General features: G+C 43.3%; 4 protein-coding genes across 7 annotated transcripts in view; 2 read left to right on the top strand and 2 right to left on the bottom strand.

Moving 5' to 3' along the window:
- The first annotated feature begins 5,955 nt into the window (after positions 1-5,955).
- On the top strand, positions 5,956-30,758 carry cop1 (COP1 E3 ubiquitin ligase). The gene is made up of 20 exons (XM_079284856.1): positions 5,956-6,632; positions 6,755-6,814; positions 7,319-7,416; positions 9,151-9,215; positions 9,335-9,454; positions 18,254-18,322; positions 18,407-18,466; positions 18,558-18,637; positions 19,132-19,195; positions 19,506-19,620; positions 20,121-20,256; positions 20,351-20,494; positions 20,850-20,958; positions 22,568-22,649; positions 22,731-22,847; positions 23,442-23,559; positions 25,594-25,718; positions 25,832-25,992; positions 26,229-26,273; positions 29,457-30,758. Exons 1-20 carry the CDS (start codon positions 6,268-6,270, stop codon positions 29,472-29,474), a joined length of 2,151 nt encoding a protein of 716 aa, XP_079140982.1. The 5' UTR covers positions 5,956-6,267; the 3' UTR covers positions 29,475-30,758.
- A 1,500-nt stretch (positions 30,759-32,258) lies between these two features.
- Positions 32,259-62,297, top strand: xrn1 (5'-3' exoribonuclease 1). Of its 3 annotated transcripts, none has more exons than XM_079284854.1 (41): positions 32,259-32,357; positions 33,514-33,746; positions 34,337-34,434; positions 34,652-34,761; positions 34,841-34,951; positions 35,042-35,127; positions 35,251-35,338; positions 35,466-35,634; positions 35,826-35,893; positions 36,592-36,726; positions 36,811-36,959; positions 37,957-38,046; positions 38,221-38,377; positions 38,482-38,601; positions 38,699-38,868; positions 39,195-39,312; positions 39,473-39,565; positions 40,054-40,133; positions 40,503-40,637; positions 40,803-40,965; positions 51,240-51,353; positions 51,451-51,549; positions 51,642-51,757; positions 52,098-52,244; positions 52,544-52,633; positions 52,901-53,036; positions 53,122-53,178; positions 53,669-53,801; positions 53,900-53,969; positions 54,092-54,287; positions 54,395-54,484; positions 54,584-54,655; positions 54,818-54,862; positions 55,109-55,189; positions 57,320-57,451; positions 57,853-57,979; positions 58,113-58,285; positions 58,894-59,010; positions 59,521-59,632; positions 59,909-60,087; positions 60,254-62,297. In XM_079284854.1, exons 1-41 carry the CDS (start codon positions 32,283-32,285, stop codon positions 60,599-60,601), a joined length of 5,082 nt encoding a protein of 1,693 aa, XP_079140980.1. In that variant the 5' UTR covers positions 32,259-32,282; the 3' UTR covers positions 60,602-62,297. The 3 variants fall into 3 exon arrangements, with proteins under 3 accessions (XP_079140980.1, XP_079140981.1, XP_079140979.1); XM_079284855.1 differs by having other exon boundaries at positions 40,030-40,133; positions 58,113-58,210; XM_079284853.1 differs by having other exon boundaries at positions 40,030-40,133.
- A 166-nt stretch (positions 62,298-62,463) lies between these two features.
- Positions 62,464-70,658, bottom strand: riox2 (ribosomal oxygenase 2). Of its 2 annotated transcripts, none has more exons than XM_079284569.1 (10): positions 70,608-70,658; positions 68,116-68,562; positions 67,527-67,646; positions 66,667-66,795; positions 66,472-66,575; positions 65,027-65,129; positions 64,119-64,296; positions 63,937-64,025; positions 63,734-63,844; positions 62,464-63,237 (listed from the first exon to the last, which is right to left on the bottom strand). In XM_079284569.1, the coding sequence occupies exons 2-10, from the start codon at positions 68,554-68,556 to the stop codon at positions 63,085-63,087; spliced, it is 1,428 nt and encodes a 475-aa protein (XP_079140695.1). In that variant the 5' UTR covers positions 68,557-68,562; positions 70,608-70,658; the 3' UTR covers positions 62,464-63,084. The 2 variants fall into 2 exon arrangements, with proteins under 2 accessions (XP_079140695.1, XP_079140696.1); XM_079284570.1 differs by having other exon boundaries at positions 62,465-63,237; positions 64,131-64,296.
- Positions 70,659-112,605: 41,947 nt separating this feature from the next.
- Positions 112,606-116,111, bottom strand: part of LOC306789541 (cadherin-6-like) — a gene marked incomplete at its 5' end in the record, with an annotated part of 34,549 nt that continues 31,043 nt past the window's right edge. The window contains one exon of the mRNA XM_079285536.1: positions 112,606-114,999. Within this exon, the coding sequence (XP_079141662.1) occupies positions 114,449-114,999 (551 nt within the window). The 3' untranslated portion in view covers positions 112,606-114,448. The remainder of the gene's footprint in view (positions 115,000-116,111) is intronic.

The following is a 116,111-nucleotide window of genomic DNA, read 5'->3' as shown; positions in this document are numbered from 1 at the left end:
TACAAGTAGAAAAAGACACTTCCATGTGAATGCATCAGTAATGATTATTAGTATCATAATATATAAAGAACGTGGTATTTTGTGAGTAGAAATACGAGTGCTTTTTACTTGAACTGCTTTGAATACATTTTGATAACAGGCCCGGGTGTACCTTTACTGAATCAAAGCATGGTGATGGAGTATTTTCATAATGCAGTGGAGATTTAACCACTGGTAAAAATGTTGCAAAGCAAAACTGTACATAGCATTGTGAGTTATGCGAGTATCAAAAGTACAAGTATACAGTGCAGGTCAGTGTTTTCATACAGTTGGTGGATTATTTATATTGATGCACAAGCAGTGTTTTACCTACAGGTTGGTGGTTCAATCTGTTTCAGTTCATCGTTAAAACATGAAGGTACAAAGTAACGCAGTGAAGTAAAAAAAGTTCAATATTTTCCTTCTGAAATGTGACAAAGTACAAACACTAAAGTGAAATACATGAAAACCACACTTCAGTTCGGTGCTTGAGTCCATGTACAAGTTACTGCCCCCCCCCACCCGTCCACGTCTTCTTGGCAACGGATGAATAAAGGTGGAGGTGGCTGAGATGGGGGTGGGGGGGAGGGGTTGCCCCTGCTGTAGTGACATAATTGTGTCTGATCTCTCCCTACCCCTCACTCTCTTTCTTCCTCTCTCTCTCACACACACACTCTTTCTAACGTGAAGGAGGTGAGGTTTGAGTGACCTTCCTTCCCCCTCTCCAACCCGTGTCTCTCTTCCTTTGTCTCCTTCCCCTCGTCTCCCCATCTCGCTCCCTCTCTGGCTCTCCTCAGTGCCACAACACCGACAGCCGCCACATCTGCCTCGCACATGAAAAGGTTTTTTGTGTGTGATTTTTTTTGTGTGTTTTTTTCCGATCATCCAAATATGCTACCTGCTCTGTCCTGAACTATTTTGCTCGGGGTGGACCAAGCCAGCACTGAAAAAATTAAATATATATATATAAATATATATATATATTTATACAGGGAGAGGAAGCACCTGGTGAGAGGTGCAACAAGTGGGAAAAAACCCAATAAGATGTTTAATTCTATCATGTAATTGATTTAGCTGTAAACAAATACAAAAAGATATATATGCACACACACACACATACAAACATATATAAATATATCGTGTCATTACATAGTATCATTCGTTATGTTGTGCAGTTTGACAAAACAAATACTCACGGTCCGCTTACTCATGTTCTCACCTGCTGACGATGGCCCGGGACAAACCTTTATTCTGTTCTTTTTAATTAGGTTGGCCATGTGGTTGGTTTCTTTGTGTCAAACCAACATTTCGCAGGTCTGAATATCATACCGTTTTTTTTCTATTGAGGAGTTATGGTCACTCGTGGTCACATAGCACCAATCTCTGTTAAATACTGGAGAGATATGCTTCCTTTTACTCCATGCTTGGAAGTAATGAGGTGACTGCAGAGCACCCCACACTGAGCTTTGCACCAGTTCCACATTATCCATAAAGAAACATGCATTTTAGAGTTGTAGAACCCCCTCGACATCCTTTGCTGTTTTGTGTGTTTTTGTTGCTGGTAATGTGGATTAAGACTTTGACTCGTGTACAATACCTTGCAAATGGAAAAAAAAGCTTTTTGGCAACTTGTGCCGTCTGCCCTCTTAACTCATAAGACAGGTGTACTTGCATTAAGACTGAGCGTGCATGCTACAGGCAGAGAACTTCATTTGTGTATTTAATCATGATGCACTCTCTGCAGCAGCTACCATAGGTGGCTTTTGCTGCTCCACACCTTCTGTGAATGCTGCCCCCTTCTTCTCCCCCTCACACCCTGCGATTCTTCTTTTTTTTTGTCAGGCTCAATTTGCAAACAGGGCCCTGGCTCTGAGGCAGGAGATGGAGATGGAGAGGAGGAGGAGGAGGAGGCGGCCGCTAGCAGTAATGGCAGGGGGCCCCCGAAGGGGCAAAAAACGGTTCCTAAAGAGTGGGAGGCAGGAATTCCACAATCCCAGCCTGCCTGACTGAGGGATCTGCCTGCTAAACATTCAGCGTTTTCTGCTGGCGAAGTGCCCTTTGAAATCCAGCTGCAACTGTGTTGGAAAAAAGAAACAAGAGAAATAGGAGGGGTGGGTTTAAGAGAAGCAACTTAAAAAAAAGGGAGGGAAGGGGATGAAGGAGAAGAGGAAGCGAGTGATAGTGTGTGCGTGTGTGAGAGAGAGAATCTGAATGAGCGTGCTCTACCGAGGGCCTCACCCCCCCGCTGTAAGGGACCTCCACAGATTATCCTTCATCTCAGTCTTGACCCCGTTGACCCTGAGGCCCCGCTCTCTGTCTTCCTCTCTCTCTCTCTTTCTCTCTCTTTCACACACACTTTTTCCACCACTCACACTCACTCACCCACTCATTCCTCCACACACCCTCATTATTTCCTCCGTGTCTCTCTTTCGCACACACAACCTGGTCACCCTATGCTAAATAAGAGGGGACCCCAATGGGAGGAAATCCAGGCTGATGTGCGGGACAAGTGAGGAGGGGAGGAAAGAAGAGAAAAGGGGAGAAAGATAGATGGCAAGCTTTTCACCACCGCTGGTTGAAAAGCAGGGAGGGAGAAGGGCTCGAGGGGGACGAGTGCAGCACGGTGTAAATGTGTAGTACTGCAGGTGTTTGACTCAAAGGCTCTCACTCAGTCACATGTTATGTTACAAGTTCAGTGTTTTAAGCTGTTCAAATTACATCAGATAAAACTGGTATTTGTGTGTTACACTATATGCAAGTTGCACACTTTTTTATTTACATTTTTTAAATACATTTTTCCTTTCATTTATTTTGTATCTTACTTATTATCTATCTCTAAAATCCAGAGGTCTCATTTAAAGGTATGGAAAGCCATGTGAAAATGCAAAACAAAAAACAGCTAGCTTTAATGAGTATCTATACAATTCATATTGTGATATATTTGAATGTATTTAATCCAGGGGCGGACTGGCCATCGGGGATACCGGGGGAATCCCCGGTAGGCCGACGGGGTTTGGGCCGGTCTCTGACATCGCCGGCCCGACTATATTATATGCTTCACAGAACACGTTCAATTGACTCTAATACCGAAAGTCAATAATCAGTGAAAACTGTATCAACAGTATAGACTGACATTATACTACTCCTCGCGATCTGAGACGCAATAGCACGGCTGGACACTACGGTGCTTTTAAAAACTTTTCTCCATAACCGCGGTCTGCGCCGTGCGCTCGTGCCGGGCGACGGTCGGGGCGGGGCCGGCGCAGGTGCGAATGGCCGCCGTAGACCGGCGAAATACAGGGGCGGCTCGACTGTCACGGCGTCCATGAATCGAGAAGGACTTCTTACTGGAACTGAAACGATGTACTGGGATTAAATTCTTTGTCAACAAAGAATTTGGTAAGTGACAAACTGCGTTTGTTTTTTTTACATCTGCAGTAACGTTTTTATGAATAATATTTGATGGCTCGTGCTCTTGTGTGGTGGAATGCGTGGATCCGCTGCAGGTCTGCTGGATTGATGTGCTTTGTTGTCATATGAATATATGTGACTGGTTCTTATGACTTTGTGGCTGTCCTTGTGTTAATTACGTTGATTTGACCATGCGTTGTCAGTTATTGACGTAGCGTCCCGTCACGGATTCATGTATCTGCAGCTTGCGTCACTCGCTCAGAGACAAGCCGTTTTGAGTGCGAGCTAGCAGCATGGCACCGGTACCAAAACGTAAATCCTTTAAAGGTGGAGCTGAAAAGCTCAGGGAGAAAAAGAAGAGATATCTGGAGGAAGGTGCATCAAAATATTTAAAAATCTCTGACTTATTTGGGAAACCACCGACTGGTGACAGTGTTGATGGTAAGTTGTGGCATTGACTTGGCCAATGTTAGCTTGCTTTTCACAGATGGGGTAGTGTTCGGCTACAAGCTAGCCTAGCTAACGTTAGCTAGATAAATGATAAATGTCCAAAATTGAGACCGTTATGATCTGGTCAAATAAGCAAGCTGGCGCTGTTCGCATCGTCGAGATTATTTAATTTAACATGTTAGCCGTAGTTACTTGCTTACAATCGATGAGCAAGCTATCCATGGTGGTAGTTGTAAAGAGGGCAATCTTATCATTTCTAATAATTTATGTCAAATAATGTTTAAGTTAACCAGCTCTCAACAGCACCTGGAGGCTTTTATGTTGATGGCTACTCAGACAGATGTTTTGCAGATGCTGGACAGTGAGAAAATCATAGACGGTGTTGCAGAAAAGAGTGAGCTGCTGCAAAAACTACTCGTGTAGTGAGGTAATAATAACACATGAGTATACTGATATTGTTTTTTATTACTATGTGACTATAATGCACCTGGGCTGGCAGAGTTAGTTTAGGTTCTGTTACTTAACTTATTGTTTTGTTATGCACCTTCAACACCCCTACACATACACACACACACAATCACACACCCAGCATGCAACACTACTGATACCACTGATGTTCACACCCCATCGTATGTTCTGTTCATTTCAATATAGTTCAAACTAATTCTACCCTCTGATTCCAGTTTCTTTATTGTGTGGTCTTTCTCTACTGACATTCATTCCTTAAGGCTCTGTAGTTATATGTATAACCATCTGATACTAGCCCAAAGTTCAGCATATTCATCGAGCAAACTACTACCTTGGAGTATTATTATAAAAAAAAACATATATGATGTAATTTCTTTGTAATCATCGAAAATAATGTTAAGTGTATGGGTATTTTTCCAAGTAGGCCACTGACATCGATACGTGCGATGCATTGAGTGGGCCGGTCTGACAGTAAACTCCCGGGCCACTTTTTTCCCCCAGTCCGCCCCTGATTTAATCTAATTAGATGTAACATTCATGGATATCTCTGACACTGACTTTGCTAACATGATTGACCTGCGCAACACTTGCAGATAAAGACATCTTACTGTACACGGTGGTCCTAACTGAGCCCCGTAACGACACATGTACTTCTTCCGCAAACATAAACATGGGAAAATCCATATTTGCGCGTGCCTCTGCGGAGGATCCCTTGTTTGTCCACGTGGAGGGGAAAAACGGAAAAGCTGGGGTAAACTGTGCGCATGAATACGTTAGTGGTTATTTGCAGAGCTGCAGGTGGATGCTTGAATGACGGGACGCTGTTTTTCTTGGCTCCCCCTCCACTTTGGTGGTGGTGGTGGGGGGATTGTGGGGTGACCTACCTGCGTGTTTTTGATGTAATCCGTAAAAAATAAAATAATGACAAACATGAGAAGACACTGTGTTTCTGTGGTTGACTGGAATCGTTAATATTTGGAGAACATCACAAAAAGGATTTGATGTCCTGAGGTACAGCATTATAATCTTAAAAAAAAAATAACTTTCTGACAGGGGCTTTTCATTTTTAGCCACGTATTTGATGATAATATTGTAGATAATATTTCCATATTATCCCTCTGACATATGGCATTAATGGATTTATAATAAAGCTATGTTAAACTTGCTCTCATTGAGTACAACATACAACAGAATGGATAGGAAAGCCCTGGATTTGTTTTTATTGAACGCTAAATTTGATTAGATTCAACAGAAGTGCAGCGTGTTGTGGCTGTTGCTGTTTGAACCGAGTTTCTACAATGTCAGTGTAGTGAGAGGGACTCATTTCGCATGCACGTGGCCAAATACAAAGAAAATTAACGTGGATCTCAAGTCTAAAACTATTACTTATTATTATTATTATTGTCAACGCAAAATGCCTTGATAATATATATGCTAGATGTGCATAATAAAAGCCACAACTGCGTTATTCTTAAAATCATAATGCGTATTGCCATTAGCGCAGTTGCACTCCTTCTCGCTAGGGGGCAGTAGCGGGAAGTCGGGAACGCACTGGGCGCCTGGGTAATCGAGGAAACTCAAGAGATTCCTCTCCGTAGCTAACAGTAGCTAGCCGGCTGCTATTCTACTGGACAACGCAGTTGTGGTTGTTTTATTGGCCGTTGGCCATCCGCTTCTTTTGTCCCTCGTACTTCGGGGATTTCCTAATGCGCCGTCCGTGACTAAAGTGAGGCGGACACGTTTATAAACGCTGGATGTTCGGTCACTCTTGCTTTCCCACAGGATGCTAGGACATAATCAGCCAGCTAGCTAAGTTAGCTAGCCAGCCAACCTGCTAAAGTAGCCAGATAGCAGCACTGTCCGGATGCTTTGAACAGCTAAAAACGCAGCGGCTTTTGGGGAGTTTCTAGTCGGCCTCGCATGATGTCAAGCAACCGGCCACAGCAAAGCCCTGGCGGGGCGAGTTCAGTGCCAAGCACGAGTAATGTTAGCGGCAGCAGCAGCGCAGGAGGCACTGGGAACACAAACGGTGGCGCTGGGAGCAACGCCGTCACAAGTAACGGGAACAATTCTGGAAATGTTGTGCCCTCCCGGACCCCGACAGGAGCCAGCGAGGGGGGGTCGTCGGTGCCAACGTTGGCCGCCGTGCCGTCGTCCCGGGGCGGGTTCGCATCTCTGAGCAGACCCGTTGCGTCCTCGGGAAGCAGAAAGAAGTCCCTCCACCAAGCGCCCCTTTACAACGGCCTCTTGAACTCATACGAAGATAAAAGCAACGATTTTGTCTGGTTAGTTTTCTCCGCTGCTATTTTCACCAGACTGCAGCTACATGCTAGCGAAAGTTAACAAGTTAACATGTTTTCATTGTGTGTCTGTCTGTCTCTCTCTCGCTCTCTCTCTCTCTCTCCAGTCCCATTTGCTTCGAAATGATAGAAGAGGCACACATGACCAAGTGCGGGCACAGTTTTTGGTAAGTGTTGTTTCACAGCAGAGGCTTTGAAGTTAGCCGTTGGGCTGTGTTAACGGACAACAGAGAGCTTATCAGAAGCAACAACAAGTTATGCTATTTGTCAACAAAAATAACAGCGCAAAATGCCTGTTAGTGATGCTTACATGTAGGGACTGAGCAAGACAACTTTCCTCCTCCAGTTTACTTAACCCTTAGACAAACACTGTACACTATAAAAACAACAACTTTTTATTTGTTTCCCACTTGAAAATGAAAAACAGTCTTTGCATCATTGAGAGAAGCACTTTCTTGTTTCTAAACATGAATTTAAAGAAAAATAGTGCAACAAAAGGATAAAACGTCAACTCAAAACATGTACAAAAGCAGCGTGAGAATGGGCGAAGTCCATCTTTTAGCACCGTGAGGTATGGCGTAACTCAAGTACTACTAAGTAACGCTGTAATAGTGTTCTTTAGTGCACCGCTTCAGTCAGTTCCACAGTACTCAGTTGTCTCTCTGCTGCAGTTTCAAGTGTATACGGCAGAGTCTGGAGGACAGCAACAGATGTCCCAAATGTAACTACATCGTGGATAACGTGGATCAGCTCTACCCCAACTTCCTCGGTAGGTGTTTTCAGTCCGAGGGTTGAGGCTCAGGTCTGTCTGCTTTCAGCTGTCATAGAACACGCACATTTGCATGTCAAGACACGGTTTGCACTAGTGGTGTCACGGATCACGGATCGATCCGTGATCCGTTCGGATCACCCCTCACGGTTCGGATCACTCGTGAACCGCGGATCAATAGAGTATTTTTATTTTATTTTTTGACAGTGTAATCATCATAGTGTGTAATAAAGTTCTACTGCTGCTGTTCCTTTTCAAGTAACAAGTCCCCAAACATCAATGCAGAGTGTCAGTGAACAGATATAAAGCAGTAGTGTGTTCAGTGAACGGAGCAGCTTAGAAGCATTTAACGGTGAAGTCATGGCGAGCGGAGGAACGTCAGAAGCCGCGGCGTCATTTAAGTTGCAAGTTTGGGAACATTTTGTCTTCCCTGTAACGTATAATGACGGATGAGGGTGGTGGACAAAGCGTTACGGTATGTCGGCGTTATTTAAAGAGAAAGACACACGACAACAGCAAAACGTCGGCATGTCCACACATATGAAGAGACACCATCCCGTCTGTCAGCGACGGGGACACTCCGGTGTAGAAAACAAAGGATTTCTAAATCTGGTTAAAATGCTTGAGCCACGCTACGAAGTCCACTCACGCACCCACTTCAGTGTGACGCTGTTCCAGACCTCTATGAGAAGGAAAAGACTGTAGAGACTGCTTTCACCACGGCGGAGTGATTCTTAGTCCAGTGCTGTAGACACGCCCCCTCTGTGAGAGTCACACAGACACACACCTGGGGCAGGTGCTGTAGACACACCCCCTCTGTGAGAGTCACACAGACACACACCTGGGGCAGGTGCTGTAGACACGCCCCCTCTGTGAGAGTCACACAGACACACACTTGGGGCAGGTGCTGTAGACACGCCCCCTCTGTGAGAGTCACACACACACACCTGGTTCAGGTGCTGGCAGTATCAGAGTGAAGCTAGACAGGCCCAATAATATTCCAGTCACCACAGAAAGGTCGACCCTCTCCCCAGACAATGGAGATATTCTCACCTTTTTGAAAATAATGTCACAGTAATGGTAAACATTATTGTGTATTTGAATGACCTGACAGGAAGTAAACATAGACCCAAGTTGTTGCTGAGCAGTTCAGTTCAGTGTAAACAGTGGAAGCTAGCTCACTGGCTGTTTCTTTCTTTCAATATTGATGAAAGGACGAGGATATCAACATACCTCATGTTGCACTTAAACTTAACAGAATTCTTGAATGTATTATTTTTATTTATTTATTTAATTTTGTTTCAAATTGGACATCTTCAATATTTTTGTTATCATGTAAGACTATCGCCCAAAGTTCTTTGCTTTAAGTGTTCTTGAGATTCTTTAATTAATAAATGAAAGCAAAGTTATATTTGTCTCCTCTCCTTTTCTTTGTTGATCCGAAAAATGATCCGAACCGTGATCCGAATCGAACCGTGAGGTTTGTGATCGGTGACACCCCTAGTTTGCACATCAGCTGTACTGTTGCCACATAACCGTCGACGAATTAAGTCATTGGATATGTATTTATTTTCACCAGGACTGAAATGTGAAACGTTAGGGATTGTTCCTGTCTCTGTTGTTTTTACCGCAACTAAACCGACTCACCCAAAGTATCACTGCGTTACTGTGAAAGTCGTGTTCCCGTCATATACTAACGTAGCGTTTCCAACTTTCTCCCTCACCCCGTCCCAGTAAATGAACTGATCCTGAAACAGAAGCAAAGGTCGGAGGAGAAGAGGCTAAAATTGGATCATCCTGTAAGTATAACACCAGCTTACTGTTGCTGCTTTGTTTCTTCCTACATACACATTTTCACTCTCAATATTTACTGTTTTTATTTTTGCTTGTAACTGATGGGTGTCTCTGACCCCTGCAGAATGGGTCGAGGTGGCAGGTGTTCCAGGACGTGTTGAGTCCCGACCAGGAGAACTTGGACCTGGCTAATGTCAATCTGATGCTGGAGCTCCTGGTCCAGAAGAAGAAGCAGCTGGAGGCGGTGAGTGGGGGTCTACGGGTGATCACACACGCATTTCATCTTCTTTGGTGCCAGACCTTTCTAGCATTGTGCTTCTGCAGATGGCTGCTTGGATTCACGTAGAGCTGCACAATACTCCATGAGAGAAGATGCACAGGTGACTTTTAACCCGTCACTCTATGTTAAAAGACAAAGTAATTTACTAGATGCAAGATTCATACAGAGTGATGGGGGTTAACCATGCATGAGAGTTAAGTTTGACCACATAAAGGGATAGCTAGGATGTTTTGAAGTAGGGGTTGTATGAAGTACTCATTCATAGTCGGTATACACGGAAGCTGAGCACGTGTATATGTATATATATATATATATATATATATATATATATATATATATCTATATATCTATATATCTATATCTATATATATCTATATCTATATAAATATATAGATATAGATCGATAGATAGATAGATAGATAGATAGATATTCAACATTTTTAATGTAGGTCGATCATTTTGACTTGGTCATTTTAAAAGTAGCTCGCAAGCCAAAAAAGTGTGGGCACCCCTGTCCATCAACACAGAGATCGGTGGTGTGTCTCGGTTCAAAGAGTTCATTACAGTCATTTAGCAGACGCTTTTATCCAAAGCGACTTACAATTCAGAGTCTATCACATTTCTACACCGTAGGCACAACTACGGGAGCCATTTTTGGGGTTAAGTGTCTTGCATCAACATGCACCTAGCAGAGCCGGGGATCGAACCGCCGACCCTCTGATTGAAAGACGGCCCTGCTATCCACTTAGCCACAGTCGCCCCAACACAGAAAGCTCTGCTTCTCAGTGTTACAAATAGTTTCAGTCTACCGGTACTTCCTGGTTCACTTCACTCTCTGCTAGTTTGGAAGAAGAAGAAGAAGTGAAATGTTTCCATCTGTTATCTTTTAATCCAGGAGGAGTCGTTGTTTCCATATTCACCAGAACTCTGCTAGCATGTAGCCTAGCGTAGCACGTAAACAAGATCACGTGTATTATGTCTGTTGCGTTCAGGGGCAGTGGTTAAAGAATGGACATCCCGGTGTCACAGAACTGTTTCAGGCCAATATAACGCTGAGAATTGAGTTTTAAACTTCACATTATTGAGTTTCCTGCATCGAGTCGTAATCGTGAGAATCGTGATGCATCTAAGAATTAAGTTCCTCCCTCTCCCCTATGGTCTAGCGCTGCCTCCATCGGTTAGTTTGTTTGTCTCAATGTAGGACTTTGGTGAATCCGAACCATCCCTCAAGCCACACAGGAACACAAACTAACGATGTAGACCAGTCACATGCTCCATGTGCTTCATCATGTATTTGTTAAATCTGTTTCCATTGTGATACACCAACCGTTTTACCTCAGCCAAGCGTAGAAACTTGTTTTGCCGATATGAAACAATTTTCAAAAAGTTATCATCAGTGCTTCCACTTAGTTTTTTTTAAAGGAATTTCAAAAAAATCAAAGTTGCATCTTAACTGTTTTATAAACAGTCAGAAAAGGTGGTGTAGCAATTGTTAAGTCCTGAGTTAACTAGTGCGCATGCGTGTGACGCAGTTTTGTTCTAGAGGAACGGAAGACGTGTAACAGTTGTTCGTGGATACGTATTAAAGTAGTCTGAAACATGTACAGTTGTCGCTGGATTTATTGAGTTAACATGGTAGCAGAGGATGGCGGCTGGCAATTACAAAGTTCCGCCGCCGTTTGACGAGAAGAAGTCCTACGAGAGCTAGAAAAATGAGGTTGAAATTTGGAGGCTGGTGACGGACCTCGAGGAGAAGAAGCAGGCCTTGGCGGTCGCTTTATCGCTGACGGGAAGAGCGAGGGAAAGTGCAGTAGAAATTGCTGCAGTGGATTTGAACGACGATGAAGGAATGAATGTACTTCTCACGAAATTGGACGCTGTGTTTTTGAAAGAGGAAACGGATCGCCAGTACGAGGCGTACACAGAGTTTGACCGGATCACAAGAGAAAATGGCGTCTCCATGGTCGATTACATTGTCGAGTTTGAGCGCCGGTACAACAGAATACGTAAGTTCAAGATGGAGCTTCCAGATGCTGTGTTAGCTTTCAAGCTACTTGATACTGCAGGACTTAATGTTAAAGACAAACAATTAGCGCTTACCGCGTGTCCAAACCTATCGTTTGTAAACATGAAGTCAGCCTTGAAAAGAGTATTTGGCAATAATTCTCCACAAGAGGGAGCTGTTGACCTCCGTGTGTGTGGGGGTGCTGCTGACTGTGCCTCCTACACACGGTTTACTGGCAAACGTGAAAGTAATGTCAGGTCAAGCCCACAGATCCATACGGCTGTCCAAGGGACGAATCCACTGGACAGATACGGGAGAAGATCAAGATGTGCAGTCTGCCAAAGCACATATCACTGGGCAAAAGATTGTCCTCACAAAAATGAACATGCAAAATTAACAGAGGATGATAAAGTGACAGATGTTGAAGAATGCAACATTACTTTGTTGTCAAAAGAATCGTTGTCTGACACAGAGATATTCATGGTGCAGTCTCTAGGATCAGCCGTCATTGACACAGCTTGCACTAGAACTGTGTGTGGAGAAAAATGGCTTGATCATTACATGAGTGGACTAACACAACGTGAGTTACTGAAAATGGGGGACACAAAGAGTGTAAGAGCATTCAAGTTTGGTGATGGGAGAGTTGTTCATTCTACAAAGAAAGTGAAAATCCCAGCCATGATAGGACAGACTAGATGTCACATTGAAACAGAAGTGGTCCCAGTAAATATCCCATTGCTTTTAAGCAAAACTTCACTGAAAAGAGCAGGTGCTGTTTTAGACATTGAAAATGACAAAGCCACAATGTTTAAACAGCCAGTGAAACTTGAACTAACATCTTCAGGACATTACTGTGTGAACATCAGAGATGTGAGTAACCCAGATGAACATGAGCTCCAGAATGAGGATGACATTCTCACTGTGACAGAAAACATGACAACAAAAGAAAAACAGAAAGTTCTGTTGAAACTACACAAGCAATTTGGACACGCCTCTGTTGACAGACTGAAAAAACTACTGGCCTGCTCGGGTAATGCTGATGATGAATGCACCACAATCCTTAAGGACATTGTAAAGAATTCTGAGACGTGCATCAGATATAGCAAACCAAAGCCAAAGCCTGCAGTGGGTTTGCCCATGGCCTCAACCTACAATGAAACTGTAGCTGTGGATTTGCATGAGCTAGAGCCGGGAGTGTGGTATCTGCATGCAATTGACCACTTCACACGATTCAGTGCAGGGAGCATCGTCGCCACCAAGAAACCCAAAGAGATTGTGAAGCACTTTATACATTGCTGGATAAGTGTTTATGGTCCTCCACGCAGACTGTTCAGTGACAATGGGGGTGAATTCAACAACGAAGATATGAGGAACATGGCTGAAAGCTTCAACATTGAAGTGAAAACAACTGCAGCTCACAGCCCATGGAGCAATGGGCTTTTGGAAAGGCATAATCAAACACTCACTGAAATCCTGATGAAAGTGAAGCAGGACAATGGATGTGACTGGAGGATGGCCCTAGACTGGGCCCTGATGGCAAAGAACTCTCTGCATAACGTGCATGGCTACAGTCCCTATCCGCTGGTATTTGGACAAAACCCAAATCTGCCTTCAGTTGTCACTAATAAGCCGCCAGCTCTGGAAGGTACTAATATGAGTACTTGGATAGCCCAGCATATCACAACATTACATGCTGCAAGGAGAGCATTTACAGAAGCTGAGTCCTCTGAAAGGATCCAAAGAGCCCTTCGTAAACAACTGCGGCCCATTGATGACCGATACGAAACAGGGGACAAAGTCTACTACAAACGGGTGGATTGTACAGAATGGAAAGGTCCAGGTGTGGTCATCGGCCAAGATGGTGCGGTGATATTTGTGAGGCATGGAGCCACTTACGTTCGCGTACATCACTCCAGGCTTAGAAAAGTAGAGAGCCCACATGCAGTGCTGGGAGAAAGGGACATTCAGCTGGACGGGACTGAACATCATACAACATTACCAGAACCTGGCTGCAATGAGAATAACTATGACACTGAAAATGAAAGTGAGGAAGAGACGCCTACAAATGGTGAGGAGAACAGTGAACCCCCTCACACACCAAGACAGCCAGAAGGAGGTAGCCATGGTCAATCGGACGCATCACAGAACAACTCAACCACAACTTGTGAAGGCCTTCGTCTGAAAACTGGACAGGTAGTTACATACACAGACAGTGAGAGTGGCCAAGCACACACTGGAAAAATCCTCAGCAGGGCAGGAAGAGCCACTGGAACATACAAATACTGGTATAATTTGGAGTACATTGAGCCTGAGCAAATTTCTGGCACTACCGGTTCTGTTGACTTAGGACGAGTGCACAATCTTCAAGTGGTCCCATCTGAGCATGTCGAGTTATGTGCTAGCCATCCTGAAGAAGACATACTTATTGTGAATCATGATGCCTTCATGTCTGCCAAACACAGTGAACTCAGCAACTGGAAAAATAATGATGTGTTTGAAGAGGTGAATGATGAAGGCCAGAAATTCATCTCTACGAGGTGGGTGTGCACACTCAAGGAGACACCTGATGGTGTTGTACCTAAAGCGAGATTAGTTGCAAGAGGCTTTGAAGAAATTAACACTCAGGAGCTCCCTAAAGACTCACCTACATGTGCCTCGGAGTCTCTAAAAATGATTATGGCAGTGATATGTCAAAAGAAATGGCAGCTAAACTCTATGGACATTAAAGCAGCCTTTTTACAAGGCAAAGCGTTAACCCGAAATGTCTATATCCGTCCTCCCCAAGAAGCTCAGAGCAAGGGAATTCTATGGAAGTTAAAAAAGTGTGTTTATGGCCTTGCAGATGCGTCTCTGTATTGGTACAACAGAGTGAAAGACACTATGCAGCAGTTGGGAGCTGCTGTGTCACGAGTTGATCCAGCAGTGTTCTACTGGCTGGATGACTCCTGCAATGTGATGGGACTCCTTGCTTGTCACGTGGATGATTTCATCTGGGGTGGTTCAGAAACAGTCTCCACAACAGTCATCCCTCACTTGAAAGTTGCTTTTCAAGTTGGACGTGAAGAGCACAACAGCTTCAGCTACATTAGAATGGAGGTTCACTCTTTAGAGCAGGGATTCCCAAAGTGGGGTGCGCGCACCCCTGGGGGTGCGCGAGCTGCCTCTAGGGGGTGCGCGAGAGGAAAAGTGTAATGGCGGTCTGATGGTGTAATAATATTAAATATAAAAAAAAATGTAATTTTAATTAAAAAACTGTCAGGTGGGACATCTGAAGCTATCAGTCGTAAAAGAGGAGAGGGACAGAGAGAGAGAGAGGAATCGGAGGCGAGGGGAACGGAGAGGTGCGTTGGGGGGAGAAGAAATCAAGCCAGAGTCAGAGGAAGATGAGACGGCGCAGACTGGGAAAAAAAGAGGAAATATGATGAAAAGTATCTGTGTCTGGGCTTCACTTGGATTGGCAACGCAGATTCCCCAAAGCCACAGTGCGTGGTGTGCAGTGAGGTTCTGGCTAACAGTCTGAAGCTCTTATTTACGTCGCCACCTGAACACCAAGCATGCCAGTGCAAGTCAAAAGCCCCTTACATTGTTTATATCGAAATTGGAGGAGTTACAAAACAGCCAAAAACAACTGGAGTCTCATTCATGTGTTGGTCTATAAATGACGCACTACGGGCTTCATATCTGGTTACAGAATAGCGAGAAAGGGGCTACCGCACACAATCGCCGAAGACGTGAGCTTGCCAGCTGCCAGAGAGATGGTGGAATGTATGATTGGAGAGAGAGAAGCAAAAAAGTTGGACATGATCCCGGTGTCCAACAACACTGTGTCGCGCCGCATCGATGCTTTGTCCGAAGACATCCTGGCTACATTAGTCGCTCATTAATTGTAAATTAAATGTGATAATCTGCCTCTGAGCCTGTGCGTGTGTCCTCGCATCCGTATTGCTCTTTAAAAGTGACGCCTTGTGTCACTGAAAGTGATTGAAACTTTGTTGCAGTGTTTCAGGGCGTTTGCTTTGTTCCGATTCAGGGATTAATATGATACAATGTTGCTCTGTTGCTTCTTTTTTTTTTTTTTTATTAAGGGGGGGGGGGGGGGGGGGTGCGCGAACCCGGTCGGGATGTAGAAGGGGGTGCGCGGCCTAAAAAGTTTGGGAACCGCTGCTTTAGAGGATGAGATACAAGTGCAACAAAGTATCTACATAAAGAATCTACAACCCATTCCTGTGGACCCCAACAGAGCCACACAGCGAGAGGCTCCTCTAACAGACACTGAGACTGACATGTTAAAGTCGAAGATTGGCCAAATATTGTGGGTAGCAAGGCAGAGTAGACCCGACATAATGTGTGACATATCCATCCTAGCATCAAGTGTAAAGCATGCTGCTGTTCAGACTCTGCACTCTGCAAACAAACTTGTCAGGAAACTGAGATCAGAAGAGGTGATCTTGAGGTTTCAGCACTTGGGAAGAGACAGCTCGCTGAAACTAGTGGTGTTCAGTGATTCCTCGATGGGAAACCTTCCAGACGGAGGCACTCAAGGCGGACACCTGGTCATGCTTATGGGAGAGAATGGAAGATTTTCACCCATATGCTGGCAGTCAAAGAGGATCAGGAGAGTTGTCCGAAGCACCTTAGCAGGAGAGACTTTGGCACTTGCAGCTGGCATTGACAGTGCAGTCTTTTTGGCTACACTCTACTCAGAACTTACCACAGGTGATTGCACACGGAACAATTTGCCCATTGTGTGTGTAACGGACAATCACTCTCTTCTTGATGCTGTCAAGTCCACCAAAACAGTCACTGAAAAGAGACTCCGCCTCGAAATCAGCAGCGTCAAGGAGCTCGTCCACTCTGGGACCATCCAGCAGATTATGTGGTCAGCCTCCAAGGAACAGCTCGCTGACTGCTTGACTAAGAAGGGGACATCTGCACTTGTTCTGCTGAGGGCTCTCAGCGAAGGTGTATGGCAACTTAAAGGCTAAACGAGCTAATCAACAAAAGCCTTACTACCCTCAAACTCTAGTCATTAAAGTTGCAAGTTTAAACCTGTGTTTATATGTTTAAGGTTCTAAAAAACAAATGTTTGTTTTTGTGACTGTTTTTCTTTAAAGAGAAAGGGGAGTTTGTTAAGTCCTGAGTTAACTAGTGCGCATGCGGGTGACGCAGTTTTGTTCTAGAGGAACGGAAGACGTGTAACAGTTGTTCGTGGATACGTATTAAAGTAGTCTGAAACATGTACAGTTGTCGCTGGATTTATTGAATTAACAGTAATTCCTCAGAAACAATCAGAAATTCTCGTGATTCCAATCCTCACCGTCGCTCTGCCTGTGTATGTGGTGAGCACTCCCATTCTCCACTAGTTGAACCACATTATATGTCTGCAAATAGATGCTTTAGGCTGTGCTTAAAGAGTCATATGGAATCGTGTGTGTTCTCTTGCTGAGTAAATGCAGTAAAACCCGGCACACATTGCTATCTCAGTGTAGCCTGGAACATCCCCTTTGGTTCTCGTCTTGACAATCCGTGTGAAGTTCCAGGAAAAGAGAAGTAGGAGCCACAGCATATCCTGTTGACTACTGTCCTGTCACAGCAGCACACTCTGTTGAAGTGACAGCAGGCATCACGTTTTAAAACGGAGACATTCAGGTGCAGCTGTCACATGAAACGCTGTTGCGCTGTTAGTTTTCTTGACGGGTAGTCCAGTAGCAGTGAGGCTTAATGGATGCCACTTGTGTTCAGTGATAGTTGGCTAACACAGCTATGCTTTAACAGTGAAGCTTTGTATGGGACCTTTTTTCAGCCCATGTGACATCGATCACAGTATCTACACGTTGAATTGTAGTCCTAACACTCGGCTGCTACCAACGATAATTCTCATTGTTGATTTATTTGTCCATTATTTTCTAGATTTAATCGATTTGTTGTTTGGCCTATAAAATGGTGAAAAATGTCGATCTGTGTTTCCCAAAGCCCCAGATGACGTTGTCAAATGTCTTGTTTTGACCGCGACTAAAAGATATTCAGTTTACTGTCATCAAGGAGTAACACAACCAGAAAATATTCATATTTAAGACGCTGGACTCAGAGAACGTTGACCGTGTTGTTCTTCCAAAATGACTCAAACTGATTAATTGATAATCAAAGTAGATGATGATTCATTTAACAGTTGACACCTTATGAATTAATCGTTGCAGCTCTACTTCATACCAAGTGTGCTGCAGGCAAATGAAATGAACGATTGGAGCTTTTGCAGTATCTGAACCAGATTTGTCAAGAACTTTAGGTTTGTGGTGTCCGTGAAGAGGCAGGTTAGCGTTCATGCTGTTGCTTGAGGCTCTGTCTGTGTCTGTTGCCTTTCAATGAAATCCTGATGGAAATATGTGCTGTGGATGTAGTACCCTACCTTCTCTGGTGTTTTTATTAGTTTAGACTGCATGAAGAAATGGGCAGGACTTGGTGCTCTCGGTTCGTTTTGTAATGCCAGAAATGAGAAGCATGAGAAACTTGTGGCTGCAGTTGTCAAAGAGCGTCTTCCAACAACCCCTCTGGTCTGGGATGGTTTCCTGTAGTTGAAGTGAATAACATATTCTGTGCCTCGTATTCATCATTCCTTTTCTGCACAACGGCGCTTCAGTTTGCAATGCCAGAGATGGAAACAGTACGAGAACATTTTATTCCAGGAAAAGTACTCTTACCTAAAAGAAATAGTAAAATGATTTGTGTGAAAATGAACTTGTCTGGTGTGTCTCCACTAGGAATCCCAAGCAGCTCAGAGACAGATCCTCATGGAGTTCCTTAAAGAAGCCAGGAGGAACAAGAGAGAGGTACCGATGTGTTTAATAACTTCATTGTAACTATACTGCTGTATGGAAAGATATATTCATCTGTGTTTCTGGCTCCCTCAACAGCAACTGGAGCAACTGCAGAAAGAGCTCAGCTTTCTTGAAGAAGACATTAAGCGTGTTGAGGTAAAACAACAGAACCGTCATTTACAGCATGTTTAAATGGAAAGGTGGAGCAGCAGCACACGTGAAATGTTCTCTGTGTGTCATGTTGCAGGAGATGAGCGGGCTGTACTGTCCCATGATGGAGGCCGAGTGTACGGTGCCCAATGTTGAGGCTCCCTCACCTGCTCCCAGGTACAGCTCACCTCCATGTTCTATCTACGAGTCATCACAACCAACCACATTCAGCTTCTCTGATACAAACACACACATGCCTTACTGATTAAACCATTTTATATATATATATACCAGATCTAGATAGAATAGGACTGGATCTGAGTAGAATAGGACCCGGTTTAGTTTAGTTTATTAACTGGATCCCCATTAGCTGGCGCCTTAGCGGCCGCTAATCTTCCTAGGGTCCACTGGGTAGAATAGGACTGGTTCTGAGTAGAATAGGACTGGTTCTGAGTAGAATAGGACTGGTTCTGAGTAGAATAGGACTGGTTCTGAGTAGAATAGGACTGGTTCTGAGTAGAATAGGACCGGGTCTGGGTAAAATAGGACCAGATGATAGTGGGAGCAGACCTGGGTAGGATGAGAAGGAACTACTTTGTTAACCTCTAGTCAGGATGTTATGGCTGCCGTCCTCTGACTCATTGTCTGTTTGTTGTCTGCTCGTTGAGTAGCTGCAGTAGTATCATGGAGACACCAGACTACAGCCAGCCTCCAGGATTTGGTGGAACAACCCAGGTGAGAGACATGCTGGTTGGATTATCCGTTTCTTCAATGTTTACGTCTATTATCTGTTTTGTTTGCATATTGTTCATCAGCACATTTCTATAATATGGATGAAGGCCATGGTTTTGCTTCCAACGGAATATTAGAAAAAGTTCCATAGTTATTAAATGTCCACAAGCTCTCAGAAGTTTTGACACATACTGGAGTGGTCACAATGGATATGAACCTAAAGACCTGTCGGGCAAAACATTCTCAGTAAAACTATGAGTGAGCGTTAACAGAGTAAGTTCAGCACTGACTTGACTACTCTCTGTTTCTCCAGGGCAAAAGACAGACCTGGTACAACAGCACCTTGGCGTCCAGGAGGAAGAGGCTGACGGCTCATTTTGAGGATCTGGAGCAGTGCTACTTCTCCAACAAAATGTCACGCATCACAGGTACCAATCCCTCAGTGAATGGCAGCATCGCTCCCTCACAGCACAACATCTGTAGGCAGATATAAAATAGATATAAGAGAGGATTAAACTTCCTAACTAGCAGCTTATAACACATCATTAAAACTACAAAGGCCACGATTTCTTTCTTTTTTTAAGCAAAGCAACTTTTTAAACAATCATTTGAATTGTGCGTTTTTAATCAAATAACCACTCTCGACAACAATAACAAAGAAAAACGATAACATGTCGAATTTTAACTGTTCATGCCGATTTTGGTTCGGTTGAAATAAATAGTTGGAGCCGTCATCTGGAGCCTCCTACACCAGCTGCTGTAACAAAAGACAACAACAATAAAAACTTCTGTATCGGCCGATAGGACGCATCGACGATCGGCATCAAAAAGCCGATCGGGCTTCTCTACTCTACACATAGCGTACAGCTCGTGTCCCCATTGCTCCTTTGTGAACAGTATCTTAATAGTGTGCATCTACTGTGTCCAGATGAAGGCAGGAACCTGAACCAGTTGGATGATTTCATGGAGTGTCTGTCTAAGTTCACCCGCTACAACTCTGTGCGGCCGCTCGCCACCCTCTCGTACGCCAGTGACCTCTACAACGGCTCCAGTATTGTCTCCAGGTAGGAAAAGGAAAACATTGACTTCTTAAAGTAGTTTGTTTTTCCTTTATCAGCCCTCTCACTGTCAATGACTGCATTCTCACCTGTGTTCCAGTATTGAGTTTGACCGCGACTGTGACTACTTCGCCATCGCTGGTGTGACCAAGAAGATCAAGGTGTTTGAGTACGGCACAGTGATCCAGGATGCGGTGGACATCCACTACCCTGTCAATGAAATGACCTGCAATTCCAAAATCAGGTAGGGGGAGTCAATGCGAGTGTTACGGCTGCTTCTGATCTGCTTGTGAGAACCTGTTTCTACACACATTCAGCGTAGATGGTCATGCAGGTAGAATGTGCTGACCCCTACAGCGCTGCTGTCTTCACTTAGAAAATCAGATCTACTTTTGTCCCCACATTTCTGCTCTGCTGGGCCGTGAGTTGTCGTGTTGTGCAGGCCCGTAAACATCAAACTCATGCATCAGATTTGTAAAAACATACTTTGTTAAAATCATTCTAGAAACCACGGCCTGAGTCGAGACGAAGAGCGAATGAAGCAACTATTAGGAACAAATTGTGATCTTGTGACGTGATCCCCACCTTGTTTGTTGTAGCTGTATCAGCTGGAGCAGCTACCACAAGAACCTTCTGGCCAGCAGTGATTACGAGGGTACCGTCATCCTGTGGGATGGATTCACCGGCCAGAGGTCCAAAGTCTACCAGGTATGATCCTCAGGAGGCTTCACACAGCTGAGCTGCTGGTGATAGAAGTCGTTGTAGCATGTATGACATTGTCTATCAATCAAGGCTGTGTCTCTAACATGCAGTTAGCCTACTTATACAAGTCTAGCTGGGTTTAAATGATTATGGCCCATCAAATAAGAAATAGGTAGAAAATAAGAGCCCCTCTTCCATAGATTCTTGCTGGAGGAGACCAACACTTCAGTGGGCTGAACTCAACTTTAACACTTATTTAAAGAGAAACAAATGTCACTTTTTTAAGCTGGTTCACCTGTTGCACCCGTTGAAACACGAGAGCGGAGGATGTTATTTTGGCACCGGTGGCATCGATCTTGAGGAGTATACGAACATCAACAGTGACATCAAATGTGGTGATGACAAGATAATAAAATCCTTCCCCAACCAGAAAGTCTGGATAATTGAACACGTGAGGGCACGATCCAAAAAAGCTGTTAGGAAGCATGCAGCATCATCACAGCAAGACTGAAGGCATCAAGGAGGCAAAGAGGAGGTGTGAAGAGAGAGTGGAGAGAGACCTCAACACCAACAGCACTAAAGATATGAGACAGGAGATCCAGAATGTCACAGGCTACAAAAGCAGGAGTGCTCCCATCATTTGTGAGGCCACATTACCAGATGAGCTGAACACCTTTTATACTCGCTTTGACCTCCTCAACAAAGAGTCAGCTGTCAAGTCTGCCCCGCCTCCAGAGGACCGCCCACTGTCGGTGTCCTCAGAGGATGTGAGGAAAACCCTGATGAGAGTGAATATGAGTAAAGCTGCTGGACCTGTTAACATCCCTGGTCCTGTACTAAGAACATGTACCAACCAGCTAACTGATGTCATCACTGATATTTTCCACACATCACCGTCACAGGAGAGTTCCCACCTGCTTCAAGACAGCCGCCATCATCCCTGTACCTGGAACGTCTGCAGTGTCCAGTCTAAATGACGATCGCCCTGTGACACTCAGCCCCATTCTGATGAAGTGCTTTGAGGAACTGGTTCTCCAGCACATTAAAAACAACATCCAGCCTGGAACCTCACCCGTTTGCATTACTGATTGGTAAACGTATCACTCTGGTTTTTAGATTTCCTCACAAACAGACCCCAGCACCTCCTCTAGTGCTAAACTCCGGAGCCCCCCAGGGCTGTGTGCTCAGCCCCCTCCTGTTCACGCTGTACACCCGAGACTGCTGCCCCAAACATGAAGAGAACTCTGTTGTGAGCAGGACAGGAGGGCTCTACAGCATGTGATTGAAATCACCCAGAACATCATCGGTTTCCAGGATATTCAAAGACAAAACCCACTCCAGCTGCTGTCAGGTAAGAGATGCAGACGTATCAGCTGTGGAACCACCACGCTTCAGAGCATCTTCTTTCCTCTGGCTGTAAGATTCCTCAATGCATCCTCCACCCTCCACTGTGCATGTGTTTTTTCTTGCAGCATCCTGGGCCTACAAACTGCATTTTGTTGTGCAACCCTGTTGTATAATGGCAATAAATGAACATTGCAACCTTGTGACTTTGTAGAGTTGATGTAGAGGAAACACTGCACCTTTTTTAAGGTTCCTTGTGCTTTCCTTTCAGGAACATGAAAAAAGGTGTTGGAGTGTTGACTTCAATCTAATGGACCCCAAGCTGTTAGCCTCCGGTTCTGATGATGCGAAAGGTAACGGAGGACCAGGAATGCTTTGTCATCATTCCTCTTCTCAGCTCACAGAAATGTTCATGTCTGTTCATTGTGTTTCAGTGAAGCTTTGGTCGACCAATCTCGATAATTCGGTGGCCAGCATTGAGGCCAAGGCCAACGTCTGCTGTGTGAAGTTCAGCCCAACCTCCAGGTATCATCTGGCCTTTGGCTGTGCAGGTGAGCTCAGGGCTGGTTCATTCTTTTTTTTGTTCATCACATTGACAGAAATGGGCCTCCTTAGACTCAGGCCTTCCAATCAGTTCATTTATTTCGGATGTTAGAAGTCAAAGGGGGGGTGAGAATAAACCCCAGGCAGAGAAACTTGTTTTTCTTCTCATCGTGATGTATCAGTGTCGTTACACTCGCCTCACACCACTGCAGTTTGTCCTCGTACACAGCAACATTTCTTTTGTGGTTTCTTCGGTGGTCCAGACACACTCCTGCGCACTTCATTTGTTACTCTCTCGAGGGAGAGATGAGAATTTGAAATCTTCTCTTGTACAACAATCCTTCAAGTCCTGATCCAATCCTGTGTCTCCAAGGTCCAAGTCCACTGAGCCCGAGGACAGAAGACGTTGAAGTTGTTGGTTTACTGTCTGTAGTAAAGTTTGGATGTTGGAATAACAGCCAGCAGGCACCGTGTAGCGTTCACTCAACCAAGGCATTGCCCCATCATTGCACCATGGCGGCCTGGCTTGGTGGTGACTCGATGTGATCGACACTGAATGAATGCATACTTATATTATTTTTCTGTTTTCTTTTTGCTCGCAGACCACTGTGTCCACTACTATGATCTACGCAACACGAAGCAGCCCATCATGGTGTTTAAGGGCCACAGGAAGGCCGTGTCCTACGCCAAGTTTGTCAACGGAGAGGAAATAGTTTCTGCGTAAGTCCCTTCACCCTCATGTTCAGCTGATGATGTTCTTCTATGTTCATACACAAGTTAGTACACAATCTATACAGACTAAATATTGTATGCTTGTAATTCGGGATGCCCTCCCGAAACCCAGTTCTAAACAGGAACCGGTTCTAAATAAGTAAAACCCGGAGTATCGATGTGGTCCAGAGCTAGCGGTTCTGCTGTTGGTTCTCTGTGTCTTTGTCTCCGGCTCAGTACAGCGTGAGACTCCCATCAGGATCAGAGAGATGAAAACACTGTAGAACTCTGGTCGTCTCAAACACGATAAAACAACATGTGACCAACAAGCACAACATCACTCTGTTTGTGGAGCAGCCGTCAGGTCACGGTAGTGATGTCATACATTAGTGATGTCACACGGAGTTTGATCACAAGCAATCAATTTGATCAATGAAAGATAATCACTTAGCTGAGAACGTATTTTAAACATGTTAGAACTCAAGAAAGACTATTTGTTTACATACAAGAAAAACAAAACAAAGTCAATACTTTTCATAATTAATTGTCTTTCTGTCTCACAAAATAATCAAAACGAAACGATAAGAGTATCTTGAGGAACCGAACCGACCATCAGAATCACTGAGTACTAGTGGTGTCACGGATCACGGATCGTTCGGATCAGCCCTCACGGTTCGGATCACTCGTGAACCGTGGATCAACAGTTCTTTTTTTTAATTTTATTTTTACAGTGTAATCATCATAGTGTGTAAAGCTCTACTGCTGCTGTTCAAGTAGCAAGTCCCCGAATATCAATGCAGAGTGTCAGTGAACAGATATAAAGCAGTAGTGTGTTCAGTGAACGGAGCAGCTTAGAAGCATTTAACGGTGAAGTCATGGCGAGCGGAGGAACGTCAGAAGCCGCGGCGTCATTTAAGTCGCAAGTTTGGGAACATTTTGTCTTCCCTGTAACGTATAATGATGGATGAGGGTGGTGGACAAAACGTTACGGTATGTCGGCGTTATTTAAAGAGAAAGACACGACAACAGCAAAACATCGGCATGTCCACACACATGAAGAGACACCATCCCGTCTGTCAGCGACGGGGACACTCCGGTGTAGAAAACAAAGGATTTCTAAATCTGGTTAAAATGCTTGAGCCACGCTACGAAATCCACTCACGCACCCACTTCAGTGTGAAGCTGTTCCAGACCTCTATGAGAAGGAAAAGACTGTAGAGACTGCTTTCACCAAGGCAGAGATTCTTAGTCCGGTGCTGTAGACACGCCCCCTCTGTGAGAGTCACACAGACACACACCTGGTTCAGGTGCTGACAGAAGTATCAGAGTGAAGCTAGACAGGCCCAATAATATTCCAGTCACCACAGAAAGGTCGACCCTCTCCCCAGACAATGGAGATATTCTCACCTTTTTGAAAATAATGTCACAGTAATGGTAAACATTATTGTGTATTTGAATGACCTGACAGGAAGTAAACATAGACCCAAGTTGTTGCTGAGCAGTTCAGTGGAAGCTAGCTCACTGGCTGTTTCTTTCTTTCAGTATTGATGAAAGGACGAGGATATCAACATACCTCATGTTGCACTTAAACTTAACAGAATTCTTGAATGTATTATTTTTATTTATTTAATTTTGTTTCAAATTGGACATCTTCAATATTTTTGTTATCATGTAAGACTATAGCCCAAAGTTCTTTGCTTTAAGTGTTCTTGAGGTTCTTTAATTAATAAATGAAAGCAAAGTTATATTTGTCTCCTCTCCTTTTCTTTGTTGATCCGAAAAATTATCCGAACCGTGACTCCTGAACCGTGACTCCTGAACCGTGATCCGTGACACCCCTACTGAGTACTAGTATTAATACAACCCTAACGTTACCCGTCTCCACTTATGATGTAGGCCCCATACAAAAAGCTTTACGTTGTGTTGACAAAAATACCCACAATGAAGCACTTTAAAAGATGCTCAGATTTACAGGCTGACGATGACTAATCTTCTCCCTCAGATTAGTGACTGGTTGAGTGTGTTTCCACCTTTGTTGGACAGGTCCACGGACAGTCAGCTGAAGCTGTGGAATGTCAACAAACCTCACTGCCTGCGCTCCTTCAAGGGTCACATCAATGAGAAGAACTTCGTGGGCCTGGCTTCCAATGGAGACTATGTTGCCTGTGGTGAGCATTGATTGAAAAACAAAGCATTGCCTTGATATTTGCTCAGCCGTGCAGCATTCTAGGACAGCATGTGAGTAAAAACATCCCCTTTTTTTCTTACTGTGTGTGTACAGGCAGTGAAAACAACTCCCTGTACCTCTACTACAAAGGGCTGTCAAAGACGCTGTTAACATTCAAGTTCGACACGGTGAAGAGTGTCCTGGACAAAGACAAGAAGGAAGACGACACCAACGAGTTTGTCAGCGCTGTCTGCTGGAGAGCGCTGCCCGACGGAGTGAGTTCAGCTCATTGTCCCACCGTTCATGTTACACAGGCTGCACCGTGAGGAAGATCACACACACGGGTCCATCACAGCTGGCTGCTCTTCCTCTTGTCAAGAGGAAAAACATGTTTGAGCTCTGAACAGATAGATTATATACATATGTTGTTTTCATGTATATTGTCCTATAAGTGATGCATTATTCATGTGCAACTTACACGATGTTTTATGAATAATGCTTTGTTTTTCAGGAGTCTAATGTCCTGATTGCTGCAAACAGTCAAGGAACAATTAAGGTTTGTATTTTGTACTAATATGAACTGTTGGGATCTAAAGGAGCGTGTTTGGGTTATCAGCATTTAAGAAACTGAATTCTTGACATCAATAGAATTATTAATGTATGTAACAATTATTAATGATTATTAATAACAACGGGGCACCACCCTGCGAACAGGGACCAATAACCAAACGATAAAACTAAGTCTCATAATTAGTAGTCACTCATAATGTCAATAGTCTGCGTATGACTATACATTCAGTGACAGTGAAGGTTTTAAGTTCGAGCACAGGCTACTACATACAGTCTTATCAAATACATATGCACAAGTAATCACAGACGACTGCTCCTGAAAGTATAACAGAGTTTATTAAATCAAAATAATAAATGATCAGATCAATTAATATTGCAACCAACAAACGTTATCATACAATTTTATATGCCTAAACTAAAGAATGAATAAAATGGATGAGGGTGTATGTCTGTGTGTGTGTGTGTGTGTGTGTGTGTGGGTCTGTGGGTGAAAAGGAAGGAGAGTCTTACAGCTACCGCTAAAGACTACAAAGATGGCGGCGTCGAGTGACGCGGGCCAAAATGGCAGTGAGACTGCTGTACGTAATCACGTGTGCCTGGGCAGCACGTGATGTGAGGCGATCGTTTCAACGGGGTTTCCCCAGGGGCAGAGATAGAAAGAGAGCAAAGGTGGGGGTCATGAATCAAACTTCTGCGTGCGGTCCGCGTTGTAGTGAGAATGGGGAAGCTTCTCTGTTCCGTAATGATTGCGCAATATCTCAATATCACGCGACAGTAACTTAAACACACAAAAACACGGGAATATCAACATATAAATGAATGACCTGAATTAGATTTAAATTAATTTAAGCTAAGCTATGCCCAGATGCCAAGAATCTTACTTGTCAATGCGTCGTTGCAACGTTGAAGTGTGTTCGTGGAAAAGTGGTCCGTTTCCTCGTCAGGAAGGGGGAGCAGGGGGAGCTTGCGGGTCGGCGCGGCGTTTGAGCCGGCTTCGGGCCGTCGTGGCGTGGCTCGCTCTGGAGCGAAACGCAGACGTGATCTATCCTCGCTGCAGGGAGGACAGTTTAACTTCGGCTGAGACGACGTGGTCCGTACGTCTCCCGGTAATCATCGGTCAGGAGAGGAATAGACGCCTTCCTGCCGGAGTGTGCACAAAAAGAAAAAGAAGCAAAAAGCGGAGAACGGATCGCTGAAGCAGATTCGTTATCGCGGGCGGAGTGGGCTCAGCGTGGAACACTGTCGTTTCGACCAGCGAAATGGCTTTGTGACCTGACAGGGTTTGAGGAGGGGAGAAGGGCCGTTGCTTCCTCGTGGCCAGCGTCGCGCTGGCGGGGAAGCTGGATCGTCTGTGGCCTGGACGTGGGTCCGGGCGAGGAGAGCGGTTGCGTGCTCCCTAACTCAACCGAGGTCGAAGGGAGAAAGCGTGGAGGTCCGGGGCGAAGAGAATGTTTGCGTGCCTCCTGTTACCCCGGAGGGAATGTTGGAAAAAGCTTGGAGGTGGGGGCTGCAGGTAGTTTTGTAGAACAGCCAAGCGAACCACAGGAGTCCTGGGTTCGCTTGGCCTTCGGCCAATGAGATTGCAGCGGTGCATTCAGGTGACTTCAGGAACCATAGTTTTTTTGGGGGGGAGGGGGAATTCACACCCGAGTGTGAAATTCCTTTGCTCTCCTCAAACTAAAAATCAGGATGAAACCTTTGCTTGACAAAGTGAAAGCCTGATTCTCTTTGTTCACAGCACATGTTGAAGCCATTTGGTCAGACCCCAACAGAACTAATAACTACAGGCCTACTATAATATATAGAATACAGTCCAGTATGTAAACTGTTGTTTCCAAATGTTTCAAGTACACAAAAAGCACCGTTTTCCCCTTTTGTTGTTCAAAGTCCCATTGACAGAAATCTCAAAAGCTCACGACATCACATTAACAGTGTCCCCATGGCTCGATACCACTGGGGATGGGTGAGAAAGAACGTATTGTAGTTTCACTGCGTGTTGGGGTTACATGTCCAGTGTGACGTTTAATTAGTCTCATAACCTGCGCACATAAAACCAGGCATGTGCACGAGACATGAGCGAGTAGAAAGCATCGTACCCGTACAGCAGAAGCTCTGCTCTGCCTGCACCAGTGGGACCAGTGTGATCTTCACCCTCGCTACGCGCTCACGTGTGAGACCTCGGAGGATGCAGATGTCTCCTCTCCTTTGATTGGTCACTTTCAACACTCGCGGCCCCTTTTTTGTTTGTTGGTTTGTTTCTGAGATGCCGATGACTGCTTATGAATTTCTTTCTTAAAAATGCATATGTATATATAGAATACAGGTGTGTGAATCTTCTTCACTGTTCTCTTGATGTCAGAGCTAAACATAGAGGACACACGTTGACCAAATGGACTTTTATAACTGAAGTCACGGGAAGCATGTGGCAAACCTTGTTTCCCCAGCGCATACAGTAAACAAAATCAATACCCTCAAACAATATTAAAAATATAATACAGAAATCTGTTAACTTTGTGTAAGGCCTACTTGCTCCGACATAAGAAGCTGGTTGTTCTCTCAGACCACTGCCTTCCGTCGCCTGTCAGCAATCAAACCTAACCTCCAATCAACAGTCGTGGTTTTTTTTTTTTTAAGTGACTAATCAAAAGAGTGAAGACATCAACCACTGTCGATTGCATATTTGCCTCCAAAGTCTCCAAAAATGTGCTTTACGAGGGAGCAAGTGTCGGGACATGTCGGGGGGGAGAGAAGAGAGTCTGTCTGTGGAGATGGTCACCAGGCAGCACCCTCCAGTTCTGACTAAATTAAACCGATGCACAACCTGCATTCTCTCTAGTGTCCACCATAGAAGTCTATGAGAAAATGACTCTACTTCTCTCTTGATGTATTACCTCAGTAAACATGAGTTTATGGTCTCAATCTCTAGTTTCAAGTCTTCTTCAATACACATGATGTTTATTTTGTAAATGATGGTCAATTTACAGTCAAATAGACCATAAAGCAGGGGATGCTTTAGGCTCTATGTAGTCTACAGCTGTATCTTCACCCTATCTGTATCAAGTTCCCGCCATAGGTCACTTGTATTGTTAAAGCAGTGACTTTGCTGATCTTACTGTTTTAACCCTTTGTTTCCAGTGACATAACGGGTCCATCTCTTCTCTCCGTACAGGTTCTTGAGCTCGTCTGAAGGCCACGTCTTCAGTGTGTGAGATAGAACGTCCATCAGCTCCTCTGTGTTTGATAGAGGATCAGTCTGATGCAGGGAGGAGCCCAGACCGCCCGCTGAACCAGGATACCGACAACAGCGGGAGAGAAAGGAACCGAACCCCCGTCTTCTTTTTAATGAGCTGCAGCAGAAAAGACTTTGGAGCAGGACGTCTGTACAGCCGGAGGAGACGTGCCGTCATTTTACAGCAGAAGAAACCAGGACCTAGCTTGGGCACACAAATGGAACAAGAGACTTTAGCAAGCTTCTTTTTTTATTTCTTGAAGGTAAAATGATATCAGCTACAATAGAAACACCTCTTTATGATTTTAGGTCAAATCAAAACTTGTACCCTTTTTTTTTTTATTGTTATTAAGCTGTTGCTCTCGAGGGTACATCCATCCGAACGCTACCAGTGTGATGCATTGTTTTCCTTTTTAAAGGCCAAAGCACAAGACAAAATCACATGCAGAAATCATGTATTTTACCCCCCCGCCCCCACACACGCACCTACATACATTGTTTGTCAACCAACTGTTTTCCCTCTTTACATGTAGTTATTTTTGTGTTCTTCAGATTGGGAGAAACCAGTTTTAATAAATAAGACTTGAATTTCATCCTGTCGAGCGTACCGTCGGTTCCTTTTGTGGCTGAAGAGTGTAGACGGTCGGGTGGTGTACGGAGGTCATGGGCAGCCATTCTCATGTAGCTTATGGCATTGGTCTGCAATGCCACATCTAACTGGATTATTTCTCCACTTACACGAGCTGCTTGTTGAAAAAGGAATCACAGAATCAACATGTAGTTTTCTTTAAAGTATCAAAGGAATTAGTGTTCACATACTGGAGGTTAACACAGCTGTGCACAACATCGTCACGGAGAGGATTTTGGTAAACACCGCCAAGACCTACCTATTTTATGATAACTGAGTGAGAGAGGTGTTTTGTATTTGTATAACTGAATAAATTATTTCAAAACAATTTGGTCCCGTTTGGTCTTTTTTTAATTTTTATTAATTACAAATATTTATTTTTGGCATTTCAACCATTCTCTTAACCGCCCATGTGAGACTGAGCCGTGTTTATCGTGGGTGTTTCCACCTTGTGTGAAATGTAATCCTTTAAACATGTGAAAGCTGAAGGAGACAAATGTTTACTCTGTGGCTCACCACAAAGACTAAACTTCATGGGAGACATGAAACTGAAAGTTCTAAAAAATGAATGTGATATTGCTGCAATTTTTAAAATGTGCCACAATCAATGTCATTTCCAGGGAGTTTTGACATATTTGTTTGCAGACCTGTATTTGCCTTTTAAATCATTTACAACCATTTCACAAGAAATGTTTTGTTTGTTACTTAATGGTTCATTGATTTGTTCATAAATAAAGGCCTCAAGATTGTTCCGTTTCATATTTTCCTTATACTGTAGGTAACATCTTATTTCTCACTTCTTATAATTGAAGGCAGTCATAATGTAGTCATTAAGAGCATGTCCGTCTACAATTGAGTCGTGTGAATATTTTGCAGCAGAACTATAAAGGAAGTTTTATAGTATAATAAAATATAATATAATAGTTCAACACCACCGTTCAAAAGCTTGGCATCCTGAGCCATAACAGCTTGACTCATAACTGAGAGGACCACTCTATTTATGAATGGTCTTTCATGGTTTTAGGTTGTAGAAAGTCCTTTTTACGCACAGGTGTTTTGTTTTGTACATCGAGAACAAAACGCTGCACAAAGACTCAACCGGACTGATAACTGAGAGGGCAGAAAGAGACAACGAAATCCCTCTGAGCAACAGTTGAACAAAAGAAACTGGAAGCTCAGCATCAAAACATGGAACAGCTTCCGGTTTCAGTGTCAAGTGTTTCTCAATAATGCAGCCTATAACATTTCCCCTTATTGGATTTATAAAGTATTTATCTATCTATCTAAAAATGCCAGAAATACATTGATTTGGTGAAATCAATCATATCTGACACTACTGCAGCAATAATTCTAATATATCTCACCTCATACATGGTGAACCACTACAGCCTCTTAACACAGGAAGGTAGGGTGCATGGTTCACAGTGGTTGGTAAGGGGCTATCATTAAAATATGACTCCAATAACATCTAGTGACAGCTGTGGGAAACTGACACTGGTGGACTATTTTAAGTGTCTTGAAAACGCACACTTTTTGATCACTGATACCCAGAACAAAATGGCCTCTTGGTTGGCCTTTGTGTGTTGACGCAGCCACATGCTACTTTAACATTTTATCTTAGGACCTCAAAATGATGTGAAACCAAGTGATATTTTAACAATGAGATTATAACTCTTAATGTAACAACTATTACAAATGTATCAAATCAAATGATGTTGAAGTGTTTACTACATTCAAAACAGGTATGAGTAAAAGCAATGCCACGATTATGACTTCTGAAAAATGTAAATATTAGCTCGTGGCTTTCTGTTCTGTTTTTTTGTTTTTTATTAATTTACTTGTTTTTTAAAATTTCTTCATCCTCAAGTGCTTTCTGGCAGAAATGGGTTTCCATAGAAACAACTGCGGTGAGGGAGAAATGGAAACAAAAAAATGGAACGAGTGTTTTCACAGTAGCGGCGCCGAGGGAAGGGTTTAGGAGACGGACAACTAGCTAGTTAGCGGCCGCTGGAAACAAAACCGGACTCTACTCATAGCAAGTTCTCATGTTACCCAGTGAAACCTTGGCCGTGTTTAGTTACCTTCTTTCAGATTTGACTGTTTACTGATTTCATCGGGTTGAGACTTCCGTGGTGAAGATGGGAGTCCCGAAATTTTACCGATGGATTTCGGAGCGCTATCCTTGTCTCAGTGAAGTTGTCAAGGAACATCAGGTAGGAAACCAGTGAGGAATATTGTTAGCTTCACAAGCCTCTGTTGCTGATAGCCGCAGCGTTAGCTTAGCTAGCTGTTGGCTATCAGCGAGCTAAGTGTAAGGTTCGCGGGCCGTGGAATTTTTATATTCCACGTAAGTTAGCTTACCAATGGTTTTGCGTGGCGACAGGACAGAGCTATTGCGTTGCGCTTCTGACTACATTATTTAATTACACACAATACAGTAAGACGTAGCGTTATCTACCGAATTCCAGCACTAACTCGCGTACTAGTTTGCTTTCGTCTACGTGTAACGTTACACAGGTCAACGTGAATGAAAGTAAACATGATACCAGTGGGCGGGTTAGGTATTTGTCTAGAACATTCTGGAAAAACAATAAACTCCTCACAGTCCGCCAAGCTAACACACTTTAGAGTGTAGAAGCTGAAGCTAACGCTAGTTCCCATCTCGTTTACAGCCCCCCTGCTTTACAATGTAAATGCGGTTGTTTAAAATGCAGTAATTCTGCGGTCGGCCATTATCAACACCAGTTAATACTAAAGGGGGAAGTTAGTTAAACATACATTACGTTATTTAGGCTACTTTAGCGGCACTGGGTTCACCTTCGTGACCTAACGTTAGTTCCCTGTGTAGTAAGGCGGGTAGTATTTCAGTGGTCAAGCAGCAGTTTCATCAGCTGGACGCTGCTCGGTGTCTCTCGCATTGCATAAGCCAGCTCTGACACGTTTAAGACAATACAAATAACGTTTTAAGCACGCAGCTTTGTATTGCATGATGATGGATGTTTGAAATATGTCGTATTCCTTTCTCTGATACTCAAGGTCACCACACAGTAACAGTTTCTACAACTTAAATGTCGCTTGGTGCCCCTCTGTTACTTGGGCTAGATGTCAACTTAGGTCTGAATGTCACGGGAGAGAGTTGTTAGGCTCCTTGTCTGCATCAGGCTGGAGGATGCGTTTCCGTGTAAAGGATCCCAACCTACTTATGTTCAACAAACCAAACTGCAAATATGTTTGCTGCTGAGAGATTTATTCCCGGCAGCCGAGGAACAGATTTTACAAATTGGTCACTTAACAGGAATACTTTCTCTTTTTTTATAATTTATTGTACATCGTCATTTCATTTTCCTTTTTGTTTCTTTCCCTCTTCAGATTCCAGAGTTTGACAACCTCTATCTGGACATGAACGGGATTATCCACCAGTGTTCCCACCCGAACGACGAGGACGTCCACTTTCGCATTTCCGAGGAGAAAATCTTCGCGGACATCTTCCATTACCTGGAGGTGCTCTTCAGGATCATCAAGCCCCGCAAGGTCTTCTTCATGGCGGTGGACGGCGTGGCACCGAGAGCAAAGATGAACCAGCAGAGAGGACGGCGATTCAGGTAGAGCAGGTTTTAAGAAAGACACGCACACCGAGAAGTTCTCTCCTCTGGTCGTGTGTATGCTGATACCCAGAGTGGGTCAACACGGGTCACCTGACCCTGTTTAGTGTTGTGCCGTATGGCTTTTGTTTTGAACGGTTCCTGTTCTAAACACAGGATCACCTCATCTTACTATTACATTCATTTGAAATGCTTTTTATACTGTATTTAAATATATAAACTTGCAGCCCCCTCACCAATCCTCCTCCTCCTCAATCCCAAAGAAAGTTGAACGTGATTGTTAAATGTAGGTCGTTGCAGTAGCTTTTCTTTTCTTACAATGACCAAATGAAGAAACATAATTTTTATGAACATGTCTGCACCATGATCTTGACTCAAATGTTCAAACTGGCACATTCTCTCTTTTAGTTATCTAAACAAGACGGCAACTCTATTTGCAAATGTGTTTCGTATAATTCTGAGAGCTTTGTGGTACAGCCTAATGAGGCACAATGAGCCTCCAGCAGGACTGAAATTGCAATATTTGCTTTGGTAAAGATGTAAGCAACCCGACTGCAGACTGAGTTTGACCTGCTCTCTCCTGCGTCTAGGTCGGCCAAAGAAGCAGAGGACAAGATAAAGAAAGCTGTGGATAAAGGAGAGGTGCTTCCCACAGAGGCTCGCTTCGACTCCAACTGCATCACTCCTGGTAGGAACGGCTCTGAAGCTTCACACATTGGGAAATTTGTTTTTCTGACCTTCAACATTAACAGGAAAGTGTTTCCCAAATCTAGAGAAAGAAAAAAAAAATATATATATATATATATATATATATATATATATATATTATTATTTTTTTACGTACACACGCGTGTATGTGCGTACGTGACAACCGGACATTTTTTTTAAATCACTCATCCTTCCAGGCACTGACTTCATGGCTCGGCTCCAGGAGCAGCTCAAGTATTTTGTCCACAACAAGCTGTCCACCGACAAGCTGTGGCAGAACGTCAACGTCTACCTGTCTGGTCACGAGGTGCGTTAACGGCTGATCAGTTCTTTCTGTTACAGCGTTCGATGTCTCTCGTACTACGTTTGCGTTTCTCTTCCCACAGACTCCGGGAGAGGGAGAGCACAAGATCATGGAGTTCATTCGCTCCGAGAACACCGAGCCGGGTCACGACCCCAACACCCGACACTGCCTGTATGGGCTGGATGCTGACCTGGTAGGGTTTCCTGATCCCTTAGATGAGGGTGTGCATCATTGCTCTAAACCTCCTATGGGTGCTGACGCCGTCTCCCTCTCTGTGTCCTAGATCATGTTGGGTTTGACCAGCCACGAGCCAAACTTCTCCCTGCTCAGAGAAGAGGTCCGCTTCGGAGGAAAGAAAAACCAGAAAAGGTTCTCATCAGTCTCCTTTTCTTAATGGTTATGTTTCATGTTTTTTTCCCCCCATACATTGTTTTATGTTCCCTCATGTTCCACCAGTTTCATTTGTCTTCTGTGAACCCTTTTCTGTTTTAGGATAACGGCTCCAGAGGAGACAACTTTTCACTTGCTTCACTTGTCTCTGATGAGGGAGTACATCGACTATGAGTTCTCTGAGCTCAGGGTGAGACACACATTTACCATTAGTGTGAACATTGTTTTTCACTGCCTGGGAAGGTTTTAATCGATGTTTCTGTACAGTGTTCTATCTACTCAGTATTCTGATGGTGTTCATGGCTGTTTGTTCACAGAATCAGATCGGTTCTGATTATGATTTGGAGCGAATCATAGACGACTGGATCCTAATGGGCTTCCTAGTGGGGAACGATTTCATCCCTCACCTCCCCAACCTGCACATCAGTCACGACGCTCTGCCGCTGCTCTACAAGACCTACATCAGGGCTCTGCCCACTATGGGAGGTGAGACGTCCCACTTATTTTAAATGATGGGTCAAATATCGTCGAGCATGTCAACGATTATCGTAGTCTTTGTGTTACAGAAGTGAGTCGTTTTTTTGGTCTAATCGTCATAATATAGAAACATGTTTATGTCTATAATGTATAACCCGCATATAAGAAAAACCCAGACGGACTCCTGTTTTGTGACGCAGGTTATCTGAATGAGAACGGCCACCTGAACCTGAGAAACTTTGAGAAATACATGGCGAAGCTTGCTGAGGTGAGACAACACTGATTCACTTCTTATTGTGATGAGTGGGCAAGAAAGTCCTGAATCCATTAAACTTCAGCCTCGAAGAAGAATTCATATTCATTTGGTCTCTGAATCATGTATTTACTGAGTGAGGTCAACTGTATAGAAAGGCACATTGTTGAAAACTGTAAAATACTGTTAGAACTAACTAACCCAGAATCTTTCAAATATTGACGTTAGTCTTTCATGAATATGAAAGAGGCAAGGCACAACTTTTCAACCGTGAACGCCCCATGATGTCACCAACATGCAAGCCTCCGTCTGACGTCTTAGTGACCGTTTGAAGCTAGTTCTAGCTACTTTCTTTGGAGGAGAGTTGGCGACACTGCCAGGACGCCCTGTATTTTTCTACGGCTTTGGGCCGTAAGTCGAGACTTTATTTCCTCGGGACGTGTACTCGGTGGCAGACAGAATTGCGGAATGAAATAGAAGCTTAAAGGGACAGACGCGGCCATTATTCTACAGCATTACATTGTGCAATCAGCAGTCACTTCTTATTGATAAAGTAACGCAAAGACGTTGTCTCGTACCACTTAGAGAAGTCGTTCAGTCTGCAGAGAAGTTAATCACAACGTTCGTGTGAAATGAAATGTGTGTTTCTTCATGATAGTGGACAAACCCCCCTAAATGTTTGTTTACATCTGTTCTCTCCTTCTTTCCTCCAGTTCGACCGGGAACATTTCAGTGACATCTTTGTGGACCTGAAGTGGTTTGAGAGCAAAGTTGGTAACAAGTATCTGAACGAGGCGGCCGGCCTGGCAGCAGAGAAGGAAGCTGCCAGCAAAGAGTCCAACAAGAAGGTCTGCTGTCATGTCCAACTGTTTCTAAAACCCAACATTCATTCATTGTTGTGTCCTCGTGAGTAATAATGTGTGTGTGTGTAGGATTCTACCTCGTTGGGAAGAGTGATTGGAGGAGGAAAGGGAGGAGTAGGCGACGAGGAGGAAGAGGAGGAGGATATGTTTGAAACCGAGTTCAGACAGTACAAGCGCACCTACTATATGAGCAAGATGGAGGTGGATGTGGTGTCTGAGTGAGTGTATAGACACACTCACACATACAGTGCACAGAAAAACAAGACACACTCACATCTAGGACTCGCTGATTATAGACAAACAGAAAAATGCAGAGGAGTTTACAGGAGAAGTCTCGTCCTCGCATCACAACACCACCTTAAAGGTACCTGTAATATCCAAAAGTAACACACACACCACACTGGCCATTGAGCTTAAGACTAAATGGTAATACGTCAGTTGTGTTGGTCTTTATAGAGGGTCTCACAGTAAGCCAGTCCCATTTTCAGCACAATAATTAATGTGCAGAAGCCCTGAGAGGTTAGTAAGAAAAACAGTTCTGCTGATACATTTTCTCAGTCTTATCTAAAATATTTCTACTCCTGTGTTTATGTCTTAAGAAAAGTTTTTTTTAAGTTACTTAAAATAGGTGAAAACATAAATGTAAATAGTGTAAATATAACAACATAGTGTTTGTTGTTGTAATACCCATCGTGGCCACAAGAGGCTGCAATGCACCACTACCCCATGTTCTAAATAGGACTAAAAACCGTTCTCGTTTTCCTCCAGGTGAGATTTAATAACATAACTGGCCAACAAATAATATATGTACCTTGTGTTAGCGAGTGCATGAAGAAATCAAGACTATAAATAACGAACACAACTTTTTTCACCTGTTTTTGAAGTCATGAACACAGAAACAAAAACTATTTTGATCATCATTAGAAAGTAAGTCTCCATACATTTTCTTTCTCACTCTCCTCTCAGCTCCTCCATATATACCTGATTAGAGAGATCCTGGTACATTAAATATTAAAGAATAATCTAACGTGAAAACCGGAGTCACATTCCTTGTGTGCGTACGCATACATGACCAATAAAGCTGATTCTGATTGGTAGGTGCTCGTGTAGTTTACTCGCTCTCAGCCGGTCACAAAAAGAGTGAGAAATGAATGGACATGTTGTAGAATATGTCATGCCCACACATCAGCCCTAAAAATATTCTCTCCTCTGCAGTGAGTTTCTAGCCAAGCAGGCCAAGTGTTACGTGGAAGGGATCCAGTGGATTCTCCACTACTACTACCACGGGGTTCAGTCCTGGAGCTGGTGAGAGCTGCTTTCCTCACATCTCACTTTGTGTTTTTATATTTACTGTGATTCCTTCCTACCAATGCCAAACCCCCGCCCTGATAAAGAAATGGCAGCATTCACTCATAGAAAGTAATGTAAAAAAGCATTCACTTTGTCCTCTATGTAAATAATGTGTGCCTGTCTCTCCAGGTACTACCCCTACCACTACGCCCCCTTCCTGTCGGACATCAAGAACATATCGGGGTTAAAGTTGACCGTTGACATTGGGAAACCCTTCATGCCCTTCCAGCAGCTGTTGGCCGTCCTGCCTGCTGCCAGCAAGGAGCTGCTGCCTGAGAGTTACAGGGTAACGCACTCACTCTCACACACACAATGCAGTATGTACGTTTGTGCACGATCCAACCGTGAAATAAAAACGGTGATCGTTTATTGTTTTTTTTTATGTCACAGCACCTGATGACCAGTGAAAACTCCTCCATCATTGAGTACTACCCAATTGACTTTAAAACAGACCTCAACGGCAAGCTGCAGGAATGGGAGGCTGTGGTTCTTATTCCGTTCATAGATGAGGTACGCACGCACACACACACACACACACACAATAAATCCTGACACAGTTATGTTGAAAGGACATACTCATGTGTGTGTCTGTGTGTTTATTGGACAGAGGTGCCTACTAGCAGCCATGGATCCCTTTAATGACAAGATGACTAAAGAAGAGAAGGCCAGGAACCGTCACATAGAATGTGCAGTCTACTCGTACGACCTGGAAAAAGACTGCTCGTACGTCTCCAACCTGCCTGAGCTGTTCCCCGACATCGTCCACTGCCACGTCAGGTAGACAAAAAAATGGCAATTCAGCACAGCCCTAAATACGACTAATATTAGTGCAGCCTGAACTTTATCTGCAACTGTGCAGAAAAAGCAGTTTGAAGCTTAATCAATAGAAATGAGAAAAGGTGAGCAGCATTCAAATGTTACTTTTGAATTTAAATGTCAACGCTAAATGGACATGTTGGACGGGTTTCCCGTCACATTGCAGGTTCAGGAAATAGCTTTTTTTTTTTTGGTGCATGCTTTCACACACAACCATAGAAAAGGAGTTCAGCCAGTTTCCCTGATTACTGCACATGCAGCCTGACTGTGTCGTCTGTGTGTTACAGGAAAACAGACATCCCTATGGATGCCTGGCATGTACGGCTGGACCACGTCAGCAGACGCTTCGACCGCTCGGCTCTGTACTTCTGTGGCTTCCCCACACTGCAGCACATCAAACACAAGGTGTGTGTGTGTGTGTGTGTGTGTGCGTGTACACGTCAACAGTGTGTTTGTGTTTGTGTAAAGGAGCGTATTTATTTGTTCTCTCTCTCTCTCTTTCTCTTTCTCTCTCTCTTTGGTCTTTGTCTGTCGCTCTCTTTTTCATGGGCTCACTCACTTGTAGTTTCACAAGAAGAAGAGCGGGGTGGTCGTGTTCCAGCAGAGCAGCAGAGGGGAGAACATGATGCTGGATATCCTCCCCAGCCAAGAAGAGCCGGTGAGCTTTTGTCTGATTTTACAGGCTTCTTTACAGATGGGACAGTTTACAAACTATCGTCAGAGACATCCATTAATATTTCATATATATTACATACATATTACCGTAATATTGTTTTACACTGATTTACATCTTTTAACCAACTTGTGTTCAGACCATACCTCCCAAATATTCATTCAGAATCTTAACTCTGTTGTTTTTTATTAAATTATTTGCTGAACACTAAATGCAAGGTTTGTTTCTCCCACACTCTGGAATATGTGAAATGAACAACAAGCATTGATGCTGATGCATTCTATTTCCTGTGCAGTGTCTGATAAAAACAATCTTATCAACATCAGCCCTGATCATAAGGACCAGTAATTCATTCCTCTTATGATTCTAACCCTTCGAATGGCAGTTTGTTCACATGACGCTAAACAACAGAGCACATTATGAAATGATTTCCCTCTCTGTCTCCTCAGGTTTGTGACGATGTTGCTGTACAGGTTCTGGGGAAGTCGGTGTTCGTCAACTGGCCTCATCTAGAGGAAGCTCGCATCATTGCGGTCTCGGATGGAGACGTCAAGTAAGAATTAGTACTCTGTAGTTATCTGTCCAATGGAAGCACATTTTAGATTCTACACGCGTATTCATTATCAGTGAATGGAGTTCTTACCATAACTTTTGATGGCGTCACTGTGATTTGATAGAAAGCTGAAATGAAAGAGTACCAGGATGTTGATAGAAAAAGACGAACCCCGACTACATCGCTGTGCTTTGTTGAAAAAGAGGCTCTTCTAGACATTTCCAAATTCGACAGAAAAGTCTCTTTAAAATATCAGCCGGTGAAACCTGGACCACAATCACTGAACACAGCAGCATGTCCGCCTGGCTTCAGCTCGCATGTGTCTGTGTAAAGAGTCGGCTCAGGGGAATCTTTGGCCCTGTTGTGCAGGTTTTGTCTGGAGGAACCACCCGGTGTCCAAAGAGTGTACGACAGGCCCTCCACTCCCCCCCCCAGCAAAGTCAACTGTCTGTCTGACAAGGAGCAGAAGGACTGGGTGAAGGACGTGCAGGGAGTCACTGAACAGTAAGTCTCCATGAACACGGTTTCAAGTTAAACCCCAAAACGGCGTTTTTCTTTTAAAGTCATAAGACCCGTTCTTTCCTGGTCGTGAGATAAAGCGAGACCGCTCCGCTCTTATTTCACGCGTGTACGATTCCGTTGTTGAAAAGTGATTTTCATTCCTCCCAGTTTCGTGAAGAGGAAAGGCATCATGGTGAATGACACGTCGGTGGTTTTGTACGGCCAGCTGCTGACAGGACGGAAATACGTCCCTAAAGCCGACGGGGTGGTGGAACTTGAGAAACAGTGGGCCAAGCAGGTCCTCCCTTTCGCCTTCCAGACCGTGGTTAAGGTACACACACACACATACACACATACAAGACATCTGATGGCCTCCTTACCCTATCTCTAAGGCTGAGCCTGGCCACCCTACGGAGGAAACTCATTTCGGCCGCTTGTAGCCGCGACCTCGTCCTTTCGGTCACGACCCAGAGTTCGTGACCATAGGTGAGGGTAGGAACGTAGACCGAGTGGTAAATTGAGAGCTTTGCCTTCCGGCTCAGCTCCCTCTTCACCAAGACGGTCCGGTGCAGCGCCTGCTTTGCTGCTACAGCCGCACCGATCCGCCTGTCGATCTCCCGCTCCATCTTACCCTCACTCGTGAACAAGACCCCGAGATACTTGAACTCCTTCCCCACCTGGAGGGAGCAATCCACCGGTTTCCGGCAGAGAACCATGGCGGTGCTAACTGTTGTGGAATATTTCTGTGAATAATCGGGAGAAGAGTGTAAAATGTTTCTCATCAATGTCAAATGAAACAGAGTCTGGATGAACGATCAAAGTTGTAATAGTCAATTTATTTGCTTGCAAGCAAAGAGAACACAGTCTCACAGACACATCGCCGTCATCTGTGTGAGATGCTCTGACAACATAGTCAAATGCCTGGACATTTATTCTCAGAGAAGCAGGCTGTTATCTTGGTTCGCAAACAAGAATAAACAAGAAGAAGGAAACCAGTCAAGGCAGATGTTTTTCTTTGAAGCACAGTGCCCTGTCTTTACGATACCCTGAAGGCACTTTATGGCCGTTTTACGAATCCCTTTGTTATCAGTTTGTCGCACAATATTTATGGAGACATCAGATGCTTCCTTTGATGTTACTGTGACCTGGTCAAAGAGTTAAGTCACAGTATTTGCAGAGACGGAAAAACCCTGTGAACCATCACACATCATATATGCCTGAAGAGGGTCATGCCCTTCCGCTAATGCTCATCAAGGAAATACTGTAATCAAGACATCTGTGTTGCCGTCCTTGAAGACAAATAAAACAGGAAAACAGATACCAAGATAACAGCCACAAGACCCCTGGATCCAAAATTTACGAGACTCATTTAGAAGACACAAAGTTTTTTTAGTGCCTGTTCTTCTAAACTCACATTCCTTAACCCTAAAACAGTAGACTGACATATTTTCCCATCACATTCCACTCTTTGATTACATCGTAATCACACAATATAGTAAAAATATGTTATAAGGACATTTCAACAACAACAGAAGTATTACCCACAAGTAGGGCTGGGCGATAAATCGATTTAATCGATTAATTCGAATGTGTGCTTTAAGGCGATGTGTTTTATTGAAAATCGAGAAAATCGCCCCCACCCCTCCCCCCCGTTGGGCTCCCGTAGTAGAGTGCGCGCGCATTGTTTACAAACGAAAACAATGGCGGCCAGCAGTGAAGCTCTCGTTCATAAGAGAGGGAAGAATGTGTCTTCGGTAGTCTGGAAATGGTTCGGGTTCGTGTCATCTGACACAGAACAAACAGCACCACGATGTAAGGTCTGTCTAAAAGCTATTGCTACAAAATCAAGCAGCACAACAAATTTAATGCAGCACCTCAAACAGAGGCATGCCGCCGAGTGGGAGAAGTGTTGTTGCCCTGAGGAGGGAGCAGGACCGCGGGAGCACAAGCGCCGCCGCCGCCGCCGCCGCCACCTCACAACAACAACCCAGCATTTTGGAGACATTCACCAACTGTACTCCGCATGAGAAGAAGAGTGCCCGGTGGAAAGCCATCACGGATGCAGTCGCGATGTATATCGCAAAAGATATGGTGCCCATATACACCGTGGAAAAGCCGGGGTTTATTCACCTTCTCAAAGCTTTGGACCCCAGGTACGTGCTACCAAGCCGTAAACATTTTTCTGACGTTGCCTTGCCTCGGCTGTACAATAGTACACGCCAAAGGATTTCTGCGGAGCTGGAGGGGATGTCATTCTACTCCGCAACAACTGACCTGTGGTCCAGCAGGTTGACCCAGACACCGATCCACTTGACTGGTAGAAGCGTCACCAACTTAACTTTCCAAGGCTAAGTACTTTAGCAAAGAAATACCTCTCTGTGCCAGCTACAAGTGCCCCCTCTGAGAGGCTTTTCAGTGTGTGGGAGGGCATTGTTACATGCCACCGTGCATGCCTGAAGCCAGAGGTAGTAGACAGGCTTGTCTTCCTGGCAAAAATATTTAGAAAAAACATGCACTACTGTTTAATACTGTTGGTTATGTTGTGAATGCACTTGATTTTGTTTACATGCACTTATTTACTGTGCAAAATATGTTATGTTGATGTTAGATCAGATGTTGCACTTTTGAAAATGTGAATGTTAAAGGGTCACATACATTTTATTTCATGCTGTGTTTGTATCAGTGTATTCAGTTAGAAAAGCTTACTGTAAAAAGTTACATTTGCACAGTTGTTTACAATGGAAGGCTACTATTTAATGCCATTTAATGTTATGTTTAATTTAATTTTATATTTAAATGATTCAGGGAAACAAAAGAGTGACCAAATACTTTTTGTATACTACAGGCACCTTTCTACAATGTTCAGGTTTTGTTTGCACTTTATTTTTATCAACCTACTTGGGAAAATCATCACAAAATAAAATAAAAAATAGTTTTCAACAGCTTCTGTCATCTGCAAAAAATTTTGGGGGAAAAAATCGATTTAAATCGTGAATCGGATTTTTTGTAAAAAAATCAGAGATTTTTTTTTTAGGCCATATCGCCCAGCCCTACCCACAAGTATGATTTGAAAATACATCACTTGAGAGAACTGAAGAAAAACTGTTCTTGTGAGATAAAAGATCCCATGAATGTAGCAGGCAATATAATTCAATTAACACAAAGGTTAAAAATCAAAAACTGTCTTGAGTGCAACAGCCACCAGTTTGTATGGATTTCACCCGAGCAACTGGTTTGTGTGAGCAGCTTTGCTTGTGTTGACACCGTGAGGTTTCCACAAAACTGTCAGAGACACTGTTATCCCGCCACTCTCTTTGTACGCTCAGACAGATTGAATTATACAGAAATAAAATGAAAACAAAACGAGCAATAATGTGAATATAGTTATAATAAAAAGTTTTTCGTCCTTTAGAAGCCTGACCGCTGTCCTTTTCTTGTGTTTGTTGGCATTAACACGTGTCGAGAGGGGCTCTTCCAGCCGTCTTTCTTGCGTGGCATCCACGTCCAGTTGTAGACCGTTAACACAGAACACGCACGTGTCTGTCGGCTAACTGCCCGTCGTGATCCCGTCCGTGAATCACTGCATCTCATCCGTCGATGGCACCGTCGTCCGTCTCTCGTCCCTCGGTGGTGCCGGTTGGCTGACACTTGGTGTAGGCGCTCGCTCACCTGAAGCCTCTCCTGGGTCTGGAACCTTTTTGCAGTGTGACGCATGAACCCAGGTAGCCCTCTCAGCTACTTTGACAGCCGTCTGAGTGACGAGGAGGACCTGGAATGGACCCAGCCAACGTCTTGAGTTCCAATGCTTCCTTCTGAAATCTTTCACCACCACGAAATCACCAGGCTGCAGCTTATGGAGAGGTCCTTCAGCTGGTCTCTGGAGGGCAGCTGCTACCTGTTGTCTTATGTTAGATAGAGCAAACGACAATTGTGCACAATATGTTTACATTTTAAATGTTCGCATAAGGCGGTTTGAGGGAAATGGTGCTCTCGGTGCTTCCATGCCCACATGGGGAGGAAAACCAAAGCTTTTGTCCAAGGCAGACCTGTGTGTGTCAGCACAACATTTAGCTAACTTGGTCTTAAGTGTTTAATTTAATGCTTAACATTTAACATCCCCCCTTTTGACACATGGTCTAACCCATGAGTCAACTCAGCGTAGTGAGAGAAATAATGTTTAGGCAAACAAGGTTTACCGTCAGATTTTAGAAAACTGTCTGTGTTTCCATAATGCACCAAAATCATATCTGCAGCCAGTGTGAATAGTCAGTGTTACCCTCTGCGAGTGTGCAGGCTTCAATGAGTACGATAAGCTCTGCTGTAACCTAAGTTAGCGTAACAATGGAAGAGACCACATAGCAATCTATCTAAGCTAAGCCATACATCATTTTAAAAATTAAATATCATAAGTGAGAAATATTTCCGTAGACACACCGAACCTAAAACAAAAACAACAAAAACAAAAAAATCGCCTTCACAACATCAGCTTCAGCATTTCCTGTTGAAATGGGATCAAAAGCGTTAGTGGGAGTGTCGGTGAGGTCAGGTCTCTGTATGCAGACCTGTAGAACAGAAACTACATAGTTAATCAGCCTTCCATCTGCTGGAGGAGGAGAAAGAAGTGTTAGGATTAAGGGTAGTACATCGTTTCAAAGTAGTGTTAGGCAAATCTATTGTATTCATTTGCTCTAATCTGTAAAAAACAGCATAAGGAAACATGTCGCAATATCACGTGCAACAGCATACAGACAGAAGAGGTCCTGGTGCTGTGAGGTCTAACCTAGTCGAGTAACCAGGCCTTTGTCTTCCCCCATGTTCCTAAGTCTAAACTAATGTAACCGTCTCTCAGGTCAACGTATTGTATGAACAGTGTGTCAAGTCCAGATAGTCCAAGTGTCGGAGCTGATAGTAATGCGTCCTCTATGTCATTAAAAACAGCAGTCAAGTAATCAGTCTGGGTCAGTTCGTCTTGCGCATAAAGATATTACCATGAATCATGGAAGAGAGGAGTACCTCTCTTTCTGACTAGTTTGGGATCCACTTTCTATAATATGACGTCATTCCTAAGAAGCTCATCATTCGTTTCTTAGTTTATAGTTTAGGCACAGTTTGAATTGCCTGTAATATTTTGGGAGGGAGGGTTTTTGTCCTCTGCTGTGATCACATGTCCCAGATATGAAACTTTATCGAGAGCAAATTGCAATTTGGACCGTTAGCCTTGAGCCAAAACCTAAATAGGACAACTGTAAGTCTAAATTATTCTAATTTACATGCTTCTTCTTTGGCCTGCAAATCATGATATCATCAACATATTGTAAAAAGGCTGAACCATTTGGTAAGTGTAAATTAACCAGATTGTTTCACAAGGCTTTGTTAAATACACCAGGGCTTTTGGGTGGCAAAAGTCTTTCCCCTCTGGGGATTAATAAAGTTGTCCTAATCTAATCTAATCTAACCTTTCTGAATAACCCTAAGGACACCTGGGTCCAGGTAGAGACTCTTCCTTTATGAGAAAGCAAAAATAAAAATTGACTGTCCTTGTGCACAGGTACAGGTCAAATAAAATAAAATATGCAGTGGCCAAGTCAACGACGAAATAAGTCTGGAGGGATGAGTGACATAATGGTGTGTGGGTTAGAAATTTGAGGTGCTCGCGGCTGCACCAAACCTGCTTACAAATGTTAGCCAAATCGTCACTCAATTGGTTCCCTCAGATCATGAATTTTCTTTACCGGTAAATTTTAGTGTGCACACTGGTGAACCATCACACTCCATTATTATACAGCCTTCAATAAAAACTCAAAAACAGGTGTAATACTTTCAATAGCCTCTCATTTGAGACAGCTCAGCCATGTTGACAGATGTGTGTGTGTGTTTTATCAAACATAAGTTGAATGACTCTTTTTACTCATAAAATTGATTTGTGTAAGTCACCTTTGTTACTGTACATTACCAGGATCCTCTATTTTGCTGAAGTCAGTGAATTGAGTCTGACTTGCTGCCAGTCAGACATGTCCTTCACACCAGTCCTGGGCTTGTACCATGTGGAAACATGTGGAAACATGTGGAATCCTCCCCCTTTACAAACTCAGATTGTGTGGGACACAGAGAAACAGACAGCAGCAGTACTTTTTTGTCCAACAAACTCTTATTATACCATTATATCATTTCCACCTCTCTAAATCATACTTCCTCTAACCTTGCATCTCGTTCACGTAACCCATGTGGTGTGCAGTGAAGTGAATCAGCCTGCATGTGACAGTCTAAACATTTTCTTTTTCTTCTTTTTTTTTTTTCCCTTAACAGTTAACGTGACTTGCTGTAACTTTCTAAATCCTTCAATCTCATTCGAATACATATGTGGGTGTAAGTGGTGTTTGTCTAGTTTATAATGTGTATTAAATGTACAAATTTGTCATCTAAAGAATCTAAAGTTAACTCACCCTCTGTGTTGTATTTGTGTGCGCGTCGTTGGTCCAGCTCTGGTCTCACTCCGGTCCCTGCTGCACCCCCCTTTGATGGCTGATTGTCGAGCCCTCCCACCACTCCTTGTTCATGGAGCGTGAGCATCTGTTCCTCAATGTTCAAGCTGCCACATGTATGGCACACAAAGTCTTCAGTTGGTGTGTGTCAAAGTCTCAAAGTGTCTTTCAGCTTCCTCTCATGCCCTGATACATTATCAGCTGGGCATGCTTGCATCTGTGCTGACGAAACTTCTCTGTTGTCCGTTGTTGAACTGATCCTCATGTTCAGCATGCTGCATGTCACACAACTCTCTTGTGTGATGTTCTCCAGGCTTATGGATGGCAGAAAGCCTTCTCACAAAGTTCAGTCAGGGCTGTCACCGCATGTTTATACGGCCAGTTTTCACCATTGTCGTATGCACTCACTGCAGGTTTGAATGCCGCAGATATTTTCTGTCATTGACATGGTACCTGTAGATTTTGACGAGTCTCGTTCGTCTTCTTCATCCTCGACGTGTTGAGTGGTGGGTGTCGTTCAAGTTGTTTGTGGCTGGGGAGCATACAGCAGGAAGCGGAATCCCCAGATCAGGACCAAGGACTAAAAATGAACAAAACAAACAAAACAAAACAGCTGCCGAAAGTTCAGCAGTACATGTTAGACAACGTTGTCTCATGTAGAGATACAATTCTTAGATCTCTGTGTTTCTGTGTGTGTGTGCCTCTGTGTGTGTGTGTGTGTGTGACCCCTCTTTCAGCTGCTGCAAGCGAGCATGGTGTCTGTGTGTGTGTGTGTGTGTGTGTGTGTGTGTGTCTCACCCCTGCATTCCTCTCTCTCTGCTCATATGCCTCTCTGTCTATTTTAAACAGTTACACCTATTTTCGTTTCCTCTTGGACATCAACTTATTCGTATCTGCTTCACCTTTTTCTCTGCTCCAAGCACGTTTTGAGTTGATCAAATTTTAATCATAGGCTAAAAACTGCCTCTTTCAGGGAATCCCAATTTTGTTCATTCTTCCAATTATTTGGCAGTCTGATTGTCCTTGTCCCACATTTATTTATTATCGGAGGTAAGACCTTGGCATCGGGCTGCTCAGACTCATTCTATGACTTTTATCATTCCCAAATGTTTCACTTTTATTTCTAAGTCTTTGACTCGGTCTTTCTTCGTACATTTAATCTGTTTCAATTTACCTTCGAAATCCCCTCTTAACATTTTGAGCTTCGCGGCGCTCAATCAGCCGTTTTCAGGAAAACCAAAACCCTTTGACCAGCACGTGAGGCATTCTAAACACCAGTTTCCATATTTCTGTTGCATCATATCAATTATTGGGCCCGAGGGCGCTGCGCTTTTACTATTTTTTCCACCCATCTTTCAGGCGTGGACACGTTAACGTTACCTTTACAGTACAGTCGTCACCATACAGCGTATGTTTATTCTATCGAAGGAAAACTTTTTGCAAAAAACCTCGTTTGAAACTCACGTTATGTTGGAAAATCACGAATACCTTATTTCAAACTTGTTTGAAACTCACGCTATGTTGGAAAATCACGAATACCTTATTTCAAATGTTATTTGAAGTTCACGTTAGTTATTTATCACGATTCTTATTCTATCAGTATAGAATTCACGTAATTTTAACCACGGTCTTACAACAAACCAATTGTAGTCAAGCGATCTGTGTCTACTATCACCGTATAACACAATCCTGTCTTCTACGTAAAAGCGTGCAAATAGTGATATGCCAGAAAATGAAAAAAAAGGAGTTTAAATGAACCACATGTAAAACGAAACCACGAACGTCAAAAACAATTGTTTTACCCAAATAATAAAAAATAAAAAAATGACTACTTGACCATTCATCTGTGTCTGTTAAATCATATGACCTTAGTATAATTTTACCATTACTTTTACAATTGGAATTTTAACTTTCTTACCCGTTTGTAGAAATTAATTCTTTTTCGTTGGATTCGCGTGCTGTCAATCAGAAACTCCCTCGGGTCTGCCGGCTCTCTCTCTCTCGGCTAATGAGGTATGAGACAGGAAACTTCAGTTGTGGATTCCTGGAGAGGCCTTCTCCTCCGGTCAGTCCCTCTGGAGCTCTGATAGACAGACAGCGAATCCTGTTCGTGACGCCAAATTGTTGTGGAATATTTCTGTGAATAATCGGGAGAAGAGTGTAAAATGTTTCTCATCAATGTCAAATGAAACAGAGTCTGGATGAACGATCAAAGTTGTAATAGTCAATTTATTTGCTTGCAAGCAAAGAGAACACAGTCTCACAGACACATCGCCGTCATCTGTGTGAGATGCTCTGACAACATAGTCAAATGCCTGGACATTTATTCTCAGAGAAGCAGGCTGTTATCTTGGTTCGCAAACAAGAATAAACAAGAAGAAGGAAACCAGTCAAGGCAGATGTTTTTCTTTGAAGCACAGTGCCCTGTCTTTACGATACCCTGAAGGCACTTTATGGCCGTTTTACGAATCCCTTTGTTATCAGTTTGTCGCACAATATTTATGGAGACATCAGATGCTTCCTTTGATGTTACTGTGACCTGGTCAAAGAGTTAAGTCACAGTATTTGCAGAGACGGAAAAACCCTGTGAACCATCACACATCATATATGCCTGAAGAGGGTCATGCCCTTCCGCTAATGCTCATCAAGGAAATACTGTAATCAAGACATCTGTGTTGCCGTCCTTGAAGACAAATAAAACAGGAAAACAGATACCAAGATAACAGCCACAAGACCCCTGGATCCAAAATTTACGAGACTCATTTAGAAGACACAAAGTTTTTTTAGTGCCTGTTCTTCTAAACTCACATTCCTTAACCCTAAAACAGTAGACTGACATATTTTCCCATCACATAACTCTCATCCCCGCCGCTTCACAGTCGGCTGCAAACCGCCCCAGTGAATGCTGGAGGTCACGATCCGAGGAGGCCAACAGGACCACATCATCTGCAAACGGCAGAGAGGCGATCCCGAGACCCCCTAAACTGATGTTCTCCACCCCCCCTTCTCCAAGTCCACAAGGAACATGTAGACTGGTTGGGCAAACTCCCAGGACCCCTCCAGTAGTCTTGCGAGAAAGCCAAACTAAAGCAAGACAAAACAAACACGGATAACATAGTACCGTACTTAGCGGGCTATAGAGCGCACCGGTATATAGGCCGCACCAGCTGATTTTTAAAAGAAAAAAGGACGTGTACATAGATAAGCCGCACTGGTCTATAAGCCGCAGGTGTCCCCGTTGAACAGCAAGATGCTTTCAACGGTACTAAAGTTGTCTTCTATGAACATCATAACATGTCGCTAGCTTCTAAGCTAATTTTAACATTACAGCCAATGGGGAAATGCTAACCGCGATTAGCATTAGCGAATATATAATATATCTTTGTACATCTTTTCATGCAGACATACATGCATTGCAGACTAAGGTCTCTCACGGCTACCAAACGAAAAGCAATGAGGCAATACCGGTAACTGTTGTTGCTCATAGCTCTGAACAGCTGTTGTGCTAGCAGCAACTGACCAGTTAGCCGTAAATGCTATTCAGAGCTATGAGCAGAGAAGATCAGCTTTTTCTCAAGTCTGCCAGTGGATCCTAACAGCCCGGAACAGTGTGAAAGAATCCACCTCCACCAACGGGTTCTGAAAGGCTGGGACACTATGAGATTAAGGGGACAGCGCAATGAGGAGGACAACACAAGCTCAAGGGCGGATTTGCCCCGGTTCATGATGTGGTGGCAATGACCCAAATGCAGACTCGTTTTTTTTTTTTACAGTTCTACAAAACATTTATTTCTCTCACTCAAAAACACGCACACAAAAAAACTCTTGAACAAGTTTTGTAGAACAAGTTTTGTAGAACTGGGAAAAAAAACTGGAAAAAACGAGTGCAGTTTTCCACTAAGTTTACTTCCAGATGTTCGATCCATTAAATCTGTTAAAAGGCAATTGTTGAGGCGTAGAATATACAAACGTCCTACCAACTATGTGAGCAGTGTGATCTGAAAGCCAATGATATATTATAGAGACACAGTCGAATGAGGGATATTGGTGCAAGTTCACATAGACACCTCGTTGACTGATAATGCTGAAGACTCATATTCCACGTTTGCTGTGGTCTATTCAGGACATCGAGGCCTTCTACTCGTCTCTGACCTGCTTCACGAGCTTGGACGAGCTATTTCCTCCGGCGACCACCGTCTTCATGGTGGGGAACCCGTACTACGGCGCTGTGGGCGAGGTAAGTGCTGCTCACAGCACTTTCTCAATAGTGGAATGCGGCGCGTTGGCTCATCGAAATGTCTCCTGAATCACCATCTCTCTTACTACTCCAACAGGTTCAAGACTCGAGCGACGTCATTAAAGACGGCCGGGTGCGAGTCGTCTTCAACGTGCCGCACGAGCCACAGCTGGAGCCCTTGATCCACAATCAGCATGTAAGAGACGCACTGTCGTGCGATTCCGGTGAGAAATGGTGTAGATTGTGAGAAGACTTTCCATTTGTGCCTCACGTGTTTTTATTTTGCAGAAGTACTGTGTGAAGTACAGTCCCGGATACTTTCTGGCATCTCGTCTCGGCGTCACCAGCTACCTCGTGTCCCGCTTCTCAGGAAGCATCTTCATTGGCAGAGGCTCGAAGAAGAAGTGAGTAGTCCAAGTTAGGACACTCAAGATTTACCTTCTGCTGTTCTCACATTTACATATTTTTCTTTTTTTAATATGTAAGAATTTACACTTTCATGGCCTGTTTAAATCTGAAGTGACCATTCTAGATTGGAGATAGCTACCTTCACTCTCTAGAATGAGTTATATTTTTGGACAGATGCCTGATGGGATAAAATTGAGGACCTTTTGGACAGAGGCATATTTGTAGTTTGAAAAACTGCCTGTTGTGTAGTCAAGTGTTTTGTGAGTTCCACTGATCAGAACTGTATTTCCCCTGCTGTCCTTGGGTGCACCAATGTTTCCCCTTCACTCTTCTCAGCCCCTGTGGGGAGCAGAAAGCTAACGTCGGCCTCAACCTGAAGTTCAGCAAGAAGAACGAGGAGGTTCCTGGATACACGAAGAGAACCGAAAAGGAGTGGCTCTACTCTGCTGCTGTGGAGGAACTGCTGTCCGAATACCTCGACAGGTAAACCAAAGAAACATGAAGGGGATCGTTAGAGTTTCTAGACCTACTAATCCAGAGTCGTTGTATTTAACACACTTTACATTACACTTCATCATACTTGTTTATAGTCCTGTTATATGTTATTTTATATTCTGTTGTACATTTTAATGTTTCTATTTCTTGCACTGTGTTGATTGTTGTTGATTGTTTAATGTTCTGCACCACCCGCCATGACACATTCCTTGTATGTGCAACATACATTGGCAATAAACGGATTCTGATATTTCAACATTTTAAACTGTATTTTTATGCTTTTCTAGATTTTCTGAAGTATTCAACTTAGTGTCCAGAAACAGTCACGACGATGTTTTCTATGAAGATGACATCTGGCCTGCAGAGGACCAGAATGGGTAAACACACACACACTGTAGTATTCTGTCATATCTCTCGTGATTTTGGGGTACATAATGATATAAATTGCAGCATGGCTAGGAAGAGCCTAAATATGTGTCTGTCAGATAAAGAAATGGAGGAACTGCAACCTAAATAAGCTCTGGTCATTTCTTCCTGCTGTACCTCTGTTGAAGGTTTTTCAGTTTGAACAAAGTGTAACTTGGTTATTCCCTGAAAGGACGGGGCACTCATTGATGATCTCTTCATACTGACTCGCCCCACAGGGTGGAGAAGGTTGCTGAGATCACCTCGTGGTTGAAAGGTCACCCGGTGAGCTCCATCGGCAGGACGTCATGTGACCTACAGGTGCTGGACTCTGCCATCGTGGAGAGGATCGAGGAGGCGGTGGAGAAAGCCAAGGTGACGAGCTCAGACTACAGCACGCCTCCTCCAGTTACTCCATCAGAGGTGTGAACTCACCCCTCTCTCTGTCTCACTCTCTCAGGTGAAGAAGAGCACCAAGAAGGTCCGTGTGACAGTCAAGCCTCATCTCCTCTTCAGGGTGAGTGCTCTTTGCCTGAATGTGTTATTTGTGTATGTTGGTAAATCCGCTGGGGGCATGCTGGGAAGTTGCACATCAAGCTCCCTCTGGTGCAGTTTTGAACTGTTTCCTGCACTTTTTTTCATCTTTGGCTGACTTCCTGCACGCGTCATGAAAGATCTGAACTTAGATTGTGTTCACATCGCTGTTAGATCTTTTAAATCAGGCCTCGTGAGAGCCAAGAAGAGGTGGAAAAGTGCTCATTTTTAAAACGAGTCATTGACATCATACTTGTTTAAAAAAAGAATACTCATTGTTACATTGTTAATAAGCTGATAAATTAATGTTTGTCGTCAGAAGGCAGATATAAAAAAAAGGAACGCGTGACGGTGTGACACTTACATTTTGGGTGGAATAGATATTCGTGTCGGCCTGGATGTGAAAGTTTTTGAACGGGGGAAAATGGTCCACTAATATTCCGTATTTTAATTTTCTGTGTGTGTGTGTGTAGCCCTTGGCGCAGCAGCAGGGGGTGGTTCCAGACCCGGATTCAGAGTATCGCCTGTTCGACAGAGTCATCAACACCAGGGAGAGCTTCTCCGTCCCACTGGGGCTCAGGGGAACCGTCATCGGCATCAAAGGAGGTTGGGACTTCTTCATACTGTTACAGCGTCCATGATCTGAAGGAGACACTATGAAGAGTCCCCACACCTTCACATTGTGTCTGTCTTTGTGCCTTCAGCGGAGCATGAGGCAGAGGTTCTCTACGAAGTGATCTTTGATGAGGAATTTGCTGGAGGTCTCAACATCAGGTAATCACATCTGCAGTGTGACTGTTGCTCAGAGTCGTGTAATATATTGGTGTATAAGTAAAAGCCTCCTCCTCTACACCAGCATGATTTGTGACCCAGACATATGACTCCTCCCTCTTCAGGTGTGCGTCCCCTCGTGGTTACCGCCTCCCCCCCTGCGCTCTCATTAACTTTTCCCACGGAGCGCGAGTGGATCACAACTCTCACAAACTCACCGCCATCGTCAAACCTCAGCCGACCACAGCCGCCAACTTCAACTCCCAACGGCAGCCGCCCGGTCTGAACCACTCTCCACGTTCCCCCTTTACACCGGCACAGGTAAGGGTGGAGCCCGGCCCCACGCAAACACGTTACATTTTAAAAATGTATTATTTTGTGTCTCACCTCGCCATTTCTTTCTCTATTCCACCTCTCCACTCCTGCAGCATAACAATAAACACAGTGGGGGGAAGGCAGCCTCCCAGGGCAACAGGAGCTCTCCCTCTAAGGGTCCCATCCAGAAACAACAGGCCAAGGTAAGCGGGGGGTCTTCTTTGTGTGTCGCCCATTTTAACCATGTGATCTGACAAATGTAGGCATCTTCTTATTTTGTGCGCGTCTCTCCACTTCTGCAGGAGTACAGCAACGTGTGGCAGTCTCTGCAGAACTCTGGTCCTCCTCTCAAGCCTCCTGCTCATTGGCACAATGTATGTCTGTGTGAGAGAGGATGGAGGCGTTTGTTTTTAATATTGACAATGACAAAAGACTAATATGGAGTCTATGAATGGACCGTCTTCCACGGACTCTTGAAGATGTGACTGAGTGTGTTACAGCATAAAATAAAACAACGTGTGTGTTTCCAACTCTAGGAAGGACTTGTCCAACAGGGGAAGAACCCGCAGTCCAACAATGCCGTAAGTATGCACATGTCTGAATGCTCAAAGCACAACACTGCAGCATGTCAGGTCACCGGCTCTGAGCTGCATGTGTGGATCAAGATCTGTTTATAGAGACTGCTGTAGGACTAGAGATCCATAGCTGGTGTATGTAGGTTTGTGTATTCACTGAGCTGTATTTGATTGTATTGGATGCAGAGCTGTTATATTTACATGCGTGTGTGAATATGTGGCTAGAATACTGTTGCTGTGTGTCCTTTGCAGGTCCCAGTTACCGGAATCAGACTGTTGAAGAAAAATGAAGACGCCAACTCCCTTTTCCCCCCACAGAGCACAGCCAATAAGGTAGGTACACACACACACACACACACACACACCTACTCACTCACTCACTCACTCACTCACTCACTTTTAATCTTCTTTTGAACCCATTGTTCTTCATGACATATGGGTCCAGTTTTTTAACTTGCTGTAATTGGAATGTAAATGGAAGATTTATATTTTATAACTTCCTGCTGTTAATCATGATGATCATCTCATAATTGTGCATTTGATTTTTTTTTGTCTGAACTTAATATGTGAAAACTTTCTTTGCTATTCTTCATTCTACATATATTTTATGTAGAAATCCCAAATAGATTCAATATTATGAACCTATTTGGGAACCTATGACTATCAGACAGAAACTCATCTACTGTCGTATAGGGCTGGGCGATATGGCCTAAAAAAAAAATCTCCGATTTTTTTACAAAAAATCCGATTCACGATTTAAATCGATTTTTTTCCCCCAAAATTTTTTGCAGATGACAGAAGCTGTTGAAAACAATTTTTTCTTTTATTTTGTGATGATTTTCCCAAGTAGGTTGATAAAAATAAAGTGCAAACAAAACCTGAACATTGTAGAAAGGTGCCTGTAGTATACAAAAAGTATTTGGTCACTCTTTTGTTTGCCTGAATCATTTAAATATAAAATTAAATTAAACATAACATTAAATGGCATTAAATAGTAGCCTTCCATTGTAAACAACTGTGCAAATGTAACTTTTTACAGTAAGCTTTTCTAACTGAATACACTGATACAAACACAGCATGAAATAAAATGTATATGACCCTTTAACATTCACATTTTCAAAAGTGCAACATCTGATCTAACATCAACATAACATATTTTGCACAGTAAATAAGTGCATGTAAACAAAATCAAGTGCATTCACAACATAACCAACAGTATTAAACAGTAGTGCATGTTTTTTCTAAATATTTTTTGCCAGGAAGACAAGCCTGTCTACTACCTCTGGCTTCAGGCATGCACGGTGGCATGTAACAATGCCCCCCCCCACACACTGAAAAGCCTCTCAGAGGGGGCACTTGTAGCTGGCACAGAGAGGTATTTCTTTGCTAAAGTACTTAGCCTTGGAAAGTTAAGTTGGTGACGCTTCCACCAGTCAAGTGGATCGGTGTCTGGGTCAACCTGCTGGACCACAGGTCAGTTGTTGCGGAGTAGAATGACATCCCCTCCAGCTCCGCAGAGATCCTTTGGCGTGTACTATTGTACAGCCGAGGCAAGGCAACGTCAGAAAAATGTTTACGGCTTGGTAGCACGTACCTGGGGTCCAAAGCTTTGAGACGGTGAATAAACCCCGGCTTTTCCACGGTGTATATGGGCACCATATCTTTTGCGATATACATCGCGACTGCATCCGTGATGGCTTTCCACCGGGCACTCTTCTTCTCATGCGGAGTACAGTTGGTGAATGTCTCCAAAATGCTGGGTTGTTTTTGTGAGGTGGCGGCGGCAGCAGTGAAGCTGCTGGCCGCCATTGTTTTAGTTTGTAAACAATGCGCGCGCACTCTACTACGGGAAAAAGGGGTGGGGGCGATTTTCTCGATTTTCAATAAAACACATCGCCTTAAAGCACACATTCGAATTAATCGATTAAATCGATTTATCGCCCAGCCCTACTGTCGTACATTCATGTTAAAAATTGAGTCACAATTTGCGGTCAACCAACATGGATTTGATTTGATGATGAGGAGCGGTTGAAGAGCCTCGCTCACTGTAAATGAGTTGTTTTAATGAATACATGTTTGATTGGAAAGGTGAACGCCTTCAGCAGAACTCCTGATGGACTCGTCACAATGACGATCATTCCAAAAAGTCATAAGAATTGACCTACATTTCTTGCTTGATGTGAACTGCTGACGGACTAATGTCCTTTCTCCGACTGGATCACTGAACCTGTTGAAGGCGTGGGTTTAGCTAACAGACCAATGCTGTTGAGAGCTAGCAATCCGTGCTAAATTTGACTGAGAACTCAGCTGGTCAAGTCATCTACTTGACTAAACCTAAATCTACTCTGTACTGACTCGTTGAATGAGATTGTAAACATACACAGCAGGTCAAATAGCGTAACTTAATGTTGCATCTACTGATTTATACCGACGGTGGAACCGTCACATATTTCTCCTCCTCAGGCTTCGTCTGAGTTTGAGGAGCTGATAGCCAGTCTGAAGATCTCCACGGGTAGCCAGCAGACTCCTCCTGCTCCTCCACCGGGACCCAGCAGCCAATCAGACGGCCCGCTTTCCCCGCAGTCCTTCGCCATGGTGAGTGTCACAGACGGAGGTCGCTTAAGATCAGTGTTCTTGTGATGCAAAGAAGGTATGTGGGAGGAGTAAGAACCTTCCTTTTTAAAAATGACAAATAAAAACGGTCCAAGGAAAATATCGAATGGCAGAATTAGACATAGCACTCTGCCTATTGGTCTTAAAATATCAAAAATGATAGTAGTGTGTCTTCCTCCACAAAATCAAGTTACCGGTACACTTTATTGTTTAAACTTTTTGCTGATATGATAAATTGTCACAGACTAATTTTAGGTCCTTGAAATCCTCAAGAACATGCGTACCATCATTTAATGTCTATCCTGTCGTTCTATCACCGTTCGTGATGTCACGAGAACCGAAGTTATTAAATGAGTATTGATATGAGTGTTTGTTTGGTGCAGAAGGGAACCCTGATGCTGAAGGAGATGCTAAAGATTGACGGCGCTGGAACAGGAAGTCCTTCTTCCCAGGAGGCCGCTGACACCGGCAGCCAGCAGCACAACAGGCGACGGTCGTCCAAGAAACTCGGTAAGTAACCAAATACTACCAAATACCACAGGTACATGTACTACAAGCACATGTACAAACCCAGTAGAGTCTGTGTACAACTTAATCCATGTCCCCCCCCCCCTCCCTTTCGTCCCATGTTCTCTCCTTCCAGCAGCGAACATGAGCGCCCCCCACGGTGACTCCGCTGCGATGGCTCCCCCCCCATTGGCCGGCCCTGCCAAACTCTCCAGCGCCGTGCTGACCACTAAGGTGTCGGAGCTGGCGTGTGTCTGTGTGGGGTTGGGAATGGCTCCACCCGATTTCAGCTACATAGGCAGTAGACAGGTTGGCCTTCTGCAACACACTTTTATTATTGTCTCTGCCAGGTTGTGTGTCCACAGCGCCAAACGCATCATATTTAGGCTGCTCATTTAAGGATCTCTTCTGGTTGGATTGACTCAGTTTGATGTTGCTATTGATTGACTCCTCACTAACTACTCTCACCCTTCACTGATCAGGAGGGCTGCAGGCGAGTGGGAGAAAACACTTTGCTCATTGTTATTGTTTATCTGACAGAACTACATGCAGCTGCTCTGAGGCCAGCCAGTTATTCATTCGGCATCAACCTCACATTTACACTCGTATTTTCAACTCGAAGCCTAAATCCATATGCCTGCGCAGACATCTGCATAGATTAGAATGAGTGTGATCTGCAGTGTGAGCGGTGCGAATGAAAAACAAGTGTAATACACTTGCAGCCTAAACAGGGGGTTTTGGCCAATTGGGGGTTAAATTCATTCGTTCATAACGGCAGCGGTCGTTTCAGGCACACCTGGCCGAGATCTGCACTCTACTGCAAAAACGTGTAGTGCAAAGTTTGTGCGCGCTTTATTTACCTGCATTGTGCAGATCTACGCCTAGAAGGTTGCACTAACGCCCCTCTGCCTCCACAGGGCCGGGCAGTCGTGTGTCAGGTGAAGCTGTCCAATGGGTTGATGGTTCACGGTCCACAGTGCCAATCAGAAAATGATGCCATGGAGAAAGCTGCCTTCTTTGCCCTCCAGAGACTGGTACGACACACGCGCACACACACACACACGCACACACGCGTGTTAATGTCTGTGAGTGTGTGTGCTTGTAATAATTTGTGGGTGTGTCAGCAATCTTGTTTTGATCTTTTGAACTCAAAAAATCATTTGCACTATTTGTTCCTTTTGTGAGATATTTTTGTCCGAATTACTTATCAAAAATGGACAGATGTGAGTTTAAATTCAGTAAGAAGACCATTTGATAACATCCAAACGGCTTCTCATTTTATTTGAATGTGTTATTGTGGCTTCTTGTCTCAGGGGGATGAAGAGGATTAATAGGACATGTAGCTCACAAGAGATGGGGCTCCTTTACAGCGGCTCATAAATCACAGTTTTAACACTCGCTTTGTACCAAAGTATCCACTAAAGAGTGTTTCTGCCTGAACTGTGAGCTATGGAAAGCTTTAGCTTGAGACCAGGTTTCCTCTGAGCAGCTGGTGAATGTTCTAGTTCACACCTACAGTTGAAGCATCTGTGTCTCATCTGTAGAACTCAGTGGGGTCTGGCTTCCCCCTCCCTCCTCCTCCTCTATACCCAGGAATGGGTCAGATCCGACCCCCACCCTTAGGACCCATGCCCCCCGGGGTCTTCAACCAACAAGGTCAGTCTTCCTCTCTCACAAATTAGGAACATATCTACAATTCCACGGCCATTGTTTGAAGTGTTGCCTTCACCATATATCACAGCTTTTTCAAAAACATATTTTTGTTTGATTTTAGAAATTTCTTGTCTATAATTTGTGCAACATTCAAGTCAAAGTCACGTCTCACTTTATTTGTTGGTTTTCTGTCCTTTCATTCCATTTCCTTTATTGTCATTTGAGATGTTCTAGAGATAACGAGTCGTATACATAAATACATTTGAACCTTTTCTCCAGGTGGTTTGCTGTTGCCCCAGGGTTTCGGCCCTGCCCCCCTGTGGGGAATGCCTCTGCCTCCTCACCACCACCAGAACCAGCCGTTCTTTGGACCAGTGGGAACCTTCCCTGGTGCCGCCTGCCCCCCCCAGCCTGCAACGCTGCCAATCGGCTCACACAACCAGTTTATTCCGTTACAGGTTAGTCGATGTACACGTGTGAACTGTATTCCTTCTGACGGCAGGCGCTGATCACACCGAGGTCGAACAACGTCATGTTTGGCCACGTCAGAGGCGTCTCGGTGTGAACAGCCCCTAATGCTACAGTCATGGTAACCCACCCTTCCTTGTCCTGGGACCCGAACAGGTGACGAAGAAGCGAGTCTCGGCCAACAAAAAGAACCAGGACACACGAGAGTTCTACAGCGCCGCCCACACTGTGTCCAGAAACCAATCGCAGAGATCCCAGAACCAGCCCTTCGGCCATTCACTGGCTCAGGGGGAACCCCAGGGCGGTAAATTCGACCCGCCGCACCAGTACGCCGCCAACAGCAACCACTCCCCGGGGAGTCTCGGTCTGGCGGAAACGCCGGCAGCACCGCACACGCCCCCTCGGCAACATGTCCCAGCGACAGGCCACACCCCCGGCTCCTCCTCCAAGAAGAAGCACAGAAAGCTGGCTGTCAACTTTGAGGCGGCTAAAGTCTCTGAGTGATGAGCTGTGTGTGTGTGTGTGTGTGTGTGTGTTGTTTTTAAGCTGCTGTTTTAAAGCCTGACTCAGCATCTCTGATCAAAACCTCATCAGTGCGAAAGTTTCTTTTCACTCGAACCTTTTTTGAAGGACAGAATTCAGTTGACCTTTCACCTCTTCTGTTGTGTCACGTGACCTGGTCTTTGTAGTTCTATGTTAACTTCGGCGTGTTGGTAACAGGTCGCTGTACAGTGTTTACTGGTGTGGCTGGAAGAGTGAGGTGCATTCTGGGATAGATTTGTTTTGTTTTTTCTTCGGGAGTAAAAGAGGTTGATTTCATGGATCGATTCCTCTTAGAAGAAGTGATTTAAGTCTTATATCTTTGAATCAGTATATCAGTGCACTTCAATTCAGCTTTAATTTTATTTTTCAGATGAACGTCGCACAGATCATGGAACCCTGTTTTGTGATAAACGTTCACTCACTGATCGTGTAGTTAAATGGAAGGATATTCAAAAACAACCGCCTGGTTTCAACTGGTAGAAATGGAGAACGAGGGTTTTACTTCCTGTGGTTGTTCACTGAGCTCCGTCTGGTTGAGTGAAATGTCTTCGTTAAATATGCGTAGTAGAAGAAGTCCTCTTGGTTCTACATACTTCCTGCTTTTCTTTCTGTATACTTGTTGACCTCATGCGATGCCGTCTTTTGTTTTTAATTATTAATTATGCATAAAAATGGGCCTTCTATCAGAGCTGTGCTCGTACAGACTGATCAGTATGTGCAGCGTTGTCTGCTCTGTGGGGTTTGGATCAGCGGTGTTAATCAGGCCAGGATTGATTTTAATCTGTTCCTGATTTTATTTCCTTCACACTTTTGACGCCTTGCTGCAGTTTTTATACTTTCATTTTTTTGTTATGGTTTGTTGACGACACGGCCAAAGTAAAGAAGTTGAATGCACACAATGCAGATTATATCCCACCTACAGTGTTGAAATTGCCAGCCTTCTTTTTTTAATGTTTATTTTTCATGAACTGGACCTGGTAAGGAAGTCCTTATTTCATTTTATTGTTGCCGTCTACAAACTAATGTGTGAGATTTGTTCCGTCATACTTCAGCCACATTTCAGAAGTAACTCCGTGTTAGAGTCCATCTTCTGAGGCTTGAGGATAATTGGTGACCTTTACAACTTGATCAAGTAAGCATTGAACTGTTACATATGTAAGTGTTGGAAATGAGTTATTGTGATCGATGTAAATGCAGCCAAAGACTAAACAGAGCTAATATACTGAGACATGCGTTTGGGACGTTCCTCCAGGTCTCTGAGGACTTTCTGAAGCGGCTGGGCTCATTTGAAATCTGGATTTATCTACAAAAGAACACACACATAGAATTTATCATTTTAAGTTTTTTTCTGTTTCATGGATTTTATGGATACCCATTTTATAGACAGTCTTGGGCTCTTTTGTGATCTAATGATTGCGAGTAGAGCTAGTGATGGAGGTGAAGTGTCTTTCGGCACAATGTTGTTTTAAGACTGAGAACAGAGGACTCAAGAGGAGCTTTTAAAACATTTTGGAAATTGAAGCACACCTGTTTTATTTCTTTTTTTTTTGGTAAATGAAAGAAAGTAGAGAATTCTCAATATGAAGAGATAATGACTTGCTGTTTTGGTCCAGGAATGTGCTGTAAATATCCATTTAATAAAGAAAATCTTTTGTTACAGCGTGGTTGAGTCTTTGTGGCATCAGGTCGCGTGTGTGTATACTGTGTTCCTAACCCATTTTTCTTGACCTCGATGGAAAAGGGCATGACCTTAGGGGAGAATTCATAAGGATCTATAATCGCCAGAAAAGTCCAAGATGTTGGAACAGAAACGGATGTTAAAAAATGGAGAACTATAGCAATATCATGTATGCCTCAAGACAAATAGATCAATAAAACTAACTTCAGAAACACATCTTACAAAGACTACTGTGACGAATATAATCAAAGCACGATCCCGCTCGATCATACATTACTACCCGTGTAGCGCTGCGGTATAACTATGAATCAACCTGTTGCGTAGACATTTACGGTGCGACTCCTGCTGACCTCGTGTCGACTGTACATCCGCCTTTAATGTCACCGCTCGACCGGTTTTGGACAGCGGAGATTACAAAGTTCGGGAAAATGAATTTAGAATAGAGCTTTGGTTGATTACAATGATGTAACAGATGTGTCTTAGAAGGAAAAGTAAACTATTTCTATAAATACACACACACCACATATTCAGAAACCTTGAATGAGACTATTGAGTTCCAGAGGCTAGCCCGCACTTCAACACTTCAACTCTCTATCACAAATGCTGGTGTGAAGCTGTACTTCAAAAAGCTACATCTGCACTGCTGGAGGTGTGGCAGCTTTATTCAGGGGGATCCAGATGAAAACACACAGTAAGACAGGAATATTTAGGAGGTATTCATGAATATCAACACGTCACTTCGGTGAAATGTTGACGGAGTGGTGTGCTATAGCACAGCCAGCAGGCTCTCACTCCAGAGAGCCAGGACCAGACTGAGTTTGGCCTCCTGTGTGGGCAGCTGGAGCTCGGACACGGCCAGCTGCTGTGCCTGTTGGAGCTGCCGCAGAGCCTGGAGGTGGGACAGGGGGAACTGCAGGCCCTGCAGAGACAAATGGATACATCAGAGATCAAGGGATGAATGTTGTCGGTGCAGCACAGAGGGCTTCAGATGTCAGTCTGTGTCCAGTGCTATCAGATACATATACACATATATATATATTCCTATTGATATGTATATATATTTATATTCATAAAGGCAGTCATGAAGGTAACACAAAACTTAAAGAAACAACGTGCAGGCCAGAGATACATAATGAAGATTTGAGCCCAAAGACTACATAAACAAACAAAACACGAGTAGCAGGAAGGGAGGCGTTGAATCCAGGATGACACCGATCGGTTGAGTGACGCCAGATGAAGAGTATACACAGCCGTCCAAAGTTGAATATCTGTTATCATGAAGAGGTTTTGTACAGTCTCTCGTGGTCAGCCAACGGCGTTTCAACGTGGCGTTGTCATTGTGCCAGCCTTCTCTTCCAAAAGGAGAAGGAAAAGCAGAGGCACTTCATCGAGGAGCACGGAGTTCAACAGCTTACCCTGGAGATGTCCTGGTGGTCCTCTTCATCACAACTGCCACCCATCATGTGGCTCTCCCTCTGGTTCTTCAAAGAGTGTAAGACAAAGACTACCATCTCTGTGGCCTCATCCTGAGAAACACACACACACACACACACACACAGCGCTGAGCATGGCACCGACTTCAATCGTTTCTGTTTGCCTGGATATCTGATGGACTTACTGTTGTCTCTTGGCTGGGCTCCACTGTCATCACCATATGGTCTTTAAACCTCAAACACACCATATCCTCCAAGGCAGGAATCTTCCCAGCTGTGACACACAAACACACACACAGTTAGATGCACATGTGCACAATATGGCAAAAGTGAATTCTATCACTGTGCACATAGTTTGAACACATACAAACAAGCTCACATGGTTCAAGCAGCTCCTGCTGGCTGTACGGTGGCAGTCTGTTTGTGATGAAGTCTCTCTTCATGTGAGTGGAGCGGACTTCCTGCATCCCGTTTTCCAGTTCATCAGCCAGAGATCTGAGGCCGGCGGCCAGCGTCCTGCCGTTGGCCAGGTTTTCACTGTTACCCTACAAACCCAGACAGTCGGTGTTAAGGCCTCTTTAAGTGCTGAATCCTGAATAAAGTATGAACTAGAACTACCACCTTGTAGCAGTACGCCTCCGCCAACCAGTGATGGATCAGTTTAAATCCATATCTGTCTAAAATGTCATGAATTCATCATTTTATCCGATTAATAATTCTTGACTCGTGGCCAAAAACTGGCCACAGGGACCTTTGACCAGCAAATTCTAATCAGTTCATCCTTGAGTCCAACGTGGACGTTTTTGTCAAATTTGCTCAAGGTGTTACTGAGTAGGGCTGCATATTAACGACTGCATATTAGGGCCAACTATTATATTGATAATTTATTAGTCAGACCAAAGGCTGGGTTTTTTCAGCGTTTTGCTCAAATACAAAACATTCCTTGTGTTCTTGTACAATATTCTTTTACTACACACTCAGCATGCAGCCATGCACTGAAACTAAAATTTCACTTATACATCTTAGCCTCTCTTTGTCGTCTATTTATCCTTGTTTAAATGTGTTGTGTTTAAGATTATTATCATTATCATATTTAACCAGATATTGTTTCAGTTTAAATTTAAATGATGCACTTTACAGAGAATGAACCGGACGGACAGATAGTCAGACGGACAACCGAAAAACATAATCCCTCCAGCCTCGTCTGTCGCCGTCGCAGAAGCCAAATTAAGTGGAACTTTGAGTTGTGTCACTAATCCAAACAAAGAGTTTTACCAGTAAGAGGCCTCTGGGCATGCCCTCTCTCAGGCTGACATCAGTCTTGCTGCGGTTGCACAGCAAGCTGGGAAATATGTCCAACAGCAAATCTCCCCATGACCTGAGGTAGGGACAGGTAGACAGGACAGAAGAGACCATCAGAGAACGTGACACTCACTATCAGCCACCAACCGATTCAGATTCATTCTTTATTGTTTGCTCTGAACACGATCAAACACTCGGAAACAATCAAACTGAGAAACAATAAACACGCAGAATCAACACTCGGAAACAATCAACACTCAAACAATCAACACTCAAACAATCAACACTCGGAAACAATCAACACTCAAACAATCAACACTCAAACAATCAACACTCAAACAATCAACACTCAAACAATCAACACTCAAACAATCAACACTGACAAACAATCAACACTCAAACAATCAACACTGACAAACAATCAACACTCGGAAACAATCAACACTCAAACAATCAACTCGGAAACAATCAACACTCAAACAATCAACACTGACAAACAATCAACACTGACAAACAATCAACACTGACAAACAATCAACACTGACAAACAATCAACACTCGGAAACAATCAAACTAAGAAACAATCAACACGCAGAATCAAACACTCAAAAACAATGAACAGTCAGAAACAGGGTATAGAGCCTGTCACAGTGTGCCCAGGCAGGGAGAATGGCTGAGGGAAGGACTGAGTTCTGTAGCAACACACAGCCACTGTAAATGTTTGATCACACACTGGCTTCTCCGTGTGTCCTTCCTTAGAATAATCTTTTATCTGCCTGTCCAAATGAGCTTTTATCTATTGTGGTACAGAAGCACTATGTAGGCGCAGTCCATTTACCACCGTACACATCCTAAGTAGCAGTAGTTTGGCACTACATCACAGTTGAGCGGTCTCAAGTACGGAGGTTCAGGAGACGTATATCGTTGAACCCATGAGGCCCAGTAAGGCAGTAATATTTTTCCTACTATCAAGATGTCATATGGAGTTACTCTGTATTAAGGAGTAATGATGTATTCCAGTGTACTCTAGTGATGATCTGACTCAGTCTTTTCAATGAAAATGGTGGTCGGGTTGTGTTTCATATTCTATTGACTTTACAGTGTCCTCTGTTGTAATGATCCTCGTTGTTTTATTCAAAGCAGACAGCATCTCTTTATACGAGTTATATTACCGGTATACGACTTTTTCTGGTATTGAGGCAAAACCTAGTACACCTATTCAAAGATTAACAATCAAACACTTGGAGCAAAGAGTTTGTTTGGAGCTTAACGGGCATAAGTGTGACCAAAAGCTTATTGTTCGTCATTTTCTTCTGTTTTCTGAAAGTAGATTAATGTGTGTTGGCAGGTGACCTACACTCAGCACCGATTAGACACGGCGTTTCGGTGAATGCTACGTGGAAGAGGAGCTCTCATACATTCTCTGGTAAGTGCTGAGAGTCACGTGGGTGGAGTGGTCCACTCCCGCTGGGGTGCTGGCTTGATGGATGGTTCCTCTGGGAAAGTACAGAAGGTCTCCTGCCTGAGGAGGGAGGAGATGATCTCACTCATACAGAAAACACATTTCTTATGCTGAACAGCTTTGTGTATGAATACATATATAGTTGAGGTACCTTCAGCATAATGTCATGGGTCGGGCTGCCGATCCTCTCCTCTGACTCCACGCTGTACTCCGCCGCCAGAGGAACTGTGGGAGTGTAGAGGAGCCAACGTTTCTGCCCCTCCAGCTGCAGGACAAACACCTGGGCAAAGGGCACCACATCAGCATGATAAGTACAGTATCAAACACTGCACAAACAGCCCAAAACATGTTTTAACTTCTCTCTACCGGCTCTTTGTTACTGCCGGCATAAGAAGAACTTCATGCACCTGCAGCCTTGTGGCGCTTGAGTCGGGTGGACTCTTTGGCAGCTGTTATTACGAGCTACTTTGTAAAAGAAGATTTTAAAACCTACAATGAGCATTTAAAATATGTATTGATCAACCCACCAAAAGTTCGTTGTGTATTGTGAAAAATAAGATAAGCTCCACTTTGACCAGATACATCTAAATAAGTATCATTGACAGGAACTTTCACTTTTGTACATTAAGCTGAAATTGCTTCTGTACTTTTAATTGATTTTACTAGATTTTGCAGACTTGAAGTTGTATTTTTACACTCTGACGTCTTCATTCACTCGTAACCAGTAACATATATACTGATATTTACACATCTGAACAAATCCCACAAGTGTTCCGTTTATTATTACACCAACATTATGTAAATGGGCTTGTGTGGTTGCAAATATACACTCTTTTTGTTATGGGTATGCAATCTTCAAGCAGAGGCCTAAAAAATAGGTGTGTTTTTAAAAGGTTTTAAGAAAGCTCGTGATTTATGAGTGTAGTCATCGACATTTGGAATATGGGTGTGTTATAAATATGAAGAGGCTTTGGCTGTTGAAAGAGTGCAGTCGTGGGTTGGGTGTCGTACCTCGATATCGTCATAGTGAGCTGGAAGGCCCTGGGACTCCTGTGGTGTGATGTAGACGTTAGAGCCTACCAAGCCTCCGAAGAAACACTCCAGCTTCTCCTGGATCCTCCACAGCTCATCCTGACCACATACAGAGAAAACTCCATAAGACAGTTATTATATATATATATATATATAATATATATATATATATATATATATATATATATATATATAATATAAATATAATATATATATATATAATATAAATATAATATATATATATATAATATAAATATTATATATATATATATAATATAAATATAATATATATATATATATAATATAAATATCATATATATATATATAATATATTATATATATATAATATATATATATAATATATATATATATAATATGCTACAATACTGCTGAAACTCATGATTTCAACACTGTATCAAACATTTTTGAACGACACCATCGGTCACAAAAAAGTCATCTCAATCAGAAGCCCACATTGAGCTGCTGCTGCTGCTGTTGCTTTAATCGATCTGAAATGGTGAAACAAGAAATCCAGAGTGGTATCTGAGAACAGCAGCTCCTCTCTCACCTTGAACCTCTGCGGCTGGTGGAACTGGATGGTGGCCTTGTTCTGAACGAAGCTCTTATTGATAACACTGCTCTTAACTCGGCCCGGCTTGTTGAACACTTTTTTCTTGCCGTTGACGCAGCGCACGACGTTGACGTCCCTGTAGTATTCCAGATCCTCGGAGCACAGGCTCGGCAGGTCGGACAGCTGGAACAAAGACTGGTAGTAGGAGGCCGTGTCGGGGTCGGACCTCTGCAGGTGGAGGGGTTTCTTTTCCCAGTACTCGCTGAAGAACTGCTCTGTCCCCATGGGCTGGATGAGGCTCTCGAACAGGTGGACCGGGCTGTTGAAGCACAGGGGGGATTGGGTGTCCATGTGGTTTACCTTGCTCTGTTTGGGTGGGAGCTGCTGGTCGTCGATGCTCCGTCTCTTTACAGTCTTTGCTTTGCTTTTGTTTGGCATTTTAATCTGAAAAATGAAACAAAATGCTAAGAATATCATCTGAACCGAAATCAGGCTGAATCTCGGCGGTACTGGAGAAACCATTGTACGGCTATTTCTGCTACGAACGGGTCACAACATATCAGGTTTGGTGCATTCCTTATAATAAGGCCAGCACAGTAACTAATCAATAAGGCTAGCACAGTAAGCTAATCAATAAGGCTAGCACACTAACTAAACAATAAGGCTAGCACAGTAACTAATCAATAAGGCTAGCACAGTAACTAAACAATAAGGCTAGCACAGTAACTAATCAATAAGGCTAGCACAGTAACCAATCAATAAGGCTAGCACAGTAAGCTAATCAATAAGGCTAGCACAGTAAGCTAATCAATAAGGCTAGCACAGTAACTAAACAATAAGGCTAGCACAGTAACTAATCAATAAGGCTAGCACAGTAACCAATCAATAAGGCTAGCACAGTAAGCTAATCAATAAGGCTAGCACAGTAAGCTAATCAATAAGGCTAGCACAGTAAGCTAATCAATAAGGCTAGCACAGTAACTAAACAATAAGGCTAGCACAGTAACTAATCAATAAGGCTAGCACAGTAACCAATCAATAAGGCTAGCACAGTAAGCTAATCAATAAGGCTAGCACAGTAAGCTAATCAATAAGGCTAGCACAGTAACTAAACAATAAGGCTAGCACAGTAACTAATCAATAAGGCTAGCACAGTAACCAATCAATAAGGCTAGCACAGTAAGCTAATCAATAAGGCTAGCACAGTAACTAATCACTAAGGCTAGCACAGTAAGCTAATCAATAAGGCTAGCACAGTAACTAATCAATAAGGCTAGCACAGTAAGCTAATCAATAAGGCTAGCACAGTAACTAAACAATAAGGCTAGCACAGTAACTAAACAATAAGGCTAGCACAGTAACTAATCAATAAGGCTAGCACAGTAACCAATCAATAAGGCTAGCACAGTAAACTAATCAATAAGGCTAGCACAGTAAGCTAATCAATAAGGCTAGCACAGTAACTAAACAATAAGGCTAGCACAGTAACTAATCAATAAGGCTAGCACAGTAACCAATCAATAAGGCTAGCACAGTAAGCTAATCAATAAGGCTAGCACAGTAACTAAACAATAAGGCTAGCACAGTAACTAATCAATAAGGCTAGCACAGTAACCAATCAATAAGGCTAGCACAGTAAGCTAATCAATAAGGCTAGCACAGTAACTAATCAATAAGGCTAGCACAGTAAGCTAATCAATAAGGCTAGCACAGTAACCAATCAATAAGGCTAGCACAGTAACTCATCAATAAGGCTAGCACAGTAAGCTAATCAATAAGGCTCAAAGTTAGCTCTGCTACGTTTATAACTTAACGGGTTACTTCACATGTTTTTAAACGAGGTTGTGTGTATGTGCACTTCTATGTTCTGCCACTTAAAGTACTGTTTTTGTCAATGGAGTCTGGTGCTTTTGAAGAGAGGATACAACAACACTGCACCAACAGTCTCGTCCACATTAACATGGCAACTTAGGGTCTACGTTATAAAATAAAGACTTAACAAAACTCCCCGGACAGCTTTACATTTCTTTACAGAGGCGTTAGGATCAAATGCTTCGGTCACTTCAGTTTCATAGTGTAACACTCATTTATGCAACATTCACCTTGGCTGACAACACTATAAAATAGTCTCTACCAAAATAATGCCCGGTGTCAAACGGTGTTATCAGCAGCGACCTTCCGTTGGGACGAGTTTAGCTTGTGTATGAGATGCTTGTGACATTCCTGTGTCTGCATGTACAAACTCACACCAACGGTCTACTCAGTAGAAGTGTCTGAAATGTGTTCGTGATATTAATAAGAGTATGAAGCAAGCCTCTGGATCTCGGTTAGTGGCGGTGTTTCCCTTCTAATGAGTGAACACAGATGTCCGACCGTGTAGCTTCGATCAGCAGCTCTCGGCACATGAAGCACAGTGATCATATACGTTACAGGTTAATATGCAATATTAAATATGTTTGTGTTCGCGTTTAACGACTCAACTGTCTCACCTCTTCAACAGCAGCTGAGACGTGATGAGCCCCCACGTGAACCGAGTGATGTGTTCCGCTAAATATGTCCGACTAGAAACTCGGTACCGTCATAGAATCTGTGTATCACCATGTGGCCGCTGGGGGGCGCTGTTAAGCGCAAGTCCCTTTATGTAGGTTTTTGTTCCATCCTCAGTGGTGTCTATTTAAAGTCTGTGCTTCAGCGTTTAAAGAACACAAACGCTAAGAAGGTCACACTTCATGCAGTATTTTATTTTTTTTAATTCCCAAAAATGTTGTGACAGTTTCTGTCAAAGGTCACCAAAATTGTGGCCAGCTGTTCCAGGGAGCGAAACAAAAAATATGATTGTAAATATAGTTATAATATTTCCAGAGAGTGTGTCCTGGAAGGCATTCATAGTGTTGCACTCAGCTGTTCACATGAAAAGTGTCTCAAATAGTTGTAAAAAGATGAAAAGAAGATCTACACTGTCCGTCTGTCCATCCATCTATCCATGTATCTATCTTTAGTAAACACTAAAATACAGATTAATACTATTAATTATTGACATGAACTAAATTTAATTATTTATATAAATTGAAATAGAACAAAATAAAATGACCAAAACTTGACCAAAACTAAATTTGATTGAATTTAAAAACAAATAAAATTAAGTTATAAAATAAAATTATAAAAATAAAAATAAATTACAATTAAATTCAATCAAATGACCAAAATTTTACTGAAACTAAATTCAATTTTAAAAAACATATAAAATAAAAATAAAATAAAAAGTATTACTGATTCAATTACATTTAAAAATGAAATAGAATTTATAAAACTAAAATAGAGCTAAATAAAATGACCTAAACTTGACCTAAACTTGACCAAAACAAAATAAAGTTTATTTGTTGCATAAATTTAAATAGATTTAAATACAGTAAATACAGTATACAGTAAAATAATAATTAAACCCTCTTCACCCAATGACACAACGAGGCAAAACGTTAAACACAGCACCAACACATGGATGCACACAAACATGATCATTCTCAGGGAACACGATGACACAGTGGTTGGTGTGGGGCTGTGGACCCCTGGTTTAAATGAAATTGCATTTGATAAGATGGTCCAGTGGGGGAAAGCGAGATACGGGAGAAAACTCACCTCCTAACCCTAACATTACAACCAAGGACCCGAAGACAGAGGAGGCTGTAACATTCAGACACCCACACATACAGATAGAGTTGCCCCGGTGCCACCTTCCATCACAACAATGCAAGAAACTCCCTCCCTGTCAAGAACCACAACACATTATACTTTCAGTAGGACTCAACAACTGCCTTTCAGGATTCATCAGAGGAGAGGAGGAGGTCATTGGTGACTTTGATCAGGGCAGTTTCTGTGCTGAGATCTGAAACGGTGCATACAGTTGGTTCGAGTCGAGGTGGATTTTTAGTTGGTGGGCGAGTGCGTTCCAGTGTTTTATACCCTGGAGATGATGTTTCATGACTCTTTATCTTAACTATTTAGAATTGTTTTAATTCTTTTCTACATGTAATTAGACACCTTTTAGACATTGAGTTGATTGGTCCATAGACATTACAAACAGACGTATAAATATGTACTCTTTTATTGCACTTTGACTAACCCTTGTGTGTTTTATATGATTATTCATCCTTTTATTACTGTCAGGATCCAGGATCCCTGTCTGACCCGTTGTGTGTTTCCCCTGATCTCCTCTCCTCACGTGTCCTGTCATTCCCCCGTTTGTTATTGTGTGCCATGTGCTCTGTGTTGTCCTCTGCCTCCAGACACCTCCCACGGCCAGATCATTGTTTGTTCTACCTGCCCGTTTGTTTCGTCCTGTTGCCAGTTTGCCTGCCCCTGCCTCGTGTGGTGTGGTAATTATTTCCTGTTGTGGAATAAAATGCCTTTTTTCACTCATCTAATGTCTGTGCTTGAGTCCTTATCATGCCTCATGACAGAACGATCTGACCATAATGGACCCAGCAACCACAGGAGCAGCTACGCTGTACGGACATAACACTCTGCTGGAGGAGATGAGAAGTTTCGCTGCTGAAGTTTCTCGGATTGGCTGTTTCGTGCAGGAACTAGCCCAGACAGTCAAGTCTCCACCAGTTCCAGCACCTGCACTATTCCCTCCTGTCCTCGCTCCGCCGGTCTGGGAATCCAGACAGGGCTTCCTGTTGCTTTGCCAATGAGTATTTGACCGTCAGCCTCAGACTTTTGCCTCGGACGGGTCCTAGGTCTCCTACGTGGTTGGATTACTGCGGGGAAGGGTTTTGGACTGGGCCGCGAGAACATTAGGTTTTGATCGGCCTAATACTGTGTGTTATGTGGACTTTGTGGCGGATCTGATGAGAGTTTTTGACCCTCTGGTGGACTCTGATTATGTGACTATGTGCCTTCTCAGCCGGAAACAGGGCCAAGCAAGTGTTGCGGAACACTCAGTGGTCCAGCCGACGCCGGCTCCCTGTATTCGGACGGCATTCCGACCGACACCGTATCTGGCTGCCGCCTCTGCGCCAGTCTCGGCCGCCGCCGTCTCCAAACAGTGGCGACCTCCAGTCCCGGCCGTCGCCTCCGAGCCGCAGCCTCTCCCAGTCCCGCCGCTGCCATTCCAGAGCAGCAGCGACCTCCAGGTCCCGCCGCTGCCGTCCCAGAGCAGCAGCGACCTCCAGGTCCCGCCGCTGCCGTCCCGGAGTCCACCCACCCTTTTTGTGTCTGGTTGTACGTCTGTAATCCGTTCCTTAAGGGGGGGGGGTACTGTCAGGATCCAGGATCCCTATCTGACCCGTTGTGTTTCCCCTGATCTCCTCTCCTCATGTGTCCTGTCATTCCCCTGTTTGTTATTGTGTGCCATGTGCTCTGTGTTTGTCCTCTGCCTCCAGACACCTCCCATGGCCGCACCCTTGATTGTGCACAGCTGAGGACACTCCAGCCGATCACCTCCTGCAGCCTGACACACCAGACTCAGGGCCCACTAATGAGTCTCCTGTCACTACATAAGCTCTGGTCCTGCAGTCTGGGGTTGTCAGGTCGTACCGTCTTTCACCCGCTTCAATCCAGTGGCATCGGCTGCCCTCCTTGTGTTAAACGGATTACACTCCGCCGCTCTGCCCTCCTTGTGTTAAACGGACTGCACACGCCGTCAAGCTACCAGCCCTCCGATGTCGGACCACGGGCTCCACACCTTCACACACATTCTAAATAAAACCTGTTTATATTAACTTCTGTCTCCTGTGGTCTTGCGCTTGGGTCCTACCTGTGAACTCCCGTGACAATTACACTTATTTCACCCCCCCCCCCTTTTATAAAAAAAAAAGCATTTATTCTAAAAGTTTTAACAATTACCATTGCATAAATATGTTTTTATATTTTTGTCTCCAATTCCAACTATATTTCATTCGTCTTTAGTTTATTTTTGACAGTCCTTACAACATACCTCATTTTTTACAAGTTTTTTTAATACAATTGACTCTCCCGCTGCCTCACCAACGCCTGCTCCTATGTTCTTTTAAACCTTTTAATTCAGTGTGGCTTTGTGGCACAAAGGCAGTACTGCAATATCTGAAATCGTAATATATACACACGCCAATGTTACCGGTAGCGTCATTCAGGTTCAATTGAGATAGCGCTACTCTCTTTTCTGCATTTTAGATTCATACTCTTGGATTGAATCTTGTATTTGTGGGGCTTTTATTTTGAAAGGGTGGGACTGGGTCTCTCTCTTTCTCTCACTCACTAATTCTTTCTTCTCTCTCTCTCTTTCTCTCTCTCACTCTCTAATTCTTTCTTCTCTCTCTCACTCACTAATTCTTTCTTCTCTCTCTCTCTCTCTCACTAATTCTTTCTTCTCTCTCTCTCTCTCTCACTCACTAATTCTTTCTTCTCTCTCTCTCTCTCTCTCACTCACTAATTCTTTCTTCTCTCTCTCTCTCTCACTCACTAATTCTTTCCTCTCTCTCACTCACTTATTCTTTCTTCTCTATCTCTCACTCACTAATTCTTTCTTCTCTCTCTCTCTCTCTCTCTCACTCACTAATTCTTTCTTCTCTCTCTCTCTCTCTCTCTCTCTCTCTCTCTCTCTCTCTCTCTCTCTCTCTCTCTCTCTCACTAATTCTTTCTTCTCTCTCTCTCACTCACTAATTCTTTCCTCTCTCTCACTCACTAATTATTTCCTCTCTCTCTCTCTCACTCACTAATTCTTTCTTCTCTCTCTCTCTCTCTCTCTCTCTCTCTCTCTCTCTCTCTCTCTCTCTCTCTCTCTCTCTCTCTCTCACTAATTCTTTATTCTCTCTCTCTCTCACTCACTAATTCTTTCTTCTCTCTCTCTCTCTCTCTCTCTCTCTCTCTCTCTCTCTCTCTCACTCACAAATTCTTTCTTCTCTCTCTCTCTCACTCACTAATTCTTTCTTCTCTCTCTCTCACTCACTAATTCTTTCTTCTCTCTCTCTCTCACTCACTAATTCTTTCTTCTCTCTCTCTCTCTCTCTCTCTCTCTCTCTGTCTGTGTCTCTCATTCAGGTCTTAGAGACTTTTAGAGGACCCCCCCCCACACACACACACCTACACACACACACACACACACACACACACACACACACACACACACACACACACACACACACACACACACACACACACACACACACACACACCCCATTTCAAAATAAAAGCCCAAAAGAGTGAATTCTAATTGAAATGCTTGTGATGAAGCCAGGCATTTAATAACCTCTGTTTATGTGTGTCAGACATTATGATTATGTCTCCTCTCCCCCACCCAGCACCACCCTTTCAAAATAAAAGCCCCATGGATTAACTATATTTAAACAAGCTCAAAATTAGGCGTTTTTGTTAAAAAAATGAATGCTCTTACTAATACTGCGACAACTACTGCTGCTGCTGCTAATATAGTATTACTACTACTGCTACTACTACTTCTACTATAACCTTTGCTGTTGCTGCTATTACTACTACTGCTACTACTGCTACCATCAATATTATTACTACCACTACTGCTATTACTACCACTACTACTATTACTTATACGACAACTGCTACTACTACTTCTATTCATGCTACTAAAAGTAGTAATACTACTACAGCTATTAGTACGACTGCTACTAGTACTACTACTACTACTGCTACATCTTCTACTGCCATTACTATTACTACTACTACTACTACTGTGATATTGAATACTATGACCAATACTACACCTATTACTATGACTACTGATACTACGTCTTCTACTACTTCTAATTACTAATACTTCCACCACTAATAATACTTCTACTACAACTACAACTTCTACTACTAGTAGTACTTATTCCAATGCTACTAATACTTCTACGAATAATACTTCTACTACAACTTCTACTACTACAAATATCTGATGAATTTTTTTAAGCCACAGAAACTGTTCAAACATCAAAATGTTCAGCTCTTTCAGGAGAGGTGTGATATGACTTTGCATATTTATAACCTTTAAACCTTTTGAATTATTAAGCTTTTAGCAGCTTTTTTTGAATGGGATGTCTATGGAGAAGATTTTCAGATCCTCTTAAACTTCTTCAACTTTCAAATCCTTCAACTTCCTCATACTTTCAGCTAAAGACACCATTTCAACTTTCAAATGTTGAGAAAACCCAGAACTATTTTCAGCCCTTTTCTGACTTTATAATGGGTGTGTATTGGGCAGCTTAGAGTGCGTGATGTCACCGCTAGAGTGAAGAGCAGCTTGAGATTCTTGTGAAAAAAAACATTTGTGTTTTGCCACTGTGTACAGTACACAATCTTAGTCTTCGGGATCTTTAGAGGTCTAAATACTAATACTTATACTACAACTATGACTTCTACTACTACTATTACAAATATCACTACTGCTACTACTACTACTTATTCTAATGCTACTAATACTTCTACTACTAATAATACTTCTACTTCAACTACAGCTTCTACTGCTATTACTACAAATATCACTACTTCTGAAAATTGTTTAAGCTACAGAAATTGTTCAAATATCAAAATGTTCAGCTCTTTCAGGAGAGGGGTGCTTTGACTTTTCATATTTGTAATCTTTAAACTTTTTGAATTAAGCTTTTTGCAATTTTCTTTTGAATGGGATCTCTATGGAGAAAATCTTCAAATCCTTTATACTTCATCAACTTTCAAAGCCTTCTTCTTCCTCATACTTTCAGCTACAGACACCATAGTTAGACATTTCAACGAGAAGGTTTTTCAGCAGTGCAGTTTAAATGCTTTCGGGCTTCAACATTTTTCAGCAATTTTTTGTATATATATGTTACAAATAAGGTGTATATATATACACACACAACTTCACGTTCATTTATTTTGTTGTTCAGCAGAAGGTTAATTTCCCTCAGAGGCCGGTCTGCCCGGCAGACCTTGGAGCACTGACACACAGATCCAGCTGGTCCTGAGGGTCTGCGTCCTGGAGGACTCTCGGACCGTCGTGCTCTCGAACACCGGTTTGTTTTATAAGCCAGCAGAGCGTCTTATTTTTACAGCCGTGGTGATAAAAGTTTAAAATCAGTTAAAAAGTTTCATATCTTCTTCAGTTTTTAAGAAGTCCCGGTTCAGGAGGTGAGGTGTCCTGTGTTAAACGGATTACATATGTTGTGAAAAAATGTGTAGCTGTCTTTCACACTTAGAGCAGGTTTAAGAATGAAACAGAAAGCTCTCAGAGGCGTATAGTTGTATCAAAGCAATAGATTTATTTATCAACAGAGTTATTCAGCCCAACACAATTAAACATGCATGGGCAATCTAATGGATTCACTTCGCAGAGCTCCACCATCAGAACACGCTTGAACACATCAGCATGAACCTTAATATAGGGGTCCGCCCCTTGATACACATTAGTCAAAGTCAAAGATGCAAACGTAGCACGTTTATTACGTGTATTACGCTTGGTTGGAAGCCGTGAATGTCCATTCACCTTTGGCCCCTCCCAATAGGCGTTGGTTTCCGTCAGTGTGAGTGAGGTGTTGAATGCGAGAGGTCCTAGAGAAAGAGTGTGTGGAGAAAGCCGGGCTCAGCTGGGCGTAGTCCCTCGCTTGAATCTGAGTGTCTTATCTATTTAAAGATGGCTGCCTGTTCCTTGTGATGCAGTTAACCTCAGTAACCTTCCTCCTGCTTCTCTCAGGCCCTGTGTATGCTGTGAGCACTGTATAAGTGGTTAATAGAGCTGCATAAGCTAATGGTTATTAAAACTACAAATATGCTAGTGATTAATTAAACTGTATATATAAGCTAGTTGCTACTTAAAGCTGCATATAAACTAGCTGCTGATTAAGCTGTATATGAGCTAATTGCTGATTAAAGCTGTATATAAGCTAATTTTATCAACAAATCCCTCTCTTGACGTCTGAAGGACGTCACTGTCTTTACCTTCCTGCCCTGTTCACACGCTGGTGTCTGCCTCTGCCTCTCCTGACCCTACCAGGCTGTTCTGCTCTTCCCATACTGGGTAAGCTCCATAAGGAGGGGGTGGTAATGGTTCCTTGGAGAGGGCAGTGGTGATAAGATGGCCAACCAAAGAACGAATACAGGGTATTATACAACATCCACATGAGACCAATATTGCAATGAACACACCCACTGACACTGCTATTGACAAGATCAGGTGCTTCCATTTTCCAAACATGTTTTCCATCCAATCTCCAAATGGATTGTTCACACCTGATGCTTCCTGCATTTCGTTTGACAGTGCCCTCAGACTATTCAGTGCTTTTGTGACTGAACCGTCCGGCGCAGTATTGTTGGGGATGACAGTGCAACACAGGTCTCCAAACATTGAGCAAACACCTCCTTTTTCAGCAAGCAACATGTCCAAAGCCATTCTGTTTTGTACAGTAATCAAAGAAGTAGGGGCCAGCTGCTCAGCCAGACCCTCTATTGCATCCCTAGTATGATTAGCCAAACGAAGAACATTGTAATGCACATAATTGATACGATCAACATTTTTATTCACAGTTATCCATGGAATAATACTTGCGACACTCTCAAAACCTGCTGCAATTTGGTCTACCAATTTGTATTCATTAGGCACTCCTCTGGGCACTCCGATAGCATCTATGTAGGTTGGACCTCTGTCCAGGCTGAACTCAGCTCCAGCTGCTCTTTTAGCTAAGATATGTCTGCGTCTGCGTTGGGTCAGGCTTTGTACTTTGTTTTGCTCCTGTAGTATTTTGTCTCCCACTAAGGTAAGTGGCATTGCTAGCCTCACCATAGCACACATTCCCATTGTAGATGTTGGTATGTTAGTGAATAAGCGCAGACCCCCACAGTAGTAAAATAGCCCTCCCCTAGCCCAAGAACCTATCTCTGAGCCTGGTCGTGTCACGTTGCACCAGTCTTCTGGCACACTACCTAAGTTGGTTTGAGCTCTATCGTTGGTGAAATGGTAACAGACATATCTGGATCCTAGTCCTTTGTAAGCTTTGAAATAACCTACTGTAGTTTGGTTGTTAATTGGTGGAAATATGGATGCCAGAGTAGTGCAATTTGGTGGAGTAGCCATTTTAGTCATATTTGTCATGCACGCGTATCCTGTTGGGTCAGATTCAGGATATAGTGGTGCTGGTTCGGTGAACATAGCTGGTCTAGCTGCAGCACAAGCTACACAGCCACTCATTTTGTTTTTTATAGCATTATCAACAATCCAATTTAACCAAACATTGTCGCTTCCTTGTCCTGTAGCTAATTGGATCACCTGTTGGGGAGTCCATTTAGAAAAGTCTTCTGATAAGACAGTTGGTGGGTCCGGTGGTGGCGGTTGTCTGTGTGGAATTATATTTATCTGAATTCCTACTCTCGGGTCTTTGCCGGGGACGTCCACTAATAGGGCGAACCATATTATGTTTTTTCCTGTGCTGCTTTTGGTGACGTTGTTCAGAGACAGAGATAAGGGATTGGCTGTTGCTGAAAAGTCTCGTTGGAAGTCTATTTTGTCCCATAAGGTCCTTCTCGGACTTTCCCCTCGCATTCTCGGCTTCCACCGCCCTGTGTATTTTGTTACCGCCCCCCAGGAATGACAAAAAGCCGTGTTCACGACGTTCACGTAATTCTCACATCTGTTGACTATGGCATTGTCAGCACACAAATACACAGCATGACCTCTCCATGCTTTTGGTCGTCTTCCACAGTTAATCACATCACACAAATCAAAAGTAAAAACGGTTTTGCTCCCCTTGGTATAGTTTAAGGTCAGATATCCACGACACGCTTTTGGTGGTGGCTTGTATGCCGGTTCTGAGGCATCTCTTTTTTGCCTAACCTTCCCTCTCTTGAGGTCGTTTTGAGTTTTGTTCACATCCTCGCCGCTTGTTGTCAGATTGAAGCTTGGATGACTCTCAAACCTTGTCAGATTTTGCATTTTCACATCCTTGCCACTTGTTGTCAGATTGCAGCTTGGATGACTCTCAAACCCTGTCAGATTTTGCACTGCCTCTGGCAGACAGCCATAGTTTCCGCTAGTTGGTTTGTTCACTGTTTTGTCCCCCATTTTCAATCCCCAAGTCAAGAATATCACAAATGCCACACCCAAACCCATTAGAATCCACCCAGTTCTTTTACCTATACCCATGTCTTTCCAGGTGACTGGGGGATGAATCCCCAGTGGCTGGATGTCCGTTCTCCCAAACAGATAAACCGGCATTTTGTGTCAGATTACCTCGGACCTCTGCTAAGGGTCTGGAACGCTCAGATGCTGGGGCACAATGTGACAGGTGGTGCCAAGGTGCTCCTGATTTACCTATGACCTGGACCGAGTGTGAAGTAACCTCCTTCACTTCGTACGGCCCTGTCCACCTGGGGTCAGTCCACTTTCTCTTGTGAACTTTGACCCTGACCCAGTCACCCACTCGGATGAGATTTTTTACTTCCTCCTGGTCAGCTGGACTGGTCCGCTGGACCTGTTTGGAGAGAGCCTCCGTGAGAGTGATTAAAGCAGTCATATATGCCTTAATTTCAACTTGCTGCACATCTAAGGCTGGTATATGACTACCGTCTCTTGGAGGACCAGGCATTTGCCTCCCTGTCATTAACTCATGTGGTGAAAGATACGTCTCATTTCCTTTTGCGCTCCTCATTGCCATTAGAGCTAATGGTAAAGCTTCAACCCATGTCAGCTTTGATGCCGCACATGTCTTTGCTATTTTTGATTTTAGCGTCTGATTTGCCCTCTCTACCAGTCCTTGTGACTGTGGATGATACACTGATCCATATCTATGTCTGATTCCTAGTCTGGCTTCCACTTCCTGCAAATGCTTATTACTGAAATGTGAACCATTATCGGACCTTATGCATCTAGGAACACCATAGCGAGGTATTAGTTCTGTTTGCAGCCACTTCATTACTGTCTGTGCGTCTTCTTTTTTAGTTGGGATTGCCTCCACCCACTTTGAGAATCTGTCAACCATTACCAAGATGTACCTTTTTCCTTGTACTCTGTTATCATGTCCCATGTCAGTAAAGTCTATGCTGATGTCTTGGAAGCAGGCTGATGGTACAGGATAAGAGCCCATAGGTGTTTTGTACGGTTTCTTCACATTATGATCCCCACAGGTGGTGCATTCGTCGCAGAAGAGGGACACCATACTTTCCATGTGTGGGTGCCACCACAGTGCTTCCACCCTTTGTAATGTTCCTTTCTTTCCTTCGTGCGTTGGTCCATGTGCCTCTGGTATCAGTGAGACACACAATTCTGCTGGTGCTACCACTCTGCCTTCATGGGATCTCCAAAGTCCACTTTCTCCTTTTGTTGCTCCTTTCCTTTGCCATACAGACCATTCGTATGGTCCAGCCTTCTTCTGTATCTCAATCAGTGTTTCTTCAGTGATTTCGGGTTCTTGTATGGCTATTTTCAGAATCATCTGTTTTGGTCTGTATCCTCCTACTTCTTTAGCAGCTTCATCTGCCCTGTCGTTTCCCACACTTATTCTGGTCCGTGCTTTGCCATCATGTCCTTTGCATTTCATGATTGCCACTCTTTTTGGTAGCTTCATAGCTTCCACCAGTGCCATGATTTCCTTCTTGTGTTTGATGGGTGCGTCCATTGATGTTGTGTATCCTCTTCTTCGCCACATGGGCCCATCAACGTGAGCTGCTCCATGTGCGTAAGCAGAATCTGTGAAGATGTTTACTGATTTTCCTTCTGCTATTTTCAAGGCTTGTATGAGCGCTTCGACTTCTGCCAGTTGTGCTGATGCTGGTTGAGGTAGGATACCTGATGCTACTATTGTGTGTTCCATGTCTTCGAATTGTCTCACCACAGCATAGGATGCTGTGTTTCCTTCATCCCCTTTGTAGCAACATCCGTCCGTGTATAACCACATTTCTGCTCCTGAGATTGGTGTATTTCCTAAGTCTGGCCTTAGTTTGTTTTCAATGATTGCTCTTGCTTCGCAGCTGTGTGGTTGATCTCCTTGTCCTTGTTGTAGTGATGACGCCATATTGATTCCTCCTGTTTCATAGACAATATGTGGTCTTGTGCATTCTTTTTGAATTTTCGATTTTCTTGCAGCTCCGAACGTGAATTCTTTGCTGAGGAGGAATGCAGCCACACCATGATGTGTGTGGATTTTCAGAGGGTGGCACATGACAATGTGGGATGTTTTCTCGATCGCCTTTGCAATTGCCGCCATGTGTCTTGTACAGGTGGATTGGCCAACTTCAACTGGGTCCAGTTTTGATGAGTGATACATGAGTACCTCTCTTTCTCCCCCTTTTTTCTGATACAAAACTGCATTTACCATCCCTCCTTTTTGTTCAGAAACATCTAGGTGGAAAGGGAGTGAATAGTCTGGAGCTTGAAGTGACGAGGCATGTGACAAAGTCTGTTTGAGAGTGGTGAACGCCACGTCTGCTTCCTGTGTCCACACAAGTGGGGCTGAGGTGTTCCTAGTTCCTGGTTCCTTAAGCAGGCTTCTGAGACAGGTGGTGAGGTCAGCGTAGTCTGGAATGTGACTACGAGAGTAGCCTGTTAGACCCAGGAATGACAGCATATGTCCCACGGTGATAGGTCTGTCATGATGGAGAATGCTGTCTCTGTGGGCTGTGCTGACAGCCAGGCCGCTAGATGAGAGAGTGCGACCCAGGAATGTGACTTGTCTCCTACATGTTTGGACCTTGGTCTTCTTAACTTTGTAGCCTTTTGAGGCTAACAGCAGCAGCAGAGTCTCAGTGGCCTCCAGGCAGGTAGCTGAAGATGGGGCAGCAATCAGGAGGTCATCCACATATTGTATGAGGACGACACCATCCGGCACCTCTATATCAGACAAGTGTAGTCTGAGATGATGGTTGAACAAACCTGGAGAACAACGATAGCCTTGTGGCAGGCGAGAATAGGTGTATTGCTGGTCGTTGAATGTGAAAGCAAACAGTGTCTGTGAATCTTTGTCCAGAGGGATGCTGAAGAAGGCGTTAGCGAGGTCAATTACGGTGAAATATGAGTGCTGTGGGCTGAGATTTGTTAAGGCAATATGTGGGTCTGGAACTGGATATGACGCAGGTAGTGTGGCATCATTGATTGGTCGAAAATCTTGTACCATCCGCCAGCCTGTGTTGTTTCCGGCCTTCTGCACTGGCAATATCGCTGTATTGTATGGTGATTGAGTTTTCACCAACACTCCAGCTTGTAGCAGACCTGCAATGGTCGGGGCGATGCCAGCGATTTGTTCTGGCTTTAGTTTGTACTGTGGATGCCAGATAGGAGGTGCAAATGGATCCAGCAGCGTCACCTTCACAGGTTTGACCGTTGCCAATTTTCCCACATCATAAGGGCCAGTCGTCCATAGTTTCGTAGGCACGCCGTCCAATAGAGCTTGAGTTGCAGGATGGTCAGTGCATGGTTTACCATGATGGCGTGGCAGTGGTAAATGTTCAGGTAGTGTGTGTTCTTTGGTAGAGATGATCCATCGCCACATATCTTCTTCTGTTGCCTTCAGCAGTCCTGCTGTATCTGTGTGTGTCCATGACAAAGTATGTGCTCTTTTTATCATAGGGCCGAGTCCTCTGGCCTCTTGTCCAAATCCAACCGCTAGGGTGACGTGTGGAGCAGATTCTTTGCTGAGACCATACCATTTGGTCTGATAATCATCCAATATCACTGCTGCAGCCACTCCTTCTTTTCCACAATACACATCATGACATATTAGTTTTGGAGTTAGGTGTGCCATATTGTTGTCCCAATCTTCAGCATATGGGCAGTCTGGATCGTCCGTGACATTCATAGTGCAGTGCACATATGGCAGAGGAGTTTTATATGGATGCAGTCTTTGGATTTGTTCTCTGTGTATGTTGAACCAGAATTGAATTGTTGGTGTGCTTGGTCCTGTGGCTAGACATCTCAGCCAGTACACTTCTTCATCCAATGATTCCACATTAATGGACGTTTGTGGCATTGATAGTATTCGCACAGGCATTGATAGTGTGCTTGCAGGGGGAGGGTCCAGTGAGACCTGGACCCCTTCGTTGTTTAGCCATATTGTTAGACCGAATTTAGTCATCAGATCGCGGCCCAGTAGGTTTACTGGGCAGTTTGGAGCTGATAGGAAGCTGTGTGACCATTGTTGATTTCCAATTTGAACATTTAGAGGTTTAGTGCACCACTGGCGTTCTGGCGCGCCTGAGACCCCAACCACTGACACATATTTAGATGACAGGACCTGTGGAGACGTGAGGCTGGAATATGTTGCCCCTGTGTCCACCAAAAATGTGTGTGCCTGTCCGTTTATTGTGCAAGTGAGAGTTGGCTCACTTGCTAGTCCAAATTTCATGATGCCGGTGCCAGGTGGTTGTGGGGTGTCCTAGTAGGGATAATAGTTATTCTCCCACTGAGCTTGTAGTGCCTGGTTGACATTTTCTCCGGAGCTAGGATCATTTTGCGCCCATTGCTCAGTGCCTCCTAGTGGCGCCTGGTATGGCTGTCCAGCTTGATTCTGGTTTCGTGGATCCTGAAAGCCTCCTCTTCCTCTCTGATAATTTCCTCTTCCTCTGGGTCCTCCTCCTCTTCCACGTGTTGGGCCTTGTTGATGTGACAGGTCACGTGTGTGACAGTTACGTGAGTAGTGGCCTGGTTTTCCACAGTTGTAGCAGTAGAAAGTGCCTCCTTGGCCACCCCCTTGGGCACCTCCTCTTTGTCCTCCTCTATGGTTTTGTTGCCATGGTTGCTGCACCATTACAGGGACCACTTGTTCTGCTAGTGGTTCCAGTTGAGCCATCTGCTTCTTTTTGTCCTTAGCAATCTTTTGGGCCGAGTCCAGGTCAGACAGCTGTCTCTTCATCAGTGCCACTTGCAGTGCCTTGAGCTCCACATCTGATGCTTCTGCAGCTGTTCTGTGTTTATCATAGTGATGCAGTACATGTTCTCTCCATGCAGATTGAGTGAAGGAGGCGATGGCCACAGTGTTTTCAATCGCCTCTCTTACCTTTGCAGGCAATCCTTTGGTCACCATGCTTCTCCAGAGTGCCAATGATGTCTGAGATGCATCTGGGGATTCTCTAAATGTTGTTCTCCATACTTGCTCAGCGCGAGCTAGGAGATCTGCAGCAGCCTCCCCAGGCTTGGCCATGAAGGTAGACATTTGGCTGTGGTCTGTTGGGGTGGGGTACTCTCTCCTTATGGCCTGATGTAGTGCCAGCCTGACACCGCCTATGGGCGTGGGGTCAGGCACGTTTGTGGTTCCTGCTGCGGCTTCAAGCTTTTTCAGTGTGTGTGGGTCTGATGCTCTGGCCAGCAGGCCTCTGTAGTCACCAAGTGCAAGTTTGTAGGTCTTTGTATATTTATCTAGCTCGTCTAGCCATGGCTCTGCTCCTGAAGTCAGTGAAGGAAGTGCGGTCAGCAGTGTTGACATGTCCATGAAGGAGAAGGGAATAAATGCCATCTGGTGAGGGGCTGCAGCTGTTGGAGCTGCTCTGAGTGGCATCTGACGTGAATCAGGCCGATATTGTTTTCCACTGCGTGTTGTTGATGGGGCTGTGGCATATCCTGTGAATTCTCCATTCAGCGTTAGCCTCTGTACTTCATGTGGTTGTGGCCATGTGTGTTCGTTGGCTGGCTGTGCAGCTAGTTCGATCAGCTCCTCCTCTTCCTCTGCACCAGGAACCCACAGGTTCGTTTGTGGTATAGCATGTCCCCTAGCCTCCATGTAAGGCGCATAGCATGCTGCTCCTGCACGCTCTTTTTCCAGCTGTTCGAGCTCCTCCAGTTGTTGTTCCAGGATTATTTGAATATCAGCTTGTGTTTCGTCTTCTTGTCTGTGTTGGTAACGGTCTCTGATTGAGTTACTCACTCTGTGCCGAGTTTCGAGTGGGGCTGTCAATTCGAAAGCATCGTAGCTTGGCCCAATGTGTGTGTCGACAATTGGTCTAGGTGTAGTTGCAGGTCCGGGTGTGTTTGGCAGCCCTAGGGCGGCCAGGTGAGTCATCAGGTATCCCACAGTCTTCTCGACTTGCTTCGCTCTTTTTCTTCTCTCCTTTTCCTCTACTGAGACAGGTATCTGCAGCTCTCCTCCCTCTACTGCGAAGATGCCTTTCAGGAACCCCTTTGATACTGGTCTTACTGGAGCCTGAATGAAAGGGTTTGTGGGCACATAATCTGGAGGGGGAGGTGGGAGATCAGGGTACAGTTGGCTTTGTTCATGTTCATGCTTGTCTTTGTGTTGAGGTGGCAGGTCAGGATACAGGTTGCTTTGTTCATGCTTAGGCTTGTCATTGTCGATAGGGGTGAATGGGTTGTTGGCATATGAGGGAGGGGCAGAGGATGAGGGTGTTAGGACCGGAAACATGCCTCCGCTGTGTTTGGCGGCCTCTAGTGGTGAACGTGCTGCTTCAGCATCCAGCACCTGCTCCGTCCATTGCTGTTGTTGTCCAGTGGGAGTCGGCTTCCTGCCCATCTTGTTGTTATCATAATCAAAACACCGTTTTACATAAGGCCACACGCCTTTTTCTGCAGCTGCGTAGTTCCTTGCTGTTCTTTTTCCCATGTTTAGATATCTAGGATTTCTGTCCTGCCATTCGTTCTTCTTCTCTTCACAGTGTCTCATCACTTCTCTGCTCATCTGTTGCACCATCTCTTCTGTAGGGGAACAATTCAGCCGTTCTCCATCCCAAATGGCTTTATCTTTCCATCTGTTTATCAGTCTTTTGTAGGCATGCTGTTCCACTGGCCAAAGTTTGCTTCGTCCATTAATCCTGCTCTGTTGCTGGACTGCATTCTCCAAGTTGCACAGATAAGAGGAGTATTTCCCAGCCATGATGTGTCTCTCTGCAATATGCAATCAAAGTCTGAAATCAGTATTCCCAAATGTCCACCAGATGGAGCCACTGTTCCTGTTGCAGTTCTTGAAGAGGCCACAGAAAAGCCAACATGCATGACAAATGTTTTTTTTTAATTTTTTTTATCATGAAGCACCAGCAGAGGGAGCCAACGCTTCTCCCAAGTTTTCTGGTGTCTGTTTGAACTCAGAGCGATGTCATTTACACTGGCGCATGTCTTAAAACCTGCTTTTCTCTGGAACATATGTGTGTGAAATGATGATCTATTTTATTATTAACACTTAGGGTGAAGAAGACGAAAACAGTATAGTCATAAGTTATTTCGACGTGTCTGTGTGAATAGACAAAAGCTCGTCCATTATACTAAGTTGGCAATTTTCAGCCCTAATCTGATGGTTAGCAAGCATTACTGTTCAGGGGTCACTGATCTTTATTCTGTTGTACGAAAGAATGACGGAGTGCTTCTTTCGGCGTTTTAAACCTTCATACAGTGACCTCACAACTCCGCAATATAAGCTTTACAAGTATAACGCATATTATTTAACAGTGTATGAATATATGTTATTTACAAATCTCCCTATATACCCCTGCTAGGTGTGAAATGCTATGTTTTAATTACTCAGCAATGGCTGTAACTAATATTTTTTATAAGGCAGACAGTGTCAACCTAGCCCCCACCTTTTTAAATGTCTTCCGCTCTCTGTCCTTGTTCAAATCAAGGCCGCAGCTGTGTTTTTATCAGGAAGGCACACCCTCCCTAATATTCTCACCGTTTGTCTGACTAAATGAATGGATGCTTTGTTTCAGCTTTAAACCTTGTACATTCCTAATTTTTAGCGTCTGTCTGGCTGAATATAGTGGCTGCTGTGTTTCCGCATTAGACTTTGCTAACAGTCCCTGGGGAACCCAATTTTCCAATAAATTTAACTACGCCAGTAAAACTGACACTTATATTAACCCTCAGCTGTCTCTCAGCCTATTCTAGTGATTTATGTGTGTGTGTGAATGCAACGCTTGTGTATAATGTGTGTTTTTCCTGCTCTGGACTCCAAACTTTGAAACCACGCACGAACATTCAGCCACAAATCAAGATCTCAACTGCCTGTCCCTCACAGGAACGCACAAACTTTTTACAGCTTTCCGCAGTCCTTCTGTCATATACAATCACTTCAAACAATCACTCGCATTTAAACAAAATTGCAACACACTGCCATTTTTGAAATGCGCACAGATCACAAATACGGTAAAGGAATATCTTTAGAAATACCGTCAAACAAATAAACAAAAGTTAAAACGTACAGCTCAGCGGCTCAGCTGTCAGCTCGCTCATGTATGCGCCAAATAGTTCCACTCATTCAAACAAACTTGAATCAATAAACTACCGTCTCAGATTTGTGTAGAAATCACAACACGTCTCAGAATGAAGTGAAGAGTTTTACAAACGCTGTTAAATGATGAACAAAAGTGAAAACGTACAGCTCAGCAAATAGTCACCCGCATTCATACTAAATAATCAAAACACACGCTTCCGTCTCTTTAAGCATAAATCAGTCACAAGCGCAGCCCTCGGATGAGCTGAACAGCTCTTTTTCTCAAACTAAGCAAACAGACACCTCTTGGCCACCGCACAAATGACAACTGCTTCTCAGCAAACAAACACAGTCAAATGATAAACACAAATTAAAACCAAATCTGAAATGCGCACAATTCACAATTATGGTCTAGAATGAAATTAATATCTTTACAAATGCAGTGAAACAATGAACACAAATTAGAACATACACGGCTGTCTCTTTAAATATAAATCAGTCAGAAGCGCAGCCCTCGGATGAGCTGAACAGCTCTTTTTTTTTTTTTTTTTAGACACACTTTTATCAGCAGCGCATTTTAACAGCAATTTGTCTTTTTCCTCAAACTCAGCAAACAGACTGTGTACCGCTGACCTCTTGACCACGATACAAATGAAAAACTGCTTTTTAGCAAACAATCAGTCAAATTATAACCAATTTCACACATATCAAAGAGCTCTGCTCTTTAATACATCACAACGGCCGCTGTTTATTTGTCAAAAACAATGTTACAGTCGGGTATTGAACCCAAACCTACCGCGTGGAAGACCGTTATATTAACCACTACACCATCAGGGTAGCACGTCAACAACACAATTTAACTGCTTTTTTATCCTAGGTCATCTCTGGACCTGTACACGTTCATTAATCTCTTCCGTTATTAACAACACACCGATATAATTAAATTCTGTGCTCTCGTCCAGAAACTTCGTCAAGGAAACTCTAAGCAGAGTAACATTATTTTTCACTGGACGCCACTCACGAGTTAATGTCCGAAGACTCGATGCTCTTAATACGGGAATTCCGCAGTCAGTTTTCTCAATACAGTTTATCAATGACATCAATGACATATACATATATCCCCGTCATGTTATGCAATTTCTTCGTAGCCCAAAACATCCCATAAGTACGTTAGAAATTACGCCTTTTGTGACATGAATTTGAGTGCTCAGCGCGAAGCACGTGTCAGCGAACCAATGCGTCGCACGGCTCACAACACCTCACATCTACGCTATCACAAGTGCGCAATTTCTCGCCTTTATTTGACGTTTTCTGCTGGGCTCATTCACACGTATACACAGACCCCCCAAATGGCTGTATAACAACTCTGTTGCTGTGTGTTTAATCTTTACAATTACTCTATAATTAAGCAAATACTTACAGTTCGGACAGTCTGAGCAAAATTTGGAATATGTCTATGAATACAATGTTGCAGAATTCAGTTAAATAGGATCTGCCTACCTGTTTGATGTGTACCGGTACGACTCAGACTCCCCGAAGCTGCAGCTCGCTCCGATGGCAATTATCGGGTTCCCAGCCTCAAAGGGAGATGCGCCGTTATCTGGAATCAAAAGGAGAGGCCTGTTAACATTCCAACCTGAAGCTCTGTATCGTATTGGATCACGTCGGGGTCACCACTTTGTTGTGAAAAAATGTGTAGCTGTCTTTCACACTTAGAGCAGGTTTAAGAATGAAACAGAAAGCTCTCAGAGGCGTATAGTTGTATCAAAGCAATAGATTTATTTATCAACAGAGTTATTCAGCCCAACACAATTAAACATGCATGGGCAATCTAATGGATTCACTTCGCAGAGCTCCACCATCAGAACACGCTTGAGCATAAGCTAATGGTTATTAAAACTACAAATATGCTAGTGATTAATTAAACTGTATATATAAGCTAGTTGCTACTTAAAGCTGCATATAAACTAGCTGCTGATTAAGCTGTATATGAGCTAATTGCTGATTAAAGCTGTATATAAGCTAATTTTATCAACAAATACCACCGCTCTGCCCTCCTTGGTGGTTACGGACTACACACCGCCGCTCTGCCCTCCTTTGTGTTAAACGGATTACACACACAGTCAAGCTGCCAGCTTGGGTGTCGGACCACGGGCGCAACACCTTCCTGTCCTCTTTATTCAGGCTAAATAAAACCTGTTTATATCAACTCCTGTCTCCTGTGGTCTTGCGTTTGGGTCCTACCTGTGAACTCCTGTGACACATGACATCTGGAAATTACTGAACATGACTGAAAATTATTGCAAACTGCTTTATTACGATGTATTGAACACTCTTAGTGATAAAGAAAGTGAATATATAGTATATGTTACATAGTATATAAAATTAGAATAGAGCAGTGCAAAATCTGGTTCCAAAAATCCGAATTTTGTTTGAAATTCTGTACTCCGACCTCATTTTATGCTAGCCTGCTAAGTAAAATTAGCTTGGACTACAAACCTGTTATTCTATGACTGGAGTGATTTTAGGGTTCATTAGGCATTTAAAAAAAAAAAAAAAAAAGTCAATGCAGGTGCTTTTTTTCAGGCGCACATGAATCTTTTTCAGTTTGAGCTGTGCCATAAGTGTATCAGTTATTAACCAGTAACATACACAATTACATGATGAACACATCTCACAAGTGTTACCTGTATTCTGGAATCAAAATCGACCTTTTAGTTAGAGCTGGGGACTCTGAGTATGGGAATGCAATTTTCGAGCAGAGGCCTAAAAATAGGGCTAGGGCTATAAAGGTTTTCTAGGAACCTTTGATTTTTGTTAATTACCTTGCACCACCTTCACCTAGCCTGCCCTAGTGACTCCTCATGACATTACAGTAGACCAGGGATTCCCAAAGTGGGGTGCGCGCACCCCTGGGGGTGCGCGAGCTGCCTCTAGGGGGTGCGCGAGAGGAAAAGTGTAATGGCGGTCTGATGGTGTAATAATATTAAATATTTAAAAAAAATGTAATTTTAATTTAAAAACTGTCAGGTGGGACATCTGAAGCTATCAGTCGTAAAAGAGGAGAGGGACAGAGAGAGACAGAGGAATTCGGAGGCGAGGGGAACGGAGAGGTGCAGCACAGACAAATGGGGAGCACATCGGCCCATCGCGGAGTCAAGGTGAAAAAGAGGAAACGAGAGTGAGCATCAGACTGGGAAAAAAAGAGGAATTATGATGAAAAGTATCTGTGTCTGGGCTTCACTTGGATTGGCGACGCAGATTCCCCAAAGCCACAGTGCGTGGTGTGCAGTGAGGTTCTGGCTAACAGTCTGAAGCTCTTATTTACGTCGCCACCTGAACACCAAGCATGCCAGTGCAAGTCAAAAGCCCCTTACATTGTTTATATCCAAATTGGAGGAGTTACAAAACAGCCAAAAACAACTGGAGTCTCATTCATGTGTTGGTCTATAAATGACGCACTACGGGCTTCATATCTGGTTACAGAATAGCGAGAAAGGGGCTACCGCACACAATCGCTGAAGACGTGAGCTTGCCAGCTGCCAGAGAGATGGTGGAATGTATGATTGGGGAGAAAGAAGCAAAAAAGTTGGACATGATCCCGGTGTCCAACAACACTGTGTCGCGCCGCATCGATGCTTTGTCCGAAGACATCCTGGCTACATTAGTCGCTCATTTAATATGATACAATGTTGCAGTTGCTCCTTTGTTCGGTTTGTGTTCACACTGCAACATTTAACAGCGGACTAAATCTTGTAAACAAATGCCACGCGCGAGCAAACTGTTCTCTCATTGGTCCGATTCTTATGCGGCTATGAAGGCTTAAAAGGCTCTGTTGCTTCTTTTTTTTTTTTTTTTATTAAGGGGGGGGGGGGGGGGTGCGCGAACCCAGTCGGGATGTAGAAGGGGGTGCGCGGCCTAAAAAGTTTGGGAACCGCTGCAGTAGACAGACGGATAGAAAGAGGGATGAAAGAAAGGATTGTTGCACTCTCCGAAAACCGGTTTCAGCTCTCCCATTTAGTTTACTCTTGTTCAGTATTTTTACACAGTTTTTACCTGATTCAATTCATTTTTGTATAGCCCAAAATTACAAAGTTGCCTTAGAGGTCTTTACAATCAGTACACATGCGACATCCTCTGTCCCGGAACCCTCACATCGGAACAGGCAAAACCCTTTAACGGGGAGAAAAGAGGGAGAGACCTGTGGGAGAGCAACAGAGGAGGGATCCCTCTCCCAGGATGGACAACAGTGCAATAGATGTCATGTGTACAAAATGAACAGCATAACAGAGTTACAACACATATGACAGAACCACGGCAGGAGGCAAGACCATAGTCCAGGTATAACCAGGCTACACGGAAACCTGCGAGGCGAGAAAGCACAGCGTCTCCAGGGAAGAAGCAAAGTTAGTAATGTGTGTTGAAGGTATCGTGTCAGACAAAGAGTCAGTCAGAGAGACGGCGTCAGAAAAAAAAGTCAGACAGAGTGAGACAGGAAGTCGGTAAGACTCATAGACAGACAGCGTCAGAGAGACAGTCACACAGAAAGTCAGTCAGACAGTAAGTCATTAAGACAGACAGAAAGTCAGACAGACAGAGTCAGAGAGACGGTGTGACAAGGACCCTCTCCATTGCAGGCATTTGTGGACTGTTCGAGACAATAAGAGACTCACACACAGAGTTGAATGTTTATTGTATGATTTCTGATGTGGTCTCAGGAGTAATTATTGAAGGTCGGGCCTGTAGACGCAAACATATTAGTAGTTTAGTTATCTTTAACTAAAATGATTGAATATATTAATAGTGCTGTCAAATAGCCTGCATGTTCAAAGCACTTACCTCTGCTGTGTCTCCTCTCCAGGGTGTTCGTCCTAAAAGAGTCCACAGGGTATAAGAGCACCATTTCATAGTTCCGGGAAGGTACCATGTGGTAATTACTAGAGGGGTGGTAGGAAAATTGAATGCTCTATTCGGGCCGGATATGATCTCTATGGTGATGTCTTACCACCATAGAGATCATACAGATAATTGACCTTAGAATGTTAGGCATCTATTTTAATGTATTTGTTGTAGATTAGGGGATTGTGTTGTAGAGTACGGAGCAGAGTCACCTATCTTACAGTGATGTGGAGGTCCTCGTTAGTGGCAGGCTATATAAGGCTGCCATAAGCATTACATCTAGTGCTGTCACGTACTCTCTGTGTCCGTCCTCCTGCTTCCGAAGTCCGGCCGCTGCGTGCCAGCCTAACGGACGGACAGAAAATCACACAGAAAGTCAGACAGAGATGGACAGAATGTCAGTGAGAATGTTGGACAGAAGGTCAGACAGAAAGTCAGAGAGACAGACAGAAAAATCACAGAAACAGACCGTTACGTTCCCCTTTTTGGCATCTACGGGATGCGGGGAGTAACGGTTCCCGGGGAAAGAGAGACTGAGCAATGATGACTGTTTAACAAAAGAGTATTTATTGTGAAAAGGCCAGCTGCCTGCACGGCAGCAGACAAAAACTACTTTCTTATAGAAAGAAAGCGACACTATACATACAACAGCCCACACGACTGGAACAAAGGTGCCAATGGTCCACAGCAACACACACGCAGCTCCACCACTACGCATTGCTCAAGGGTTGTCAGCTCCACACCGACTCACATACACAGCCTCACTACTGTGGTCTCCCCTTATCCACCGCTGACTGCGATTGTCCGCAGCCGCGTCCAATCAGCCGCTGCAGCTTGCATCCGGGACAGAGGGTTGCACTCGAGAAGACAGAGGGAGAGCACAAACACGGCACGTAACGCAGACAGAAAAATCACACAGAGACACAGACAGAAAGTCAGGCAGGAAGTCAGAGAGACAGAGTCAACCAGAGTCAAGCAGAAAGTCAAAGAGAGATTGTAATCATTGGGCCGTTTATCGAACAGTTACAAAAGTCCTCTTTATCCGATCCTACCACCACCAGAGGATCATAGAGGTTTATTCTGGGACTTGTAAAACCATTACAAAAGTCCTCTTCATCCGATCCACCACCAGAGGCTCATAGAAGGTTATCCAGGGACTTAATATAGAGTCATATACAACCCTTTATCAACTATCAATCTATCCTTTATGGTATGAATAAAGAGTCAGGCAGAAAGTTAGAGAGACAGATAGAGTCAGGCAGAAAGTCAGAGAGACAGATAGAGTCAGGCAGAAAGTCAGACAAAACATCAGACGGACAGAAAGTCAGAGAGACAGATAGAGTCAGGCAGAAAGTCAGACAAAACATCAGACGGACAGAAAGTCAGAGAGACAGACAGAGTCAGACAGAAAGTCAGAGAGACAGAGTCAGAGAGTCAGACAGACAGACAGACAGAAAGACAGAGTCAACTAGAGTCAAGCAGAAAGTCAAAGAGAGATTGTAATCATTGGACCGTTCTTCAAACAGTTACAAAAGTCCTCTTTATCCGACCTACCCCCACCAGAGGCTCAAAGAGGTTTATCCCGGGACTTGTAAAACCGTTACAAAAGTCCTCTTAATCCGATCCACCACCAGAGTCTCATAGAAGGTTATCCAGGGACTTAATATCGAGTCATATACAACCCTTTATCAACTATCAATCTCTCCCTTATGGTATGAATAAAGAGTCAGGCAGAAAGTCAGAGAGACAGACGGACGGACAGAAAGTCAGACAGACAGAGTCAGAGAGACAGACAGACAGAAAGACAGAGTCAACCAGAGTCAAGCAGAGAGTCAAAGAGACAGACAGAAAGTCAGACAAAACATCAGAGGGACAGACAGAGTCAGCGAGACAGACAGAGTCAACCAGAGCCAGGCAGTCAAAGACACAGACAGAAAGTCAGAGAGACACATTGTAAGTCAGAGAGACAGAAAGTCAGACAGAAAGTCAGACAGAAAGTCAGTCCTTCCCCCATGCATTCCATCAATCTTCCAAAGCTTTTGTGCTGAGTAGTCTTTCACGATAACATACTTTGGCGCTAGCACAGAATGTCATGACGTCTCATATCATAGTAATGATGAAATCCCTTGTCTTCTACCTCTCACTAAATCAGTATATTTGTGAGTTATAAGCACAGTTGGTAGATGACGCGATTCTAAACACTGTATTGGTTGTAGGAGTCTCTCTGCACAATCAACTCATCACAGAATTCACTTCCTCCTCCGAACACTAGATGGTGGGCACGCCTAAGTGTGTGTGTGACCTATGGGCTACATGCGGCTGCTGATACGGAACCTGCTTTTATGATGCGAGTCTTCACCGGTCCGCTGGCAGTTTCTGGAGGTTCCTATTGAGCAACGATCCAAAGTTAGTGGCGAGAAAAGCAACAAAGAAATGCATTAAGGTTAGAATTCCAATGTTAACCTAAAGAAAAAGTGTCAATTCCTGCACACAAATTATTAGCTCTGCAGTTGAATTATTGAAGTAATGATGTTTTGGACACAAAGGCCTTTTAGAAGTTTTTCGACACCAACCTGCTCTGATAGTCAGTGTGTACTGACTGCAGTCGGCTTCATTGTGAACATCTACAAAAAAATCTGAACAGGTTCCTTCCAAGATCACAAATGTCTTGTCATGCAAGATGCTATGCTACACTCTTGACATTTTAGCTTGCAGACCACAGAAGCTACTATATCTGAAATATGTCCTAAATATAGTGTACATTCGCATATTCATTTTATTTTAGGTGTCTAAAATTATAATACATTTTGATTTCCCCCGTCTGCAGCAGTACATGACTTTTCTTACCTGTCGGTACTCCTGTCTGCTTCTCCAAACTGGAGGCGTGGATCATCTGGATCTCCTCCATGTGTTGAAGATGAGCAGCTGTGTCTCTATCCCTTTGTCTCAGTGGAAAGAAGTTGTTCTCTCCCATAATGGTGCATCTCTATCCAAAGGTTGTTTGGGTATGGCTAAAGACAGAGATTGTGATGCATGCTGATGTCACAGCACCAGAACACGAACATTCAACATGGAACATTCTAAATCTAATCTCTGTGTCACCTCATGGAATCTCCTCAATCACTGACTTCACTGATCCTCCTGTCAATGCTCTTCTCCAGGTGTGTCTGCAACAACCGCTGCTGGGTTGTGTGATTGAATGAACACAACCAGCTTAATTTAAAGCCTTTATTTACGCTTTAACTTAGCTTAGTTAGCTGTTTATTACAGTTTAACTTAGCTTAGTTAGCTCAGAACTAAGCTAACTTAGCTTAGTCAGCTGTTAACTTTAGCTTAACAAACTATAAACTATACTTGAAAACAAATCGAGAAGCAGAAATAACATTCAACCAGTTCTGAATAAAGTGAACGAACCGGAGCTGAAATGTCTTTAGTTTAATAAACACTAGTCAACAACAAGCTAATGTTAGCTGTTGTTAGCTGTTAGCTAAAGTTAGCTGTTAGCTAAAGTTAGCTGTTAGCTAACGTTACATATGAACCAGGATGTATAAAGCTAACCTCTACTTACACTGTGTGAGTTGAAGAGTTGAATGTTTCATATGATCATGAAACAGATTAACTGTTAACTGTTATTTCATAACTAAATATTTTCACTCATCAGGTGATTATCGATTTTTTTTACTTTAGGTCAAAATAACTGCAAATGCTGCATTCAAGGGTCCTCGTAAATTCTGGTTGCGTAGTTCTGCATGTTAAAGGGAGAAAATATATTTCTATAAATATATTTCTAAAGTATTGAAGAACAAGTATATTTCTCTGTAGGATAAGACATTCATTCAGCTTTTATTTTTAAAATAAATACTCATAACACACCTTATTTGTAACATATATATGTATATATATATATATATATACACACACAACAAGTTCACGTTCATTGTTGGAAAGCTGTTAAGCATTCCAACTATTGTTCTTCGAATCTTTATTGTTGGAATGCTGTTAAGCATTCCAACAATCTTTATTCAACTTCTTCTATTTCTTCCGTCCCACCTCTTCTTCTCCTTAATTTTTTAAGCTACAGAAACCGTTCAACTATCAAAATGTTCAGCTCTTATTCAGCTTTTATTTTCAATGGGATCTCTCTCTCTCTCTCATACAGTCATTCAGGTCTTGGAGACTTTTAGAGGACCCCCCCCCCACACACACACACACACACACACACCCCCCATTTTAAAATAAAAGCCCACATGATTTGTTGCAGCTGTTACGTGTTGCTAATTAGTGTTGCTAATTAGTGATGTTGGTAAACATCCAGTCTCACAGACACACATGCACTCCTCTCTCTCTCTCTCTCTCTCTCTCTCTCTCTCTCTCTCTCTCTCTCTCTCTCTCTCTCTCTCTCTCTGTGTGTGTCTGTGTTCTTCTCTCTCTCTCTCTCATACAGTCATTCAGGTCTTGGAGACTTTTAGAGGACCCCCCCCACACACACACACCCCATTTCAAAATAAAAGCCCCAAAGAGTGAATTCTAATTGAAATGCTTGTGATGAAGCCAGGCATTTAATAACCTCTGTTTATGTGTGTCAGACATTATGATTATGTCTCCTCTTAAGCCTCCTCTTAAGCCACAGAAACTGTTCAAATATCAAAATGTTCAGCTCTTTCAGGAGAGGTGTGATATGACTTTTCATTTTTGTAATCTTTAAACTCTTTGAATTATTAAGCTTTTTGCAATTTGTTTTTGAATTGGATATCTATTTTCAGCAATGTTTTTGTGATTAATTTCAGTTGTCAGCATTCCAACGCATTTTCAGCAGGAAATGCTTTTTCTAGTTCCACTATTTCTTCCGTCCCCCGTTTTGTCGCAACGCTTCTTCTTCATTTTTTAAGCTACAGAAACCGTTCAACTATCAAAATGTTCAGCTCCTTCAGCTCATCTCTGCTATGACTTTTTCTATTTCTAACCTTTAAACTTTTTGAATTATTAAGCTTTTAGAAACTTTTCTTTGAATGGGATCTCTATGGAGAATATTTACAAATCCTCTTAAACTTCTTCAACTTTCAAAGCCTTCAACTTCCTCATACTTTCAGCTACAGACACCATTTCAACTTTCAAATGTTGAGAAAACCCTCAACTATTGCCAACATGATTCAGCTTTTTGATATCCTTTAAACGTTTTGAACTGCAGCAATTTAACTTTTATGATTTTTCAGCCCTTTTCTGACTTTATAATGGGTGTGTATTGCGCAGCTTAGAGTGTGTGATGTCACCACTAGAGTGAAGAGCAGCTTGAGATTCTTGTGAAAAAAACAGTTGTGTTTTGCCACTGTGTCCACAATCTTCACTCTTCATGCATAAGTTCTGGATGTAGAAGTAGCTAATATTGTCCTTGTCGTAGAAAAATGACTGTAGAATCCCACAGATTTCCACATTTGACACAGAAGCCGTTAATTGAGAGGAAAACCAACTTTCTGCTCCATAGAGACCAATGTTAAATTTTGCTTCAAAAACATCTTCACAGAACACGGTACCCCATTTCTAGATCGCCAGTTAAGCCACATTTTTTACACTACAGACACAATTTTTACAAGATCTGTTTCTCAAGTCATCCTCCCTCTCAATTATTAATATCGGAGCAATAGGAGCTACGGTTATGGGAGTTTTGATGATTTGTTTGAGAGGTGTTTCCCTGTTTTATCTCCATGAAATGGCTTCAGGCACACAGGTGTTCGCGATTGAGCCAATTAGTGATGTTGATAAACACACAGACTCGCGCACATACACTCCTCTCCCTCTCTCTCTCTGTGTCTCTCATACAGTCTTTCAGGTCTTAGGGATCTTTAGAGGTCTTTCCCCCCTCCTCCACCCCCCCCCCCCACACACACACACCCACCCCATTTTAAAATAAAAGCCCCACAGAATGAATCCTAACTGAAATGCTTGTGATGAGCCTGTCATTTAATAACCGGTTTGTGTTTATCTAACATTATGATTCTGTCTCCTCTCCCGTTCTCCCCCACACCCCACACCCCATTTCAAAATAAAAGCCCCAGAGAGTGAATTCTAACTGAACTGCTTGTGATGAAGCCTGTCATTTAATAACCTCTGTTTATGTGTCAAACATGATTATTATGTCTCCTCTCCCCCTCCCTCCCCCACCCAGTCCCACCCTTTCAAAATAAAAGCCTCATGGATTAACTGTATTTAAACGTTTCGCCCAAAATTAGGCTTTTTTGTTGAAATGATTTTTGAGATTCATTTCAGCTTTCAGCATTCCAGCGCATTTTCAGCAGGAAATGCATTTTCTAGTTCTCTCTAGTGTCCACCAGGGGGTGACTCCTCTGGTTGTATAGAAGTCTATGAGAAAATGACTCTACTTCTCTCTTGATTTATTACCTCAGAAAACATTGTAAACATGAGTTTATGGTCTCAATCTCTATTTTCAGGTCTTCTTCAATACAGCACGATGTTCATTCAGTAAATTATGGTCCATTTAGAGCAGTGGCGGGCCGTGCATTTTATACCTGGGCCTTCACTGCTGTCTTACCACCTAATAAACTCATGATGGCGCCACAGCTACGGTTATTTGTTTCTAGGGGTGTAACATGGCTTACAAACTGAACAATAATACTGGTGCATTTGGAAAATGCAGAAGCTTAAATTGTGGTAAATATAACGTTTTCGGTGGACACCGGTCTGTCTGTCTGTTTAGTTTCCGGGTCAGCGTCTGACCCTGGAAGCAAAACAACACGCACGAACTCACGCTACATTCTCCCCGCAGCGTTTAGCTGTTCCCTACTGATTCAAACAGGGCTAAGCAATCGCCACACAATCCCCATTTCTCCAGACCATCATTCTTGTTTGTAAAAGAAAACAGCCCAAACTGATTCAATTATCCGGACCCTAACCCCACGCAGGACGGGATGCTTCGTAATTAACGGACAATGCATATGGTCAAAATCGATGTAATTAACACAATGACAAGAGCTAACTCACAAGAACCGTCACACATATTCACAACAAAGCATGACAAAACAATCCAGCAACGCTCACATTAAGAGCAAGGGCCATTCAAATATTATTTACATCAGGGAACAATATATAATATACATATCTAATATCCATAAACGACACGATAGGCAAAATGAACACACTGCAGATATAAAGAAAACAAAATCAGTTTCACTTACCAAATGCTGTTCTATTTAAATACAAAGTCCATCCTCCTCTTTGTTTACAAAGAGGTCAATAACTCGGCTGTGCAGTCCATCCGTGCGTTTCAGTTCCACCTTTTCAGTATTTCCCTATTCTTCTTAACTTTTTCATTGTGGAGCTCCGTTTCCCTGCGAACTTGTTCGTTGATCTGGAGACCACTCGGGTCCTTCCAAACGTTTTTAAGAGCACCGTAGCTTGCAAGTGTCCCGCCGTACTTTGGTGTCGTGTAGCGGCTTTGCTCAGGCAGCTTAACAATGTTTTGTAGTGACACACTTTTTTGCCATGTAAACTATTGATGACCTCATGGCTGCTGGTGCGTTGTGTCTTTACATTTTGTGTCGGCATGTCTGTTTGGTAACTGTGCACAGGGAGTGTGAGAGGGAATGATGGCAGGAAATAAAAGTGTATGTACAGGAGACTATCTGCTCAATACTAATATTTCTTTGTAACGTCTGTGTGTGTGTTTACTGTTTTCCTGCAGATGTCCAGCAGCTGTTGGAAACAGATGCTGATGGAGAGGACTGTGGAGGACCAGAACCAGACAGGAACTCAGATGCAGATAGACATCAAGGACCAGATGCTGATGAGAAGACTGTAGACTCTTATGACAGTGATGATTGGAAGGAGACCAGAGAACCTCAGTCAGGTTTAAACTCTGTGAAATCTGATGAAGTCCATGTCAGTGAATAGCATGAAGATCCTGCATGTCACACCTACATGGCTCCTCTTTGACAGCTGCTTCTCTGCACGTATGTCCACACATTTGTTTATTTCAAACACAAAGTTTATGTTCATACATTTGTCAAAGCTACAATCATGGACGCAGCAAAGAATGCGTCAATTATGTACAAGCTCAGGGGCTGTCAGTATCAGGGGAACCCTCTGGCCTTCACCGACAAAATGTCATTTCAAGAGATGTGAACCAAAAGAGACTCAAAGTGCTGAGAAGGAAACACAAAACTAATACAAAAAGGGGCAACACATCCACAAAGAGACACAATATTACTCCAATGAGACTAAAACAACTACAAAGAGACTAAACAAGTACACAGAGAGACTCAAAATGACTACAAAGAGATGCAGCACAACATATTGTCTTATTTTACAGTTGATATGGTCCTTATTTGCAGAACACGCAGATACAGAACAACACAAGCATTTACTGACAGTTGTGTTTCTGGACATTTAATGAATGTAAGTCAATAGTCACAGACGGCTACAAACATGGCTGATAAGAGCAGTGAGAATTAACTAAAACAGTCCAGTTGTGTGCCAAAAAAACAAAGCTAAAACCTAAAAGACACTAAAACGCTCTGTAGAGAAGCAAGAGGAAACGATTCAAAATCTGAACGTGGAATCAATAATCAATGCTCGCAAGTTAAAACAATAGGAAAAAAGCACCATATTTCTTCCGCTGCGTTATGTGCCATGTAGTGTCAGAATTACCTTTTGAACAGAGAAAGATGACATGCACATTTGTATGAATGCAGTCCATTCATTCGTGTAGCTTACAGCAGCGGTTCCCAAACTTTTTAGGCCACGCACCCCCTTCTACATCCCGACCGGGTTCACGCACCCCCAACCCCCCCCCCCCCCCCACACACACACACACCTTAAAAAAAAAAAAGCAACAGAGCCGCATAAAAATCGGACGAATGAGAGAACAGTTTGCTCACGCGTGGCGTTTGTTTACAAGATAAAAAACACAAAAACTCTTCCTGCACCGTGCCTTCGAAAAGGTAACGGACGTAACGTTACGAAGGTAACGGACGATTGGCCACATCTGTAGGCTCGTCTACTTGCAGAGAGTAAAACTCACTCTTCTTCACGCGACTGACTAATGTAGCCAGGATGTCTTCGGACAAAGCATCGATGCGCGCGACAGTGTTGTTGGACACCGGGATCACGTCCAACTTTTTCGCTTCTCTCTCTCCAATCATACATTCCACCATCTCTTTAACATTTTTCCCTCTCCACCACCGCCTCTCCTTCTCCCTATTACGCGGTCAGAATACTACCACAACACGCCGCCTGTCTCCGGCAGAAATGCGCTCATCCACGCACGGGAACAACACCGAGTTGTAATATATACCTCCATAACACCCCGCCACTCTCGGCTCATACCTCCCCAGCAACGAGGCACATCACCCGGTCACAATACCTCCAGAATGTCCCCCGGGCGAAATCCGGGACTTGGTTTTATGGTTCCGAGTGGCGGGGCGCTCACCCGTTGTCGCTGGGACGCGAGGTCTCCAGCCGTCCCCGCCGTGAGGCACCCGATCGTCAGGTCTTCAGCCCTCGGAACAGGCCGCGGGTCAATAACTTGTGGGTCGCGGGGTAGAGGCGAGGCAGATCACAGAAAAATAATAAAGACTAGAGTACAGCAAAGATATGTTGATGAGAAGCGTATTTGTAATGCGTCAAACACAAACGTAATCAGGGAGAAAATACGTTTGTGGTAAAACGTAATTGAGAATGCATTTTAGTTTTGGGGGAACGTAATTTTTAGGAGACAGGACTGCACCGCCATTACATTTTTCCTCTCGCGCACCCCCTAGAGGCAGCTCGCGCACCCCCAGGGGTGCGCGCACCCCACTTTGGGAATCCCTGGCTTACAGGAAATGCACCAATGATCGTCAATGTTAAGAACACTAGAATATTTGCCACAAAATGACATTCATAAAAAAAAAACCTGCAACAATGAAAAACCCACATTGTTCAATAAAAACACACTGTAGCTCCTCCTACAGTACGTAACACAATGAAATGGGTGTTTATGAATTATACATGTGATGGCTCAAACAATGAAAGAATGTTTAGAACTTGTGGTTATTGTGGAAATTATAGAAAATTGTTCTTACTCCCCTGCGTTATGTGGTGTGTCAGAATTACCTTTCGTATACAAACAGCAGCACTAAAGCCGGTTGTCTCTTGTATGAGTAATGATGTGTCGCTTCAGAGCTGACTTGTGCCGAAATCTTTCGTCACACACTGAGCAGCTGAAAGGTTTCTCTCCTGTGTGTGTGTTCTCATGTGTATCTTTAAAGTTGAGTGCTCGCTAAAAGAGTTCTCACACACTGAGCAGCTGAAAGGTTTCTCTCCTGTGTGTGTGTTCTCATGTGTATCTTTAAAGTTGAGTGCTCGCTAAAAGAGTTCTCACACACTGAGCAGCTGTAAGGTGTCTCTCCTGTGTGCATTCTCATGTGTATCTGTAAAGTTGAGTGCAGGTTAAAAGAGTTCTCACACACTGAGCAGCTGTAAGGTTTCTCTCCTGTGTGTGTGTTCTCATGTGTTTCTTCAGATCTGATTTTCTGCCAGTTGTTTTCGCACACTCAGAGCATGTAAATAGTTTCCCACCAGCACTACTTCTTGAATTAGGTCAGGAACGAAGGAGTCCATTCTCCTAGACATGATGGATGCATACAATTTGTAGTCCTGGTTTAAAATTGAAATCGGTCTATATGAGCTACATAGCATTTTGTCCTTGCCTTCTTTTGGAATGACAGAAATAATAGCTTCACTCCATGAGGGTGGAGTTGACATATTTTCAAGTGTCCAATTAAAGGAGTTCAAAAGTACTGGAGTCAGCTCTTCCTTAAAGATCTTATACAATTCAGCCGGTAAACCATCACTTCCCAGTGTCTTATTATTTTTTAAATTATTCACTGCAGGTTCCAATTCTTTTTTGGTAATCTGTGATGTCAAGTGGTCATTCTGTTGTTGTCCATTTGAAGGCAGGTCTATAGATTTTAGGAATGAGTTTATATTCCCTTTAGTTTCTTGTTTTGGTTGTGAGTATAGGGTTTTGTAATATGTTTGAAATGCAGTGTCGATCTCATCTAAGTTATTGCTTATTTGTCCTGATTCAGGGTGAAGTATTTTATATACTGAGTGTGAGATCTGTTTTTTCCGTATTTTCTTAGCAAGTAATTTGGTAGCTTTCGGACCTATTTCATAATATGTTTGTTTTAGGAATTTATATTTTTCTCTGTTTCTTCTTTATAAATATCCAAGATCAGATTTTTTATTTCTTTAACTTTGGTCAACGTTTGGGTGTCTTGGGTCTCAGCATGTTGTTTCTCCAGTTCTTTTAGATTATTTTCCAGCTGTTTAAGTTTCATTTCCTTTTTTGAGAGCTGAGCTGAGAGATATTAACTTGCCCCTGATCACTGCTTTTAAGGTGTCCCATAATATATTTGGGTTAATCTCCCCATTGTCATTAAAGTCAAGGAAAGTTTTAATTTCCGATTTTATTTGTTGTACCGCTGTTTTATTATTAAGCACACTTGTATTAAGTCTCCAAATTGTTTTCTTTGGCCTGCTATCCAAATGTAGAGTTAAATACATTGGTGAGTGGTCAGAAATATCTCGAGTTCCTATCTCACAGTTCTGAATCCTATGTCTATCATTCTGAAACGTAAAAATATAGTCTATTCTTGAGAAGACTGCATGGGGGGCAGAATAAAAAGTATAATATTTTTCAGATGGATGCAGGTCCCTCCAAACGTCAAGTAAGCCCATCTCATCAAAACCTCGTCTCAGCAATTTAGACTGCAGGGAGATATTTCTCTTATTATTTGATGTATCCCATTTATTACTTATTACCGTGTTAAAATCTCCTGCACATATTAGTGTGGTCATTTTGTTTTCAATCTTTCCTTGCACAAGAACATATCTGCCTTCACTGTCTCTGATCTCCCTAACCAAGTCAAAGTAAATAGAGTTATGTATTAATATAGCGACTCCTCTTTTTCCGGTTTTCAATGAGCTATAAAATGTGTTCTTGTATCCAAATTGCTTTAATTTTTCATGTTCATTTTGGGATGAATGCGTTTCCTGTAGAAATATAATTTAGTGTTTTTCCCTTCTCATTTTTGACATTACTCTGCTTCTCTTAACCGGATTATTTAAGCCGTTCACGTTCCAGGATGCTACTCTGAAGTTACTGTATCCCATAACAATAGTTCAATCTGTATGCGTTGGCAACATAGATACATGTGTTGGAACAAAAACAAATAACAAAAACATTATTAACAAATATAAAATTTACTTCCAACCTCAGGGTCTTACACTGCCCTGTCATCTTCATATACCAGCTATTCTGCTAATGGAGAATTAATCCTACTTAAAGTAGGGGCTCCCTCTCTGCAAAAAACAAAGTCTCTTTCCCTCTTGAGTGGACCAGTCATTTAGACCTCTCCCGGTCATTTGTGCTCATTCATATATAGAGAAGCCCGAAACAAGCACGAAGTACAAAAAACAAAACAACAAAGCGGTGGGAGTAGGGATCAAATTGTCAATATATCAAGATTATTATTATCGATGCAGAAGGGGGGGGGGGGGGTTGAGGGACATATGATTATGTGTGCGTGTCTACGACTTTGGACATTTTTTTTGTACCTTTTCAGCAGTGTGTGAAATTGGTCCGTCCGTACTGATGAATCCCAGTAGTTTAATATTCATACGTGTGAGCGTTAGTGCTCTTTGGACCTCTCTCGGACCCGGCCGGTGCCGTCCCCGGTCTTTCTGCTACAGTGAGCGCCTTGTGTGAGTTTCTGGTCCCAGCTGGTGTCGGGCGTCTGCGGCAGGTCCAGGGAGTAGCCTCTCGTCCTCATGTCCTCGGCTGCTTCTGTGGCGTTGTTGGAGATGCGGGGGCCGTTTCCCCAGTGGATCCTTATCCTGGCAGGGTATGGCGTCTGGAAACGTATTTGGTTCTCCTTAAGAATCTTCTTTGTCTTTGTATTCTTTAACTTTATTGTTCACGTCAGTCGGGTGATCGTGTGCAAACGCCACCACTTTCCCTTCATAGGTGATCTTTTCAGCCCAAGCTGCTTTAAGTATTTTGTCTTTAATGTCAAATCTCTGGAAGTTAACCAGGATAGATCTTGAGACCGTTTCATCTTGTGGTTTCGGGCCGAGTGACCGATGGGCTCGCTGGATCTGTAGGTCAGAGTTTGTATCGAGGGCCAGCTGTGTCTTCAAAAAATGATCCATGAATGTGAGCATTGAGCTTCCCTCCGTGTCTTCTTTAAGCCCGTATATGCGGATATTATTCCGGCGTGATCTTGCTTCCAGATCCGTTACCTTGGCCTGGAGGTACCTGCCTCAAACCCTGCTGTTTGAGGCAGTAAAGCAGAGCGTCCTTCAGCTCGGACTTGACGGTCTCCGTTTCCTCGACACGATGCTCTGCTTCTGCTAATCTCCATGGTTACTGACATCTGCGACGACATTTTGTCGTTTTTGATTCATCTCCGTCTTAAATTTGTTGAATTCCTGTTTAATGTCGTTTCTAAAGTCATTTTTAAAATCATTTAGTTCCTGTTCCGGTTTTCAAGCTTTGTATGTCTTTGCACAGGTTTTGGATGGCTTCAGCCGTAGACATAACCCCCTCGTCTGCACGAGGCTCCATTTTCTCCACCGTGGTTGTGTTGTCTTTCGTTGTTTCTTGTCCTGTTTCTTCGCTGTTCTTGTTTCTTCTCGATGCAGCTTTCTTGCTTCTAGCCCCACTCATTCTGGATCATTTTAGTTTTTTAACAGCTGTTCTCTTGTGTCAGTGGGGTCTTTTCTTCTTAATTTGACCAGGAGAGTTTTCGATCTACATCGCCATCTTGAAACGCTCACCGGAAGTTAACTCACTGTACTAGTGATCTGTATAAAAAAAACTATGAAATTGTAAACAAAAAAATTAAAGAAGATCTGAGTAATTGGTCAACACCGCTATTGAACTTAAGTGCGAGAATTGATATTATAAAGATGTCCATTTTACCTAGACTACTGTATTTATTTATGTCACTACCAGTTCAAATCCCAGCCAGACAATTCCAGGAGTGGGACAGACAGATCTCCAGATTCATTTGGAACGGAAGGAAACCAAGGGTTAAATATAACACGTTAAGCATCAGTAAGGAGGGAGGTGGTATGTCTCTCCCTAACCTTAGAGAGTATTTCCATTCCGCCCAATTCAAAATAATAGTTCTTTGGTGTGATAATGGTTACGAGGCTAAGTGGAAGGAGATGGAAAATGAATGCAAAGGTATTCCAGTACAAGCAATGATCGCAGATCATTAATTCATGTTAACTTATCGCGCCCATCTGAACCCCATTGTCTCATTCACCCTGCACACCTGGTTTGACGTTGTAAAGCAACTAAATCTGTGGACCCAGTTAAGAACACTTGGATGGCTTGCATATGACACAGAATTTACACCAAATAGTATAGATTCTAGATTCAGGTACTGGACCAAACAAGGTATTACTGCTTTCTGTACAATAATGGAGAAAAACACATTACACAGCTTCCAGATATTGAAGGAAAAATACAATTTAGAAAATTATGATTTCTTCAGATATTTACAGTTACGGCAGTACTTTTCAAAAGAAATGAAGAGACATGAGGTAAATATGGAACCGAATGAAATAATAAAATTAATAGTACGGGCATACATTGGCAGCTCCAAATCAGTCATTTCAAAACTTTACCAGGGAATCGCAGAGGAACTACCACAACATATATCAAGGAGAGATGGGAGAAAGAACGAGAAGATCAAATATCCAGTCAGCAATGGGAGAATATGTGTGAAACGGTGTTCACTACTTCCTGTTCAATGTATTGGCGTGAATTTAGCTGGAAGAACCTTGTTTGTTTCTTTATTACCCCTAAAATGAAGACATACTGAGTCTCAATAAACCATACATGCTGGAGAAATTGTGGGGAGGGTTGTGCAAACCACCACCATATCTTCTGGTGCTGCTCCAAGATACAAACATTCTGGCAAAATGCTTGGACAATTATGCAGCATATTCTTGGGCAGCAGATCTTATTCACATGCAAGTCACTTTATTTGGGTGATCTACCAGAAGGAATAACAGGAAATGACAGATACCTCCTGAAAATATTAACGGTAGCAGCAAAAAAAGCAATTACTCGTAAGTGGCTACAAACCGACCCACCTTCAGTCGAAAATTGGATTGAAATCATGAAAGAAATTCACGATATGGAAAGACTGACTTTCCTACTGAGATTAAGGAAAGACGCATACATAGCAAGATGGACAAAATGGACCAAATATTTGTCAGAACAAGAACTTGGCTGGTGACTTGCCCTCCCTAACCTTACACAGGGTTTTTTGACTCTGTTCATTGTTGAAGCCCATTATCTTTTAAGAAGACGGGTACTCTCTTCAAATAGGATGTTACTTCATCTGTTCGAATCTAGATCTTAACATAAATATTGCTGTGTATAGAACTCTTCCAATACATCATTTTGATATCTGATCCTGAAATTATGGTTGACACGAGTGACGGACAATGTTGTTGGCATGCCGCATGGTTGTTTTGATGTATTTTTTATTTTTTTATTTAACTATTTGTTTAAATGTATTTCCTCCTGGCCTTTTGCCATGTGCATGAATTGTTAGTATTATTTCTTAGTTGTTTAGGATTTGTTTTTATTTGCAACAAAAAAAACCTTAATAAAATATTTAAGGATAAAAAAAGGAAAGATTCATCCTCTGTGGAAAACAACTGTACCAAATCTCATGGCAATCCATCCAGTGGTTGCTGAGATATACATAGTCACATGGATGCATTTGAATTTGTCTCCTAATTGACTTTCCATTGGCATTAAAAAAAACAGACAAGTCGTGTCCCTGTAAACCAAACTAATAGATTTCAACATGTGACACTGGGCTGAACAGGATGTGAATTGGTCCTCTATTAGAAGACAACCTTGGTGTTCCCTGTACACACACACACACACACACACACACACACACACACACACACACACACACGTATTGAAAAATACATCAAAATGTGCGGCCTGATCGGGAATCGTGTGCCATCTATTTTTTTGAGAAATTGGCCCCATAATTAGCTTAGCCATATAGTTAGCTCCCATCATTTCCAAAGGCTTCTCAAACAAAGATGTACATATCCAGCACAGAAATGACGGGAGCCATTTGTGGACCGTCCATCACGAATACAAGATTCAATCCAAGAGTATGAACCTAAAATGCAGAACAGAGAGTAGCGCTATCTCAATTGAACCTGAATGACACTACCGGTAACATTGGCGTGTGTATATATATTGCGATTTCTTCGGGCAGTAGAAGCCACACTGTCAAAATTTCTTTCGGAACTTTCTAGTTATTATTATGAAGCCCGATGGATAATATACAGTGCGCTTTGGCACAGGCAGTTTTACTGCCTTGTGCCACAAAGCCACGCTGAATAATCTTTATCCAAAAGTTTGGCGCGCTTCTCCTCACACAGCGTTGCCAACAGCAGCGTGAAAATACAGGTCAAAATGTGCGGCCTGATCGGGAATAGTGTGCTATCTATTTTTCGGAGAGATTCGCTCAGCGGTTTCCCCGAAAATCCCAAAAAACGGAGAAAAATCGGCCCATTGACTTGAATGGGGTTTCGGCGTGAAGAGCGCAAAAAAAACACTGAAGTTTGGACCCATATTGACGAGCCATACTTTAACGTAGAAACATGATTCAAAGTTTAAAACGTAAACAAAACGCTGCACTTTATTGAGCCAAAGGGACATTTTGATAGCTAGCACAGTCTTCATGAAGTCACAGTTCAAGTTTCAGGAAAATTTTGGGTCTGTTTCAGATTTTATAATGGGTGTGTATTGCACGGCTCGTTAAGAGCTAGAGCGAGAGCATAACTGTCAGAGTGGAGCGGAGCTTGAAAATCTTCTGTGATTTTTCCAAACAAATTGCTCCAGCTCCCACAATTTTTACGCTTTATACACCATTTTGGCCAAAAAGCTTGGAAATGTTGTGCTGGTCACAGTAAAGTATCTATGGCAGCGGTTCCCAAACTTTTTAGGCCGCGCACCCCCTTCTACATCCCGACTGGGTTCGCGCACCCCCCCCCCCTTAATAAAAAAAAAAAAAAGAAGCAACAGAGCATTTTAAGCCTTCATAGCCGCATAAGAATCGGACCAATGAGAGAACAGTTTGCTCGCTCGTGGCATTTGTTTACAAGATTTAGTCCGCTGTTAAATGTTGCAGTGTGAACACAAACCGAACAAAGGAGCAACTGCAACAAAGCAAACGAACTGAAGGTGTGAAAACGCCCTGAAACACTGCAACAAAGTTTCAATAACTTTCAGTGACACAAGGCGTCACTTTTAAAGAGCAATACAGATGTGAGGACACACGCACAGGCTCAGAGGCAGATTATCACATTTAATTTACAATTAATGAGCGACTAATGTAGCCAGGATGTCTTCGGACAAAGCATCGATGCGGCGCGACACAGTGTTGTTGGACACCGGGATCATGTCCAACTTTTTTGCTTCTTTCTCCCCAATCATACATTCCACCATCTCTCTGGCAGCTGGCAAGCTCACGTCTTCGGCGATTGTGTGCGGTAGCCCCTTTCTCACTATTCTGTAACCAGATATGAAGCCCGTAGTGCGTCATTTATAGACCCAACACATGAATGAGACTGCAGTTGTTTTTGGCTGTTTTGTAACTCCTCCAATTTCGATATAAACAATGTAAGGGGCTTTTGACTTGCACTGGCATGCTTGGTGTTCAGGTGGCGACGTAAATAAGAGCTTCAGACTGTTAGCCAGAACCTCGCTGCACACCACGCACTGTGGCTTTGGGCAATCTGCGTTGCCAATCCAAGTGAAGCCCAGACACACATACTTTTCATCATATTTCCTCTTGTTTTTCCCAGTCTGATGCTCACTCTCGTTTCCTCTTTTTTCACCTTGACTCCGCGATGGGCCGATGTGCTCCCGATTTGTCTGTGCTGCACCTCTCCGTTCCCCTCGCCTCCGATTCCTCTCTCTCTCTCTGTCCCTCTCCTCTTTTACGACTGATAGCTTCAGATGTCCCACCTGACAGTTTTTAAATTAAAATTAAATTTTTTTTAAATATTTAATATTATTACACCATCAGACCGCCATTACACTTTACCTCTCGCGCACCCCCTAGAGGCAGCTCGCGCACCCCCAGGGGTGAGCGCACCCCACTTTGGGAATCCCTGCTCTATGGAATCCAACAGACTTACACATTTGGCTCAAAGAGCCGCAGAGCGACATGAATTCCAACCAACTGCTCCATTAGACTCCATGTTAAATCTCACCACTAATTTCTCAAAGAAAGCAGACGGTACTAGTTTTGTCTATTGCTCTGGAGCTCACATTTTTAACACCACAAACATAAAAAACACATCAGCGCGTTTGGCAGAGTCATCTTTCTCACGGTATCCATATTTTGGCACTCACACTCCTGCTAATTTGTTAAAAAGAGACAGGGGTTTTGTTCAAAATCACTGATTACTGCAACGTTTCTTAATGTCACAACAGGTGGACACACATGTGAACCACGGATTAATGACACCGTTTACCTTCACCATCACAGTGTGAAATACAATGTAACTGACAAAGTTAAACGCTGATATGGAGAAACTGCAGTCTAGCGGCAGGATGCCGTCATTTCGCGGTTCACAAAATGGCCGTGCATTGTGGGAGATGTAGTTCATGGTCACTGTATACTGTAAAGCAGTATAGACTTTCATTTTAAGACAATCATTATGCCTTTCATATGGAAGCCCATTTCTGGCAGCAAAAAAAAATACAAAAAAAGATGAAAAGTTACTTGATAATAAAAATATCCCCATGGCCCAGTTGGTGCAGCCACCTGTAACCATGACACTGACCAGATGTTTCCAGTTGCTGTTCAATGAAGGTGGCCAACTCAGCCACATCGGATCTATTCTTTCTACGCCAGAGCTGCTTCAAGTTTAAAGACCTTTCAAGGGTGTTTCCTCAGTACAATCTGTGAAGTATTTCATGTGTTAAAGCCACGTTTAATCTTCAATGTACTCACAATTCATTTCTATGTCAAATGTAGAGTAACCAGCCAAAGAGCTGCTTCTATGACTGTTGTGTTAAAGTATCTTATAGTTTCAACTTAAGTCAAAATTATGATACTAATTTCTATCTCATCATTATGACTTTCTATCGCATCATTTCGACTATGGGGATATTTTTATTATGCGTTATTTCCTGTACTTCCATCTCATTTTCTATAGTTGAGTAACTTTTTAGAAGAGGCACTTTTAACAAGTGACCGATGGATGAAACGGATGGAAATCAACACAGCGTCCTGTTTCTTTCAGTGCAAAACTTTATTTTGATCAAATTAAACATAAAATACATCATTTACAGTTTCACACCTCCAGAGTGACATGAAAAAACAGTCAAACTGGATAGAATTTTTTTTTTTCCCTTCAAGAATATCATTGATATCATTGTGTCCTTTACATATTTGGTCGACAAAGAATGAATCATACGAAAAAGAAAAACACGTGGACATTTCATCTTGAAGCCTTTAGAGCAGACCACGGTCACAAAACACTGGAACAGACGGCGGCGCTCACTGAAACGGACAAAACACACAATACCAACTCCTCTTTTTATTTCAGGGTAACAAAATGTCTGAATCAATAAATGACCCTGATTTTGTAGTTGTCTCCCTCACTTTCAATATGTTATTATGAACATAGCACTGAGGTTACCTGTTGTGATTTTGACCTTTTGCTTCAGTTATCACTGTGACATCAAAGCAAATGCTGAATAGTCTGCCTCGCAGCATCAGGTAATTACAACATTTAACAACAAAAGCTCAAAGGGTGGGCTGAATCAAACTGTGCACAGAAAGATGAAGTTAGCAGTCATTGAAAGACATTCAAGCAGCAACGCTGGCTGTGAAGGAGGGCTGCCACCTTTCAATGGTCAAGTTTGAACAAATGAGCCGCAACACACAATTCATATGAATGCAACCCACAGAACCAGAACCAAAGCTGACGGTACGCAACAGTGACGTTCTGTCATAATGTTGTTTTAATTTTGTGTTGAACCTGCCTTTATTGCTTTTGTGGCCTCTTTGGAGAATGGCATGCACTATTTGATACATTGTAAAAATATGTATTTGTGCAGCTACCAAAACTATAATCGGCCTTATAACGGCTTGATGTGCTAAAACATTTTGAATTTTGAGTTTGCTGAGTTTATTCACACTCAAACAGTAATCTGAATTTGGGACACAAAGTGACAGCTCTACTGTGAAGGCGGGGCTTACTCCTTATACGTTTGTATATAAAGCATACACTCAATGAAAAGGCGTTCTCTAACGTTGTATAATATCTGAAGTTGTACTTTGTTGTAGAACAATGACTGCGGTGAAATTAAAGATTGATATAACTTCCAATATGATTCAGTTCAACCACATTTCTGACAGAATATACACTTAATCATGAAGCTAAATAACGAAAGATTACGCCATAAGCCATGTATTCTTTTTGTTTACGGCACAAACAATAATCAAACCTGCGTTAACAGGAACACACGTGAGTGAAAGAGGACAACTCATGGAACTAAATGCACTGTGTTCTGAAAAAGGCGATCTTTAGGCGAAGGTCTCTCAGGACTGCTCCTCTAAAATGCTCCTTTTGTACAACACGGGAAAAAACGACAAAAAAAAAAGTAGCTCCCTCCAGTCTCAGCCAACCTACCGGCATCCACAGCTCAGCCTGAAGGGCAGCAGAAGGGCACTTAAGAAGATACAAACTTCACTTCATATTTACTGCGGTGCATGTGGTCAAATCCTGAAATAACTGCTCTGGTTTTTTTTTTGGACTGACCCAGTTTCCAACACTTCAGTTTGCCTTAGATGACACACGTAAAGCATGAAAGGCTCTTCAAAATGGGTATTTGGTTATCTTCGTATTTTAAGTCCAATTCAAAATACAAAATTGTCCAATTTTGATTCGAGTCCAACCATAATTGGGCTGATTCATTTACATTTCTACATCTGTTACTTCCAGTTCACATAATGAAATGTCCCCTTTTGAAAATGCCTTGGTACACACATGTTTGGCTCCATGTGCAGTGAAGACAGGTCAAGGGTCAGGTAGCTTCATCACGTGGATTGCGTGCCATCTGTATTTTTAAAAGTTCTACAATTTCCTCAAAGCTCATCAGTAATGTTCCCAATCTCCAATATAGAGTCTGTGGTAGTTGGCGGTTGCCGTCTTTGGCCCTGCGTTGGTCAACATCTTTCCTGTAGCTGACTTTGTTAAGAGAAGTCACAGTCCTCAGCGCCGTACAGGTCCGCTAGTCTCCTGAACCTGGGCCCCCAGTCACTCAGGTAGTGGTAGTCCTGCTCAGCCTCGGACGACACTGAGCCCAGTGAGCTCAGGGACTCCGCCACGGAGCCTGCGCCCTCGTAGGCGTAGGTGGCCAGCGAGTCGTACGGCGGCGCCGTCGGGTTACAGTCGTTCTCCAGCACTTTATGATTTATAAACTCGCGGACATCCCCGTTATCCCGTGATGCCATGACGACTGGCGGTGGGATGAGGTCGGACGAGGCGGGGGCCGGTCGGTGATGATGTGGCGAGTACAGCAGGGCGTCAGTGGGGATGATGTCCCGCCTCTGCTTGGCCGACGCCTCTAAAGTGGCGACGGCGTCCGGGTGCCGCAGCGCTCCGATGTCGAACGCCTGGGTGTCCTCCTCTCCGCCGCCCTCGTCGTTGTAGCTCACCACGTTGTCCCGCACGTCCTCCTTGGAGATGATGAGAGGCTCCTGCTTTCTCTGTCGTTTCAAAGCTGTGAATAGAACCATGATCACTGCAGGAGACAACAGCACAAAGATATGGGGTTAGACATACAGAGAATGAATCAAAGGATCATTTCAGTTCATTTCAAGGGTCTCATTTAGGTAGCTTTGTTTTTATTGCTTATGACAACAATACTACTGAAGCCAGAGCCTTCAGCGACCAAGCTGCTCGTCTGTGAAACCAGCTTCCAGTTCCAGACACACTCACCATATTTAAGAGTCGGCTTAAGACTATTAACTATGAACGCTGATAGCTAGGGCTGACTCAGGTTTGCCTTGGACCAGCCCCTAGATATGCTGCTGTAGGCCTAGACTGCTGGAGGACGTCCTATGAAGCACTGAGCTCCTTTTCTCCTCTTCCTCTTCTCCATCTATATTTATGTCCCATTAATGCACTAACTTAGCTTCCTCCCAGGAGTCTTCATGCTTTCTTGCCTCGCAGGTTTTCACGGATCGTGTGTTGAAACAAATGAATTGAGCCGACATGGGCGTACAAACAGCCTGATTTGGGTGGAAATCACACCAAGCCCCACTCTAGGTTAAATCTCACCTCTGTGTGAGATCCAAACCCAACACTGGGGTCTCATTGGATGAGGGCCATAGGCACCACGCGGATCCCTGTGATTTGGCCATGACGTCACTGAGACTATAAACATCAGCGCTACCTACAGCCCCGAGACATCCCACGCGATTGGATTCATATGTATGGGGACACAAACAACGCTGATGCTTTTTAGAAAACCCTGGGAATAGTTCTACAATCACTGGTCCAACAACAGACTGTTTTGGATCCCGAAGGAGGAGCGGAAAACTTGCCCTGTACTCCTCCAACTTTAACCTGCAGAAGGAAAATTCACAGAATCTATAGAGGAAGAGAAGGATAACTTTGACATTCAAAGAAACACACCGATCTCAAAGTAAGAGGTGATTGTCTGGGCAGAGATAGGCTATAGTGCAGGGGTTCTAAAATGACATACCCAAATTAAAATGGCTGTAGCTTCTGAACCACTCTGACTATATGCATCAAAAGTGTCAGAACACCTGTAGGTCATACAGAAACAGAGCAGTGGGCCTTTGGAGTCAGTCAAAATTGAAGATTGTTGTCCGCATAAAATAAAAAAGT

This window comes from Melanostigma gelatinosum (assembly GCF_949748355.1).
Source record: "Melanostigma gelatinosum genome assembly, chromosome: 15".
Lineage (NCBI taxonomy): Eukaryota > Metazoa > Chordata > Actinopteri > Perciformes > Zoarcidae > Melanostigma > Melanostigma gelatinosum.
The sequence above is the reverse complement of the archived record's forward strand: the minus strand, read 5'-3'. Positions and strand labels throughout refer to the sequence as shown.

What these genes read in the sequence shown, in the direction of transcription:
- cop1 (XM_079284856.1), top strand. Translation starts at nt 6,268, where the DNA reads ATGATGTCAAGCAACCGGCCACAGCAAAGCCCTGGCGGGGCGAGTTCA. An exon ending in CCAGGAGGAACAAGAGAGAG is followed by an intron (nt 18,323 to 18,406) that starts GTACCGATGTGT and finishes CTCCCTCAACAG; the next exon opens with CAACTGGAGCAACTGCAGAA. An exon ending in GGCTCCAGTATTGTCTCCAG is followed by an intron (nt 20,257 to 20,350) that starts GTAGGAAAAGGA and finishes CCTGTGTTCCAG; the next exon opens with TATTGAGTTTGACCGCGACT.
- xrn1 (XM_079284853.1), top strand. Translation starts at nt 32,283, where the DNA reads ATGGGAGTCCCGAAATTTTACCGATGGATTTCGGAGCGCTATCCTTGT. An exon ending in ATGAGTTCTCTGAGCTCAGG is followed by an intron (nt 35,339 to 35,465) that starts GTGAGACACACA and finishes GTTTGTTCACAG; the next exon opens with AATCAGATCGGTTCTGATTA. An exon ending in TCTTTGCCCTCCAGAGACTG is followed by an intron (nt 59,011 to 59,520) that starts GTACGACACACG and finishes TCTCATCTGTAG; the next exon opens with AACTCAGTGGGGTCTGGCTT.
- riox2 (XM_079284569.1), bottom strand. Translation starts at nt 68,556, where the DNA reads ATGCCAAACAAAAGCAAAGCAAAGACTGTAAAGAGACGGAGCATCGAC. An exon ending in CCCATGACATTATGCTGAAG is followed by an intron (nt 66,576 to 66,666) that starts GTACCTCAACTA and finishes CTCCCTCCTCAG; the next exon opens with GCAGGAGACCTTCTGTACTT. An exon ending in CTCAGCACTTACCAGAGAAT is followed by an intron (nt 65,130 to 66,471) that starts GTATGAGAGCTC and finishes TCCCTACCTCAG; the next exon opens with GTCATGGGGAGATTTGCTGT.